This window comes from Rhinopithecus roxellana, chromosome 12 (genome assembly GCF_007565055.1).
Source record: "Rhinopithecus roxellana isolate Shanxi Qingling chromosome 12, ASM756505v1, whole genome shotgun sequence".
NCBI classification, from domain to species: domain Eukaryota; kingdom Metazoa; phylum Chordata; class Mammalia; order Primates; family Cercopithecidae; genus Rhinopithecus; species Rhinopithecus roxellana.
This window is the reverse complement of record NC_044560.1, coordinates 29,443,333-29,552,620: the sequence shown is the minus strand read 5'-3', so window position 1 is coordinate 29,552,620 and position 109,288 is coordinate 29,443,333. Positions and strand designations below refer to the sequence as shown.

The window sequence follows — 109,288 nt, the reverse complement described above, 5'->3', positions numbered from 1 at the left end:
TTTCCATGGCAACACGGAGGCTGCCCCGCGCAGGGTGGGGGCTGTCACTGGGAGAGACTCGCCTGCCACTGCTCTTGCTGCATCTTCTCTGCTGGTTCACAGTTTTAAACTTTATTGAAGTGCAAACGCGGACAGGGAAGTGCACCTGTCCTGCGAGCACAGCTCAACATATTTTCGGGAAACTTTCACAAAATAACCTGCGCCCAGACCGAGCGGCAGAGCGTCGCCACCCAGCCCCCAGTCCCCGCCACCTCCCTCGTGTCAGCCGGTTCCCCCAAGGGCACCGTCGCCGTGACTTCCAACACACTGATTTGTCTGCCCGGTCCTGTACTTTATGTAAATGGAATCAGGAGATAGCAAACCCTTTGGGCTATAGAAGCAGCCTCGGAGAGGTGACCAAGAGTCTGCGGGGGCTCAGTGCTCCTGAGCCTGCCTCTGGACCCCCATCCCACCCTGCGCACTGGTGCCAGGAGGCATTGGGCTGACAAGACCTAGGTATAGAAGATGCAGCTTCCAGCGGGGCCAGGCCCCTCTCCCAAAGGCTAAGGGTGGGTTTCCCTGACCCCTTCACTGGAGGACCTCTCAGCTGGAGCCTCCCTGCATGGGCTCCTTACATGGGTTGGGCCCTGGGACCCACAGGTGACCAGAAACTGGTCCCTGCCCCAAGGACTCCTGGCACAGTGAAGTAGCATGGATCCCAGGTCTCCTGAGCTCTCTGGATATGATCATTCAGCAAACACACTAAAGATCCTGTGAGGGTCCCCATGAGCCAAGCTCTAAGCTGGGTGCTGGGAACCCATTGGTGACCCTGACAAGCCTTGGGGAGCTCACAGGGGGCCTGGTGGGCAGGGCAGCCCTTTGGGGAGCAGCACATCTGCATGGCCCTGGGGAGGGGGCTCTCGAAGAGGGGCTGCCACAGGCATCCCGGGGCCTCCAGGCTGAGAGGGAAGCAGCTGCCCAGGGCCCTGGGCCTCCTCAGTGCATAGCCCACAGGAACTCTCAGGACCCTCAGGCCCGGCCCAACCTCACCTCCACACCGTGCTCATTTTCCTCTCCGAGTCTCTGCTCTCAGCCATCCAAGGGGCCAGTGATGCCCATCCTGCCTCTAGGCTGGAGGTGGAGGCAACCGAGGCAGGAGATGGCCCTGTGAGGACTGTGACCAGGTCCCTGCCTGCTGGGAGGAAGCTGACTTGAGGGTGGAATGGGGTTCGGGGCTCTTGTCTGCCATGACTCCAGCAGGTCCTCCTCTGCCATCTGCGTTTCCACGGGGACCTGGAGCCCTCAGCCAGCTTTGGGGGAGTTTCCCATGCACCCAGCCTGGGGCTTCTCCAGCTGAGCAGGACAATATCTGCTGTCCACCCGGAAAGTTTCCAGGCCCCTGCGTTCTCAAAACTCTGGGCCTGGGGTCAGATTCTCACACCCTTTGCCCCAGGGCCTCTGGATTGTAGCCCCATATTCTGAAGGCTCCGGGCCATGTCTTCTACCACTGGGTCTGCCTCACCAGCTTCCTAGATCCCCCCATGACTGCTCAGGTCACAGCCACCATTGGGCCTGACTATCCTGTGGCCTCTATGCCACTTGGGTTCTGGAATTCCTTGTGCTTTGCCTGGTACTTCCTGGCACTGGGGTCTACCTGCCTGAACTCTCCGGTCTCTGACCCCAGGTCTCAGCAGGCTCCAGGTGCTCACCCTGCCTTCTAGACCCTACACTCCTGACCCCCTGGTCCTGGCTCCCCTGGGAGGTGATTCCCTCTGTGCTCTGCTCTAAAGCTGCAACTTCCTGCATTGCATAGGCGAGCTCCTCTCTCCTAGAGACTGCAGACACGAAGAAAAATCTATCAGGACCCCGGTAGCTCTCAGGGCCCAGAGAGGGGCCTGTGGGGCTTGGGGGTGGGGTCAGGACAAGTAGTCTCCACCACAGGCCTGTCATGAGCTCTCCTGCAGGTCACCTATCCCCATCTACAGCCTTTGAGGAAAGGGTGGGCCTGGCAAGGGGGACATATTGTATCAGGTGATACCATACCCTGGACATAGTTTAATTTAATTTAAAATTTATTTTTTGAGACAGGGTCTTGCTCTGTTACCTAGGCTGGAGTGTAGTGTTGTGATCATGGCTCACTGCAGCCTCGACCTCCTGGGCACAAGTGATCCTCCCACATCAGCCAACCGAGTAGCTGGGACCACGGGTGCACACCACCGTACCTGGCTAACTTTTTAATTTTTTTATAGCAAAGGAGGTCTCACTATGTTTCCCAGGCTGGTCTCGAACTCCTGGCCTCAAGGGATCCTCCTGCCGTGGCCTCCTAAAGTGCTGAGATTAGAGTTGTTGAGCCATCTACACAGCCTGGCTCAGCCAGTCAGATTTGCTCTCCTGAGACTGAATTGAGGCAGGCCTGGGAAGGAAACATGGTTCCGACCCCCTTCCTGACAGGAGCTCACAGGCAGGACTCCTGGTGGGCCCTGGAGCCTTGAGTCCATTGAGAGTCAGTCCAAATGGGTACGATGCCCCAATATCGTTGGGGAGCAAGAACAAGGGGAGCAGCCACTCAGTGGAGATCACCCCAGAGCAGACAGGGCAGGAGAAGGCAGCTTTGTGAGAGTGGGCAGCTCCGGGGGGCAGCCTTCTCTGCCTGCCCTGGGCTTCCCTGGGGAGCCCTGCCTCTTTGTAGCAACCCCTCTTATGTGGAACAGCCTGAGCAGTGTCTGCTCCTCGACCTCAGCCTGACCCTAGGCAGACCTGGAACCCTGAACTTCCCCCTCCCCTCGGCAAACCTGGAACCCTGAACCTCCCCATCCATGCAGACCTGGAACCCTGAACCTCCTCCTCCATGCAGACCTGGAACCCTGAACCTCCCTGTCCAGGCAGACCTGGAACTCTGAACCTACCCTCCATGCAGACCTGGAACCCTGAACCTCCTCCTCCAGGCAGACCTGGAATCTTGAACTCCCCCCTCCGCTAAGCAGACCTGGAACCCTGAACTCCCGCCACTGTGTGCCAGACTCTGCCTCCCCAGGTCTGCAACAGCCCAGCTGCCCTCCTGGCTCCCCCACCCACCGTCCCAGGGAGAGCCAGAACCATTAGCCAGGCAGAGGAGCCCACTCGCCAGTTCTCCCCCAACCCTGTCTCAGTCACAGGAGGCCACTTTGGCTTTGTCCTGACCATGATCTCTACCAAAACCGGGCCTCGGGACGCGGGCAGAGCGGCCGGCAGACATGTTTTGTTTGGCTGAGCACAGGGTTTTGAAAGAATTTAAATTGGTTGCCAACTTTGAAAAGTCAGAGATTTCACATAAAAATCCATATTTTTGGCTTCTCTTGACAAACCAGAGGAGCCTGTCAGCTCTGGACCCATGTTCTGGATGGCTCCAGCTCCCAAGTTGTGTCTGCCTCAGATCAGCACAAATGCTTCCAGCCTCCACAGTCCCCACCATTCCCTGTCGCCTCACCCCAGACCCCTCACTCTGCTGCTTGCCGGACACAACTGATCTGATCCCAGCCCAGCCCTTCTTGGTTCTATTCCTTTGCCCTCCCCCAGCATCCTCCCATCGCTGTCTGCTGCCGTCCTGTCTACTCTTAAGGCCCAAGCTGAAGGCTGCTGCCTTCAGGAAGGCCTCCCTATTGTCAGATATCCAGTTCCAGGTGAATGTGTCCCTGCTGGACTCCCACTGTCTTGAGCCTTTGAACCAACAGTTCCCCATTAGACGGCTTCAGGAGCGACACACAGTAACCACAGCTCTCACTTGCCAAGCACCTGCTGGGAACTCTGCTGTCCATAGACGGTGTCATTTCACCGTCTAACTCTGCAGAGGAATGATCATTGTCCCCATTTCACAGATGAGGAAACTGAGGCTTGGAGGGTAGAGAGATTTGCCCAAGGTTACAAAAGTAATGAGAGTAACGAGGCTGTGAGTGTGTAAGCCTCCAAGCCTGCATTCCTAACCACCAGGCTACAGTACAGTGCTCTCCTGCAGCCTGACACAATCAGCTGTCTGGAAAACATGAATTGGTCCCTCATCATGACATGAGTGTCCCCTTTCCCCACGGGCCCCAGGATGACACAAGTGCACAGAAAACCACCTCGTTCTCATCTTCTCCAGGGAAGCCCCTCACCTTTGAACACTCCACTCCAATGAACACTTCTGTCTCAAGCAAACAGGACCTCCCTGCCCACCACCTCCCAACCACAGGCCTGGCCATGCAAAGGCTGCCCGGCTCAGGAAGCAGCTGTGGCCTTGAATGTCCCCTCCCACATGAGCCCCACCCTCCTGGGCGCTCGTCCATGCCTGGGCAGCTGCTGCAGGCCATGCTGGGGCTGGACTTCTTGTCCGCAGCACCTGGGGAAGGGCAAGATTTGTCCTCAACCTGGCCAAACGCCAGAGGGGCATGTCCTGGGTAAATGGCTGCTGGTCCCAGGACATCCGCCACTCCCTATGCAGGACACTGATTGGAGCGTCACAGGAGGTCTGGGAAGGAAATGTGTTTCTGATCCCCTTCCCAAAGCGACATGGGGCACCTTGGGGGCAGGACAGTGAAGTGGCGACTCAGCTGCAGGGAGGGGCAGGGACCATGGCCAGGACACTGCTTCTGCCTACAGCCCAGAACTACCGCTGGCGTAGTCCCCAGGGACCAGAGAGCTGCACATCGTCCTACCCACCCACACTGCTCGAGCTCAGTAAGAAGAAGTGGGAGGACACATTCAGGATTCCTTCCTGGGGCCCGATAAACTGTCCACACAGCTCTGCACACAGACCTGGGGCCAGCCGGCCACTTCCTCTCGCTGAGGCTGCTGTGGGTGCCTGCCCATCTGCCCACCGTGGGCTTCCTCCAGAGGTTCCTCAGAGGAACCGAGAGTGACCGAGGGCGGAACAGGAGCAGGGCTGCAGAAATGGCTATGAGATCCCGATTCCCGACAGTCACGCTCCAAGCACAGTCCCACCCCCATCACAGGCTGGGCTGGCATCGGCCCACTGTGCATGGGCCCCGGCCAGGGTCTGGCTGGCACAGAGGACAGAGCCCACACAGACAGCCGCGTGCCCAGGCTCACCCACCCAGCCGCCTCAGCTCACGCATGAGATCTGTTCACGTGCTGTGAGCCAGCCGCTGTGTGCAGCTCCCTGGGGCCTCTCTGCCGGCTCCGAGGAGAGCTGGGGCAGGCACACGTCGGTGAGCAGGTCTCAGTTCTGGTGCTCAGGCTGAGGGTGTGTGTGGTGTATCTGGGTGTCACTACTTGGGATCTCAAAGGCTTCACCACCCCTCACCAGGATAAAGGGGATTCCAAGAATGGCCCTGACTCAGACAGTGGGCATGGATATTCCAAGAGCCTGGGTTTAAAGAGCTCTTGAGGCCAGGCATGGTGGCTCATATCCATAATCCCAACACTTTGGGAAGTCAAGGCAGAAGGATCATTTGAGCCTAGATTTTCAAGACCAGCCTGGGCAACATAGAGAGACCCCATTTCTACAAAAAAAGTTTAAAAATCAGGAAGGCAGGGTGGTGTGCACCTGCAGTCCCAGCTGCAGATGTGACTCCTGCATCTGAGCTGTGAGGGCATCCCAGGGGGAGGGAACAGCAGGATGACTGAGATGTAGAAAACAATTAAGAGAGCCCAAGGAGGGCCTGCCTCTGCAGACGGGCGAGCAGCCCCACTTTGCCCCACCCCGCCCAGGGGAGCGCAGTCTGAGTGGGGGCAAGGGGTGGGACACAGCTCCCATTGGTTGGCCCTGCTGGCTTGGGGCTGGGGTGGCTAAACGACCTGGGGCAAGTCTCTGGCTCTGTTGGGTCCTGTAGCTCCGTACCTGTCTCAGGTAGGCAGGAAGCTGCCGAGTGAAGAAATAGAGCAGCCTGCTCCCCATCCCACCCTCCAACTCCAGGACAGTGCCCAGCTGAGGGTGGAGGGGAGTTTGCCCCCCAACACCAGCTGCCACGCTCCTCCCCACCCCACCCCCACATCCCGTGCTGCCTCCTGCATCCCCACTGCCTCCATTAGCTGGGCAGCTGGGCCGCCCCTCTCACGTCCTCAGGCCCTCCCTGCCTCCTGCACACACCCCGATGGTGCCTGGAGCTGCTGGGGCCTGTGGGACCCTGTACCTGTCTCTCCCAACAAGCAGCCACATTCCCCTTCCTCCACAGTGGGGAGCTGGTCACAGGTAGGGACACCTGGCCTTCATGCCCACCCAGCGTCATCCTCTCTTCTGGGAGCAGCACCTCTCTCTTTTTTTTTTTTTTCTTGAGACAGAGTCTCGCTCTGTCGCCAGGCTAGAGTGCTATGGTGCAATCTTGGCTCACTGCAACCTCCAACTCCCTGGTTCAAGGGATTCTCTTGCCTCCACCTCCCAAGCACCTCCCTTTTCAAAACCCATCTCTGTATGGTCTGCGGGCTCCCTCCTGCCTCCCAAGGTGAACCCCAGACTGAACCGTCACTCTCCCTGCCTCTGGCCTCAGGGAAGGACCATGCCAGGCTAGGGAGACTCATCCAGGACAGGCTCCTGCTCCCTGGGCTTGTGGCCTGGGGGAGGCCAGCACCTGGGCCCGAGGATGAGGCTAATGGAGAAGAGAACTCAGGCCCAGGCCCTGGCCCCAGACAGTTCCACAGTGCTGGGAGCTGGAGATCGGCACTGTGGTGGCTTCTGCGGACAGGACTCAAGTTTCTGTCACTGCACCGAAGCACCCTGACAGAGCCAGGTCCCCAGCCCACAGTGCCGAGCAGCTGAGCTGAGCTGACAGAATGGGCACCCGACAGCCAGCACAGGTGCGCCCTGCCTCTGCCACCGCTGTTTGAAGTCTCCCTGTGTGTCATCCCCTTTAGTGCTCTCAGCCCCCCCAACGACCCCCAAGGCATCATTATTCCCATTCACAGTTCCCCGGCCTCTCACCCCCAGGAGCAGCCCAACATCCTACCCCTCTAAACACAGGCCATGGGGCTCAGCGTCCCCGAGAGCTCGTCCTGCCTCTTCAGGGGTTTAATCTCCCTGTACCTCTGTTTCCTCATCTGTAAAATGGGGACAAAAGGAGAAATGACCCAGCTACTGGGGCCTGGAACATGAATGTTCCAGAACATCTCATTACACCACCCAGCCCTGAGAAAACGTCATGGCCTGATCTTGGGGGCGGGGGGAGAGCAGAGGCAGAGGCCAGGCCTGAAGCCCAGCCAGGCCAGCTCTGGAGGAAGGACAGCCTCCTCGGCTGCTTGCCTGCCCTCTGGCCCCCAGGGTCCTGATTTGCGGGCCCCTCTCCTGCACCAGCAGCAGCTCTCGGGAGTGGCTCTGGACCCCACACCACTGTGGAGCGAGTGACCATCAGCAGCATATGTGTGTGAATGGGCCGCAGGCCCTGGCTGGGCAGGCCCAGTGCCAGAGCCTGAGGAAAGTCCTCCCGGGAGGTGGGCTCGCACCTACCCCCGAGGTCCTCGATGATGTCCAGGGTGGAGCTCCACGAGAAACGCTCCACCGTCCCCAGCTCCAGCTCGGCCAGGTCGCTGGGCAGGGCCGCCAGCTCGTAGGTGCCCCGCTTCCTCCAGTAGAGAAACATGCTGAGGCCAGGGGAGGCCACCCCGCCTGGCCTGCGTCCTCGGAGGCTGGGTGGCCTGGACACGGGACGCAGAGTACAGGGGCGCAGGGGGCTGCAGGGACCACTGGGGCTGGCCTCGGCTGGCAGGCGTGCCCTCCCTGGGAAGGGGAGCATTCTGGGAGCGGCTGGGGGCCTCGGAGCTGACCAATGGCCAGGGCCCCGGCCCCACACAAAGCGCCTTTCTTCCCCTCCTACAGACATTTTACAAATTTCGTCTTCCCGGCCCCCTCGGAGCCCCCGCCGAGGAGACGGGCTGGCCTTCTGGGGACGACAGAGGCCCGGAAAAGAGTGCGATTGTTTCGTGGTCTCTTTGCTAAGATAAGTTTTCAGAGAAGAAAAATGTGCTGCCCGGGGAGCAATTCCAGCTCCCCACCCCTGACCTGTGACCCCTCTCCCAGCCCTAGCAGGACCCTGCAGGATTTCTCAGTGAGGAATAGAAGCACCTGTAGGGAGGCCGTGGGCTGCCCCTAGAGATGTTTCCTGGTCCTGACTGGACCCTCCCCAGGAAGCTCAAGGCATGTCCCCACCTCCACTGAGCCGACGCCCCCAGAGGCTCCCCAGAGGGGCAGGAGCTGTGGGCCAGGCCTCACCCTCAGCCTGCTGTGAGGTCCGGGCTCTGCTTTCTGGGCTCCCTTTCGGGGCTGGCCACACTTCACCAGGCTGCCTCCTCTTTCAGATCATGTCGCCTACACCAATGGCAGCCCAGGCATAGAGCCCTAGGCAGCTGAGCCTCTGGCATCCTTAGGGGAGCCTCGTTGCTCCCAAGCGGCGGGTGGAGTTGGAGGAAGTCAGAGGGCTGCAGACCTTTCACAGAAAGAACCATGAGAAGAAGGAAAAGCTAGCGGACAGGCGGGGAAATGAAAAGCCACTGTCAGGCCAGGCGCGGTGGCTCAAGCCTGTAATCCAGCACTTTGGGAGGCCGAGACGGGCGGATCACGAGGTCAGGAGATCGAGACCATCCTGGCTAATACGGTGAAACCCCGTCTCTACTAAAAATACAAAAAAAAAAAAAAAACTAGCCGGGCGAGGTGGCGGGCGCCTGTAGTCCCAGCTACTCCGGAGGCTGAGGCAGGAGAATGGTGTAAACCCGGGAGGTGGAGCTTGCAGTGAACAGAGATCTGGCCACTGCACTCCAGCTCGGGCGACAGAGCAAGACTCCGTCTCAAAAAAAAAAAAAGAAAAGCCACTGTCAGTTGATTCCAGAGTGTTGTCAAGATTGCAAAATGTTCAAGCTAGAAAATAACAACTCAAAGCCTATGGCGGCCCTCCTGTGGAGAGACCTCTGCCATGGCAGCCACGTGACCTGTGCCCCAGCAGGGTCACTGTGGCTTTCCCTGCGTGGGTGGGCACTTCCTCCATGGCACAGATGAGGAAGCTGAGGCTCAGCTCACAAGGAATAGAACTTGGATTTGACCCCAAGACTGTCTAGCTTCAAAGCCAATGTGGGGACCTGAACAAGCAGCTGGGGGAGAAGGTGGGTGACCAGAGGGCCATGGGGCAGCCCTTCGGAAATCCAGACTTAAACGCGGCCAAGGGCAGCTTGCACTGGGCTCCTGAGCCAGGCTCTGCTGAGCCGCCTCTGTCTTACCCCACCTGTGCCCCCCACAGCCTGCCAGGTCTGAAGGAGCAGAGCTGTGGGCAGAGCTGTGGGCAGAGCTGTGGGCAGAGCCAGGGCAGAGCTGGCTTCCCTACCAGACCAGATGCCTGGCAACAGAGACCCAAGGCCCAGGCAGAGGGAGCTGGCAGCAGAAGGCTCTGTTTCTGGAGGGCAGGGGGGTGGAGGGGTCACCCCAGGGCTGTGGCGGGGGTGCTGGGGTGGCCATCCAGGCAGCCTGCACACCCCCAGCTGAGGGCTAAGGTGCCAAGAGGCGGTTTGAATAATTCGAACCATATGCCTGCCTGGCCGGCCCCTCCCCCGCCAGCACGGGGCCAGGCAGGACAAACGCAGGCCCTTGGCCTTCATCGCTGGCACCCACACGACCTGGGCCTGAGGCCACGGGAGCTGGGGGTGTCCCTGGCTTGTGTTCATGTGGCAAGTGGCCAGCCTGGGGGTGTCAGACTGAGGCTTAGGGAATAGGACCAGCCATGGCCTGGCCAGCCATCTCTGTCTCAGATCCACCATAGCAGAGGCCACGGCCAGTGGGGTGGGTCCTGGAGCCTTTACCCAGCCCCGGCCCCTCTTTGTCTGGGCTTGGTGGGAGCCACACCTGGTTATTATTTCAGGACAGCCAACCCCAGAGCATCCCCGCCCAGGCGCGGCAGAGACTCCTTCCTACCCTCAACTGTAGGCTGAGCACAAGGGGATGCCTTCGCTGCAGTGGCCACCTGGGGAGGCCCCACTCCCAGGCATCCATTTGGGGCTCAGAGGCTGAACCCTCCTGAGGGGCTGCAGTCCTGGATGCCAAGAGGAGGAGGCCAGGCTCCACCCTCCATCCTGACCACAGGGAGCATCATCCTCTGCGTTCCCTCTGTCTCCAAATGTGCCTCCTGCCTCCCACCTCCCACCTTCGCTTGTGCTGGTCCCGCTGCCCAGCTGTCCTCCTCTGTCTCCCACACTCCTTCCATACAAGGCTAGAGGGTCCCCCACCCAGCCTCCCAATGCAGGAAGGCAGAGGCAGCCCCAGTGGGTCAGGAGAGACCCCCCAGGTCAGTGAAGCAGACCCCCACAGTCCTCGAGGGTGCAGCGCCAGCCTCTCTCTCTGAGGCAGCAGCTGTCCAAGGCAGGTGGACACACCTGGGCCTTTTCCTAGGGTCTGGGGGAAACCAGGAAACAAGACTGACTAGCGATGCTGCTGACAAACACGGGAGTCGCTCCTGGTGCCTTCAGGAACAGCTGTCTGTCTTGCATTCTGCTGTGTGCCCAGCCCCAGGCAGGCACTCCACTTACCATGGCCCAATGCCATACTGAGCAAGCACTATTCATACATCATCTCCAATCTGCATTTCATTCCCAACAGCAGGTGCTACTGTCCCCACCACAGCGATGGAGAAGCTGAGGCCACGGACAGGCAACTTGTCCAGGGCCACACAGAGCTAGGAAGAGGGAGAGCCAGGGCTGAGCCCCAGAGCGGTACTCATACTGCTGGCCACACTGCCCACCCCGCTCTAGGCCTGGCCCTCCTCACCCACCTCTAGCTCCTCTCGAAGTCACTGCTGGGTACAGATGGGGAGCTAGAGGCCCGAGAGAGGCAGGCAGGCCCTCAGCTGGAGGGCTGCTTTCCCACAGCCCCAGACCTACCTCGAGGGACTTGGTTCCCTGGAAGCCTCACGGCCTCTGGACAGGAAGATCCCAGGGGAGCAGAGACAACTGGTTTGTGCCCTCACACGGGCTGCCCCTGGGGCTGGGAGCTGTGGCCCTGGGCAAGGAGACCCCAAGGTTTGCCTCTTGTCCCACCTCTTGTTCCTTCTGTGCTCCAGTGAGCATCCCCTGGCCTGGGGCAGGAACCAGGACAGGCAGAGGGACAGGGGCTAAAGACAAGGGCCGGCTTCATCTGGTTCCTGGCAATGGCCTTGGACATGGGGAGGGGGCAAGTCCTCTGCAAACCACAGCTGTTTCCTTGAGAGCAGAAGTGCCATGTGAGGGAGGACCCAAGTAGGGGCCACCCCTGCAAGGTCTCGCTGAGTAAGGGGCCAAAAGAGGAAGAGAAACAGGTGGCAGGACCCAGCCATCGACCCCCATGCCAGGAAGCCACAGCCACCCAGGAAATGTAGGCCCTGGGGCACTTTTCCTGCCTAAGCTCACAGGGTAGGGGCTCCAAGGGCCCCTGAACATCCTTCCTCCCCTCAACCATCCTGGATGACCCCTTCCCACTGCAGGGTTTTCCCGAGGGCAGCCCCTGCAGGGGAGGGTTTGGTTCAGGGTTAGGCTTCTGCCTCCCAAGCTGGGCAGCCTCGTCCATGACACTTCCCCATATTCCACATCTGTAAAATGGGTTAAGGAGAGAACCCCCCAGGGTGTCATCTCCACAAGACCCTGCACGCACAGGGCTTCGCAGGGAGCCTGGCGCAGGGTGAGTGCTCACCCCAAAGGGATAAAGACTTGGTGGGGGTCCCTGCAACCAACAAGAGGCCCAGTTCCTCCCTGTTCCCAGGCAAGGCCCACTGTGGCTCCTTGTGGAACCCAAGGCTCCAGGAGCAGGTAACCACATTCCTCCCTTCCTCTCCCGGTGTCTGAGGAGGCCTGTCTGGGCCCCCAGGGCAGCCGGGGAGGGCCAGCTATGGCATGCGGGGCTGCCATGCCCAGTGCTAGCTACCCAGCTCTCGTGAGAAGCACCCAGGCAGCCATGCTGTGTGTACAGGCTGGGCTGCAGAGCCCCTTTATGTAATCTGGAGAGAATGGGCACTAGCCACTCCCTGTGCCCTCTGGCTCTCCTGTCTCTGTTCTTCTGGCCAGGCCCTCCCCAAACATTCCACCAGGCCAAGTAAAAAGAATAATCTGCCTCTGCCCAGCCAGGCACAGTGGCTCATGCCTGTAATCCCAGCACTTTGGGAGGCCGAGGCAGGTGGATCACGAGGTCAGGGGTTCAGGACCAGCCTAGCCAAGATGATGAAGCCCCGTCTCTACTAAAAATACAAAAATTAGCTGGGAGTGGTGGCAGGTGCCTGTAATCCCAGCTCCTTGGGAGGCTGAGGCAGAGAATTGCTCAGTGAGCTGAGATTGCACCACTGTACTCCAGCCTGGGCGACAGAGTGAGACTCTGTCTCCAAAAAAAAAAAAAGAAAGAAAAAAGAATCAGCCTCTGCCCTCCGGAGGCATGGGCTGAGGACCCTCCAGGGCCAATACCTGATGGTGACCGGGGGTGGGGGCCAGGTGGGGTGGAGGCCAACCTGCCAGCCAGCAAGCAGTGGGTCCAGTGTCAGCACCTGTGGGAGGGGTGAACGGGGCCTGCTGCAGGCAGCACAGACCCTTCCTCCAAATTAAACAATTCTGGGCTGGGCACAGTGGCTCATGCCTACAATCCCAGCACTTTGGGAAGCCAACGCAGGCGGGGATCACTTGAGGTCAGGAGTTTGAGACTAGCCTGGCCAACATGATGACACCCCATCTCTACTAAAATACAAAAATCAGCTAAGTGTGGTGGCAGGTGCCTGCAATCCCAGCTACTCAGGAGGCTGAGGCAGGAGAATCACTTGAACCCGGGAGGCGGAGGTTGTAGTGAGCCGAGATCGTGCCACTGCACTCTAGCCTTGGCGACCGAGTGCAACTGTGTCTTAAAAAAAAAAAAAAAAGTTAAACAATTCTGAAGGCCAGATGCATGGGTCCAGTGCCCCAGCCCATCTGCCGGTCTATTTGTTTGGAAGATGCTGGTAGAAACCTGGGCCACAACAACCTGGCCCCTGGCCAGCCCGTCCTCGAGCTTCAACCAGGCCTCAGCCTTAGCCCCCAATACCCTCCCCTCCCCACAGTCTCTGATGGGCCCTGTGCCAGCCCTGGGTGCTGCTGGGGTGGGGGATGGACCAAAGGGGACAGGCGCCACCACTGAGGACGGTCACTGACTCCTCCAGCCTCGGTTTCCTCCTCTGTGAAATGGAGACAATCCTAAACCCTTGACTAGGGTGATTAAATGAGGCTGCCTGTATGAAAAGACCCTGCTTGGAGCCTGGAAAGTCTGAGAGAAACGTCTGAAGGCAGCTGGCCGTCACCCAGCAGCTGCCAATGACCACTGCCCCCAGGACAGGAGGGATCTGAGAGGGGTCCCACACAGTCCTGCGCTGCCCAGACAGGTTTTTCTCCAACCCTCAGGGCCCCTAGGGGCTGGGCAGAGGCATGTGAGATGGGGGACTGAGGCAGCAGGGCCACAACAGGGCTCACAGAGCGAGGACCGGGCCAGCAGAGCCATGCAGTGGCTTCACCTCCAGCCCTGGAGTGAGCACTGCAGGCTGCCTGACGACAGCTCCCCCAAGCCAGGCTGCCCCCAGCACCGCAGAGAGTGACTGTGTGACTGCCACCATGGCCTGGATAGAGGAAGCGGGAGAGGGTTCTGCTGGCAGGAAGCCCAGGGCCGGACAGGGGAAAGGCCAGGGGAAGCCCGTGCTGCTCTCTTCCCTGTGCTCAGAAACAGACTCCTGCTGGGCCAGGGACCCTCTCAGCCCCCTTTCCCTGGCTGTCCTTACAGCAGAGACACGAGCATCTGCCGGTGCCCTATGTATTATACCAGGACTCTGGATGAATGGCCTTCAAGGTGACATCTCCTTTAATCTGCCCAGTGGCCCTGTGATTAGATCACCATGACCCTATTTTATAGAGGAAGCAGCGGAAGCTCGAGGTGCCTGGAAACCTGCCATGTCCCCCAGAAGGGACTGGGTGCTGCCGCAGGGTCTCTCCACCACCCTCTGTACCACTGGCTACTCCTTCACAGCCGAGATATTCGAGCTCCACATGCTCTGGGGTTATCCCAAGCTGGATGAGTGGCCCTTCCTGCTCAGCGCCGTTCAGTGCCCCAAGCCCTGAGGCCACGTGAGCTCAGGCGGGCTTCTCCCAGCCCCAGATGTGCCCCCTCACTTGGACCCTGGGAGGCTTCAGGCCTGGACAAACCTCCCTGGCCTTCAAGCCCACTGGGATGGGTCCCTCCCCGGGCCACCCTGAGTGTGTGGGGGGCAGGGAAGCCAGACAGTAGGGCCCTCAGGCCCACCCGGCTTGCCAGCAGGGTGGGAGGCCCAGTCACTGCCCAGCATCTGACCGGACCATCATCACCCACCCAACCACCAGCCGCAGCCTGGGGACAACTGCAGCCTGGGGCAGGCTGACCACAAACCAGCTCCCACGCCATTCTAAGCTCTGCCCCCAGGATGTCTTTCAGTGCCATCAGCCCTGCGCTGGCACAGCCTCAGGCCACCACCGCCCTGCCTCAGCCCCTCCCTGTCTCACTCTTACCCCCTCCAAGCCAGCCTCCAGAACCAGCCGGGCTTCCCAGGTTCAAATCCCAGCTCCAGCTGGCTGTACCATCTCGAACAAGTTGGGCCTCAGCTTCCTCATTTATACAGCGTAGGCCTCCCAGGGTGGCCATAGGGGTGAATGAATTAATCCAGGAGAGTGCCCGCCAAACTCGGGGACAATGGCCAACAATCACAGCAGAAGCACAGAATGTAAGTCGGCAAATGTCACTGCCTTGATTAAAAGCCTGCCCCCAGTGCGGCCACTTAGACCCCGGGGCCCCGCCCACCCACTGTTCCTGGTGGAATTGGTAGCTCCTCCCACCGATGCCTGGATCCTACTGCAGAGCTGCCCTCGCTCCATCTAGCCTGGGAGCCTTTAGAATCCAGACTCTATCGGGGATGCAGGGCCCAGGCCCAGCCTGGCCCAGAGCAGGTGCCAGGGAAATGCTTGTTGATTTGAACTAGAATCAATTTGCAATCAACCGTCTCTCACCAGGGCTGACTTCCAAATACCTCAAGGCTTGGTCCAGCTGGGCTCCGCCTCACCCTGTGTGTCAAGGTGGCAGAGCTCCCTGGCATCCAAGGAGGACCGTGCCCAGAAGGCAGCCCACATGCCTGGATGCCCGCCTGGGGTCAAAGCTAGTCCCCTTGGAGGAGCTGAGACTCAGGCTAAGACCCAGCAGCTGCCACCTGCCCGGGATTTTTCAGCCCGAGGTGAGGGGAAGAGGCGGAAATGAAGGCTGTTCCTCAGGGCTGTCTGTGGCCAAGCCAGCAAAGCTACATTCCAGCCTCGCTGCCGGCTGCTGGCCGCTGCAGACTTTTAAACCTGGCCAGACAAACTGAGAGACTGGGGCCCTCTCGAGGGCCAAGTCTGTCCAAGGAACAAAGGTTCCTGGACCAGGCTCCCAACCACAGAAAAGACAGGCTGGACTTCCAGGACAGCTAGGATTTCAAACCATCTACCCTATTGTTGAAACACTGGTCCTGTTGGTTGGAAACTGTCACTACTGTCTCTGTGGACACACCCAGCAGAGACCCAGGCTGCCTCGGATGGGCCTTGTCTGACTATTGGCCCACACAAGCCAAGGGCCCTTCCCCCTAAGCCCAGGACACAGGCCCAACCTCCAGAGGCAGTTTCTGTACAGGGCAGCTCTGATGTCTCAACCCATCTTGGCATTACAGAGGAGGCTGTTTCGTGAGAGCCTCCCATATGGGCCTGGAGGGGTTCTGCCTGGATCCTGTTCATTTACATCTCGAGAAGCATAAAGCAGGGACAGGTATGGAGGCCCAAGTCTACAGTCCCAGCACTTTGGGAAGCTGAGGCAGGAGGACTCCTTGACCCTGGAGTTCAAGACCAGCCTGGACAACATGGCCAAGACCTTGTCTCTACAAAAAAATTAAAAATTAGCCAGGCATGGTGGCACACCTGTGGTCCCAGGTACTCAGGAGGCTGGGGTGAGTCTCTGGAGCCTGGGAGGTTGAGACCAGGCTGGGCAACATAGTGAGACCCTGTCTCTACAAAAAGTTTAAAAATTAGCTGGGCATGGTGGTATGCACCTGTGGTCCCAGCTACTCAGGAGGCTACAGAGGAGATGACTCGAGCCCAGAAGGTCAAGGCTACAGTGAGTTGTGAGGTGCCACTGTACTCCAGCCTTAGCGATAGAGCAAGATTCTGTCTCAAAAAAAAGAAAGAAAGAAAGAAAGAAAGAAAGAAAGAAAGAAAGAAAGAAAGAAAGAAAGAAAGAAAGAAAGAGAAAAGAAAGAAAAGAAAGAAAAGAAAGAAAAGAAAGAAAAGAAAGAAAAGAAAGAAAAGAAAGAAAAGAAAAGAAAAGAAAAGAAAATGGCTGGGTGTGGTGGCTCATGCCTGTAATCCCAGCACTTTGGGAGGCTGAGGCAGGCAGATCACAAGGTCAGGAGTTAGAGATCAGCCTGGCCAACATGGTGAAACCTTGTCTCTACTAAAAATACAAAAATGAGCTGGGCATAGTGGCAGGTGCCTGTAATCCCAGCTACTCGGGAGGCTGAGGGAGGAGAATTGCTTGAACCCAGGAGGTGGAGGTTGCAGTGAGCCGAGATCACGCCACTGTACTCCAGCCTGGGTGACAGAGCAAGACTCCATCTTGGGAAAAAAGAAAGAAAGAAAGAAAGAAAGAAAGAAAGAAAACTGGCTGGGTGCAGTGGCTCAAGCTTGTAATCCCAGCACTTGGAAAGGCTGAGGCAGGAAGATCACTTTAGGTCCGGAGTTCAAGACCAGCGTGGCCAACATGGTGAAACCCCAACTCTACTAAAAATACAAAAATTAGCAAAGCATTAATCCCAGTTATTCAGGAGGCTGAGACAGGGGAACTGCTTGAACCCGGGAGGTGGAGGTTGCAGTGAGCCGAGATGGCGCCACTGTACCCCAGCCTGGCAAGAGAGCAAGACTCCTTCTAAAAAAAAAAAAAAAAAAAAAAAAAAAAAAAAAAGAGCCGGGTGCGGTGGCTCAAGCCTGTAATCCCAGCACTTTGGGAGGCCGAGACGGGCGGATCACAAGGTCAGGAGATCGAGACCATCCTGGCTAACATGGTGAAACCCCGTCTCTACTAAAAAATACAAAAAACTAGCCAGGCGAGGTGGCGGGCGCCTGTAGTCCCAGCTACTCAGGAGGCTGAGGCGGGAGAATGGTGTGAACCCGGGAGGCGGAGCTTGCAGTGAGCTGAGATCCGGCCACTGCACTCCAGCCTGGGCGACAGAGCGAGACTTCGTCTCAAAAAAAAAAAAAAAAAGAAAGAAAGAAAATCATACCGAATTTTGGATATAACAACAGCTACAAATAGATGATGTGCTAAATGCTTTGCACATTTACAGCCTTCAGTAGGGACTCTGCTTCCTACAGTGACGGATTCAATAAATCAGACCCACCTTCCCATTTGTGACAACCAAAAAAGTTGGATGAAAAAATAATTTTTTCTTTTTTTGAGGCAGTCTCGCTCTATTGTCCACACTGGAGTGTGGTGGCGTGATCTGGGCTCACTGCAACCTCCACCTAGAAGGTTCAAGCGATTCTCCTGCCTCAGCCTCCTGAGTAGCTGGGATTATAGGCATGTGCCACCATAGCCGACTAATTTTTGTATTTTTAGTAGCGACAGGGTTTCACCATGTTGGCCAGGCTGGTCTTGAACTCCTTGAACTCAAGTGATATGCCCACCTCGGCCTCCCAAAATGCTGGGGTTACAGGCGTGAGCCACCCTGCCCAGCCTGAAAACATTTGTATTAAATCTTAAAAACAACAAACCAGGGCCCAGCGCAGTGGCTCACGCCTGTAATCCCAGCACTTTGGGAGGCAGAGGCGGGTGGATCACCCAAGGTCAGGAATTCGAGACCAGCCATGACCAATATGGTGAAACCCCGTCTCTACTAAAAATACAAAAATTAGCTGGGCATGGTGGTGGGCACTTGTAGTCCCAGCTACTGGGGAGGCTGAGACAGGAGAATCACTTGAACTCAGGAGGTGGGGATTGTAGTGAGCCAAGATTTTACCATTGCACTCCAGCCTGGATAACAAAGTGAGACACTGTCTCAAAAAAAAAAAAAAGTATGAGGTTGGACATGGTTGTGACACCTATAATGCCAGCGCTTGAGAAGGCTAAGGTGGAAGAATCATTTGAGGCCAGGAGTTGAAACCAGCCTGGACAACAGAGCAAGACCCTGTCTCAGCAAAAAAATTAAATTTTAAAAAAGGACTATATAAGAGGGTCCTTAGAAGTAGGAAATCTAACGAGAAAGATAAGCAAATTTAATGTAGTGTGCCCTCCGGACACCACCCTCGGAAGTTCTGGAGGCGTGACGTCAGAGTCCCCTACCGCTGCCCCTGCTCCTCTGCCAAGAGCCATGGCATTTCAGCAATGCAAGTGGACAAGAGGGAAATGCCTGGTGACTATGTAAGGGGACACCTGTCTACCACGCCCTTCCTATCTCAGGGACATTCCCACATAGGACAGTGACCACTTACTTTGCTGGGGGGAGAATAAGTGGCTGTCTGGATGACAATCTGGAAATGTCAGAATGCAATTGCTCACAGCCTTCCACACAGCAATTCCACTGTCCTAGGAATTCCCTCTACAGATGCTCTTTCACAAGTGCACAAAGACACAGACACAAGAGTGCCCACTACGGTACCATTTGCAGGAATGAAAAACTGGGCTGGGCTTCGTGGCACACACCCAGCTACTCAGAAGGCTGAGGCAGGAGGATTGCTCGAGCCCAGGACGTTCAGAGACCAGCCTAAGCAATATAGCAAGACCTTGTATCAAAAGAAAAAAAAAAGTGAAAAATTGGAAACAACCCAAAAGTTGACTGCTAGAGGCATAGTTTAAAAGTTCAGGCGTATCCATATGTATCGTGAAGCCATTAAAAAGGATGAGGAGGCCGGGCGCAGTGGCTCACGCCTGCAATCCCAGCAGTTTGGGAGGCCGAGGCGGGCGGATCACCTGAGGTCAGGAGTTCCAGATCAGCCTGGCCAACATGGTGAAACCCCATCTCTACTAAAAATACAAAAATTAGCCAGGCGTGGTGGTGGGGGTCTGTAATCCCAGTTACTGGGGAGGCTGAGGCAGGAGAATGGCTTGAACCCAGGAGGTGGAGGTTGCAGTGAGCCAAGACTGTACCACTGCACTCACGCCTGGGCAACAGAGTGAGACTCTGTCTCAAAAAAAGAAAAAAATAAAATAAAAGATGAGGAATGTTTTTACGTGTTGGCAAGTTTTTTGTACTGGCATATATATATCTATATTTTTTTTGAGATAGAGTCTCACTCTGTTGCCCAGGCTGGAGTGCAGTGGCACGATCTTGTTCACTGCCACCCCTGCCTCCCAGGTTCAAGCAATTCTTTTTTTTTTCTTTTTTTTTTTTTGAGACGGAGTCTCGCTCTGTCGCCCAGGCTGGAGTGCAGTGGCCGGATCTCAGCTCACTGCAAGCTCCGCCCCCCGGGTTTACACCATTCTCCGGCCTCAGCCTCCGGAGTGGCTGGTACTACAGGCGCCCGCCACCTCGCCCAGCTCGTTTTTTTGTGTGTGTGTTTTTTTTTTTTTTTTTTTTTTTTTTTTTTTTTGAGGCGGAGTCTCGCTCTGTCGCCCGGACTGGAGTGCAGTGGCCCGATCTCAGCTCACTGCAAGCTCCGCCTCCCGGGTTTGCGCCATTCTCCCGCCTCAGCCTCCGGAGTAGCTGGGACTACAGGCGCCCGCCACCTCGCCCGGCTAGTTTTTGTATTTTTTTTAGTAGAGACGGGGTTTCACTGTGTTAGCCAGGATGGTCTCGATCTCCTGACCTCGTGATCCGCCCGTCTCGGCCTCCCAAAGTGCTGGGATTACAGGCTTGAGCCACCGCGCCCGGCCGTGTGTGTGTTTTTTAGTAGAGACGGGGTTTCACCGTGTTAGCCAGGATGGTCTCGATCTCCTGACCTCGTGATCCGCCCGTCTCGGCCTCCCAAAGTGCTGGGATTACAGGCTTGAGCCACCGCGCCCGGCCCAAGCAATTCTTCTGTTTGAGACTCCCGAGTAATTGGGATTACAGGCGCCCTGCCACCACACCTGGCTAATTTTTGTATTTTTATTTATTTATTTTTAAATTTTTGTATTTTTAGTAGAGATAGGGTTTCACCATGTTGGCCAGGCTGGTTTCAAACTCCTAACCTCAAGTGATCCACCCGCCTCAGCTTCCCAGAGTGCTGGGATTACAGGTGTGAGCCACCTTTCCCAGCCACAAATGTATTACTTTTATAAGCAGAACAAAAGTGCACATGTGGGCAGGCAAGGTGACTCACACCTATAATCTCAGCACTCTGGGAAGCTAAGGCGGGTGGATCACTTGAGGTCAGGAGTTTGAAACCAGCCTGGCCAACATGGTGAAACTCCATCTCCACTAAAAATACCAAAAATAATTAGCTGGGTATGGTGGCAGGCACCTGTAATTCCAGCTACTAGAGAGGCTGAGGCAGGAGAATCGCTTGAACCTGGGAGGCGGAGGTTCCAATGAGCCGAGACCGTGCCATTGCACTCCATCCTGGGCAACAAGAACAAAAGTCCATCTCAAAAAAAGAAGGCTGGGCACGGTGGCTCACGCCTGTAATCCCAGTACTTTGGGAGGCTGAGGTGGATGGATCATGAGGTCAGGAGATTGAGACCATCCTGGCTAACATGGTGAAACCCTGTCTCTACTAAAAATACAAAAAATTAGCTGAGCATGATGGCACATGCCTGTAGTCCCAGCTACTCGGGAGCTGAGGCAGGAGAATCACTTGAACCCAGGAGGTGGAGGTTGTAGTGAGCAGAGATTGTGCCACTGCACTCCAGCCTGGGCGACAGAGCGAGACTCCGTCTCAAAAAAGGCAAAGTGCACATGTGTATTTATATTTAAAGGGCTTAAAGATACAATCAAGCATATGCTGAGAATAGGTGACCATTCTCTGCTGTTCATGGGGTAGGTATGATACAGGGGACACTCCAAAAGGTCTGTAACCCCCAGTGTCACCCAACCTGGACACAATCTCCCTTTAGTAAATAAGAATTACATGGCCATGTTACTATGTGAGTGCTGGGGGCTCACATATCACATGCTGTCACTGCCACTGTGGCTCACACAACTCTATATTCCCTGAATACTAGCAGGGGATGAGCTTGTGGGGGTGAGCAAAGGAAGAAAAAGTCAGCAGCTCAGATTCCTTGCTGGGGAGGGGATGGCCCTGGGCTGAGGGGCCTGCGTGGCCCTGGGAGGAATTCTCCATGACTTGCTGTCAGCTTCATAAATCTTTTGGGCCAGCCATCGGGGAGACAGAGATAAAGGTTGGAACAGGCTCAGATCTGAGCACAACCAGAGGGGTCTGTGGCCCAAATGCCCCAAGGCCAGGCCAGGCTATCCTGCTGGGGCTGGGATGTTTCCCAGACCAGGCTCCAAGTCCGGTGGGAGAATGTTACTGGATTTCATGAACGCTATTCCTGACCCCCGACTCCCAAAATGCGTCATGGCAGATATTAAAAGTAAACTTGAAAAAATGGATGTGCAGGAGGAATTTCCTGGCCCTTCCCGAAAGCTACAAAGACAAGGTTGGGAATGCTTCCAGATCATCCTCGCCAGGGGCATGCAACTTGGATGCACAAAATGGGACAGTTTGAAGGGTCTGGGGACATCTTTCTTACCCCACTTTCTATGTCACAGAGGAGGAAACAGGTAACCTTCCTCTAACACGAGAGTCACAGCAGCAAACCATCCTGCTACCAGAGCAACCCTTCGGCATGGAGTCTAGGTCTTTCTTCTTTCAGGAGTTGGATGGCTGAGCAGCAAAGCCCCCTCCTCTGCCCTCAAATCAGAGCTGATGGCTAAAACTGCAGGGCTGGGAGGGCTTAACTCACTGATTAATGGATGAATGAGACAAAATGGATCCAGCCTGCAAGTGGCTCTTAAACGGTCTGGACTAGTTCAGTGAGTGCGAGTCCTTGGAGCCCTCCAAGACCTGCAAAGTTCCTCCTTTCACTCTGTGTCCTCAAACCTCCTTTCTAGACAAAAGAGACAGAAAACATACTCACCGGTTCCCGAACAAAGGTTGAGCCCGCTTTGAGGTGGAGACCCATGTTTTGTCAGGACTGAATTCATGCTTGACCTCTGCAGTGGTGGCACCCTGCCTGGACCTCCAGCCACATGCCAATGCCGCAGGCCTCTCCAATCAGACACACAGGTCTCCGTCCTGCTTTGCCCAGTTGCCGTCTCAACGTGGAAGGCTTCTCCCCGACTCAGCCCCAGTCTTAATTTCTGCAGCTGGACCTGTCTGCACAGAAAACCAAGGCGCTCTCAGCCCCGCCAATTTGCTCCCCCTCTACCATGGGTCCCCTGGGCGCTGTATATTTGAAGGCACAGACTTCGCAGCCGCCACTCACACTGCATTTCTTTGTCGGTGGTTTGTTCCCTCTTGGATTTTCCATTCCCGAGTGCCCATTCATGCCCTGGAATGGGCTCCCACACTGCTGGCTGCCCCAGAGGTGCCGTCCCTCCTTTCCAGGAAAGCAATGCCACAGAGCCCCCGGCCTCTGCAATCCCAGCAGCCAGCAGCAGCCCCTCTGCTGGGCTCCTTGGCTACCAGGAAGGCCTGAGAGTTTGGTGGTTTTCCCCTGCCAGGAAGAGAGGGGCTGGTCACAGCGGGAGATCAAGTGAGCCTCAAAACATTAGAAAAACCCAAGCCAGTCTGCAGAGCCCCACAGCCGCCTCAGGGCCAGTAACCATAGCTACCCTTGGCTTCCCAGCCCAGCACATGTCTGCCCAGCTCAGCTCTGCTGATTCGCAAGACTTTGCTTGCTCAGCTCCTGGCACTGTAGACTGGACCTGCTGCCCCCTGACTCGGGGGGTTTCCACCCACAGTCCGCTCTTCCTGGCAAAGCCCTGGGAATACTTAACTTAGCAAGGTCTTTCTGAAGAGGCCCTGAACATCACGTGGTCTTCCCCCCTTACTGTGCAGATGGCCCCCGTATTTATTTTAGCCACTGTTTAGGCTGGGCTTGTCAGCCAAATCTCCGTCTCTCTGCTAGGCCCAACCCTATGAGGTGCGGGAAGACAAGGGCTGAGTCCTTGCTGCCAAGAGGCAGTTTTATCAGCGCAGCACTAGGTAGGGGTTTTGTTTCAGGTGTTTTTTTTTTTTTTTTTTTTTTCTTTTAAGTAGATGGTGTCTCACTATGTTGACCAGGCTGATCTCAAACTTTTGGCCTCAAATGATCCTCCTGCCTCAGCCTTCCAAGGTGCTGGCATTACAGGCATGACTCATTTTGCTTTTTTTTTTTTTTTTTTTTGAGACGGAGTCTTGCTCTGTCACCCAGGCTGGAGTACAGTGGCGCAATCTTGGCTCACTGCAAGCTCCACCTCCCAGGTTCACGCCATTCTCCTGCCTCAGCCTCCCGAGTAGCTGGGACTACAGGCGCCCGCCACCATGCCCAACTAATTTTTGTATTTTTAATAGAGACGGGGTTTCATTGTGTTAGCCAGGATGGTCTCGATCTCCTAACCTCGTGATCTGCCTGCCTCGGCCTCCCAAAGTGCTGGGATTACAGGCTTGAGCCACCGCGCCCGGCCGACTCATTTTATTTTTTAAAACTTGAACTCTTCTGGGAGCAAAGCCCTGTTTCCTTCTAATACGCTCCCAAAGACAGTCCAAAAAGAATGTAACACCCCCTCTTTTAACTTACATATGAACCAAGACAGGAAAATTAAACTCCCACTTGAGCTTCAAGTCAGTGACAAAATAAAAATTAAAAATATTGAAAAAATAAACTCCCACTGCACTCAATACTTAAATGGTTAAAAACGACAAAACAGGCCAGGCGCAGTGGCTCACACAGCACTTTGGGAGGCCGAGGCGGGTGGATCACCTGAGGTCAGTTTGTGACCAGCCTGGCCAATATGGTGAAACCCCCTCTCTACTAAAAATATAAAAATTAGTTGGGCCTGGTGGTGCCTGCCTGTAGTCCCAGCTACTTGGGAGGCTGAGGCAGGAGAATCGCTTGAACCTGGGAGGTGGAAGTTGCCGTGAGTCGAGACTGTGCCATCGCACTCCGACCTGGGCAAAAGAGACTCTGTCTCAAAAAGGAAAAAAAAAAAAGAAAAAAAAAAGAAAAAAAAAAGGCACAACAAAACAAACAAACAAACACATCACAAGCATTTGCTGGAGTCTCCAGACTTCATTAACCTCCTTTCAACATTTTTTTTTCTCCCAGTGTTTTTTCACTATGGTTTCTTTCTTTCTTTTTTTTTTTTTTTGAGACGGAGTCTCGCTCTTTCGCCAGGGCTGGAGTGCAGTGGCGCAATCTCAGCTCACTGCAAGCTCCGCCTCCCGGGTTCACGCCATTCTCCCGCCTCAGCCTCCCGAGTAGCTGGGACTATAGGCGCCCGCCACCTCGCCCGGCTAATTTTTTGTATTTTTAATAGAGACAGGTTTCACCGTGTTCGCCAGGATGGTCTCGATCTCCTGACCTCGTGATCTGCCCGTCTCAGCCTCCCAAAGTGCTGGGATTACAGGCGTGAGCCACCACGCCCGGCCCACTATGGTTTCTTCTAAGCATTGAAAAGTGATTGCCTGGAATAAAATGACCTATCTACAAAAAATTACACAACAATTAAATTCATGTTCTCAAAATATTTAATGATACAAAAGTTCATCTGTTAACTGAAAAGAGCTGAACAGAAACCATACATATTTTGTAAAATACACACACACACAGCCAAAGCCCAGCTGAGACAACTCACAGGGTCAGTGATTACCTATGTGATGGTGGACTGGAGGATCATTTTCTACATGTGTAAGCTTCTTATAAAATTTTAAAAGCAACAAATGGGGGTTTATGAAAAACTTTCAGAAATGGGTTATCTATGGTGGCCATGGAGCTTGCTTCCTCAAGGCCTCTACCACAGGAAGTTTGGCAGCAACAATTTTAAGGTGAACCTGCCAGAGGCAAGATGAGTAAGTAGCTACGAACTCAAGTTAGTTTCCGCGTCCCTCCAGCATGACCGTGAGGAACACGGTCCTGGTGCCAGCCTCCTGAGTTTACCATCTAATCAGAGGCTAGTCACACACCAGGAGTTACTGACCGTTTTCTACATGCCAGAGACTATGCAAAATCTCTTATAGACATGACTTCACTTACTCCTCACCAAGGAACACTGAGGGAAGGACAATTACCCCATCTTCAAGCACTAAACAGGCTCAGGCTAAGTATCTTCCTTCAAGTTACACCACCGACAAGTGGCAGAGCCAGGATTTGAACTCAGTGCTCTATAATCAAAGCCTGCTGTCTTATCCATGATCTTGCCATCTAAACCTAAAAACAAATGACCTAGGCCAGGCGGTGGCTCATGCCTATAATCCCAGCACTTTGGGAGGCCAAGGCGGACGGATCACGAGGTCAGGAGCTCAAGACCAGCCTGGCCAACATAGTAAAACCACATCTCTACTAAAAATACAAAAACACTGGCCGGGCGTGGTGGCTCATGCCTATAACCCCAGTACTTTGGGAGGCCGAGGCAGGTGGATCACGAGGTCAGGAGATCGACACCATCCTGGGTGACACGAGGAAAACCCCCCAGGAAAAAGCTCTAAATGGCAGGGTTGCTCATAGGTGCAAGTTCAGGTCCAGCCTCCCACAGGCAAAAATGGAGCTTTCTCAAGAGCTGGTCTGCCAGTCCTTCTTCCTTCCAAACAGCCCAGTCTCCAGCTCTGCCCTGTGGTTGTCACTGGCCTCAGACCAGAAGTCAATTTGGACAAATCTACTTAAGAGCCCCCAGAAGAGGTTTTCCAGATTTTCTTTTTTCTTTTTTTGAGACAGAGTCTCACTCTGCACCCAGGCTGGAGTTCAGTGGCACAATCTGGGTTCACGCCATTCTCCTGCCTCAGCCTCCCGAGTAGCTGGGACTACAGGCGCCCGCCACTATGCCCGGCTAATTTTTGTATTTTTAGTAGAGACAGGGTTTCACCGTGTTAGCCAGGATGGTCTCGATCTCCTGACCTCGTGATCCACCCGCCTCGGCCTCCCAAAGTGCAGGGATTACAGGCGTGAGCCACCGCGCCTGGCCTCTTTTTAATTTTTTTGAGACGGAGTCTTGCTCTGTCACCCAGGCTGGAGGGCAATAGCGTGATCCTGGCTCACTGCAAGCTCCACCTCCTAGGTTCACGCCATTCTCCTGCCTCAGCCTCCTGAGTAGCTGGGACTACAGGCGCCCACCACCATGCCCGGCTAATTTTTTGTATTTTTAGTAGAGATGGGGTTTCACCGTGTTAGCCAGGATGGTCTTGATCTCCTGACCTTGTGATCCGCCCACCTTGTCTCAACTGAAAATAGAAAAAATGAGCCGGGCGAGGTGGCAGGCGCCTGTAGTCCCAGCTACTCGGGAAGCTGAGGCAGGAGAATGGCGTGAGCCCGGTGGGGCGGAGCCTGCAGTGAGCCGAGATCATGCCACTGCACTCCAGCCTGGTCAACAAAGTGAGACTCCGTCTCAAAAAAAAAAAAATCAGCCAGTGTAGTGGCGGGCACCTGTAATCCCAAAAGTATCCCCAGCTACTTGGGATACTTTGAAAATTACATACAAAAATTACTAAGAGGCCCAGGCGCGGTGGCTCATGCCTATAATCCCAACACTTTGGGAGGCTGAGGCAAGTGGATCCCCTGAGGTTGGGAGTTCAAGACCAGCCTGACCAGCAAGGTGAAACACCGTCTCTACTAAAAATAAAACAATTAGCCCGGTGTGGTGGCAGGCGCCTGTAATCCCAGCCACGTAGGAGGCTGAGGCAGAGAATCCCTTGAAACCGGGAGGCACAGGTTGCAGTGACCTGAGATCAGGCCACTGCATTCCAGCCTTGGCAACAGAATGAGAGTCCATTGCAAAAAAAAAAAAAAAAAAACCAAAACCAAAAACTAAAGAGTTTTTGTAAAGAATAGCTTTAGGCCGGGCATGGTGGCCCACGCCTGTAATCCCAGCACCTTGGGAGGCCGAGGCGGGTGGATCACGAGGTCAGGAATTCGAGATAAGCCTGACCAACATGGTGAAACCCCGTCTCTACCAAAAATACAAAAATGTGCTGGGCGTGGTGGTGCATGCCTGTAATCCCAGCTACTTAGGAGGCTGAGGCAGGAGAATCGCTTGAACCTGGGAGGTGGAGGATACAGTGAGCCGAGATCACGCCACTGCACTGCAGCCTGGGTGACACAGCTAGACTCTGTCTCAAAAAAAAAAAAAAAATTGCTTCAGCAGTTTGGGAGGCCGAGGCAAGCAGATCACGAGGTCAGGAGATCGAGACCAGCCAATACAGTGAAACCCCATCTCTACTAAAAATATAAAAATTAACCAGGCATGGTGGTGCTCACCTATAATCCCAGCTACTTGGGAGACTGAGGCAGAAGAATTGCTTGAACCCGGGAGGGAATAGGCTGTAGTGAGCCAAGATCGTGCCACTGCACCCCAGCTTGGGAGATGGAGCAAGACTCAGTCTCAAAAAATAAAAGAGCAGCTCCAATGGAGAACTCCTTATTACCCAATCTGACCCATAATGGACTGTGGAAATGACAAAAAGTCCAATCTTGTCTTTCCCCTAAATGCCCTTAATGCCACTGCCAGTGGCCGGGCGCGGTGGCTCATGCCTGTAATCCAAACACTTTGGGAGGCCAAGATGGGTGGATCACCTGCGGTCAGGAGCTCAAGACCAACCTGGCCAGCAGGGTGAAACCCTTTCTCTACTAAAAACAAAATTAGCCGGGTGTGGTGGCGCACGCCTGTAATCCCAGCTACTCGTGAGGCTGAGGCAGGAGAATCGCTTGAACCCGGGAGGCGGAGGTTGCAGTGAGCCCAGATTGCGCCATTGTACTCCAGCCTGGGCAACAAGAGCGAAACTGTCTCAAAAAAAAAAAAAAAAAAAAGGAAAGGGAAAGAAAAGCCACTGCCATCAATAATGGAATGAATCGTCATCTCGGGGAATGGTGCTGCTGCAGGTCTGACCGGCACAAGCTAAAGTTCACCGCCGCTGGCCTAGGCTCCCGGTCTCTGAACCTCCTTCCCTAAACCCTGTACAGCTTCCTGGGTCAACGCTAGCCCCAGTGAGGCTACCTGACCAACAGCTGATAGCTCCCTCTAGAGGTAACGATTTTTCTTTAGCGATGGGAACTGAAGAAAAAGACTTGACCGTCATACAGGCTGTATTTAAAGCCTGAAGACAAACCTAGATTGGATGCAAATATAATTACAGGGCACCAGTTTCATTCTTCCAGAGCCTTGCTGCAAATGACCTCCAGTGAGTATAACTGTAAAGATACAAGGAAGTGGAGAAAGACAAAATGTTGATGGTAGTGCGTTGTCTTAAAATTCTTTACAAGGCCAGCACAGTAAAACATGATACGAATGAGCCAGATTTCAACATAAATAAGGGGCAACTAAGAAGCTAGACTCAATTGTCTCAAAGGTATCAAAACCAATCACCGTAGCAAAGTTTCCTGGGCTTATTTTAAGTCGTTTGCTGTTGGGTCTAAGAGGTGCTGAGGGGCCACCGTAAAATACTAAAGACAATGATAACCAACAGTTTAATTGTATATAAATGTTAAGTGTTAAAACCCACACACCCTAATAGTCTTACAATGTGATCATGCTGGGAAGGAAGATGGTGGTGGTCGTAATACCGGTTGGAACCTCAGCCCAGTAAGTATCCTGTTGTCTTAAATGCAGAAACGATGTGACCTGGTCCCATCACGTGTTTACACAATCCACTTCCAACCTAGAGGACAAAGGGTCAGAAGCAACAGGGAGGACCAGAATGGCAGTCTGGTCACCAGCCTCCGGCACCCCCAGGAAAAAGCTCTAAATGGCAGGGTTGCTCATAGGTGCAAGTTCAGATCCAGCCTCCCACAGGCAAAAATGGAGCTTTCCCAAGAGCTGGTCTGCCAGTCCTTCTTCCTTCCAAACAGCCCAGTCTCCAGCTCTGCCCTGTGGTTCTCTGGCCTCAGACCAGAAGTCAATTTGGACAAATCTACTTTTTAAGAGCCCCCAGAAGAGGTTTTCCAGATTTTCTTTTTTTTTTTTTTTTTTGAGAAGGAGTCTCGCTCTGTCGCCCAGGCTGGAGTGCAGTGGCCGGATCTCGGTTCACTACAAGCTCCGCCTCCTGGGTTCACGCCATTCTCCTGCCTCAGCCTCCCGAGTAGCTGGGACTACAGGCGCCCGCCACCTCGCCCGGCTAATTTTTTGTATTTTTAGTAGAGACGAGGTTTCACCGTGTTAGCCAGGATGGTCTCGATCTCCTGACCCTGTGATCCTCTTGCCCTGGCCTCCCAAAGTGCTGGGATTACAGGCGTGAGCCACCACTCCTGGCCCCGAGGTTTTCCAGATTTGAAAGCAATTTCCTCGGCATAAAACCTCAGGATTAAAAAAAAAGAAGGGCTGTTGGGTCCAAATTTATATCTATCGAACCCATTTAAGTTTTTATTTTCTTTTTTAAAAGATAAGGTCTTACTCTGTCGCTCAGGCTGGAGTAGTTGGTGTACTCCAGCCTGGAAATCAGAGGCTCAAGCAATCCTCCAGCCTCAGCCTCCCAAAGTGCTAGGATTACAGGTGTGCGTGAGCCACCACACCTGACCCTATCTATTAAACCTTGATTGAATGTTAACAGACCAAGTACAACTGCACCAAATGGATGGGCTATAACCATCCACACTGGTTCCAAGGAAGCAGACCGTCGCTGGCCCCCAGGTCTGCACGTGGCTCAGGCAACGCCGTGGTGAGCCCTTGTATCCACTATGCTTGAGATCCTGCAGGTCGGCCTTCTTCCTTCCTTCTCAGTCCATTGTAATGGCCCCAGTTTCCGTATTTTTATCCTGATCCTAATAACCAGGTCCTTGAAGAACTTTCTGAGGAATCTCTGTTTTAATGGCACACAAACTGTTCTCTGCTGTTTTACTCCCTCTGGAAAGCAGACGGCAAGTATGAGTACCACACAGAAGACCAGAGCAAATTCTAGCTCATGCAGTTTTAAAAGAGAAACTTAAGACTACTACATGGCATTCACGAGTTACACAGAAAACAGTGTTGCTACTAAGGGCACCATTCATGGCCATGAAACTCCATCATGTCTCTCGTGGTCAGGCTTGAGACAAAGCTTTCAGGTAGGAAAGTTTCTTCCCTTGTTAAAAACGCGAGCATCACTTCATTTTTCGACAGAACTTAGGTCTTCGGTATAGTTTCTCTTTATGTGCCTCCTCAGGTTCTCTTGCTCCAATTTTCTCTGATGCTCCAGGAATTTTAAAATTGTAATCCGTTGTGACGTAAGGTACGGTCCCTTCGATCCCACGCTGAAATGGAAACACAAAGAGAATTCATGGAAACACTCCAGGTCCAGGCCAGAGGGGTTTACAGCGCTCTCTCCCACCTGAAGGTAATGTCCTGACGGTGTGGGTGGGGACTTTTCACTTTTAAGGCATTTGATCCCTTCCTTCAGAGCCCTCTTTAATCAACTGGCTTGGTAACAAATGTGCCAGGGCCTCCCTTCTGTCCCATTCCATCAACACAGCCAACAGCATGAGGCTGAGTGGGGCTGCAGAGCACATCCCTTTCAAAAGAGGGACACGGGAGGGTGAGAATGGTGGGAACATCCTCTGTACCCAGAGCCCACTCGCAGCCCCTGTGGCTGGCTCTGGGGCACACAGAAGCTTTGGCCTGGTCCCGTGATGCCTCTGAAGACTGTCTTCAGGAGGGCAAACCTGAGAGGGCCCCTGCTTGCTCCAACACAACCTACTCCTATGTAAAGGCTCCACCACGGGTTGCAGTGAGCCCAGATCGCAACACTGACACCACGAGTGACAGTGATTCATGGTCTCAGGCCCTGGAGGCGGCCCTGACACCGTCTTGGCTCACTCAGGACCTACAACAAAGTATAGGTTTCCCAGATCACCCATTCCCATGACCCCTGACCCTACTTCAGCTCCTCACTTCCTGTGGACCTGAGTAGGCTCCTTCCAGGGCTGTGCCTGGGGTAAGGCTCACCTGGCACTTAAGGACACAATGCGGAATGGCAATAGCTCCCACGAGCAGACAGTTCACCGTCCTTAGCTCTTCCGGGGGCACAGGGGTGAGGATGTGGTACAGCCGTTTCTCCATGTCAATGCCTCTACAGATGCCTTCAAGACATGCGCACAACACAAAAATCACCCTTTTGGAAAACATCAAACCTCTCCACCTTTAGAAAGTGCAGAATGGTTTTGAACATAAGTCTTCATTTCAACTCTGTTTTGTTTTGAAAATACAAAGAGCTGGCCGGGTGTAGTAGCTCACGCCTGTAATCACAGCACTCTGGGAGGCCGAGGAGGGTGGATTGCCTGAGATCAGGAGTTCGAGACCAGCTTGGGCAAGACGGTGAAACCCCATCTCTACTAAAAATACAAAAAATTAGCCAGGCGTGGTGGAGGGCACCTGTAGTCCCAGATACTCGGGAGGTTGAGACAGGAGAATAGCTTGAACCCAGGAGGCGGAGCTTGCAGTGAGCCGAGATGGCACCACTGAACTCCAGCCTGGGTGACAGAGGGAGATTTTGTCTCAAAAAAAAAAAAAAAGAAAATACAAAGAGTCAAGAGACAGAGTCCTTGAAAATTGGGACAGTTTGTACCTTCCCTGTGTTCGGCCATGAGGAACCAAAATGGTCTACATGCAAAAGTCCTAGATTGGGCCCGCTGCGGTGGCTACGCCTGTAATCCCAGCACTGTGGAGGCTGAGGCAGGTGATCGAATGAGGTCAGGAGTTTGCGACCAGACTGGCCAACATGGTGAAACCCTGTCTCTACTAAAATTTCAAATATCAGCTGGGCATGGTGGCATGCACCTGTAATTCCCAGCTACTCGGGAGTCTGAGACAGAAGAATCACTTGAACCCGGGAGGCAGAGGTTGCAGTGAGTCCAAATAGACAGAGAGAGACTTTGTCTCAAAAAAAAAAAGTCCCAGCACTTTGGGAGGCCAAGGTGGGCGGATCACAAGGTCAGGAGTTCAAGACCAGGCTGACCAACATGGTGAACTCCCATCTCTACTAAAAATACAAAATTAGCTGGGCGGGGTGGCGCATGTCTGTAATCCAAGCTACTCAGGAGGCTGAGACAGAAGAATCATTTGAACCTGGGGGAGATGGAGGTTGCAGTGAGCAGAGATCATGCCATTGCACTCCAGCGTGGGCAACAGAGCAAGACTCCATCTCAAACAAACAAACAAACAAACAAAAGTCCTAGATTGTTGGTGAGTACAGGCCAGGGGGAAAACCCACCACTAAGGAACATACAGAAGACAACCTGATCTTTTCCCATCACTGTTCCTCCTTTATAGTCTGTACTAAATGACACAATTTCTGTGAAAATGCTTTTGAGAAATATAGTGTTGTCCAAATCTGAAATGTGCATTTAAGGACTTCACTAATTTGGGATTACTTAGCTCCAGCACCCTTCCAAAACTCCACGTTTATTGACCTCAAGAAACCAAGGCAGGTCAAGGAGGTGGGGACCCAATCCCGCTGGGCACTTCGAGCCCTGGTCCAGACCTTGGATCTGAGTGATGGGAAGTGCCAGGCTGTGGCACAACTGCACCTGGGTTCAGGTCATTCCTGGCTATGGGGATAAATTTTAAGAGAGGAAGTGGAGAGTTCAGTTAAACTTTTCAGCAGATGGCGGTGGCTGACTAACATGCTGAGAAGAGGTGGAGGAAGCTGACATATTTTGAAGATAGAGGCCAACAGACAATGGGCTGAAAGTAGCAAACAAAGGCTAGGGGATGCCAAGGAGGGGCCAGGGTCTGACCTGGATGTCAGAGTGAATCTTCCAATGGACCAAGCACAAGCCTGGGGCAAGGAGGAGAGGGTGCGGGCAGGAGGGTCCTGAGGGTCCCAGATCTGCATGCCAGTCAGACACTCAAGTGGAGATGTACACTGGCAAGGTGGGTTTGGAACGCAGATGAACAGCTGTGTTGGAGGACACTGCAGAAAGGGAACGCCTAAGATGGATTTAGAACCCAGCAGTGACTGAGACAGGGGAGAACTGTCAAGCAAGAAGAGGGCCAAGCCCAGGCCCTTGGGAAGTCTACATTTATAGGAGCTGGTAGATGAAGCAGAGAAATAGCTGCTTCCTTCCTGGCCTCCAGCCCCTAAGGCATGCTATATAGATGAGTGGGGGTTCTCTGACCTCTGTAGCTTAGACACAGCTACAAGGTCAAGACCAGTCATCTACAGTTAAAGCAGTAGATCCTCTTCAGTAGGTTTATGGATATGTTTTACTCTCAGACTCACCAAAGCCCAAGCAGTCACAGATTGGAGTCTGGGCAAGCAGGATGGGCCCATTTGTGTATCCTCTGACGTCATCCTGGATCTTGCAAAGACCAACCCAGCTGGCATTCACAGCATATAGTATATGGGTAGGGGCGACATCAGAGTGGGTAATCCGGAGCGCGACTGCATTGAAAGGGACCTGGAAAATGAATTTGCATCTCACTCTATTCATTGCTACTTTGAAAAACCACTTAATTTTTACAACTAGATTAACCAGCTATCTAAAGATAGGTCTGACAAAGTGCCTACCCAAAAGTATCTTTAAAGAATAAAAACAGGCAGGTGCAGTGGCTCACATCCATAATCCCAGCACTTTGGGAGGCCGACGTGGGCAGATCACGAGGTCAGGAGTTCAAGACCAGCCTGACCAACATGGTGAAACCCGGTCTCTACTAAAAATACAAAATTAGCTAGGCGTGGTGGCGGGCGCCTATAATCCCAGCTACTCAGGAGGTTGAGGCAGGAGAATCGCTTGAACCTGGGAGGTGGAGGTTGCAGTGAGCAGAGATTGCGCCACTGCACTCCAGCCTGGGCAACAGAGAAAGACTCTGTCTCAAAAACAAATTAATAAATAAAAAATAAATAAAATAAAATAAAATAAAAAAATTCTTTAGGCCGGGTGCAGTGGCTCACGCCAGTAATCCCAACCCTCTGGGAGGCCAAGGTGGGTTGATCACTTGAGGTCAGGAGTTTGAGACCAGCCTGGCCAACATGGCAAAACCCTGTCTCTACTAAAAATACAAAAATTAGCCAGGGATGGTGGTGCGTGCCTGTAGTTCCAGCTACTCAGGAGGCTGAGGCACAAGAATCACTTAAACCCGAGAGGCGGAGGTTGCAGTGAGCTGAGATTGTGCCACTGCACTCCAACTTGAATGACAGACCAAGACTCCATCTCAAAAAAAATAAATAAATAAAAACAAAAATAAATAAATAAATAAAATACAAAAATTTAGCCAGGTGTGGTGGTGCATGCCTTTAGTCTCAGCTACTTGGGAGGCTGAGGCACTAGAATTGAGAATCACTTGAACCCACGAAGCAGAAGTTGCAGTGAGTCAAGATTGTGCCACTACACTCCAGCCTGGGTGACAGAGACTGTCTCAAAAAAAAAAACAAAAAAACTTGAATTTAAAAAATAAATGTGGGCCAGGCGCAGTGGATCATGCCTATAATCCCAGCACCTGGGGAGGCTGAGGCAGGTGGATCATCTGAGGTCAGGAGATTGAGACCAGCCTGGCTAACTAACATGGTGAAACCCTGTTTCTACTAAAAATACAAAAGATTAGCTGGGCATGGTGGTGTGCGCCTGTAATCCCAGCTACTTGGGAGGCTGAGGCAGAAGAATCACTTGAATCCGGGAGGCAGAGGTTGCAGCGAGCCGAGCACGCGGCATTGCACTCTGGTGTGGGCAACAAGAGCGAAATTCCATCTCAAAAAAATAAATAAATAAATGTGAAGTAATACAAGACAGATTAAAGTATTGGCAGATAAATTTCACGTTCAGTTACAGAGCATCTCCAGTTGAATAAATGACCCATAAACTAAAACCCCATTAGCAAAGCGACTTAGACTCTCCAGGGGAGATGACTCAGAGGCCTGGAGCCCATGCCACCATCGGGTCCAAGAAACATATCCTTGCTGCCCAGATCTGCCACTTCAGCCAAGTGCAGTGGCTCACGCCTGTAATCCCAGCACTTCGGGAGGCCGACGTGGGCAGATCACGAGGTCAGGAGCTCAAGATCAGCCTGACCAACACGGTGAAACCCTGTCTCTACTAAAAATACAAAATTAGCCGGGTGTGGTGGCGGGCGCCTGTAATCCCAGCTACTCGTGAGGTTGAGGCAGGAGAATCACTTGAACCTGGGAGGTGGAGGTTGCAATGAGCAGAGATTGCGCCACTACACTCCAGCCTGGGCAAGTGCTTCCACCTGACAGCTCCCAATGCTCAAAGCTATAAATGAAGCATATCTTAGCCTTTGTCTTAGAGGGGTGGCCACAAAGTCACTGAGCCCCTAAATGCTTGGCAGAGTGCCTGGCATGGAGCAAGCACTCAAAACCGGACAGGCTGTGTGGCACAGCAGACCTGGGCTCAGAGTCGGGCGTCCTGCAGCTTCAGTCCTAGCCTCAACTTTGACTGCACCATTTTGGGCAAGCTGACTCCCAGTTCCTGGCCTTGGTTTTACCATCTGTAAAATGCGGATAGTAACAGGACCATGGTAAGTAGTGGAGTTACACAGGCTTAGAACAGAGTACTGCACAGAGTAAGCATTTCAGAAGTGCCACCTGCCGCTAGTTTTGTTTTTTCATTGTCCTGAATCCTAACACTATCATGCTTTCCTCCCAAAACAATTATTAAATACTCTGGTGGTGGAATCTACTTTTGACGACAGTAATGTGAAGTATTTTTTTTTTTGAGTTGGCATTTCGCTCTGTCGCCCAGGCTAGAGTGCAGTGTCATGATCTCGGATCACTGCAACCTCTGCCTCCCGGGTTCGAGCGATCCTCCTGCCTCAGCCTCCCGAGTAGCTGGGACTACAGGCACGCACCACCACGCCTAATTTTTTTTTTTTTTTTAAATATGGAGTCTTGCACTGTTGAGCACAATCTCAGCTCACTGCAAGCTCTGCCCCTTGGGTTCACACCATTCTCCTGCCTCAGCCTCCCGAGTAGCTGGGACTACAGGGACAAGCCACCACGCCCAGCTAATTTGTTGTACTTTTAGTGGAGACGGGCTTTCACCGTGTTGGCCAGGATGATCTCAATCTCCTGACCTCATGATTCGCCTGCCTCGGCCTCCCAAAGTGCTGGGATTACAGGTGTGAGCCACTGTGCCCCGCAATTTTGTGTATTTTTTTTTTTTTTTTGAGACGCAGTCTCGCTCTGTCGCCCAGGCTGGAGTACAGCGGCTGGATCTCAGCTCACTGCAAGCTCCGCCTCCCGAGTTTACGCCATTCTCCTGCCTCAGCCTCCTGAGTAGCTGGGACCACAGGCACCCACCACCTCGCCCGGCTAGTTTTTTGTATTTTTTAGTAGAGATGGGGTTTCACTGTGTTAGCCAGGATGGCCTTGATCTCCTGACCTCGTGATCCGCGCGCCTCGACCTCCCAAAGTGCTGGGATTACAGGCATGAGCCACCGCGCCCGGCTAATGTGAAGTACTTTAAGAGTGCTCTCTGGGTGCCAGGTTCCACTGTGAACGCTCCCTGAATCCACACGATCACTCTCTGAGGCCCAGTAGCACCCCTGTTCTACAGCTGAAAAGTGGAAGTGCTGGAGCAGCCCCTGCGATCAGGCGGGACATTCAAACCCAGCACAGAGGCCGGGCGCGGTGGCTCAAGCCTGTAATCCTGGCACTTTGGGAGGCCGAGACGGGCGGATCACGAGGTCAGGAGATCGAGACCATCCTGGCTAACACGGTGAAACCCCGTCTCTACTAAAAATACAAAAAAACTAGCCGGGCGAAGTGGCGGGCGCCTGTAGTCCCAGCTACTTGGGAGGCTGAGGCAGGAGAATGGCGTAAACTCGGGAGGCGGAGCTTGCAGTGAGCTGAGATCTGGCCACTGCACTCCAGTCCGGGCGACAGAGCGAGACTCCGCCTCAAAAAAAAAAAAAAAAAAAAAAAAAAAAAAACCCAGCACAGAGCCACGCTTAACCTTAGGACAGAAACGTGGCTAAGAGCGGTCACCAGAGCTGAACAGCCTGGGCTTGCATGCCAGCCCGGCCCCTACTGCTGAGTCCCTTAGCCTCTCTATACCTCAGTTTCCCCATCTATAAAATGGGAATAACAACACAACCTGTGACACTGGGATGTTCTGAGGATTAAATGAGCGAGGAGTTATGAAGTGGTTAGAAGAGTGCCCAGCACACAGAAAACCACACAAGTGTGTAACAAAATGAAGACAATTTCTCCCGTAAGTTCAGATTACCTGATAGGGTGTCAGGCTATGTAACGGAGAAAGTGGTTTGGGCATCGGGGGCTGCAGCTGGCTAAGGTAACTCAAGATGGTCAGATCGCGAAGAATTTTGTTATGTGACTCTCTGAAAGGCAAATTACAACAAGGTAAGTAGACATTTAACCCTGCACGGCCGCCTCTCACAGCTGTCATCACAGAGGTCACATTTTCACAGAGTACTGAGCTTTCCAACACTGCCCCTCCTTGACAGACCCCGACTGGAAAAACAGGAAGCGTAAAGACTCTCCTTTAAGTTAAAGTTGTTGGCAGCCAGAGTTAGGGGCCACTTCTGGGTATTTCCCCTGGAAACATAACAGTTCAGAAAACAACTGGTTCTTCTTTGTAAATGCACAGCTGTGACAGAGAACTGAAGATTTTAGAGGACTCAGGCCTTTAGAGGAATTGAGAATGGCAGGCCTTTTTTGACAGAAGGAAACGTAATTCTTCAGCCAAATGAGGGTTAGTTACCTATTTCTTGGAGTTATTCTGTATGTAAAGTCTGTATAAACACCTATCAGTTTATGTCCAGTGAACTCAACTGGACTCTCTTTTTCTTCATCAGCAAATTCCAAAGCATCTGCAAATGCTGCGAGTCTGAAACGTCGATTTCTCATCTTGGTCTTGCTTTTTGTGTACAAGCCATCCATGTCATCTACATACTGCGGGGTAAGGTCTGGCATGTATTTACTGTGGTCACAGCGGAACTGAACCACGTGGCTGGGAGACAGCAATCGGATCAGATCAATGAGAAGCAGGAGCCCCTGGTCTGTGGGGAAGAGACATTAGCACAGCTGATGCACTCGAGAACAGTGACACGCTCAAAAACAGTGACATGCTCCTACGACAAATGGGTGCATTTATTCTAAGACAAAGAAACCATCAATAAGTTGGACTTCGGCTGGGCGCTGTGACTCGTGTTTGTAATCCCAGCACGCCTTGGCAGGCCAAGGTGGGCGGATCACTTGAGGCCAGAAGTTCAAGACCAGCATGGCCAACGTGGCAAAACCCCATCTCTACTAAAACTACAAAAATTAACTGGGCAGAGTAGCACACGCCTGTGGTCCCAGCTACTCCAGAGGCTGAGGTGGGAGGATTGATTGAGCCCGGGAGGCAGAGGATGCAATGAGCCGAGATCACGCCATTGCACTCCAGCCTGGACGACAGAGTAAGACTCTGCCTCAGATTAAAAACAAAAAACAAAACACTGGGCTTTAACGTGGCTGTCTGAAAGCTAAGAGTACTCACGCTGCCTGTCCTTCCCTTGCAGATGTGTGTGTGCAGGCTTACCTGAAACCCATCCCATAGTGTTGATGATGAGAGGGGACTCTCTCTTGTAAGCGCTGAACACGTATTTTATTATGTCAATGTAATTCTCATAGTTGTTTTTACAAGAAGGTTTCCCATAATATACCATCTTCTGTGGTGTCCTCAGGTGAGTGAAAGGTGGTCCTAAGAAGATAAAGATGAGTAATCAGATGAGTAAGGTAAGATGAGTGTTCAATCCTGGCTATTTAAAAGGTGGTGAGGGTTTTTGTTTCAGCTGTTATCACCGACAAAGAACCTTAGGAAATCTGAGACCATCCTACCTACAGGAATACTCTAATTCCATTTTTTGGAAATCTAAGCTTTTTTTTTTTTTTTTTTTTTTTGAGACGGAGTCTTGCTCTGTCGCCCAGGCTGGAGTGCAGTGGCCGGATCTCAGCTCACTGCAAGCTCTGCCTCCCGGGTTCACGCTATTCTCCTGCCTCAGCCTCCAGCGTAGCTGGGACTACAGGCGCCCGCCACCTCGCCCGGCTAGTTTTTTTGTATTTTTTAGTAGAGACGGGGTTTCACCGTGTTAGCCAGGATGGTCTCGATCTCCTGACCTCGTGATCCACCCGTCTCGGCCTCCCAAAGTGCTGGGATTACAGGCTTGAGCCACCGCGCCCAGCCAGGAAATCTAAGCTTTCAACTTAACACAAAGACATGCTCACTTTCACATAAACGGCTAATGCCAATTATATTCATTCAGCACACACACAAATCTGCTAACTGCTGGGCTTGTTCCAGTGATTTGGGACATATCTGTAAACAAAACAGACAAACAAACGTTCCCCACCCTCGCAGGGCTTCTATCCCAATGAAAGGGCAATGCATAGCCATGTGTGTCTTATAGGAATACAGCAATGACTCTGTTCTAGGCCCTTCACATAGAGTCTCTAATTTTTTCCTTTCTTTTTTTTTTTTTTAGACAGAGTTTTACTCTTTTTGCCAAGGCTGGAGTGCAATGGCGAGACCTTGGCTCACTGCAACCTCCACCTACGGGATTCAAGCGATTCTCCTGCCTCAGCCTCCTGCGTAGCTGGAATTGCAGGCGTGTGCCACCACACCGAGCTAATTTTGTATTTTTAGTAGAGACGGGGTTTCTCCATGTTGGTCAGGCTGGTCTTGAACTCCCGACCTCAGGTGATCCACCTACCTCAGCCTCCCAAAGTGCTGGGATTATAGGCGTGAGCTTCCGTGCCGAGCCAAGAGCCTCTAATTTTCATAACCCTGTGGCAGGTGGTAGTATCCTCATTTTTACAGATGAGGAAATTGGGAAAGAGATTAACCTGAACAAGGTCAGCCAGTCAGTAAACAGCAAGCTGGCTAAACCCAGGGGCCTGGCTCCTGTGTTCACACTCCTAATCATGACGTATCTCCTCTGGCCAGGGACAGGGAGCTGAGCAGTTCAATGAGGGCAGGGCCAGCACAGTCAGCAGGCCAGTGACCAGGACTGTGTGCGACAGGGTCAGCAGGGAGATGGCCTGGGTCAGTGTGATTGCAGCAAGGCCACCTGTGACAGAGACTCAACCGTCAGAGTGGCCACTATGATGGGAGCTAGGAATTCAGCCAGCGAGGCTCCCTTCGAGGTTGGGGCCAGTAAGGGCAGGGATGTGGGGTGGCCAGTAGCAGAGGGAGTAGCCTGCATAGTTGAGAGAATACTGAGCAAATATGCAAATAAATTGTAAATAATCATAGCCAGGTTTCTTAATACCAGAGAATAACTTACAAATATGAAAGTGAGGAAGGCTAATGAGAGTGATCCCTGGGATGTTAAGCCGGAATCGGATGAGTCAGAAACTCATAGCTTTCTTTCGTTCTTTTTTTTCCTTTTATTTTTTTGAGATGGAGTCTCACTGTGTCACCCAGGCTGGAGTGCAGTGGCGCAATCTCAGCTCACTGCAACCTCCACCTCCCGAGTGGATTGCTATGTTGGCCAAGTTGGTCTCAAACTCCTGACCTCAAGTGATCTGCCTGCCTCAGCCTCCCACAGGCCGGGATTACAGGCATGAAGCACCGTGCTGGCCTCATGGTTTTAATGAAACAGAAAAGGTATCTATACAAGTATAGATCTATATACATATATACACATACACATATGTATGTGTGGGTTTAAATATGTAATAGATGCTAGCTTTGTGCACTGAGATCTAGAAACAATGACACACCAGAGGCAACAAGCAGACACAGTACTGAAACTCTGGTTTCAATCTCTCTCCAAGGAAAGGAGCCAGGGCTCTCTGGAAAAATAGCTCATTCCAAGGCTATGGAAGAGAAAGTGAAAGATGACCCCAGAACTTCCTGTTTTGCCAGAAAGTTAAGACAGTGCTCAAAAAAGGATGGAGCCATGGAGTAGCTAGGGTCAGCGCAGCTGGAGGGCCCAGGCCAAGGGTGCAGTCAGAACCTAGGACGTAAGAGGAGCTCAGTAGACAGACGGGTCCTAGGAGGTGGCCGGCAGGACAGAGCGGCTGCTTATACATAGGGATATTGTACATATAAATTAACGTATTCAGAATAATGAGCCAAGTTTTTTTGTTTTCTTTTTTTTAAGACAGACAGGGTCAGCTGGACATGGTGGCTTACACCTATAATTCTAGCACTTTGGGAGACCAAGGCAGGTGGATCACCTGAGGTCAGGAGTTTGAAACCAGCCTGGCGAACATGGTGAAACCCCGCCTCTACTAAAAATACAAAAAATTAGCCAGGCGTGGTGGCGCACGCCTGTAATCCCAGCTACTTGGGAGGCTGAGGTAGAACTGCTTGAACCCAGGAGGCACGGGTTGCAGTGAGCTGAGATCGTGCTCCTGCACTCCAGCCTGGGCAGCAAGAGCAAAAAAAAAAAAGTTGGAAGTATCACATTCTCTGACTTCAAAAGCAGTTATAATTAAAAGAGCATGGTCCAGCCCAGGCTACAAAGTGAGACACTGCCTCTAAAACTAATTGTTTAAAACTTAGCCAGGTGTGGGCCAGGTGCGGTAGCTCACGCCTTTAATCCCAGCACTTCAGGAGGCTAAGGCCGGCGGATCACAAGGTCAGGAGATCGAGACCATGCTGGCTAACACGGTGAAACCCCCCGTCTCTACTAAAAATTAGCTGGGCGAGGTGGCGGGCGCCTGTAGTCTCAGCTACTCGGGAGGCTGAGGCAGGAGAATGGCGTGAACCCGGGAGGCGGAGCTTGCAGTGAGCCGAGATCGTGCCACTGCACTCCAGCCTGGGCGACAGGGCAAGACTCTGTCTCAAAAAAAAAAAAAAAAAAAAAAACAAAAAATTAGCCAGGCGTGGTGGTGGGTGCCCGTAGTCCCAACTACTCAGGAGGCTGAGGCAGGAGAATGGTGTGAACCCAGGAGATGGAGCTTGCAGTGAGCCGAGATTGCGCCACAGCACTCCAGCCTGGGCGACAGAGCAAAGAGCAAGACTCCGTCTCAAAAACAAAAACAAAAACAAAAAACAAACCACACAAGCAATATTCAAGGACTGGAATAGACATTTCTCCAAAGAGATATACAAATGGCCAATAAGCACATGCTCAACATCATTAGTCATTTAAGGGAATGTAAATGAAAACCAAAATGAGACATTACTTCACACAAACTCGGACAGCTATAATCAAAATAAGCATTGGTGAGGATACGGAGAAATCAGAACTCTTGTGCATTGCTGCTGGGAATGTAAAATGCAACTACTGTGAAAAACGGTTGGCAGTTCTCAAAACGTTAAACACAGAACTACCATAAGACCCAGCAATTCCACTCCTTGGTATATACCTGAAAGAACTGAAAGCAGGATCTGGAGGAGATATTTGAATACCCATGTTCATAGCAGGATTATTCACGAGAGCCAAAATGTGGAAAGAACCCAAGTGTCCATCAACAGCTGAATGGATAAACTAAATGTGATATAAACATACAACTGAATAACATTCAGCCATGAAAAGGAATTAATTTTTTTTTTGAGATAGAATCTCCCTCTGTTGCCCAGGCTGGAGTGTAATGGTGCAATTTCAGCTCACTGCAGCCTCCACCTCCCATGTTCAAGTGATCCTCCTGCCTCAGACTCCCAAGTGTCTGGGACTATAGGCATGGACCACCAAGCCCAGCTAATTTTTATAATTTTTTATAATTATAAAAATTTTTATACATTTTTATAATGTTTTAAAGAGACTGGGTTTCACTATGCTACCCTGGTCTCAAACTCCCAGGCTCAAGCAATCTGCCCACCTTGGCCTCCCAAAGTGCTGGGATTACAGGTGTGAGCCGTGGTACCTGGCCAGCAATTACATTTTGATACATGCTACAGCATGGATGGATTCTGACAATACTATGCTGAGTGAAATAAACCAGACAAAGGGTAAGTATTGGATGACTCCACTTACATGAGAATAGCCAAATTCATAGGGACAAAAAGTAGAACAGAGGTGAAGTCTCTAGGGGATAGGAAAGAGGACAAGAGGGATTTTATTCTTTTTTTTTCTTTTTGAGACAGAGTCTCGCTCTGTCACCCAGGCTGGAGTGCAGTGGCGCGATCTCGGCTCACTGCAAGCTCCGCTTCCTGGGTTCATGCCATTCTCCTGCCTCAGCCTCCCGAGTAGATGGGACTATAGGCGCCCGTCACCACACCCGGCTAATTTTTTGTATTTTTAGTAGAGATGGGGTTTCACCGAGTTAACCAAGATGGTCTTGATCTCCTGACCTTGTGATCCACCAGCCTTGGCCTCCCAAAATGCTGGGATTACAGGCGTGAGCCACTGCGCCCGGCTGACAGTTATTCTTTAATGAGTACAGTTTTCATTTTGGGATGACAAGAAAACCACACCTGACTAATTTTTAGATTTTTTGTAGAAACAGGGTCTCACCCCATTGCCAACACAAAAAAGTTGTGGCCAGGCACAGTGGCTCATGCCTATAATCTCAGCACTTAGGAGTCGGAGGTGAGTGGACGACCTAAGGTCAGGAGTTCCAGACCAGACTGGCCAATAAGGTGAAACCCTGTCTTTACTAAAAATATAAAAATTAGCTGGGCATGCTGGCGTGCGCCTGTAGTCACAGTTACTCAGGAGGCTGAGGCAGGAAAACAGCTCCAACTCAGGAGGCGGAGGTTACAGTGAGCACAGATCACACCATGCACTCCAGTAGGCCTGGGTGACAGAGCAAGACTCCATCTCAAAGAAAAAAAAAAAAGAAAGCAATGTGGTACTTACTTCAGCAGCACATACCCTAAAAAACTGGAATGATACAGAGAAGACTGGCAATGGGCCCTGCACAAGGATAACATGCAAATTCATGAAATTTTCTATATTACTTTTTTAAAAAAGAGATGGAGAACTGTGGGTTAGGTTCTGAACCAGATAAAGGACACTAGGGGCCAGGCGTGGTGGTTCATGACTGTAATCCCAGCACTTTAGGAGGTCGACGCCTGCGGATCACAAGGTCAGGAGATCAAGACCATCCTGGCTAACACGGTGAAACCCCATCTCTACTAAAAAAATACAAAAAATTAGTCAGGCGTGGTGGCGGGTGCCTGTAGTCCCAACTACTCAGGAGACTGAGGCAGGACAATGGTGTGAACCCAGGAGGTAGAGCTTGTGGTGAGCCGAGATTGCACCACAGCACTCCAGCCTGGGCGACAGAGGGAGACTCCGTCTCAAAAAAAAAAAAAAAAAAAAAAAAAAAAAGGCCGGGCGCGGTGGCTCACGCCCGTAATTCCAGCACTTTGGGAGGCCGAGGCGGGTGGATCACGCAGTCAGGAGATCGAGACCATCCTGCCTAACACGGTGAAACCCCATCTCTACTAAAAATACAAAAAATTAGCTAGACATGGTGGCGGGCGCCTGTAGTCCCAGCCACCCGGGAGGCTGAGGCAGGAGAATGGCATGAACCTGGGAGGCGGAGCTTGCAGTGAGCCAAGATCGGGCCACTGCACTCCAGCCTGGGCAACAGAGTTAGGGAAACGTGTGTTTCTAATTTACATAAAACAAAGTAATTTTTGCCACCACACCCAATTAATTTCACAGAACAAAATGAGTAGCAGATCCATTTCCTAAAATGAGAAAACCCCATAGTTTGATTTTGGAGGTTAGAGGAACAAGTTATGGAAAGACCCTGAGTTTGGCAGATGCATGTTCACTTTTAATATTTTATACTCTTCTATTTTTAAGTTTTGGTAAGCATCATTACATACGAATTTCATAAAACCAAGACATTCGAGAAATACATAATACATACCCAGAACTGGTTCTGTAATGTTAAGTAAAGAAATGCAACCAGGAGGGGTAAATTCTGTCTGTCCCAGATCACATTCCAAATAGTCAACGCAGGGAAGACTGCAAATTTTTAAAAAGAAAAAAGAAAGAAAATCCTAACTAGCTTTACTCGGTAGAAAGGATAATCAGACAGTAAAGATTTCACGTGACACACAGGCCTAATCCACCCCCCACAGCACTTTGAAGTGAAGCCCCAAGATGACAGTCGCTGTTTAAAAACGAGTGCAGAGAAATGCGGTGCAGACGTGGCCACAGTGTCCGTTTATAACATGAGCACAGCTTGCTCTTTCAGAGAATTTTTTTTCCAGACGGAGTCTCGCTCTGTCGCCCAGGCTGGAGTGCAGTGGCGCCATCTCGGCTGGCTACAACTCCGTTTCCCAGGCTCGAGCAATTCTCCTGCCTCACCCTCCCCAGTAGCTGGGATTACAGGCATGTGGCACCACGCCCGGCTAATTTTTGTATTTTTAGTAGAGACAGGGTTTCGCCATGTTGGCTAGGCTGGTCTTGAATTCCTGACCTCAAGTGATCCACCCGCCTCGGCCTCCTAAAGTGCTGGGATTATAGGCATGAGCCACCACACCTGGCCATCTTTCACGTAAGTTTATTTTTTTCTTGAGACAGGGTGTCACTGAGTCACCCAGGCTGGAGTACAGGGATCAGAACTCACTGCAGCCTCGACCTCCTGGGCTCAAGCAATACTCTCTCCTTAGCCTCCCAAGTAGGTGGGACCACAGGCACATGCCACCACGCCCGACTAATTTCTAAATTTTTTGTAGAGACAGGGGTCTCATTATGTTGCCCAGGCTGGTCCCAAACTCCTGGGCTCAAGCAATCCTCCTACCTCAGCTTCCCAAAGTGCTGGGATTACAGGCAGAAGCCACAGTGCCCAGCCATTTTTTTTTTTTTTTTTTGAGATAGAGTCAGAAAAAAGGTCAGGAGAGGTCAGGAGATCAAGACCATCCTGGTTAACACGGGGAAACCCCATCTCTACTAAAAATACAAAAAATTTGGCCGGGCACGGTGGCTCAAGCCTGTAATCCCAGCACTTTGGGAGGCCGAGGCAGGCGGATCACGAGGTCAGGAGATCGAGACCATCCTGGCTAACACGGTGAAACCCCGTCTCTACTAAAAAATACAAAAAAAAAAACTAGCCAGGCGAGGTGGCGGGCGCCTGTAGTCCCAGCTACTCGGGAGGCTGAGGCAGGAGAATGGCATAAACCCGGGAGGCGGAGCTTGCAGTGAGCCGAGATCTGGCCACTGCACTCCAGCCCGGGCGACAGAGCAAGACTCTGTCTCAAAAAAAAAAAAAAAAAAAAAATACAAAAAATTAGCCAGGCGTGGTGGCGGGCACCTGTAGTCCCAGCTACTTGGGAGGCTGAGGCAGGAGAATGGTGTGAACCCGGGAGGCGGGGCTTGCAGTGAGCCAAGATTGCGCTACTGCACTCCAGCCTGGGCGACAGAGCGAGACTCCATCTCAAAAAAAAAAAAAGGCCAGGCGCAGTGGCTCAAGCCTGTAATCCCAGCACTTTGGGAGGCCAAGATGGGCGCATCACGAGGTCAGGAGATCCAGACCATCCTGGCTCACACTGTGAAACCCCGTCTCTACTAAAAAATACAAAAAACTAGCCGGGCGAGGTGGCGGGCACCTGTAGTCCCAGCTACTCGGGAGGCTGAGGTAGGAGAATGGCGTAAACCCGGGAGGCGGAGCTTGCAGTGAGCTGAGATCCGGCCACTGCACTCCAGCCCGAGCGACAGAGTGAGACACCGTCTCAAAAAAAAAAAAAAAAAAAAAAAAAAGAAAATTCCCAGGAGTTCAAGACCAGACTGGGCAACACAGCAAGACCTCATCCCTACAAAAAAAATTAAAATAAGAAAATTAGCCAGGCATGGTGGCCCATGGCTGTAGTCCCAGCTGCTTAGGAGGCTGAGGTGGGAGGATCGCTTGAGCCCAGGAGTTCAAGACTATGAGGTATGATTGTGTCACTGCACTCCAGCCTGAGGGAGACCCTGTCTGAAAAAAAAAACAAAACAAACCACACACATACACCAGAACTCATGAATACAGACTCTGAGACCAAGTGTCTCCTCTTGGAAGTTCACCTGCAGGCAAGGCAGTCAGCCCACGCTAGAGCATTGTCATACACTGCAAAGCAGAGGGCAGTGAGGACCAGATACCTCAGCTGGGCAGCTTTAGAACTGTATGTAATCTCTAGCCAGAAGCCAAGAAGCACTCCCTCCACATCAAAAATCCCACTTAATGCCAAAAACCTAGCAATGTGTCAAAGCCATAAGAAAAGCACTCTTACCTATTTAACAACTGGTTAATCAGGTATCTATTAAATGTTGACTTTCCAACATCCTGGGATCCACAAACCAGAATGACAGGGCAGCCATCTACTTCTTCTGAAGGGGAAACAAACATTGATCGCTAGAATTAGCCATCTTCATTGGACTCGAATTATGACGAATAATCATCTGAGGGTTTGGTGGACAGACACTCAGGGTGATCAACGTGTATTACTCACCACAGGAAACATTGACCAACTCTTCCAGAGCTGAAAGGGTACTCTCGGTTAACTGAAGGCCTTTCCTTTTTTTCTCTCTTCTGATGCCAACAGACCTCAAGGCTAAATATTCAGGTTTAATCTGGGGAGTTGGACTCTGAAATCAACAATTTAAACTTTCAGGTTAAAAAATGCATAGTTTTTTCTTCAGTACTAAATTAAACAAGCCTCACCCAGTTGTGAGCCAGAGAAGATAAACTGTTTCCTCCCTTTGTCTCCTGCCCCAAAATCCAGCCCATCGACAAGTGTTGCCAACTCCATTCCTGAGTTATCCACATCTGTTTTCAGTTACTGCTTTCTCCCGAGCTGCCATTGCCTCCACAGCAGACTCCAGAGAAAAAGATAATGCCTGGTAAGACATGACTGCAGAGGAAGCATTCAGTAGGGGGCCCTGGCTCTAGACCAGGTGAGTGATGTAGAATTAAGTCAAGGCAACCTCTGAAAACATAAAGCAAAAACACACAGAACATATGTAAACAGAGTTGAAAGGAGGGAGAACACAGGTCTGTCAAGTTCAGGACTGGAAAAGCAATCCAAGGAAAGGAAGAGCAGACCCTTGCTGAGGCAGGTAAGGCTCAGTTGGAACCAGCTCACCACAGAAGAGGATGAAGGAAGGGACCCCCTCCATGAGCATATGCTCTTGCAATTCATCAACACTGAGAATAAAGACATCACAGGCCGGGCGCGGTGGCTCACGCCTGTAATCCCACCACTTTGGGAGGCCGACACAGGCAGATCACCTGAGGTCAGGAGTTCGAGACCAGCCTCAACATGGAGAAACCCTGTCTCTACTAAAAATACAAAATTAGCCTGACATGGTGGCACATCTCTGTAATCCCAGCTACTCTGGAGGCTGAGGCAGGAGAATTGCTTGAACCCGGGAGGCGGAGGGTGCAGTGAGCTGAGATCACGCCATTGCACTCCAGCCTGGGCAACAAGAGCGAAACTCCGTCTCAAAAAAAAAAAAAAGACATCATAAAGAAATGTGAAGCAGTCTGGGTGCAGTGGTGCACGCCTGTAATCCCAGCTACTTGGGAGGCTGAAGCACAAGAATCGTCTGAACCCAGGAGGTGGAGGTTGCAGTGGGTCAAGATTGTGGCACTGCACTCCAGCCTGGGCAACAGAGCAAGACTGTGTCTGTGTCTCAAAAAAATAAAAAAATAAAAAAAAAAAGAGAGAAGCAGCCTAGTGTGGACTTCATATCGGTAATGCTGGATCCTAGAAAACAATAGAACAAGGCCTTCAACAATTTGAGAAAAAAGTCTTCTGAACCAACCATTCTACACTATGTGCAATTATCAATCACTGAGGGCAAAACAAGAACATCTAATAAAATTAGATAATCAAGTTTACTATCTTCCTTATGTGAAAAAACAACTCCAGAATCTACTGACACATCCAGAGGGTGGGATAGGGAGAAAAGTATCCAAGAAAGAGCATAAGAAATATGAAGAGTGGTGGTGAAGTCCCAGAAAAAAACAGATAAAGCTGAAAATAAATGTAAAAAGAATGTCGCTGCCCAATGGCATCTGGAACATTCACTTTCAGTAACAAAGGCTTGAGAACAGACAATTCCATCTCCTCCTCTGCAGTCCTGGTCCAGCTACTGGACTCTGCAGTGGACTAACAGGCAACCACAACAGTCCGTTCACTGTCCCACTCTCGTTTCCTCTCTCCTTTCACTTCAAATTCCCCACACCCACCTCGTATCTATCTGCTTCCCACATGGTGATGACCTTGGTTCCATTTCCCAGTGCAGCAGGAAATAATTAGAGGACAACTTCTACTTCCTCTGGCCCTCTCCTAGGGACGTCCTCCAGCCACTATGAATGACCTGGCTGTGCTCCTAAGGCCACATGATGCCAGAACCGGAACCATCCCTAGTAGCCAACTTACAGACATAGTTCCGGCAGCCTCTCCTCTCTCAGCTGCATGGTTACCTCCCCTCTCCTCTGGATCATTCCCATCTGCCATGTTCCAGCATGTTTTCATCCATCTTAACAAAATTACAAAACTCTCCTGATCATACTTACCCCTCCAACTACTGCTTCAATTCTTTCCTTCCCTTTACAGCTAACGTCTACCAAAGCAAAATACTTTACTACTAGACCCGTGAGTCCCTCTCTGCCCAGGCTCTTGACCCCATTCCAATCAGGCTACTTCCCGGCCTCTACAGCCAGCGCTTTCTCAGATCTCACCTGACCACCAGCAGCATTTATCACTGCTGTTCAGTTAAGTTTCATTTAAAGACTTCCTGACCTACAGGACATCACACACTGGGTTTTCCACCAAAACCAATGACTATCTGCTGCTCCCTCATCTTTGCCTGGACCTCTTCTTGGAGTGCCCTAGGGCTCAGAGCTGGAACCACCTTGTTTCTATCTATTCAACTCCATAGGCATTATTATTGCATCTGGTAGCCTGGGTATCCTCTCTGCTGAAGGCTCCCATATTTCCACCTCCAAACTCTTCCCTGAACTCCAGACTCATATATTCAACTGCCCACTTGACATGTCCAGCTGGGTATCTACCAGGCATCTCAAGGTTAACAAATCGAAACCCACTCCTCCTGCAGTGACTCCGTCCCAGTTAATGGCAACTACATGCACCTCAGTGGTGAAGCCGAAAACCCGCTGTGATTCCTTGATCCTTCCTCACCCCTCACATACCCAGTCTGTCTGCCAATCCTGCAGATTAGACTCCACCTACTGGCCCATGGGAGACAATTATAGTAATAGAACTTAAGGAAATGGAAAAAAAAAAAGAACTTAAGGAAATGAATAATATGGACAGCAAAAATTTAGAGATGAGGCTGGACACGGTGGCTCACACCTGTAATCTCAGCACTTTTGGAGGCAGGTGGATTGCTTGGGTCCAAGAGTTCGTGACCAGCCTGGGCAACACGGCAAAATCCTATCTCTACAAAAACTACAAAAATTAGCCGGGAGTCATGGCGTGTACCTGTAATCCCAGCTACTGAGAGGCTCCGGTGGGAGGATCACCTGAGCCCGGAAAGGTTGAGGCTGCAGTGAGCTGAGATCTTGCCACTGCACTCCAGCCTGGGCAACAGAGACTTTATCTCAAAAATACAAATAAAAGCTCTCTTCTAGGGACGTTGTCTACAGGAAGTGAGAATGGTCCAGCATTTGACACACCATCATAGACTTTCCTACAATACACCGTGCTAGGCTTCCTACAATACACCATGCTAGGCTTCCTACAATACACCGTGATAGGGTTCCTACAATACACCATGCTAGGCTTCCTACAATACACCGTGATAGGGTTCCTACAATACACTGTCATAGGCTTCCTACAATACAGCCTCGTTTTGTTAGAGCCTCCTGAACCCCGGTAATAAAATTGTTTGTCTCTGTAACAAGAAGGTTGCGAAAACACCAAAATCTGCATTGGCGTGGGCCCACGCAGGCTTCGAGGGGTCCATGCCACGAGACCTAAAGTTCTTTTTTTTTGAGACGGATTCTCACTCTGTCTCCCAGGCTGGAGTGCAGTGGTGCAATCTCCGCTCATTGCAACCTCCGCCTCCCAGGTTCCAGCGATTCTCTCGCCTCAGCCTCTGGAGTAGCTGAGATTACAGGCACGTGCCCCACGCCCAGCTAATTTTTTATATTTTTAGTAGAGATGGGGTTTCACCATGTTGGCCAGGCTGGTCTTCAACTCCTGACCTGAAGTGATCTGCCCACTTCGGCCTCCCAAAGTGCTGGGATTACAGGCAGGAGTCACCGCGCCCGGCCAAGATCTAAAGTTCTTATGAGATTGTCCAAAACAAAAAACATGTCAGCAGAGCCTACGGTGGTTCCATGTGTGCTAAATGTGTTCAAGACAGGATCAAGCATGCTTTCCTTCTTGAGGAGGAGAACATCATTGTAGAAGTGTTCAAGGCACAAGCACAGAGTCAGAAAGCTAAATAAAAAATGAAGCCTTTTTGAGTAATAAAAATTTAGACTCGTTAAAAATTAGAGGTAAGGAAAGAGGTAAAAGAAAATATAAGTACATTTAAACTACTCATTCATAGTTTAGAGAAAATTTTTATTATCTCAAATTAATAAACGGAGATATAAAGACAACCATTAAAAATCCCAAAAAAGGCCAGGCGTGGTGGCTCATACCTATAATCCCAGTACTTTAGGAGGCAAGGCAGAGGTGGGTGGATCACCTGAGGTCAGGAATTTGAGACCAGACTGGCCAACATGGTGAAACCCTGTCTGTACTAAAAAACACAAAAATTAGCCGGGCATGGTGGCATGCACCTGTGGTCCCAGCTACTCAGGAGGCTGAGGCAGGAAAATCACTTGAACTCAGGAGGCGGAGGTTGCAGTGAGCCGACATTGCACCACGGCACTCCGGCCTGGTGACAGAGTGAGACTCCATCTCAAAACAAAAAACAAAAAACAAGAAAACAAAAATTAGCTGGGCATGGTGGCAGGCGCCTGTAATCCCAGCTACTTGAGAGGCTGAGGTAGGAGAATCACTTGACCCTGGGAAGCCGGGGTTGCAGTGAGGTTGAGGTCACACCACTACACTCCAGCCTGAGTGACAGAGACTCAGTCTCAAAAAAAAAAAAAAAAAACAAAAAAGCAGGGCTGGAGCATGGTGTTAATAAAAACCCAAAAAGCACATAACCAACTACGATATAAAATGCTGGCTGAGGAATGAAACTGAGGAGAGGAGGACGAACATTTTTCACGATATACCTTTCTATACTATTTTCTGTATACACATATTACATTCTGTAGAACCGAGAGCACTATATGGACAAACTGCTCTTCCAAGACAACATCCTACATAGTCATTTGATATCACTGTTTTGGTGCAAGTAATTAGCAAATCTCTGAATAAAAACGGGTTCTACCTCTTGCACAAAAATGTAGGATGAACCTGGATAGCTGGTTATGAAGTTTACAGAGGCAGTTTCCAGATGTTCTAACAACACAATGGAACACTGAAGAGAAAAATTCTGCATCGACCAACGCCTGTCATCTGTAAAGAGAAAAAGAAACCACCTTAGAAGCACTAACTTCATTACATTCCACACCCTTTAGGACTGCCATCTCCTCGGCTAAACTATCAACTTTAGGAGTAGGAATGATGGTTGAGAGCCTTTTTCAGGGGGCCATACTGCATACTAAGAACACACCTGGGCCAGGCGCGGTGGCTCACACCTGTAATCCCAGCACTTTGGGAGGCCGAGACGGGTGGATCACGAGGTCAGGAGATCGAGACCATCCTGGCTAACACAGTGAAACCCCGTCTCTACTAAAAATACAAAAAAAAAATTAGCCAAGCGTGGTGGCGGGCGCCTGTAGTCCCAGCTACTTGGGAGGCTGAGGCAGGAGAATGGCGTGAACCCGGGAGGCGGAGCTTGCAGTGAGCTGAGATCCGGCCACTGCACTCTGCACTCCAGCCTGGGCGACAGAGCAAGACTCCACCTCAAAAAAAAAAAAAAAGAACACACCTGGGGGGAGAAGTCAATCCAGGATTGCCATATAATAATTTTGTGGCCTTGAACAATTTTTCTTGTCAGTAAAATGGTGATAACAATAGTACTTTCACTTTCAGGCCCCTTGTAAGGGTTTATATATATATAGCAAAGTCCTTGGAACACTGTCTGGACCATAGTAAGCAACTAAAAAAAATTTTTTTTTTGAAGCAGAGTCTCACTCTGTCGCCCACGCTGCAGGGCAGTGGCCCGATCTCGGCTTACTACAAGCTCCGCCTCCCAGGTTCACACCATTCTCCTGTCTCAGCCTCCCACCACCACGCCCCGCTAATTTTTTGCATTTTTATTTTTATTTCTATTTATTTATTTATTTTGAGACGGAGTCTTACTGTGTCACCCAGGCTGGAGTGCAGTGACACGATCTCCACTCACTGCAAGCTTCACCTCCCAGGTTCACGCCATTCTCCTGCCTCAGCCTCCCAAGTAGCTGGGACTACAGGCGCCCGCCACCACGCTTGGCTAATTTATTTTTGTATTTTTAGTAGAGACGGGGTTTCACCGTGTTAGCCAGGATGGTCTCGATCTCCTGACCTCGTGATCCGCCCACGTCGGCCTCCCAAAGTGTTGGGATTACAGGCGTGAGCCACTGCGCTCAGCCCTAAAAATTATTAATTAGCATTAGCACAGTAGACCCTCAGTAAATTACCCAGTTCTTTTCATTACCAAGGTTAAGATGAGATTTGAGCAAATTCCGGGCTTCCCTTTTGAGTTCTTTCTTGCTTTTCTCAGGCAACGAGTAATGAAGCGCATGGATACTCAAGCAAGAGTGGGTATACACAGAGAAGACGTCTCGGGCAGGCTGGCCTTGGCTGATGGTAAAACCAAATACCTGCACCTGGCCATAGAGGCAGGTCACACGGCAGATGCCACTGAAAGTAAAACCCTAGCATGGAAAGAAAACAGAAAGAACAAATATTATACATCCTGTCACTAATGACTGAAACATTCTAAAATCTTTTTTTTCTTTTTTCTTTTTCTTTTTTTTTTTTGAGACAGTTTCACTCTTGTTGCCCAGGCTGGAGTGCAACGGCGCCATCTCGGCTCACTGCAACCTCCGCCTCCCAGGTTCAAGCGGTTCTCCTGCCTCAGCCTCCCGAGTAGCTGGGATTACACGCATGTGCCACCATGATCGGCTAATTTTGTATTTTTAGTAGAGACGGGGGTTTCTCCATGTTGGTCAGGCTGGTCTCGAACTCCCGACCTCAGGTGATCCACCAGCCTCGGCCTCCCAAAGTGCTGGGATTACAGGCATGAGCCACCGCACCTGGCCAGATTCTAAAATCTTAACTTGCTATTCACACATTAAAAGGCAGGTAAGGCCAAGCGCAGTGGCTCACACTCGTGAAGATGAGGCAGGAGGATCACTTGAGCCCAGGAGCTCAAGATCAGCCTGCGCAACAGAGTGAGACCTCTGTTTACAAAACATTTAAAAATTAGCAGTGTGTAGTGACATGCATCTGTGGTCCTAGTTACTTGGGAGGCTGAGATGGGTAGACTGGTTGAGTCTCGGAGGTAGAGGCTGCAGTGAGCCATAATTACACCACTCCACTCCATCAATAATAAATATTGGGCCAGGCACGGTGGCTCACGCCAGTAACCCTGGAACTCTGGGAGAAGGAGGTGGGGGGATCACTTGAGGCCAGGAGTTTGAGACCAGCCTGGACAACATGGCAAATCCCCCAGCACCCCACTCCCACTGCCACCATCTCTACTAAAACTACAAAAATTAGCTGGGCATGTGCCTGTAATCCCAGCTACCCCAGAGGGTGAGGCATAAGAATCACTTGAACCCAGAGGCAAAGGCTGCAGTGAGCTAAGATCAAGCCGGTACACTGCAGCCTGGGTGACAGTAATACTGTCTCAAAAATAAATAAATAAATAAAAATTAAATAAAATAAAAAATTTTAAAAGACTGCAGTCATAAAAAGGAATGAGATCATGTCCTTTGCAGGGACATGGATGGAGCTAGAAGCCATTATCCTCAGCAAACTCATTCAGGCACAGAAAATCAAATATTGGCCGGACACAGAGGCTCACGTCTGTAATCCCAGCATTTGGGAGGCCGAGGCGAGCAGATCACAATGTCAGGAGATCGAGACCATCCTGGCTAACACGGTGAAACCCCATCGCTACTAAAAAAAAATACAAAAAAATTGGCCAGGTATGGTGGTGGGCGCCTGTAGTCCCAGCTACTCAGGAGGCTGAGGCAGAATGGTGTGAACCCAGGAGGCGGAGCTTGCAGTGAGCCGAGACTGTACCACTGCACTCCAGCCTGGGTGGCAGAGTGAGAGGAAGGAGAGAGGGAGGGAGGGGAAAAGAAACGAAGGAGGGGGAGGGAGGGAGGGGAAAAGGAAGGAAAGAAAGGAAAAGGAGGCCGGGCGCGGTGGCTCAAGCCTGTAATCCCAGCACTTTGGGAGGCCGAGACGGGCGGATCACGAGGTCAGGAGATCGAGACCATCCTGGCTAACACAGTGAAACCCCGTCTCTACTAAAAATACAAAAAAAACTAGCTGGGCGAGGTGGCGGGCGCCTGTAGTCCCAGCTACTCGGGAGGCTGAGGCGGGAGAATGGCGCAAACCCGGGAGGCGGAGCTTGCAGTGAGCTGAGATCGGGCCACTGCACTCCAGTCCGGGCGACAGAGCGAGACTCCGCCTCAAAAAAAAAAAAAAAAAAAAGAAAGGAAAAGGAAAAGAGAGAGCTGGGCACAGTGGCTCATGCCTGTAATCTCAGCACTTTGAGAAGCCTAGGTGGGCGGATCACCTGAGGTCAGGAGTTTGAGACCAGCCTGGTCTGCCTCGGCCTCCCGAAGTGCTGGTATTACAGGCATGAGACACTGCATCCGGCCCTTCCTTTCTTCCTTTCTTCCTAGCTGGGATTACAGGAGTGTGCCATCACACTCAGCTAATTTTTGTATTTTTAGTAGAGACGAAGTTTCACCATGTTGGTCAGGCTGGTCCCAAACTTCTGACCTCAGGTGATCTGCCAGCTTCAGCCTCCCAAAGTGCTGGGATTATAGGTGTGAGCCACCATGCCTGGCCCATACTTTGTATTTTTAACCTTAGATCATACCCCATGGCAGCTACAGAGAGAGCATGGTGACTGTGAACTCGGCTCTGTGCTCCTGGTTCAGACAGACTCTACCACTCTGTCCTTTTAAAGACCCACATCTTGCCAAGTCTCTTCCAGAACTTCCTGGGTTCTGTCTTCCCTCCAGCATTAGACAGGGAATCTTCCAGAAATGGCGTCCATGTTAAGAATCAGGCTGCCTGAGTTTGACTCCTAGCTCTCCCTCTACTGTGTAAGTTATCCAACCTGTCTCTTCATCTGTAAACATACTTAGAGATAGGGGCAACTACTCCATAAGAGAGCTGGATGTTTAAATGGGTTCAAAGCCCAAAACACTTAGAACCTTAAATCCTGGAATTTCTGAGCTCTCAGTAATTGCAATCTTTTTTTTTTTTTTTTTTTTTTTTTTAAACTATTAAGATCCCTTTCAGGGTTCCAGGTGCAGTGGTTCACACCTGTAATCCCAGCACTTTGGGAGGCTGAGGAGGGTGGATCACAAGGTCAGGAGATCGAGACTATCCTGGCTAACATGGTGAAACCCCCATCTCTACTAAAAATACAAAAATATAGCCGGGTGAGGTGGTGCGCGCCTGTAGTCCCAGCTACTCGGGAGACTGAACCAGGGGAATCGCTTCAACCCGGGATGTGGAGGTTGCAGTGAGCCCAGAGATCGCGCCACTGCACTCCAGTCTGGCCTCAGAGCAAGACTACGTCTCAAAAAAAAAAAAAAAAAAATCCCTTTCAGGGCCGGGCGCCGCGGTTCCCGCCTGTAAGCCCAGCCAGCACTTCGGAGGCCGAGGCAAGTGGGTCACTTGAGGTCAGCCTGGCCAACATGGGGAAACCTTGTCTCTACCAAATATACAAAAATTAGACCAGGGGCAGTGGCTCACGCCTGTAATCCCAGCACTTTAGGAGGTGCATCACCTGAGGTCAGGAGTTCGAGATGAGCCTGACCAACAGGGTGAAACCCCGTCTCTATTAAAAATACGAAATTTGGCCGGGCGCGGTGGCTCAAGCCTGTAATCCCAGCCAGCACTTTGGGAGGCCGAGACGGACGGATCACGAGGTCAGGAGATCCAGACCATCCTGGCGAACACGGTGAAACCCCGTCTCTACTAAAAAATACAAAAAACTAGCCGGGCGAGGTGGCAGGCGCCTGTAGTCCCAGCCACTCAGAAGGCTGAGGCAGGAGAATGGCGTAAACCCGGGAGGCGGAGCTTGCAGTGAGCTGAGATCCGGCCACTGCACTCCAGCCAGGGCGACAGAGCGAGACTCCGTCTCAAAAAAAAAAAAAAAAAAAAAATCCAGCTACTTGGGAGGCTGAGGCGGGACAATCACTTGAACTCTGGAGGCAGAGGTTGCAGTGAGCCGAGACTACGCCACTGCACTCCAGCCTGGGCGACAAGAGTGAAACTCTGTCTCAAAGAAAACACAAATAAAAATACAAAAATAAGCCGGGCGAGGTGGCGCACTCCTGTAGTCCTAGCTACTCAGGAGGCTGAGGCACGAGAAGCACTTGAGACCGGGGGCGGAGGCTGCAGTGAGCCGACATCGCGCCACTGCATCCCAACCTGGGGAACAGAGTGAGACTTTGTCTCAAAAAAAAAAAAAAAAAAAAGAAAACAAAATAAAGTCCCTTTAGCTCTTAAGGCCTAGGGACCCCTTAGCAGGGTACCTGTTACTCTGCTGCTTAGGGGAGCCTAGCTGCCAGCACCAAGAAGATGGACTTGAATCCGACTGACAGCCAAAGAAGAGGCCAGGGGGACCACGGTCCTCTCCTACCCTGCAGCTCTCCTGGGGCTGCCTCTCCAGCCCTCCCTGCCCTGGGGGACTCCTGCCGGCGTCCCCCCACCTACCTGCTCGACCGGCAGCAGTAGTAACGCGCGGCCCGGGCCCACTGGCCGCACCGGCGGGATGAGGAGAGGCCGGCGGCAACTCGAGGCGGATTCGAATTCGGATTCGGGTTCGGAGGCCGGGGTCGGGCTAGGGATCGGGCTGGGGGTCGCGGTCTTGGGTCTCCCGGCCGCCGCCGCGCGCGACACCTGACGGGCTCCCTCCCTCCAGTCCACGCCGGCCGCCTGGGCTTGCAGTAATCGCCGCCGTAGGCGCCGCCGACCGCACCAGCGCAGGGTCCCGAGCCGGCGGCGGGGCCGGCGGCTGAGGATGAGCTGGGGCCGGGCCTTGCGGGCCCGCAGCCAAGTGGAACGGCAGGAACCCCGCTTTAGCAGCAACCCCGAGTCCGCCATGCTGGATACTGGGCCCCTACCGCGCGATAATCTCGCGAAATCCCGTCGCTCCGCCCCTCTGCCCGCCCAGCTGCCGAAAGGAGCGGCCTCGGAGCCGCCAGCGTCCTCTGCCGACAACCTCCGGAAGCACACTAGGAGGCTCCTGCCGGCCTGGTCGAGGGGCTCCACCGAGGACTCTATTTACATTATGCAAATTCCCTACCCCAGCCGGCCGGAGAGGGAAAGTCAGAAACCTCGCGACCAGCCCTGGGCCACCTCTCCGGAAATCCACCGGGGTTTTTTTTTTCTCCTGCAGAAAAAGCTTTAGGATTGGCAGTTTAAACAAAACATGTCTATTTGCATACCTTAGGTTTGCATGCATTTGTCTCGAAGTGAGCAACCCTGGGTAACAAGGCGAAAGTATATGACGATTTGCTCAGAATCTTAATGTCAGAAAACTGGAGTCTGGGGTAGGGGGTTGTCGACTCAAAGCTGTGTCTCATTTAGTAAACTGAGGCACAGGTAAAAAGTTCTAAAACCTCGCAATACTGAGAGAAGTTGTGTTCCACCCTCCCACCTTGATCCAAAATGCCAGGGCTCCCTTTCTAAGCCAGGTGAAGTCACAGAGCGTGGACAGAACCCACAACCGTCCAGAGGAAGGGTCACTGGGTGCCACCTGGTTTGCATCTGTGCCTTCGTCCTGCCTAGTTCCTGAGTTGGACCGCAGGCCCGGAATGTCAAGGCAAACAGTCCTGCTTCAGCCACTGGGCTCCAAGTCCCACCCCTTTCGGGGGCATGAAGTTAGGAAGCATCCGGCAGCTGCCTTCTATTTAAGCAACTGGCCTCCTTAGAGGCCACTCCTTGGCCATGCTGGGCGCAGGCATCTGGCCAGCATGCTGCTCTGCACAGCTTGCCTGGTCGGCCTGCAGCTTCTCATTTCCTGCTGCTGGGCCTTTGCCTGCCATAGCACTAAGCCTTCTCCTGACTTTACCCTCCCCGGGGATTACCTCCTGGCAGGCCTGTTCCCTCTCCATTCTGGCTGTCTGCAGGTGAGGCACAGACCCGAGGTGACCCTGTGTGACAGGTGAGTGAGGGGTCAGCAGAGCCACACTTAGTGGGACCTCTGGCTATAGGACCCCTCTGGCTGCCATCCTCAACCAGGACCTTGCCTCTGCCTTTGCCCCTTGAACTGTCTCCAGGCCTTGTCCATCAATCCACTTGCCACCTAAGTGCTGGCTAGACCTTCCTAGACACTTCAGCCAGTTTTCAATTATTTCGCCCTTGCTGTTAGAATGTGTTGTAACTCCATTGAAATCGGTTCTTGGCTTTGTACTGTACCTAGATGGCCAGGCCTAAGCAAGGGCGTCCTTTTCCCTCCTCTATCTTCTCTCCACTCCTACCCATGTTCAAAGCTCCCTAGAGTCCCAGATGACAAGTGTGGTTCTCCATGGGGTGGCAAGGTAAGACACATCCCATTAGATGCTTTAGGAGCTTAGGTTGGTGCCATCGTAAAGTCAACAATCTTGGTAGAGGGGTTTTATTTATTTATATTTTATTTATTTTTTATTTTTTTTGAGATGGAGTCTCACTCTGTCATCCAGGCTGGAGTGCAGTGGCACAATCTTGACTCACTGGACCCTCCTCCTCCTGAGCTCAAGTGATTCTCATGCCTTAACATCGGGAGTAGCTGGAATTATAGGTGTGTGCCACCACACCTGGCTAAATTTTTGTATTTTTTTGTAGAGACAGGGGTTTCACCATGTTGGTCGGGCTGGTCTTAAACTCCCAACCTCAGGTGATCCGCCTACCTCGGTCTCCCAAAGCACTGGGATTATGAGTGTGAGCCACCATGCCCAGCCTGCTTTTCTTTTCTTTCCTTTTTTTTTTTTTTTTTTGTTTGAGACCGAATCTTGCTCTGTCGCCCAGGCTGGAGTGCAGTGGCACTATCTCGGCTCACGGCAAGCTCCGCCTCCCGGGTTCACACCATTCTCCTGCCTCAGCCTCCGGAGTAGCTGGGACTACAGGTGCCCGCCACCACGCCCAGCTAATTTTTTGTATTTTTAGTAGAGACAGAGTTTCACCGTGTTAGCCAGGATGGTCTCGATCTCCTGAGCTAGTGATCCACCTGCCTTTGCCTCCCAAAGTGCTGGGATTACAGGCGTGAGCCACTGCGCCTTGCCAGCCTGCTTTTCTTTTAAAGATAGTTGTAGCTGAGCACGGTTGGCCCAGGAAGAAGTTTCTGGAAATCCTAGTATATGACGGCCTACTCGAAGGGCTACAGCTGGAAACCTGGATAAAGAGAATGGGCTGGGAAGAGAGGTTGGGTAGAGCAGGAGGAGGGAAGACATGAAAACTGTCTTCAGATACCTGAAGAACTGTCTCAGGCAGGAGGCACGACCCCTCCTTTGAGTGACTCAGGGGACAGAAGTGGTAGAAGCCATGGAAGACCCTTCTAACAAGCAAGAGGCTGGAAAATGGAACAGGCTAGCACACCTTATGTATTTGTTTGTTGGTTTATTTATTTATAGAGATGAGGTCTTGCCCTTTCCCCCAGGCTGGAGTATAGTGGTGCAGTCATAGCTCACTGCAGCCTCACTTGAGCCTCATTGAAGCTCAAGTGATTTTCCTGCCCCAGCTCCCAAGTAGCTGGGACTACAGGCATGCACCACCACTCCTGGCTAATTTTTTAATGTTTTGTAGAGAAGGTAGTCTTACTGTGTTGCTCAGGCTGGTCTCAAACTCCTGGTCTCAAGTGATTCTCCTGCCTGGGCCTCCCAAAGCATTGGGATTATGGGTGAGCCACTGTGCCAGCCATTAAAGAAAAAATTTTTTTTGAGCTGGGATCTCACTGTGTTGCCCTGGCTGATCTCCACCTCCTGGGCTCAAGCAATCCTCCATCCTCAGCCTCCTGAGTAGCTGGGACTACGGGCATGGACCACTGCACCTGGCTTAGCCTGCTCTTTTTTTTTTTTTTTTTTTTTTTGAGACGGAGTCTTGCTCTGTCGCCCAGGCTGGAGTGCAGTGGCCGGATTACAGGCATCAGCCACCGAGCCCGGCCCCATTTTTTGTACCTTTAATAAAGACAGGGTTTCGGCCAGGCATGGTAGCTCACGCCTGTAATCCCAGCACTTTGGAAGGCTGAGGCGGGTGGATCACAAGGTCAAGAGATCAAGACCATTCTGGCTAACATGGTGAAACCCCGTCTCTACTGAAAACACAAAAAATTAGACGGGTGTGGTGGTGGGCGCCTGTAGTCCCAGCTACTCAGGAGGCTGAGGCAGGAGAATGGTGTGAACCCAGGAGGCAGAGCTTGCAGTGAGCCAAGATCGCACCACTGTACTCCAGCCTGGGCGACAGAGTAAGACTTCGTCTCAAAAAAAAAAAATAAATAAATAAAGACAGAGTTTCGCTACGTTGGCCAGGCTGGTCTCGAACTCCTGGCCTCAAGTGATCCGCCCACCTTGGCCTCCCAAAGTGCTGGGATTACAGTCGTGATCTGCTGTGCCCAGCCAGAAGGTATTTTTTAGATTTAGTAAACATTTAAATCAATAGAATTGAGCTGGGCACGGTGGCTCATGCCTGTAATCCAAGCAACTTTGGGGGGCTGAGGCAGGTGGATTGCCTGAGCTCAGGCATTCGAGACCAGCCTGGGCAACACAGTGAAACCCTGTCTCTACTAAAATACAAAAAAATTAGCTGCGAGTGGTGGCATGCGCCTGTAATCCCAGTTACTTGGGAGGCTGAGGAAGGATAATTGCTTGAACCTGGGAGGTGGAGGTTGCAGTGAGCAGAGATCACACCATTGCACTGGTCAACGTGTGAAACCCTGTCTCTACTAAAAATACGAAAATTAGCTGGACATGTGGATGCACACCTGCAGTCCCAGCTACTCTGGAGGCTGAGGCAGGAGAATTGCTTGAACTGGGGTCGGGGGCGTGGAGGTTGCAGTGAGCTGAGATAGTGCCATTACACTCCAGCCTGGGCAACAAGGCAACAAGAGTGAAACTCTGTCTCAAAAAGAAAAAAAAAGCTAGGTGCAGTGGTTCAGTGTAATCCCAGCACTTTGAGAGGCCAAGGTGGGCAGATCACCTGAGGTCAGGAGTTCGAGACCAGCCTGACCAACATGGAGAAACCCCCTCTCTACTAAATATACAAAATTAGCCGGGCATGGTGGCATATACCTGTAATCCCAGCTACTCGGGAGACTGAGGCTGGAGAATCACTTGAACCCGGGAGGCAGAGGTTGCAGTGAGGCGAGATCGTGCCATTGCACTACAGCCTGGGCAACAAGAGCAAAACTCCATCTTGTAAGGTTAGCCGAAAGAAAGAACGAGTGGACCCAAAGTCAGGCAAGCAAGTTTATTAACCTGCTGGGCTGCTCCACAGCAATCAGAGGAAGCAGCAGCCCGGGCTTACAGACTAGAGGGTATAAGTATATTTTAGGGAGGGAGCAGGGCTGCCTAGGGGCTGTTTCTGGGTAAAACCACTTCCTGGTTGATGGGCAGATGTTGGGGGAAAAAAACAACAGCTGGGGACCATCTGCCTTGGCGGAGGACCTGTAGGTGGTGAGAAAAAGAGGGGACAGAGAAAAACAAGGGGTGGGGAAAACATCCGCCTTGGCGGAGGGCCTTTGCTGGGTTGGGTCCCTAACATTCCAGCCTTTAATAGGTAATAGAGAAGGGGTGTCGTTGCCTTCTGACTGTTTCTAGCTGAAGAGGGGCGATGTTTATGGAGAAAGGCTGTGGGGTTGGTACAGTTGTTCTTGAAGCTGCTGGTATTCTTAAAGTAGCATCATGTCTTGTACTGACCCATCGAGAGTGAGCGAGGGCTGTTAGCACGTTGTCACCTCTCACCATGGGTGAAGGCTCTAATGTGGTCCCGTAAAAACTGGGTAAGGAGGCCGGGCGCGGTGGCTCAAGCCTGTAATCCCAGCACTTTGGGAGGCCGAGACGGGCGGATCACGAGGTCAGGAGATCGAGACCATCCTGGCTAACACGGTGAAACCCCGTTTCTACTAAAAAATACAAAAAACTAGCCGGGCGAGGTGGCGGGCGCCTGTAGTCCCAGCTACTCGGGAGGCTGAGGCAGGAGAATGGCATAAACCCGGGAGGCGGAGCTTGCAGTGAGCTGAGATCCGGCCACTGCACTCCAGCCTGGGCGACAGAGCGAGACTCCGTCTCAAAAAAAAAAAAAAAAAAAAAAAAAAAACTGGGTAAGGAGATGTAGGAGGCAAGGGCCAAATGCTAAAAGGAGAAAAAGGGTTATGGCAGGGCCCAGGAGGGGCATTAGCCAGGGTGCCTAGGGGTTACGAAACCACTGGGGCCAGGAGTCTGAAAGGGGCTGCCTGATTTCAGAAGCCCTTTCATTTAACCGTCAGGCTGCATCTCGTACTAGTCCTGACTGGTTAGTATAGAAACAGCACTTGTCGGCCGGGCGCGGTGGCTCAAGCCTGTAATCCCAGCACTTTGGGAGGCCGAGACGGGCGGATCACGAGGTCAGGAGATCGAGACCATCCTGGCTAACATGGTGAAACCCCGTCTCTACTAAAAAATACAAAAAACTAGCCGGGCGAGGTGGCGGGCGCCTGTAGTCCCAGCTACTTGGGAGGCTGAGGCAGGAGAATGGCGTAAACCCGGGAGGCGGAGCTTGCAGTGAGCTGAGATCCGGCCACTGCACTCCAGCCTGGGCGACAGAGCGAGACTCCGTCTCAAAAAAAAAAAAAAAAAAAAAAAAAAACTGGGTAAGGAGATGTAGGAGGCAAGGGCCAAATGCTAAAAGGAGAAAAAGGGTTATGGCAGGGCCCAGGAGGGGCATTAGCCAGGGTGCCTAGGGGTTACGAAACCACTGGGGCCAGGAGTCTGAAAGGGGCTGCCTGATTTCAGAAGCCCTTTCATTTAACCGTCAGGCTGCATCTCGTACTAGTCCTGACTGGTTAGTATAGAAACAGCACTTGTCGGCCGGGCGCGGTGGCTCAAGCCTGTAATCCCAGCACTTTGGGAGGCCGAGACGGGCGGATCACGAGGTCAGGAGATCGAGACCATCCTGGCTAACATGGTGAAACCCCGTCTCTACTAAAAAATACAAAAAACTAGCCGGGCGAGGTGGCGGGCGCCTGTAGTCCCAGCTACTTGGGAGGCTGAGGCAGGAGAATGGCGTAAACCCGGGAGGCGGAGCTTGCAGTGAGCTGAGATCCGGCCACTGCACTCCAGCCTGGGCGACAGAGCGAGACTCCGTCTCAAAAAAAAAAAAAAAAAAAAAAAAAAACTGGGTAAGGAGATGTAGGAGGCAAGGGCCAAATGCTAAAAGGAGAAAAAGGGTTATGGCAGGGCCCAGGAGGGGCATTAGCCAGGGTGCCTAGGGGTTACGAAACCACTGGGGCCAGGAGTCTGAAAGGGGCTGCCTGATTTCAGAAGCCCTTTCATTTAACCGTCAGGCTGCATCTCGTACTAGTCCTGACTGGTTAGTATAGAAACAGCACTTGTCGGCCGGGCGCGGTGGCTCAAGCCTGTAATCCCAGCACTTTGGGAGGCCGAGACGGGCGGATCACGAGGTCAGGAGATCGAGACCATCCTGGCTAACATGGTGAAACCCCGTCTCTACTAAAAAATACAAAAAACTAGCCGGGCGAGGTGGCGGGCGCCTGTAGTCCCAGCTACTTGGGAGGCTGAGGCAGGAGAATGGCGTAAACCCGGGAGGCGGAGCTTGCAGTGAGCTGAGATCCGGCCACTGCACTCCAGCCCGGGCGACAGAGCGAGACTCCATCTCAAAAAAAAAAAAAAAAAAAAAAAAAAAAAAAAAAAAAGAAACAGCACTTGTCTGCTAAGAAGATGCACAGTCCACCTTTTTCGGCAGTGAGGAGATCTAAACCTCAACGGTTTTGAAGTGACACTGCTGCTAAAGAGTCTATTCAGGGCTGGGCGCGGTGGCTCACGCCTGTAATCCCAGCACTTTGGGAGGCCGAGGTGGGCGGATCACAAGGTCAGGAGATCAAGACCATCCTGGCTAACACGGTGAAGCCTCGTCTCTACGAAAAATACAAAAAATTAGCTGGGCATGGTGGCAGGCGCCTGTGGTCCCAGCTATTTGGGAGGCTGAGGCAGGAGAATGGCCTGAATCTGGGAGGCGGAGCTTGCAGGGAGCCCAGCTCACGCCATTGCACTCCAGCCTGGGCAACAGAGCGAGACTTTGTTTCAAAAAAAAAAAAAAAATGTCTATTTGGGATTGGAGAATAAGGATAGATTCAGCTATGTCTTGTAGGCTGTCCCAGTGATCTTTTGAGACAGCGTGTAGTAGGGCAGAGAGGTGGACAAATATTGGGGTGATAAGGCCCAACACCAGGCCGTGGGGGCTACGAAGTCCAGCGGAGTCAAAGGAATAAGAAAAGACAAGAGAGAAAGTGGGACCAGGGGACCAACTCTAGTATGAAGGCTGCGAAGGACCTGAGCGCTGGGAGCCCACGCTATTTATTGGTGATCAAACAAAGAAACAGGTGGTGAGGATGTGGGGGTTGAAAGGAGGCACTGTATCAAGTGAATGAGCTACAGCTGTGAGGGTGTAACATTTTATTTGAAACATATGGCTACTTGAGATAATGGGAGTGCTAGAAGCAAGGAGCCAGCAAGTCTAGAAACATTCCAAAGGCCACGAGGGTTTTTTTCTTTTCTTTTCTTTTCTTTTGTTTGTTTTTTTGAGACAAAGTCTTGCTTCCTTGCCCAGGCTAGACTGTAATGGTGCAATCTTGGCTCACTGCAAGCTCGGTCTTCCAGGTTCACGCCATTCTGCCTCAGCTTCCCGAGTAGCTGGGACTACAGGTGCCTGCCACAACGCTCGGCTAATTTTTTGTGTTTTTGGTAGAGACGGGGTTTCTCCATGTTAGCCAGGATGGTCTCCATCTCCTGACCTCCTCGGCCTCCCAAAGTGCTGGGATTACAGGCGTGAGCCACGGCGACTGGCCAGGCCATGAGGGGTTTTAAACCCTGGACCCTGGACATGTTCCAAGACTCTTTTACATTATGTCAGACATGCAAGCCTGCCTCAGCTTCTCTCCCATCACTCAGCTTTTCTCCCAACAGACAAGCCTGCTATCCTTGTTCCTGTTGCAGGAGTAATTCCTAGTCCTATAAGCAGGGGTATTAGCTGTACAGCTCTGAGTTGACGGACTTGAGCTTTAATAGGGATTGGTAAACTCTGATTTCCAGGGGCAATGTCAATTTTGGGGTTTAAGAAGACTAGGGTGCAGGTGCCAGTCCAATTGGTAGGGAGGCAGACATAGGTTGAGGTTCCACACAAGAAAGATATACCTTGGCTGGGCAGAAAGAACTGGTTATGTATACTGAAAAAGCATGTGAGTTTATTGTTTTCATTCTCCCACATGCCTAGAGTGCTTGCTAAGGCGGCTCCACTGAGTGGCTGAAAAGGAGTTGCAGGGATAATTGGAGTGGCTCCTCGTGTTTTATTCTCCCATTGGAGAAAGAATTGTTTTGTGTCTACCAGGAGCCATTCAAAAGAGTAATTGAAAGAGGGTATAAGGAGGCATTTGGCCAGGAGGGGAGCTGTGCTGCAAGAGGTCCATGGGTGAATGGCCATACAGCCTGTATGTCTGCCATTACAAAATCTTGACTGTTTAGTAAAGAGCTGGTGGTGACTTTTGGGGGTCCTGAAAAGTAGACGAGTTGTTTAAATTTGGCCGTTTTGGTGACCTTAAAATTTTGGTGGTCGTTTGGGGCTTGAAGCTGTAAGGTATGGTTACATTGATGGGACAGTAGGTGACCTAAAGGTAGACCTGAGGGCAGATTACATTGGATACGCACAGGGGCTTGGAAAGTCAGACCGGCGTTGGTGGTCGCAGGGCCGTGAATGGGCTTGTCATTACTTGTATATTGGGTAAGGCTGGAGATATAGGAGCGTAAAAGTTGTACTATGCGCCCTGTCAGAGTGTTTTTTGTCATATCTATGACAGAAAATTTAGCCAATGACTGCATGTCTAAAAGTTGTAAAGGGCTTTTTCCTTCATAACGGGGGTGATAGGTTAACTTAGTAAGAACCCAGTCTTTTGAGGGAACAGAGGTGGCAACATAGGTGATAGTTGATAGGGAGATACAGAGCCAGCAGTCTTTTGCTAGGATGGGGTTGGACTGGTTTCGTAGGGAGGGAGTTAAGCTAAGGGTCTTGTAGAGGTAGTTGGGTAGTATTGGAAGGGGAGGTGTGGCTATGTGGAGCAGCCAATGGATTAGGAGAGTTACATAGGCAAAGAGTAAGTAGGAAAATAAATAAGTGCATTTCATCTGGGGAAAAGTCATATAGGGTGCCTTGAAAGAGGAGGTCATCTATCCACTCTAAAAGAGAGTCCAGAGTGGGAGTTTGGAGCTGAAACCAGGAGATGTCTTGGTGGAGAGGATGATGAGAGTGAAGTGGCAAGGTAGGCAGGAACAGGGCATTGGAGAGAAATCAGGAATGTACTTGCGATTGTCAGGAGGAGAAAGAGGAGTCTGGGTATTGTTTAAGTGTCTCCTTTATGGACAGGCATGAGGCAGAGTTTACTTGGGCCAAGGAGGGTACTGGAGAATTGGCAGAAGGCAATGGTGGGTCAGTTGTAGGCGGATCAGTTGTAGGAGCCCTTTTTAATCTAGAAAGTTGGTACCAAGAAGCATGTCCTGAGAGTTTGGCTGCAGTGGGGATTGTGAGGATGATTTGGAAAGGGGCTTCCCACTTACACCTGGGGCTGGTCGGGTTAAGAGTTTTTAAGAAGACATGCTTTCCTGGAAGGAGAGTCTGGTTGGTGGAGCCTTCATGGGGTTTTGGGAGGGCCTGGTCAGCTTGTTCATGAAGGAGATGGTGGATGAGAGAGAGTGTTGGGACGTATTCTCCTAGCTGAGAGTTAGAAGGGGGCCTGTTTTGTAAGAGGAAAGGGCGTCCATACATTAACTCAAATGGACTGAGGAAAGAGGGTGCTTTTGGGCTGGCTCTGATGCGGACTAGGGCTATGGGCAGGAGGGAGGTCCAGCGTTTTGGACTTCAAGAGTGAGTTTGGGCCGGGCGCGGTGGCTCAAGCCTGTAATCCCAGCACTTTGGGAGGCCGAGACGGGCGGATCACGAGGTCAGGAGATCGATACCATCCTGGCTAACACGGTGAAACCCCGTCTCTACTAAAAAATGCAAAAACTAGCCGGGCGAGGTGGCGGGCGCCTGTAGTCCCAGCTACTCGGGAGGCTGAGGCAGGAGAATGGCGTAAACCTGGGAGGCGGAGCTTGCAGTGAGCTGAGATCCGGCCACTGCACTCCAGTCCGGGCGACAGAGCGAGACTCCGCCTCAAAAAAAAAAAAAAAAAAAGAAAAAAAAGAGTGAGTTTGGGTAACTGAGTTTTAAGGATGCCATTTGCCCTTTCAACTTTTCCTGATGACTGGGGTTGATATGGGACATGGAGGCGCCACTGGACACTGAGGGACTGAGAAACCTGTTGGCTGATTTGGGAGATGAAGCTAGGAGTTGGACTCCTAATTATGTTACTGTTGGGGTGGAGAGTTGTACTTTGGAGGGGGAGACCGTATACGCTTTGTTAGCAAGAAAGTTTAGAAGGGTAATAGTGTGAGTCTGAGAGTCTTCTAGGGAGGGACTACAGAGGAGGAGGTCATCCACATATTGAAGAAGACGGCTGGGGGAAAGGTCTAAGGAGGTGAGGTCTTGGGCTAGGGCTTGCCCAAAGAAATGAGGACTATCCCTGAAGCCTTGGGGAAGGACAGTCCATGTGAGTTGCTGTGACTGGAGGGTGTTAGGGTCAGCCCAGGTGAAGGCAAAGAGGTTTTGGGAATCAGGATGTAGGGGAATGGTAAAGAAGGCATCTTTTAGGTCAATAGCAGTGTAGTGGGTGGTATTGGAGGGGATGAGAGAGAGAAGTGTATACAGGTTAGGGACTATGGGGTGAATATGGCGGACTGCCTGATTAATGGCTCGGAGGTCTTGAATGAGTTGGTATGAGCCGTCTGAGTTTTTAACAGGGAGGATGGGGGTGTTACATGGAGAATGTGTTCGCTGAAGAAGACCATGTGAGCAGAGCTTGTTTACAATGAGCTATAGACTCTTTTGGTGGGTTAGGGAAATGGGGTATTGGGGGATGTTGGAGAATTTGGAGGGGTCTTTTAGCTGGATTTTGATGGGGTTATAGTGAGCAGTTAGGGAAGGGGTAGTAGTATCCTACAGTATTGAGTTCATAAGAGAGGAAGGAAGTGGGTGCTGGGGAGAGGGGTCAGGGACTGGACTGGAGGAGAGGAGTAGGAGGGACTTGGGGTGAGGGAGACAAGAAAAGGTGATACAAGCCTTGAATTTGGCAAAGTCTCAGCCTAGAATGGGGATGAGGCAATGAGGCACGATAAGGAAAGACTATGAGAAAATGGCATTGAATAGGGAATGAGTAAGAGGTCTGGTGGCGCGTGGATGCTAGATGAGTCTGTCAACCCCCACAACTGAGATTGAGAAGGGAGAATTGGTACTGAGAATTCAGGCAAGGCCGAGTAGGTGGCCCTGGTATTGATTAAAAAGGAGATTGGTGGCCGGGCGCTGTGGCTCAAGCCTGTAATCCCAGCCAGCACTTTGGGAGGCCGAGACGGGCAGATCACGACCATCCTGGAGATTGAGACCATCCTGGCTAACATGGTGAAACCCCATCTCTACTAAAAAATACAAAAAACTAGCTGGGCGAGGTGGTGGGCGCCTGTAGTCCCAGCTACTTGGGAGGCTGAGGCAGGAGAATGGCATAAACCCGGGAGGCAGAGCTTGCAGTGAGCTGAGATCCAGTCACTGCACTCCAGCCTGGGAGACAGACAGAGCAAGACTCCGTCTCAAAAAATAAATAAATAAATAAAGGAGATTGGCCTACCTGCTACTAGCAGAGTTACACTGGGCTCTGATGCATTGATGGCAGTTGGGGCTGGGGGCCCTGCGACTTGTCCGTTCTCAGAAGCTAGGTCAAGGAGTTGCGGGAGTGTAAGCGATTCTTCACTTTTTGTCTCGCTGAAGGGGAGGTGGTTCTGAGGTGCAGGCTTTTCTGTCCATCTGTTGAGACGATGGTCAGACTTCCAATGGCCTGTCTGCTGGCAGACTGGGCAAGGGTTCTTCAGCACTCGTGGGTTAGGACATGCCTGCGCCCAGTGGCCATCTTTGCCACACTTAAAGCAGCGCCTGGGAGGATTACTGCTATTGGGTCTTTTGTGCTCTTGGGTACTATGGCTATGTTGACAGATAGCCACAGCTAGAAGCTGGTATTTAGCGTGATCTCTCCCTTTAGGCTCTATCTAATTTACTTTGCTCATCCCTGTTATTGAAGACTTTGAAAGCCAGGTTAAGGAGGTCTTGTTGTGGGGTTTGAAGGCCATATTCAACCTTTTTAAGTTTGCACCAGGTGTCGGGGCAGATTGGGAGATAAAACAGGTATTAAGAACAACAGTTCCTTCTCGGGAGGAAGGGTCGATGCAGGTGTATTTTTGGAGAGCCTCTATAAGGCAGGAAAGGAATTGGGCAGGATTTTCATCTGCCTTTTGGGAACTGTCTTAAGGTTTTCTTTTTTTTTCTTTTTGAGATGGAGTCTCGCTCTGTCGCCCAGGCTGGAGTGCAGTGGCCGGATCTCAGCTCACTGCAAGCTCCGCCTCCCGGGTTTACACCATTCTCCTGCCTCAGCCTCCTGAGTAGCTGGGACTACAAGCGCCCGCCACCTCGCCCGGCTAGTTTTTTGTATTTTTTAGTAGAGACGGGGTTTCACTGGGTTAGCCAGGATGGTCTTGATCTCCTGACCTTGTGATCCACCCGTCTCGGCCTCCCAAAGTGCTGGGATTACAGGCTTGAGCCACCGCACCCGGCTGGTTTTCAAAATTTAGAACCTTATGGGCAGCTTTGTTAAGGCCTGCAATGAGGCAGGTAATCATATGGTTACGGGATGCCCGGCCAGGGTGTGTGGGTTGGTACTCCCAGGAAGGCTCTCCCTGGGGAACAGCAGTAACTCCTACAGGCTTAGTAGGATCTTGCCGATGAAGATCGGTGGCGTGTGCCTGGGCTGCGAGACACAGTCTTTTCTTCTCTTCTGGAAGGAGGGTGGAAGAGAGGATGATGTAGAGATCATGCCAAGTGAGTTCATAAGATGGGGTAAGATATTTAAATTATTTGTTATAAGTATTGGAATTGGAGCAGAGGGACCCAAGACATTTTCCAATTTGGGAGAGGTCAGAGAGGGAGAAAGGGACGTGGACACGGACAATCACCTCAGCTCCTGCCACCTCCCGGAGGGGACGTGAGGGGGCTGGTTAAGGGGCATGTTGGGCCTGAGAATGGGTAAGGGGTAGAGACGGTGAGGATTCGGAGTCAGAGGCAGAGTGGTTGGAGAGAGGGGGAAAAGGGGGCAGAATAGGAACGGTGACATAAGGTGGGGGATTGGGGTGGTTTAATGGAGGACCATGATGGTGGCGAGGGGGAAATTGGCGGGGTTAAAAGAAAAGGAGTCGGCCAGGCGCGGTGGCTCAAGCCTGTAATCCCAGCACTTTGGGAGGCCGAGACGGGCAGATCACAAGGTCAGGAGATCGAGACCATCCTGGCTAACACGGTGAAACCCCGTCTCTACTAAAAAATACAAAAAAACTAGCTGGGCGAGGTGGCGGGCGCCTGTAGTCCCAGCTACTTGGGAGGCTGAGGCAGGAGAATGGCGTAAACCCGGGAGGCGGAGCTTGCAGTGAGCTGAGATCCGGCCACTGCACTCCAGCCTGGGCGACAGAGTGAGACTCCGACTCAAAAAAAAAAAAAAAAAGAAGAGGAGTCATCGACTGGGGCTGTAGGAGAGTGGCAGAGGGTAAGTTGGGTTTGGAGCAGGCGAGGAGGATTTGGAAAATAGAACAGGACTGGCAGAGAGAAAGGTGGCTACAGAGAGTGAAGAAAGCCTGAACATAAGGAATCTCGGACCATTTCCCATTGCAGTGGCAAAAGTTGTCTAAGTCTTCAAGTACATTGAAATTGAAAGTGCCGTTTTCGGGACATTGGGAGCTATTGTCTAATCTGTATTGAGGCCAGGCAGTATTAGAGTAGAAAAGCAGCTTCTTAGGATGGACCTTTGAACGGAGCCTGAGGACACTGAGGTTGCACAGAAGACACCCAAGAGGGGTGGTCTTAGGAAGCATAGAATGAGAAACTCCTCTGGTGAATGGAGGGGGGTGGGTAGAGGAAGAAGAGACTGCCGGTCAACAAGGATGGCAGGAGAGGGTGTCCCCTGTCCTGCAAGCCCTGTCCAGAATAGAGGAGGTAGCCACTCAGTCAGACGTCCCTGAAATGGAGGAGCCAGAGGCCTGGAGGCCAGAGGAAGCCCTTGGCCCAGCGCTGGGTCTTTCGGGAATTCAGAGACGGTCAAGGATTCTGGGTAAATGGCAAGAGTCTCTTTTACTCACCTCTGCAGAAGCTCTAATGATGAATGAGGTTGCCAACAATGGGAGAGTCCGAGAAATCCTCCAGGTCTTCGGCAGTTTCGGGAAGGGGAGGGTGGCCAGGAGAGAGGTGGGATGAGGGGGAAAGGCTCTATCTAGCACACAGCCCAGGAGGAGGGAGGGAGGGAAGGAGGGGGAGAGAGAGAAAGAGAGAGAGACAGAGAGACAGAGAGAGAGAGAGAGACAGAAAGTCCTCTGGGGATGCCTGGCCAGAGCCTACCCATTCCTGGGTTGCGGCACCAAAACATAAGGTTAGCCGAGACCCAAAGTCAGGCAAGCAAGTTTATTAACCTGCTGGGCTGCTCCACAGCAATCAGAGGAGGCAGCAGCCCAGGCTTACAGACTAGGGGGTATAAGTATATTTTAGGGAGGGAGTGGGAGCTGTTTCTGGGTAAAGCCACATCCTGGTTGATGGGCAGATGTTAGGAGAAAAAAAACAACAGCTGGGGAACATCCACCTTGGCAGAGGGCCTGCAGGTGGTGAGAAAAGCAGGAGATGGAGAAAAACAAACAGGTGGGGGGGAACATCTGCCTTGGCGGAGGGCCTTTGCTGGGTTGGGTCCCTAACACATCTCAAAAAAAACAAACAAAAAAAAGCCTGAAGTTTCTGTATAAGGAGGGACTCGAGGGAATTCTGCCTCCATAGCGTCTTAGGACTGAAGAGCATAGTAACATCAATTCTTTACAGAATGTCCAGCCTGCTGGTCTGTCCTGCAAAATTTGAACTTGCCAGCCCTCACAATGTGAACCAATTCCTTAAACTAAATTTCTCACTCACTCTCTCTCTCTAGAAAACACTGACTAATGTAGCAGGTTTCTCTGCTCCAGGACCTCAGGAACTTTTTTTTTTTTTTTTTGAGACGGAGTCTCGCTCTGTCGCCCAGGCCGGAGTGCAGTGGCCGGATCTCAGCTCACTGCAAGCTCCACCTCCCGGGTTTACGCCATTCTCCTGCCTCAGCCTCCCGAGTGGCTGGGACTACAGGCGCCTGCCACCTCGCCCGGCTAGTTTTTGTATTTTTTAGTAGAGACGGGGTTTCACCATGTTCGCCAGGATGGTCTCGATCTCCTGACCTCGTGATCCGCCTGTCTCGGCCTCCCAAAGTGCTGGGATTACAGGCTTGAGCCACCGCGCCCGGCCCCTCAGGAACTTTTTGATGCCGATACGCTTCTCCATCAGGGCCAGCTTGTTCCTCCTGCTGAGCTTCAGAGCCCTTGTTGAAGTTGTGGTTTGGGGAACTGGACCGATGACCTCAAAGGTTCCCTTCTACCCCCAAGCCTCAGAGTCTAGGAGGCCAGAGGGTTTCAGCAGGGCCTTGTCCTTCTTAGCTCTCTCTGCTTGGCTTTCTCCACAGGCCTGGTAGCTTCAATGAGCATGGTTACCACCTCTTCCAGGCTATGCGGCTTGGGGTTGAGGAGATAAACAACTCCACGGCCCTGCTGCCCAACGTCACCCTGGGGTACCAGCTGTATGATGTGTGCTCTGACTCTGCCAATGTGTACGCCACGCTGAGAGTGCTCTCCCTACCAGGGCCACGCCACATAGAGCTCCAAGGAGACCTTCTCCACTATTCCCCTAAGGTGTTGGCAGTCATTGGGCCTGACACCACCAACCGTGCTGCCACCACAGCCGCCCTGCTGAGCCCTTTCCTGATGCCCCTGGTAAGCTGGAGCCTCAGACCTTTGCCCGTCTCCCTTCAGGCAAGTCTGGGCTGGGGCATGTGGGCAAGAGCTGCTGTCCCCTCAAGGTTGCCTGCCCCCTGGATCTCTTGGGTGGTCACTGTTCTTTAGTCACAAGTCAGGGGTCCCTGCCCAGCGTGGTTCTGGCCTCAGCCTTCCTCTCTTTCCAGGGCTGCTTCCAGATCCCTGCCTCCACTCTCATGGGAAAACCCATTCTCCTTGGGAACTACTGCCATTCAGCTGCACTCCTGCTGCCCTCCACTCCCCTCCTCCCTCCAGAGGTTCCATTGCCTTTGTTAGGAATGGACACCCTGGACGGGCACTGTGGCTTATGCCTGTAATCCCTTGGGGAGGCTGGGCAGATCTCTTGAGGCCAGGAGTTCGAGACCAGCCTGGCCAATATGGTGAAACCCCATCTCTACTAAAAATACAAAAGTTGGCCGGGCGCGGTGGCTCAAGCCTGTAATCCCAGCACTTTGGGAGGCCGAGACGGGCGGATCACGAGGTCAGGAGATCGAGACCATCCTGGTTAACACGGTGAAACTCCGTCTCTACTAAAAAATACAAAAAACTAGCCGGGCGAAGTGGTGGGCGCCTGTAGTCCCAGCTACTCGGGAGGCTGAGGCGGGAGAATGGCGTAAACCCAGGAGGCGGAGCTTGCAGTGAGCTGAGATCCGGCCACTGTACTCCAGCCCGGGCGACAGAGCAAGACTCCGTCTCAAAAAAAAAAAAAAAAAAAAAAAAATACAAAAGTTAACCGAGAGTGGTGGTGTGTGCCTGTAATCCTAGCTACTCGGGAGGCTGAGGCAGGAGAATTGCTAGAACCTGGGAGGTGGAGGTTGCAGTGAGCCAAGATTGTGCCACTGCACTCAAGCCTAGGTGACAGAGTGATGCCTTGTCCCCCCACTACCCCCCCAAAAAAGGACACCCTTTGCTTCCCACCCCATAGACTGTTCCACATCATCCCAGTCTCTCCTGCCTGCCTTTCCTTCTTCCCTCCTGGCTCAGAGGTGCTGACATCCCTCACCTTGCTGAGGTCAGTCCTGTCCCTGTGCTTATTCTTGCCCTGTACCTTGGACCACAGCCCCTCCTTGTCTTATGGATTCTTCCCCATGGGTTCCTGCCTGGCCTGTGGTTGCCGTCATCCCTCTCCCTCCTCCAGGCTCTCTACACTGAGCACTGACTCCCTGCCCCTTCCCATGGAAGCTTCCTGCTGGCTTCTCCCTCCCCTCACTGCCTCTCCGCCCCTGAGGGCTGCCCCCACCACTCTTGCTTTTGCTGTGACCTGGGACACCTTCTAAGTCTCCAAATCCTACTTTGCAGTCCTTTATCTTAGGTGACTTTTTTTTTTTTTTTTTTTTTTGAGACGGAGTCTCACTCTGTCGCCCAGGCTACAGTGCAGTGGCGCGATCTCGGCTCACTGCAAGCTCCGCCTCCTGGATTCATGCCATTTTCCTGCCTCGGCCTCCTGAGTAGCTGGTGCCCACCACCACACCTGGCTAATTTTTTGTATTTTTAGTAGAGACAGGGTTTCACCAAGTTAGCCAGGATAGTCTTGATCTCCTGACCTCGTGCCGGCCTCAGCCTCCCAAAGTGCTGGGATTACAGGCGTGAGCTACCGCGCCCGGCCTATCTTAGGTGAATTCTTTGTGATTTTTTTTTTTTTTTTTTTTTTTTGAGACAGTCTCACTCTGATGCCCAGGCTGGAGTGCAGTGGCGCAATGTTGACTCACTGTCTCCCAGGCTCAAGCGATCCTCCCACTTCATACTCCCAAGTAGCTGGGTCCACAGGCATGTGCCACCATGCCTGGCTAATTTTTGCATTTTTTGTAGAGATGGAGGTCTCACCATGTTGCCTAGACTGGCCTGGAACTCCTGGGCCCAAGCAATCCACCTGCCTTGGCCTCCCAAAGTGATGAGATTACAGGCACGAGCCACCGTGCCCTTTGTGACATTTTAGACCAGTCCTCCTATGAGAGTCTTTCCTTGGAATTTATGCCCCGCCAGCCCCCTACCCGCGCCTGGCTTTCACTTGCAGCCCTTCTCTCCTCTTGCCCCACTTCCTCTGGAAAGGTAGGTGATTCCCCGGAGCAAGCTTCACCCTCCTCTCCTCCCCTTTTCCAGTTCCCAGGCAGGCTGTGGGCTCGTGGCTTAACTTCCCATTCTCAGTCCCCTCCCCTCTGATCTGAGCCCCTGACGCTGGCCCAACCTCACCATATCAGGGACCCAGCAGAGCACAGATTGACCTTACCTCCCTACACTACAAAAGCCTCTTTTCTTCCTGTATTGGCCCCACCCCTCTGGTGGAGGGTAGTGATGGAGCAGCCATCTCCCCAGAGTCCTGCCCACTGCCGCTTCTCGTTGCCCTGCTCCCCGTCTTTCGTCCTCTCTGGCCTCCTTTTCCACTGCCACAGCCACAGCTGGAATTCAGACTAGCATTATCTCTCAACTAGATTCTTCCATCAGTGCCCTAAGGCTTCCCCCTGATTCTAGTCTTGAATCTTTTCTAACTCATTCCTCACTGAAGTCAGAGATATGCTCATAAAATGCAAGTCCTGGCTGCTGTGGCTCACGCCTGTAATCCCAGCACTTTGGAAGGCTGAGGTGGGCAGCTCATGAGGTCAGGAGTTGGAAACCAGCCTGGCCAACGTGGTGAAACTAAAAATGCAAAAATTAGCTGGGGGTAGTGGCAGGCACCTGTAATCCCAGCTACTCAGGAGGCTGAGGCAGGAGAATTTCTTGAACCCAGGAGGCAGGTGTTGCAGTGAGCCGAGATCGTGCCACCACACTCCAGCCTGGGCGATAGAGCAAGACTCTGTCTCAGAAAAAAAAGAAAAAATGCAAGTCCGAACATAGCAGTTCTCTGCGGATGTGCTTAGGGCCTCCCTGTAGCTTACAGCAGTGGCCCCCAACCTTTTTGGCATCAGGGACTGGGTTTGTGGAAGACAATTTTTCTATGGACAGGTGTGTGAGGAGTTGGTTTCAGGACGACTCAAGTGCATTACATTTATTGTGCACTTATTTATATTATTACATTGTTTTATTTATATATATATTTATAAATAAATATATATAAAATATATTTTATTATAAATAAAAAAATACATATATATATATATTTTTTGAGACGGAGTCTCGCTCTGTCGCCCAGGCTGGAGTGCAGTGGTGTGATCTCAGCTCACTGCAACCTCCACCTCCCGGGTTCAAGCAATTCTCCTGCCTCAGCCTCCGAAGTAGCTGGGAGTACAGGCACTCACCACCACGCCCGGCTAATTTGTGTAGTTTTTAGCAGAGACGGGGTTTTGCCATATTGGCCAGGCTGGTCTCAAACTCCTGACCTCGTGATCCGCCCACCTCGGCCTCCCAACGTGCTGGGATTACAGGCGTGAGCCACTGCACCTGGCCATCATGTATTAATATAATAAAATAATTCTACAACTCCCCATCATGTAGAATCAGTGGGAGCCCTGAGCTTGTTTTCCTGCAACTAGATGGTCCCATCTGGGGGTGACGGGAGACAGAGACAGGTCATCAGACATTAGATTCTCATAAGTAGCGCGCAACCCAGATCCCTCACATGCGCAGTTCACAGTAGGGTTCATGCTCCTACAAGAATCTGATGCTGGTGCTGATCTGACAGGAAGGGAGCAGCTGTAAATACAGATGAAGCTTTGCTTACTCACCAGCTGCTCACCTCCTCCTGTGAGGCACGGTTCCTAACAGGCCACTGACCTAACTTCTGCCCTGACCTACACATGCTTCTCTTCTTCCTTGCAAACTGCCTCCAGCGGAAGTCCCTGAAGGTCCCCAAACACACGGGACTATTTCACTCCTATGCAAGTTTTGTCTCCTTTGCTTGGAATGCATCCCCTCCCCTCTTGTTCCCAGGCAGATTCCCACTCCTCCCCCACAACCCATCCTGGTGGAGCCTTCGCAGGTGATTTGTCAGTGTCACAGGGTGAGTGGTGCTCTCCTGGTCTCCCCTGCTCCCTGCATCCCCACACCCAGCACAGGCCCAGGCATTGGGGGGCCTTCAGTGGAGACTTATGCCACTGAACTGGCTGAATGGCACCTCCCACAGATCAGCTATGGGGCCAGCAGCGAGACGCTCAGCGTGAAGCGGCAGTATCCCTCTTTCCTGCGCACCATCCCCAACGACAAGTACCAGGTGGAGACCATGGTGCTGCTGCTGCAGAGGTTCGGGTGGACCTGGATCTCTCTGGTTGGCAGCAGTGGCGACTATGGGCAGCTAGGGGTGCAGGCACTGGAGAAGCAGGCCACTGATCAGGGGATCTGCATTGCTTTCAAGGACATCGTGCCCTTCTCGGCCCAGGTAGGCGATGAGAGGATGCAGCGCCTGATGCGCCACCTGGCCCAGGCCACGGCCACCGTTGTGGTCGTTTTTTCCAACCGGCCATTGGCCAGGGTGTTTTTCGAGTCCGTGGTGCTGGCCAACCTGACTGGCAAGGTGTGGGTCGCCTCAGAGGCCTGGGCCCTCTCCAGGCACATCACTGGGGTGCCCGGGATCCAGCGCATTGGGATGGTGCTGGGCGTAGCCATCCAGAAGAGGACTGTGCCTGGCCTGAAGGCATTTGAAGAAGCCTATGCCCGGGCAGACAAGGGAGCCCCTAGGCCTTGCCACAAGAGCTCCTGCTGCAGCAGCAATCAGGTCTGCAGAGAATGTGAAGCTTTCACGGCACACACGATGCCCAAGCTCAAAGGCTTCTCCATGAGTTCTGCCTACAACGCGTACCAGGCTGTGTATGCAGTGGCCCATGGCCTCCACCAGCTCCTGGGCTGTGCCTCTGGAGTTTGTTCCAGGGGCCGAGTCTACCCCTGGCAGGTAAGAGAGCCCACCCCAGCACCTTCTGTCAGGGAGAACAGCCAATCCTGAGACGAGCAGAGTGGGCACTCTCTGGTCACCCTAAATGCCAAGGGTGATAAATGCGACTAACTTATGGACTGTTTTTTTTTTTTTTTTTTTTTTTTTTTTTTTTTTTTTTTTTTTTTTTGAGACGGAGTTTCGTGGAGTGCAGTGGCCGGATCTCAGCTCACTGCAAGCTCCGCCTCCCGGGTTTACGCCATTCTCCTGCCTCAGCCTCCTGAGTAGCTGGGACTACAGGCGCCTGCCACCTCCCCCGGCTGGTTTTTTGTATTTTTTAGTAGAGACGGGGTTTCACTGTGTTAGCCAGGGTGGTCTCGATCTCCTGACCTCGTGATCCGCCCGTCTCGGCCTCCCAAAGTGCTGGGATTACAGGCTTGAGCCACCGCGCCCAGCCCAGGACTGTTTTTTTTGAGACAGAATCTGGCTCTGTTGCCCAGGCTGCAGTGCAGTGATGTGATCTCAGCTCACTGCAACTTCCACCTTCTGGGTTCAAGTGATTATCCTGCCCCAGCCTCCTGAGTAGCTGAGATTACAAGCACCCACCATCACGCCTAGCTAATTTTTCTTTTTTTTTTTTTGAGACGGAGTCTCGCTCTGTTACCCAGGCTGGAATGCAGTGGCATGCTCTCAGCTCACTGCAAGCTCTGCCTCCCAGGTTCACACCATTCTCCTGCCTCAGCCTCCCGAGTAGCTGGGACTACAGGTGCTTGCCACTATGCCCGGCTAATGTTTTTGTATTTTTAGTAGAGATGGGGTTTCACCATGATAGCTAGGATGGTCTCGATCTCTTGACCTCGTGATCCGCCTGTCTCGGCCTCCCAAAGTGCTGGGATTACAGGCGTGAACGACTGCGCCTGGCCTAATTTTTGTATTTTTAGTAGAGATGGGGTTTCACCACGTTGGCCAAGCTGGTCTCGAACTCCTGGCATCAAGTGATCCTCCTGCTTCAGCTTCCCAAAATGCTGGGATTACAGGCGTGAGCTCTCTTCTCTTAGACAGATCTTTCTCTCTGATCCTTACCTTCTCTCACCCACTGTGTCTTGGAAGTGTCAAGTGACAAGGTCCAGGGCTAAAACTGACTGTAAAGGAGCCTTTGTTAGAGGCCTCCTCTCAGGAGGTTGGTGGGGAGGGTTGAGGGGCTTCCTAAGAAGGAAGGGACTATACCTTCTCGATGGGCTGAAACCACCAGGATGGAAACCCAGGAAGGCCCCATGCCCTTGCTTCTGGGACCATGTGGGTCTGTGCTGTCTATGGTGGCTTTGTGATATGTGTTTCTTTCAGCTTTTGGAGCAGATCCACAAGGTGAATTTCCTTCTACACGAGGACACTGTGATGTTTAATGACAACGGAGACCCCCTCAGTAGCTATAACATAATTGCCTGGGACTGGAGTGGGCCGAAGTGGACCTTCACAGTCCTTGGTTCCTCCACGTGGTATCCAGTTCAGCTAGACATAAATGAGACCAAAATCCAGTGGCATGGAAAGGACAACCAGGTAATGGGGATGTGGCCATTCACCAGGTAACTACCTTATGGGCAGCCTAGAGCCTGGGGGTGATGCTGACACAGTGTACAGGGAGCAGGAGGGGGACCCCAGGGGTCCAGCTGCCACCACTCTACCCATCCTGGCCAGGGAAGCAGGGAAGACATTCATAGGCGAGTGTGCAGATGCCCTGGGGCGGAAGTTCACATTACCAGGGGCCCTGCCCTGGGAGTGAGCCCTGAGGGCAGATGCACAGAGATTCTGTTTTCTGTTCCACATGTTAGCTGGCCCCTCTGGCTTCTTACAGGTACCTAACTCTGTGTGTTCCAGTGACTGTCTTGAAGGGCATCAGCGAGTGGTTACAGGTTTCCATCACTGTTGCTTTGAGTGTGTGCCCTGTGGGGCTGGGACCTTCCTTAACAAGAGTGGTGAGTGGGCAATGGAGCAGGCGAGCTACCCAGCACTCCCGGGGGCTACACAGTGGAGGGAGGCCTCCCTTGGTCCCCATGTGCACATGCCCTGCCCCAGAACCAGGGCCCAGTCACTTGGCTGCCAGTTAGCTTCAGGTTGGAGGACTCCTGCTACCAGACAGAATTCTGATAAAGAGAATCAGCCGCTGGGTGCAGTAGCTCACGCCTGTAACCGCAGCACTTTGGGAGGCCAAGGCGGGCGGATCACGAGGTCAGGAGATCGAGACCATCCTGGCTAACATGGTGAAACCCCGTCTCTACTAAAAAAATACAAAAAACTAGCCAGGCGAGGTGGCGGGCGCCTGTAGTCCCAGCTACTCGGGAGGCTGAGGCAGGAGAATGGCATAAACCCGGGAGGCGGAGCTTGCAGTGAGCTGAGATCCGGCCACTGCACTCCAGCCTGGGCGACAGAGCAAGACTCCGTCTCAAAAAAAAAAAAAAAAAAAGAGGCTGGTCCCGGTGGCTCACGCCTGTAATCCTAGCACTTTGGGAGGCCAAGACGAGAGGATCACCTGAGGATCAGGAGTTCGAGACCCGCCTGAGCAACATGGTGAAACCCCATCTCTACTAAAAATACAAAAAAAATTAGCTGGGTGTTGTGGTATGTGCCTGTAATCCGAGCTATTCGGGGAGATGAGGCAGGAGAATCTCTCGAACCCGGGAGGCAGAGGTTGTGGTGAGCTGAAATTGCACCATTGCACTCCAGCCTGGGCAACAAAAGCAAAACTCCATCTGAAAAAAAAAAAAAGAAAAGAAAAAGAAAGAATCAGCCAACTGAAATCCTTAGACCGAGGTGTGTCCTCTATTAGACAGCTGTCATCACAACTCCTACAAATGCAATCGTATCCTGAATTCAACCTCTTTCTCTCTTTTTTTTTTTTTTTTTTTTTTTTTTGAGACGGAGTCTCGCTCTGTTGCCCAGGCTGGAGTGCAGTGGCTCAGTCTCGGCTCACTGCAAGCTCTGCCTCCCGGGTTTACGCCATTCTCCTGCCTCAGCCTCCCGAGTAGCTGGGACTACAGGCGCCCGCCACCTCGCCCGGCTAGTTTTTTGTATTTTTTAGTAGAGACGGGGTTTCACCGTGTTAGCCAGGATGGTCTCGATCTCCTGACCTCGTGATCCGCCCATCTCGGCCTCCCAAAGTGCTGGGATTACAGGCTTGAGCCACCGCGCCCGGCCTCAACCTCTTTCTCTAAATGAATGTAGCTATTGTCCCCTTTGTGCCCTCTTGTCCTGCTGTTCCTTCTGTTGCCCATGCCAAAGACACTAGCTCCTTGAACAGCCTGGCCTGAATACAGATACTAGCATGTCTGCAACAGAGAAAAAAACAGCATTCCCCATCCAGCAATGCAAGATCAAGAACAGAGAGCAAATTAAATAGCTAAGGACTCATGTCCTTCGTTGGTGTCCAGGGGCCACATTCTTTCCTTTCACCATCTCTGTAGGGACAGGAATACTTCCCTTCTGTCCTCAGAGGGTCAGGACTCAGAGAAACCACAGAGCAGCAGCTAAGGAAAATGGTTCATGGAAATGCTGGAGAGAGAGAGGGGTTAAAATGTCCTCCCTTGGGAGCAGGCTGCTCCCATTGGATCGTAGCCTCTCTGTTATGTGGGCAGAGCTACCAGGGTAAGGTCCTCCCTAGGGTTTGCAAAACCCTCATGGGATCATGAGCCATATAGAACTGACCTGTGTGTCTCCAGAGTCTGTAATTAATACAGGCATTTTGAGGAAATGCTTGGCCTCAGGCCCCACTCCCGGCTACCCCCATCCCACCATGCCTAGCACAGTCTAGCTGCCTGGGTACAATTCTCCCAGTATCTTGCAGGCCCCTATTTCCTATTCCTACTCTGCTCATCTGGCTCTCAGGAACCTTCTTGGCCTTCCCTTTCAGACCTCTACAGATGCCAGCCTTGTGGGAAAGAAGAATGGGCACCTGAGGGAAGCCAGACCTGCTTCCCGCGCACTGTGGTGTTTTTGGCTTGTCAAGAGCACACCTCTTGGGTGCTGCTGGCAGCTAACACGCTGCTGCTGCTGTTGCTGCTTGGGACTGCTGGCCTGTTTGCCTGGCACCTAGACACCCCTGTGGTGAGGTCAGCAGGGGGCCGCCTGTGCTTTCTTATGCTGGGCTCCCTGGCAGCAGGTAGCAGCAGCCTCTATGGCTTCTTTGGGGAGCCCACGAGGCCTGCATGCTTGCTGCGCCAGGCCCTCTTTGCCCTTGGTTTCACCATCTTCCTGTCCTGCCTGACAGTTCGCTCCTTCCAACTAATCATCATCTTCAAGTTTTCCACCAAGGCACCTACATTCTACCACGCCTGGGTCCAAAACCATGGTGCTGGCCTGTTTGTGATGATCATCTCAGCGTCTCAGCTGCTTATCTGTCTAACTTGGCTGGTGGTGTGGACTCCACTGCCCACTAGGGAATACCAGCGCTTCCCCCATCTGGTGATGCTTGAGTGCACAGAGGCCAACTCCCTGGGCTTCATACTGGCCTTTCTCTACAATGGCCTTCTCTCCATCAGTGCCTTTGCCTGCAGCTACCTGGGCAAGGACTTGCCAGAGAACTACAACGAGGCCAAATGTGTCACCTTCAGCCTGCTCTTCAACTTCATGTCCTGGATCGCCTTCTTCACCACGGCCAGCATCTACGACGGCAAGTATCTGCCCGCGGTCAACATGCTGGCTGGGCTGAGCAGCCTGAGCAGCGGCTTCGGCGGGTATTTTCTGCCCAAGTGCTACGTGATCCTCTGCCGCCCAGACCTCAACAGCACAGAGCACTTCCAGGCCTCCATTCAGGACTACACGAGGCACCGCGGCTCCACCTGACCAGTGGGATCAGCAGGCATAGCTGGTAGCCTTCTCTGTCCTGAGGGTCGAAGGTCGAGCAGGCCGGGGCTGTTTGGGAGGCCTTTGGGCACCTCAGTCTGGGGTTGGGACGTGTAAGCGCCCGGGAGGGCCCAGACCAGGCTCCGGGCTGCCAAAATAAAGAAATGAAATGCGTATCTGGTCTCCTGTCGGGGAAGAGGGTGAGGTGTCGCGGATTCAAGTCTGAACCCAGAACCTGGAAAACGCTGGATGCCCAGCTTGACGTTGCTAGGCAACCCCGGAGGCGGGCCCAGCGCCAAAAGAACAAGGCGTGGCCTCATCCCCTCATCCCATTGGCCGTTCTCTGCGGGGCCCCGCCCTCGGGTGCCGGAGCTAGAAGCTCTACGCTTCCGAGGCTCCCCTCCTGGCCGGCACGCTCTGACGTCACGTCCGGCGCGGAGACGGCGGCGACTCCGCACTGTCGGCTGGGCACGCATAGCCGGGCAGTTGGTTCGTGGGCTGTGGAGGCGACGGAGCCAGGGGCTGGTGGGGCCGGCTCAGGGAGGACCTGCCTGGGTGAGGAGGACGCGGGGTGAGGGAGGGAGGGGCTGCGGGCCGCCGTGGCTGCCTTCCGCTCGGCCACTCGGGACCTGTGGGCGCGGCGTGGGCTCCGTTCACCTGTCCGCGGCCGCCGTCCTTCCCAGTCCAGGATCCTCTCACTGTGCCGGACCAGTCAGTTCGCGCTCATCCCGTGCCTTTTTTCCCCAAACTTGGATTTTTCCCACCAGGCCCTTTTTCATGACCCTGACTCCCCGTCAGCATCCCCCCTGGCCAATCCAATATGGCCCCCAGTCCCCGGGAGGCTGTCAAGTGTGTTCCTGCCCTCCGCGTGCACCCCCACCTTGACCGAAGCCCTCGTGCTGATAAATGTGATTATTTGAGTGGAGGCCAACTTCCCCTTTCTCTCTCTTCGACTCCAGGGGCTTTCCCTTGCATACCCTCGCTTGGGCTGGCCAGGGTGTCACTTCTGCCTCCCCGCCCTCCAGACCATGGACGGCTCCTTCGTCCAGCACAGTGTGAGGGTTCTGCAGGAGCTCAACAAGCAGCGGGAGAAGGGCCAGTACTGCGACGCCACTCTGGACGTGGGGGGCTTGGTGTTTAAGGCGCACTGGAGTGTCCTTGCCTGCTGCAGCCACTTCTTCCAGAGCCTCTACGGGGATGGCTCAGGAGGTAGTGTCGTCCTCCCTGCTGGCTTCGCTGAGATCTTTGGCCTCTTGTTGGACTTTTTCTACACTGGTCACCTCGCTCTCACCTCAGGGAACCGGGATCAGGTGCTTCTGGCAGCCAGGGAGTTGCGAGTGCCAGAGGCCGTAGAGCTGTGCCAGAGCTTCAAGCCCAAAACTTCAGTGGGACAGGCAGCAGGTGGCCAGAGTGGGCTGGGGCTCCCTGCCTCCCAGAATGTGAACAGTCTCGTCAAGGAGCCGGCAGGCTTGCAAGAAGAGGAAGTTTCGAGGACTCTGGGTCTAGTCCCCAGAGATCAGGAGCCCAGAGGCAGTCATAGTCCTCAGAGGCCCCAGCTCCATTCCCCAGCTCAGAGAGAGAGCCCCTCCTCCCTCTGTGGGAAACTCAAGCAGGCCTTGAAGCCTTGTTCCCCCGAGGACAAGGAACCTGAGGACTGCAAAGTGCCCCCAAGGCCCTTCGAGGCTGAAAGTGGCCAGCTACAGGGCGGGAGTAATGAGGTACTGTGCCCAGGGTGCTGGGACTGGGGAGACAAATAGAGGGAACAGACACTTTTTTTTGGTATAATAGGGACCCTGGGCTGGGTGTGATGGCTCATTCACGTGAGTGGTTCAAGTGGAGGACGACAGGGATGGACGAAGTCCATTGTAATCCTAGCACTTTGGGAGGCCAAGGGGGGTGTGGATCACTTGAGCTTGGGAGTTCGAGACCAGCCTGGGCAACATGGCGAGGCCTCATCTGTACAAAGAAAATACAAAAATTAGCCGAGTGTGGTGGTACATACCTGTAATCCTAGCTACTTGGGAGGGTGAGGTGGGAGGATCACTTGAGCCCAGGAAGTGGAGGTTGCAGTGAGCTGAGATGGTACCACTACTCTCTAGCCTAGGCGACAGAGCAAGACCCTGTCTCAAAAAAAAAAAAAAAAAAAGACCTTAAGACAATCTCTGTTAATGTGGGTTTGGAACAGGCTTTCTCCAAACAAAGGAAGCTGGTGATCTCAGGCTGACCTTTGTGCAAGCCCCAGCTATTCATGGTTGCCACCTTCCTGAGAGGAGTGGGCAGCATCAGGGTTACAGGTGTTTCCCCAGGGTAGTGTTTCCATCCGAGCTTCCAGTTCCCCACAAACACAGTCACTTTCCTCTGAATCCAAGATTCAGATGCTCTGCCTTGGGCCCCTGAAGGAACAGTGTCTGATGAAGGGACTTGTCAGGGTCGGGGCTTGGGATGGAACTGGAGCTGGGTCCCTGCAACTCCTGCTGATTCATTTGGTGACCCCACCCCCTCCTGCTGCCTATTGTGCCCTAGTGGGAAGTGGTGGTTCAAGTGGAGGACGACGGGGATGGTGATTACATGTCTGAGTCTGAGGCTGTGCTGACCAGGAGGAAGTCAAATGTAATCCGAAAGCCCTGTGCAGCTGAGCCAGCCCTGAGCGCGGGCTCCGTAGCAGCTGAGCCTGCTGAAAACAGAAAAGGTACAGCGGTGCCGGTCGAATGCCCCACATGTCATAAAAAGTTCCTCAGCAAATATTATCTAAAAGTCCACAACAGGTAAACATTCTGTTTTTCTATTTTCCTGTCTGCCATTCCCGCGTCGGGGGAGGGGTCTTGCACGTCCCACTTCTGGGTGAGGTAGGGGCTGGGGGATCCTTCGCGGACCCACGTAGTGCCTGGCCTTGGCACACCTCTGACAATCAGGAAGTGAGAGTCTGCTTTGGGTTAGATTCTTCTTCCTCACTGTCCTGTGAGTACTGTGGTTGGAGATGGGTTTGTGGACATCTTGTCAACAGGTTCCACCCACTGTGGACCTTGACCTTCAGCTGGCCTCTGCTGACAGAATGAGAAACCTGTGGCCCGTGTGCTAGAGCTGAGGCCCAACCTTAGGTGTTTCTGAAGCCTGGCAGTGTGGGCTTGAAGCCTGGCAGTGTGGGCTTTGGGCCACCATGCTGAGCCTTGGGTCAGTGCTACCTGTGTTTCCAGGGAAGTGTTCACTCTGGGGTGTCAGTGGAGTATTAAAGTCCAGTTACCTAAACCTTCAGTGTCAAATAAAGTAACCAGGAACTCCAGGGGCTATTAAAATTTTTATTTTTACATTTAGTGGAGACAAGGTTTTGTCTGAGACCAGGCTGGTCTCAGACTCCAAGGTTCAAGGAATCCACCCACCCTGGCCTCCCAAAGTGCTAGAATTATAGGTTTGAGTCACCATGCCCAGCCCCCAGGGGCTATTCTATGTTTTTTTGGTTTGTTTTTGTTTTTGAGTTGGAGTCTTCCTCTGTCACCAGGTTAGAGTGCAGTGGCACGATCTCAGGTCACTGCAATGTCTGCCTTCTGGGTTCAAGCGATTCCTCTGCCTCAGCCTCCAAAGTAGCTGGGATTACAGGCATGCGCCACCAAACCTGGCTAATTTTTTGTATTTTAGTGGAGACAGGGTTTCACCATGTTGGCCAAGATGGTCTTGATCTCCTGACCTTGCGATCTGCCCACCTTGGCCTCCCAAAGTGTTGGGATTACAGGTGTGAGCCACCACGCTTGGCCTATGTTATTTTTTATTTTATTTTATTTTACTTTATTTTTTTTATTTTTTTATTTATTTTTATTTTTATTTTTTTTGAGACGGAGTCTCGCTCTGTCGCCCAGGCTGGAGTGCAGTGTCCGGATCTCAGCTCACTGCAAGCTCCGCCTCCCGGGTTTACGCCATTCTCCTGCCTCAGCCTCCCGAGTAGCTGGGACTACAGGCGCCCGCCACTTCGCCCGGCTAGTTTTTGTATTTTTAGTAGAGACGGGGTTTCACCGTGTTAGCCAGGATGGTCTCGATCTCCTGACCTCGTGATCCGCCCGTCTCGGCCTCCCAAAGTGCTGGGATTACAGGCTTGAGCCACCGCGCCCGGCCTATTTTACTTTATTTTTTTTGAGACGGAGTCTCACTCTGTTGCCCAGGCTGGAGTGCAGTGGCATGATATCGGCTCACTGCAACCTCCACCTCCCAGGTTCAAGCGATGCTTGAAAAGCCTCCTTGGAAAAGCCTCCTGAGTAGCTGGGTTTACAGGTGCCTGCCACCACGCCCAGCTAATTTTTGTATTTTTAGTAGAGATGGGGTTTCACCATCTTGACCAGGCTGGTATTAAACTCCTGACCTCTTGATCCACCTGCCTTGGCCTCCCAAAGTGCTGGGACTACAGGCGTAAGCCACCATGCCCGGCCTGTTTTTTTTTTTTTTTTTTGAGACAGAGTCTCACTGTGTCACCCAGGTTGGAGTGCAGTGGCACGATCTTGATTTACTGCAACCTCCACCTCCCAGGTTTAAGTGATTCTCCCGCCTCAGCCTCCTGAGTAGGTGGTATTGCAGGCGCACGCCACTACGCCTAGCTAATTTTTTTACTTTTTTTTTTTTTGGAGACAAGTCTTTCCTCTGTCACCCAGGCTGGAGTACAGTGGCTCCATCTCTGCTCACTACAACCTCTGCCTCCCAGGTTCAAGCAATTCTCCTGCCTCAGCTTCCTGAGAAGCTGGGATTACAGGCGTGTGCCACCACACCCGGCTAATTTTTTTGTATTTTTGGCAGAGACGGGGTTTCAGCATGTTGGTCAGGCTGGTCTTGAACTCCTGACCTCGTGATCCGCCTGCCTCAGCCTCCCAAAGTGCTGGGATTACAGGCGTGAGCCACTGCGCCCAGCCATTTTTTTACTTTTTAGTAGAGACGGGTTTCACCATATTGGCCAGGCTGATCTCAACCTCCTGACCTTGTGATCCACCTGCCTCGGCCTCCCAAAAGTGCTGGGATTACAGGTGTGAGCCACTGTGCCCAGCCCCCAGGGGCTATTTTAACTTAAAATTTTAAATTAAATAAAAATTCAGTTCCTCAGATATATTAGCCAAATCTGAAGTGGTGAGGAACCACGTGGCTCCTGGTGGCTGTATCAGGCAGTGCTGACATAGCACATTTCCATCATCATGGAGAGTCCCCTTGGGCAGCACTGCTCTGGAGTCTCTTCAAGCCCTGTGGGAATGGTGGCCCAGTGACATGCCTTCCAATCCTGCCACTCCCAGCCAAGACATCACTAGTCTATCATGGTGTTTTTTTTTGCCAAGCCAGGTAGGGCGGCACACTAGTAATCACCTGAAATGGGAGCAGGGGGAAATCTATTTGCTGTCCCTGTGCACCATGTTTGGGGCAGCTGCTGCCAGTGGAATGTTGGGATGACTCCAGTGTCGGGGGTGTCCTGGGGCAGCCTGTGTGCTACTGGATGCTCGCTCTCAAGTGCCTTGCCGGGGTAAGACTGGGGTGGTTTCCATCCCTTCCTTGGGCTTCAGCTTGCTGAACTGACCCTGAGAACTGGGAGGGGATGGCTTCATGAAGTCATTTTGATGGGGGATGAAGATAGTTGCTGTAGAGGAAGAGGATGAGAGAGATGCTTGGCCTCTGGCAGGTGGGAGGGGCTGTCGCAGGCTGCACAGGGACTCTGAGGTCGAGTTCATTTAGTTCATTCATTCAACAGTCTACCAGGTAGCCAGCAAGGCTGTGTGGGTGCTTGGGATGCATTTAAGGGAACTAAATAAAGGTCCTTATGCAGCCGACCTGCTTGCCGGGCAATGCAGGTAACAGATAAGTCCATCTGCCTGCAGTAGATGGTGAGGAAGTGCTGCGGAAAAAAAAAAAAGCAGAGGCGGGCCAAGGGGTTGGGGGGTTGGGGGTTGGGTTCGATTGCGATTTTAAGTAGCCAGGCTCTCGGCAGTCTTACTCAGAAGGTGAGATTTACGCAGAGACTCAAAGGAGGCAAAGAAGTTGACCAAGTGGGTGACTGGGGAGGATCTGGGTAGAGGGAAGAGCCAGGGCGCTGGGGTAGGAGGATCCTGGGGCCGTGACAGGCAGCAAGGAGGCACATGCCTGATCCAGGTGGCCAGATGACACCCTGGGAGAGAAGCAGGCAAGGGGAGGGCTGCCTCTGCCCTGAGGGGCCTCCCGGGCCCTTTGAATGGGGAGCACTGGGGATATGTGAGCCAAGAGGTGCTGAGGTCTCACTTTAAACTAAAGGGTCTTTCTGGCTCCTGAACTGAAACCTGTGGGGGAGGCAGTCACAGAGCCGGGAGACCAGATAGGCAGCTCCCCTGGCTACCCGGGAGAAACTGTTGCCGGCCTAGGTGGGGCAGTGGAGTCAGGTGAGGATCTGGCCTTGGGTTTGAAGCTCTTGGAAGCCTTGAGTTGCTTCTCTAGTAGTCAAGACCCAAGATCTGCCTCTGCAGACAGAATGCGGCCAACTGGGCCTCCCCATAGGCCTCTGTGCTGGTCAGATCATGGCAGCCTCTTAGGACCTTTGTGAGCCTCTTGCCACGGCACTCTCCCTTGCAGAGAGTCTCCATGCTGGGAGAGGCTTCTGGGCTTGTCCCTGCACCTTAACCAGCTGGTGTCACCTCAGAACACTTGTTCCCCTTAGAAGGGACCCAGGAGGGGCCCTGGGTGAGGGAGAGATGGGAAACCCTCTCAGCCACCCCACCCCTGTGGCTTCTCCTGGCAGGAAACATACTGGGGAGAAACCCTTTGAGTGTCCCAAGTGTGGGAAGTGTTACTTTCGGAAGGAGAACCTCCTGGAGCATGAAGCCCGGAATTGCATGAATCGCTCGGAACAGGTACTTGGGAGCTGGCCCAGGTACTTGTGGGCAGGGCACACTGGCCTCCCTGTCTTCCTGCCATCCGGGAAGGGCCCCAGGAGACTGTCTGAGAGGGGTACTGTAAACTCAGGAAAGCTGTGGGGTCCTTGGATGTCATCAGGTCCATGCCCTGGTACAGGTGGGGACACAGGTCCTGAGGGCGGAAGGGACAGGCATAGGAGGGACTCTGTGGGAGGCATTTGGGGTTGGCCTTTCTAGGCCCCTTGCCCACCTCCACCTTGGGCTTTGGAGAAGGGGAGCCTCTACAGGGAATGGCAGCAGGAAAAGGCCCCCTGGCCACCCCCAGCAACCCCACTGCTGGCTTCTGTGTCAGGGCCCGCTGAAACCCAGACCTACTCTTTCTAGAGGCCTGTCAGCAGCCACTGGGGCCAGGGACTGTGGGTGAGGCCACTCGGACCCTGCCCCCAGTCTGTCTGGGCTTGAGAAGGGCCTGGTGTGCGGTGGGCTTGCAGCACTCAGTGACGGTCAGGCCAGGCAGGTTACCTGTTGCCCTCTCCTACCCTAGCATCCCCCCCTGCCCAGACAGACTCTTCCCAGCAGCAAGCGGAAGCCCGGGCAGAGGCTGCTGTCACAGGCAGAGGCCCCCGCTGATGCCGGCCCTGCTTGCCCCTCACACTGCCAGGTCTTCACGTGCTCCGTGTGCCAGGAGACATTCCGCCGGAGGATGGAGCTGCGGGTGCACATGGTGTCTCACACGGGGGAGATGCCCTACAAGGTCAGGCTTGGCCTGTCTCCAGGGCCAGGGGTGGGTAGCCCCAGGATCCCTCCTGCTGAGCCTTTTACGTGGGGTGCTATCAGGCACCTCCCTCACAGTAGCTGTCAGGGAGCCTGCCTTCCCTGCCTGTCCAGTGCCCCCTTATCTGGACAGGATTGCTGGCTGCAGCCTCACCTCCAGGGTCCTTATTAGGCCCTTGTTTCTTTCCATGGAGGACAGGCTTGGCATCCTCTGGGCAGCTGAGCTCTGAGGGCCCTTCCTTGCGCCATCCTTCACACCAGATCAGGGTCCTCCCAGTATCATCTCACTGGGGCCTCCTATTCCCGCCCTACAGTCCAGGGGTGGGTGGCAGGGTTTCATGGGTGCAGGCTGCCCTGGAGATGACTGTGGGCCTCTTTTTCAGTGTTCCTCCTGCTCCCAGCAGTTCATGCAGAAGAAGGACTTGCAGAGCCACATGATCAAGCTGCATGGAGCCCCAAAGCCCCATGCAGTAAGTGACAGGCAGGGCTGGGCATGTTTTGATGCTGGCATGAGCAAGAGTGAGCTGTGCCCAGAGTGGGCAGCCAGCCGTGTGCTTTCTGTTGTTCAGGGGGAGGGGGCTTGTGGGTCTCTCAGGCAGCCCTTCCCTACTCTCACCCTGGCCCTGGTCCCTCCCTCTGCCTGCCTGGTCTGCCTGCAGTGCCCCACCTGTGCCAAGTGCTTCCTGTCTCGGACAGAGCTGCAGCTGCATGAAGCTTTCAAGCACCGTGGTGAGAAGCTGTTTGTGTGTGAGGAGTGTGGGCACCGGGCCTCCAGCCGGAATGGCCTGCAGATGCACATCAAGGCCAAGCACAGGTGTGTGTCGCCTGTTCACTCCTGGGGCCCAGTCCTGCTGCCAGCCCAGGCTTGCACCGGCAGGGAAGACAGTTTGCTGACTTTTACACAGATGAGTGTGCCCTCGGCCTCCACCCTGAATCTAGTGCCTACAGCCTTTCTGGGGTAGTGGGACCCGAAGGGCAAGCAGCTGTGCCAGGCAGAGGGGCTGGGGGCACTTGTTTCAGGCTCAGACAAGCCTCTGTGCCCCCGGGGCAGATTCTGAGCTTCCTTAGTTTCTTGTGATTCCCTGCTCATAGATTGTCCTGCTCTGGGGTGGAGGTGGTGCCCCTTTCCTAACACTGCCCAAGCCCTCTTTCCACCAGCCATGCTCCTAGCTGTAGCAGAGCAAAGGGGGTCACTTCCCTTGGTGATGGCCTCTGCCCTATGTTCCCACCCTAACAGGAATGAGAGGCCACACGTGTGTGAGTTCTGCAGCCACGCCTTCACCCAAAAGGCCAATCTCAACATGCACCTGCGCACACACACGGGCGAGAAGCCCTTCCAGTGCCACCTCTGTGGCAAGACCTTCCGAACCCAAGGTGAGGTACGCCCCGCCCCTCCCCTCCCCATCCCCATCCCGAGGCCAAGGCCCCAGGCTGAGCTCTTGCCTTGTACCTGCAGCCAGCCTGGACAAGCACAACCGCACTCACACCGGGGAAAGGCCCTTCAGTTGCGAGTTCTGTGAACAGCGCTTCACTGAGAAGGGGCCCCTCCTGAGGCATGTGGCCAGCCGCCATCAGGAGGGCCGGCCCCACTTCTGCCAGATCTGCGGCAAGACCTTCAAAGGTACCTGGGCGACCCTGGGAGAGCCTTTTCCTGCTCATCTGAGTTGGAGGGTCTCTGAGGAGGAAACGCTCCTTTCTTGCCAGTGAACCTCTCTTGTGCCCCACACGGTAGAGTTGAGAGTGGACCTGCTTCGAAGGCAGGGGTGTCCTGTGCAGTAGTGACCTTGGGTGGCACTGGAGAGCCTGGCAGGGCCTGTGCAGCACTTTTCAACCACTGGCCCCGCGTACTGCAGAAAGAACCCCCTGCCCATGGCTTGGTCCCCTCCCTTGCTGCCTGTCCCGACCTCCTGCTGGGCTTCCTTTAGGGTCCCGGGGCCCGGGGCTCCTGCACAATCCCCTCCGTGTTCTCCTCCCTCCTGCAGCCGTGGAGCAACTGCGTGTGCATGTCAGACGACATAAGGGGGTGAGGAAGTTCGAGTGCACCGAGTGCGGCTACAAGTTTACCCGGCAGGTAGGCCAGGCCCCGGGCCCCTTCCCCTCCCCCAGGATCCCCTGAAGTCCTGAGCTCTTCTTCCCCGCCAGGCCCACCTGCGGAGGCACATGGAAATCCACGACCGGGTGGAGAACTACAACCCGCGGCAGCGCAAGCTCCGCAACCTGATCATCGAGGACGAGAAGATGGTGGTGGTGGCACTGCAGCCGCCTGCGGAGCTGGAGGTGGGCTCAGCGGAGGTCATTGTGGAGTCCCTGGCCCAGGGCGGCCTGGCCTCCCAGCTCCCAGGCCAGAGACTGTGTGCAGAGGAGAGCTTCACCAGCCCAGGTGTCTTGGAGCCCTCCCTCATCATCACAGCTGCTGTCCCCGAGGACTGTGACACATAGCCCACTTTGGCCGCCAGAGCCCACTTGGCCCCACCCAATAAACCATGTGGCTTTGGACTCACGTATTTCAGCCTGACAGTCTCTTCTCCAGTGTCCTGGAGTCGGGGAAGTGCTGCCTTCCCACCCATGCCCTCAGGACAGAGTGGTGTCCTGCCTGGTCCTGTGTGGGCCTCAGCTCAGCTGGCAGCTTTCCCTCCTGTCAGGAAACCTCAGCTGAGTGAGGCTTGGATGGGGTTCCTTTGGGGACCAAACCTCTGGCCTTGGCTGCTCTCCACATCTATATTATGTTCCTTGTTATTGCAAGATTTTACAGTGGGGTCTAGATAGAGCACTAGTATTCCTCATTTAGAGCTGAGGTGGTGCCAGCTTCTGGGGATAGAATTAATTACTAAGCTTCTGGAGTTCAGTAGAGTGGTCAGGACCCATGGGGCTGGCCTTGTTGGGCAGAATCAAGGATTGGGCCCAGTTAGTGTAGCTAAGCACGCCTGGGGGCCTGAGGAGGCTGGGGCCCTTCCCTCAAGAGCAGCCTGGTCTGTGTGTCCAGGAGGCTTTGGTCCCCACGTTCTACAGCTGTGGGGTACGTGTGTCAAGGAGCAAATGCATGTGGGCCTAGAGCAGATTGCTTATGTTTAAATTTCTTCCTAAGTTGGCCCTGGGCAAGTTACTGAGTTTCATTTCTCTACTAAAAATAACAAAATTGCTGGGTGTGGTGGCGCATCGGGAGGCTGAGGCACGGGAATCCCTTGAACCTAGGAGGTGAAGGATACAGTGAGCCGAGATTGCACCACTGTATTCTACCTAGGCAACAGAATGAGACCCTGTCTTAAACAAAACAAAACAAAACTGTGGTCTCAACACTGCTCCCCTTCCCAGCCAAGACACTGGCCTCTCCCTCAGGTTCAGACGGACTCTGCAGATGTGAAAAACATCCTGAGCCAGACAGATTTTGTGGATTCATAGCCTGGTTTGGGACCGTATTTGAAGGGCTCCACCTCCCCAGGTCCAAAGGCCATCCCATTGCAGATGGGAGTCTCACCACCACCTGTATGTACTGCAACCTCAGGAAGGGCTGTGGCAGCTGGGCCCGGGTAGAGGACAAACAGGCAGAGACCAGCCTTGGAGCAGGCAGGTTTCCCGGGCATCATCCACGCCACAGCATTTACTTTTCAAGCCTCTCCTCTCTTTAAATGGAGACAAGGTCTTCCTGTATTGCCCAGGGTGGTCTTGAACCCCTGGGCTCAAGTGATCCTCCCTTCTCGGCCTCCCAAAGCACTGGGATCTCAGGTGTGAGCCACCACACCCTGCCTCTCGGGCATGTCTTTTCCAGTGCTTCATCTCTTGCTGCAATCTGAGATGAGAAAGGGCCTGGAAGGCTTTTGAAGACCCTCAGTGTGAGCCCTGGACTCCATGCTGCCTATTCCCCCGACATCTGGCCTCAGCCCAAAGGAGTCCCAGAAGACAGTAGCAGGAGGACAAAGGCAGTGACCCCAAATGGATAGGAAATACTTTTATTGCAAAAAGTACTGAAGGTACCCCAAAACCTTAAGCAGGATTCTGGACATGGAAGCCTACAGAATAGACAAAAATTAATATGTCAACTTGCCCGACCCTGTGGACACTGCAGGGAGGGCGTCCTTTATTACATACGCGTCTCTAAAGTCGTATAAATATAGAATACCTTATAGTAGATCAGCATTAAATACCAGTCACTGTGTTTACATAACTTAATTTGTGCTGTAGACAAAATTCTGTACACATAACACGTGGCCATGCCCAGGCTTCCCAGCATCTGTCCTGAAGTCAGTGTGAAGACATCCTTAAGTGGTGGGGACATGAGAGCCCAGAACCCACAGCAGAGGGGAGCTGGGGAAAGGAGAGGGCCTGACCTTGGATCCCCCAGCTGGTGTCCACAGGCTAGAGGGATCCATTGCTGCAGAGGCTGGTGCCTGCTCTTCCCCATACTTGGTCTTCTAAACCCAAAGACGGGGTCCTGATGGTGGAGACCTGGGCAGGTCCAGAGGACAGACACAGGAAAGGGCACAATCCCAAACCCAGCTCTCCTGCACTGGCTCGCACCACAGCCGGTCTGAGTGGCCACCACAGGCCTGGAGTATGGCAGCTGCCAATCACAGCAAAGCCGCAAAGAGTGAGTGAGAAAACAGGAACCCAGAGTTCTCTTCCACAGAGGCAAGGCCTCACAGCCCAGCCTGCCCGAGATGCCCTGTGCTGGCAGTCATCACATAGTCTGGACAGCATGTCCTTCCTTGGGTGCTGAGCTCAGTGCCTGGGACAGTCAGGGATTGAGGGCATAGCCAACCTTGTATGGCCAAACCCAGCCCTTATGCCCCTGCTGCCAAGGGAGACAAGCTGCCCCACTGAGCTCCAACAACCTCTGGATGGGCTCAGCAGCCCCCTAGGAAGTTAAGTGAGTGCTCCAGGGCAGGGAAGCTCCCTGAGGGAGTTTGCACAGACCAGGAGAGGCCAAGGGGTAGCCCCAAGGGAGCAGAGGAAGGACGAAGGCAGGAAAAGGCCCAGGGCACAGGGCAAGCAACCGTGCCAGAGGGCGCCTGGTCACAGGAAGCCCAGCTGCATGTTCCACGCTGCCCACAGGACTCCCAGCCAGGTCCCAGCAGGCCTGGACAGTGTTGGGACCCCATCCTCAGCCTTCCGACCAGCACCTGGTACACAGCAGGTGCTGGGAGATGACCATGACTCAAGGGAGAAGAGCCGCCACGAACTGTAACCACACCAGCCAGGGCGTTCTAGGACAAGACTTTCTAACCCGACAGCAATGACATCCACAGTGTACGGACTGGGCTCTTCAAGAGCACGAGGGAGAGGCCAGGCAGCCCTGTCAGGTGTCCCCTAGCCCTTCCTAGGGGACATATTAAGGCAACCAGCCATGCCATCTGGCCAGCACAAGGGTCTTAAGTGCAATCTGCTAAGTGACAGTGCTAAGACTGTCTTCCTGCTGAGAACTTCTCTACAAGTTAGTTCACTAGAAAAGGCAACACACATTTGCTTTAATTTTCTTTAACGAGGAAGATGCAGTCTAAACGCCCTCTTCTCTGAAAAGGGAGGCAAGGACAAAAACTCAAGCCAAGGCTACTTTGGGTACTTTGAGGGGAAACTGACCATTTCTAAGAAAACCAGGGGCCGCCAAGCTGCGGCATTCGCCCAGGAGCTCCTGCAGAAAGCTTTGGCAACAGGACTTTCTAGACTCGAAAAATGGAACAAAGCTGACCCTGTAGAGCTTCCTCTTCTTCCCACTTCTTCTTCTAAGGTCACACTGCAAGCATTTTCCACTTTGGAACCAACCACCAAGGCCACCTCCTACCCAGGACTTCCTTTGGAAGTGGTGGGACTCTTCATGCGCAGGTCCAGCAAGGGCTCGGGCAGCCGCAGCTGTCTGCTTGGCTGGGTGTCAATGGCCGCCTCCTGGGAAGGAGCTATGACCTTTCAGGAGCGCTGAAACCTCCCCTGGGCTTCTGTCCCAGGCCGGTGAAGGATAGGGTGAGAGGTGAGGACACAACAGCCAGTCGGGGCGGGAGCGGGGGGCTATGGCTGGGGAGGTCCAGCATCTGATATGGCCACATCCTCTTCACCCTCCCAGCCCACACCCCTGCTCATGTCCCACTGTCCTGGGTGCAGCCTCTGGAGACCCGCACTCCGCGGTGTTTTGATGTAAGCCCTTGGCAGGGGCCAGGAGCTAGGGAGGCAGGCTCCCCACACCTCTGGATGTGGAATTTGGGACCCCACTTCAGCCTCTGCCTGGTGCCTGGTCTGCTGCTCCAGGTTCAGGCCATCCTCAGCCTCATGGGAGGGCCCCTCCTCCCTTCACGCATCCCTCCCAAGTTGTCCTCCTCTCCCAACGTGGGAGCAAGTAGGTGCGGATGACAGCAGCAGGAGGGGTGTGCGCCTCGTGGGTGAGCTGTGATCCGCAGGGTGGGGGTGACCTCCAAGACCCAGAAACATGTGCCAGCAGGAAGGTAGCTCTTTCTCAACTGCGGAAAGGGCGTTCCCGATGGCCTCAGATTTAGGCTCTCAAGGCACAGAAACTTTCCAGGTAATGGATCCTGGGCTTGCTCGGCCACCCAAGAGCCTGTGCTCCTCCTGTGAGCCCAACCTGTCCTCGTGCACAAAGGAGTGGGGCAGTGCCCCGCAGAGGTGCCAGTTACCTGCACCAAGGCCCATGCAGGGCCAGACCGGGGCTAGTGCAGCTCGTCAGGGTCCCGCGGCGGCCGGGGTCGGCCCGGGTCCATGTCATTGCTGCCACTGTCCAACTCGAAGCCGCGCCCACCTGAGAAGCTCTGGGGCATGAACTGGCGGAAGATGCTGACGCTGCCATGCCAGAAGGTGGGTTCTGGGAGCCGCCCCACCACGCTCCATGCGCGAGTCTCTGGGTCATAGGCCTCTACCACGTCCGAGAGTTCAAATGTATTGTCATATCCCCCAGAGACGTACAGCTTTCCCCCAAGGACGGCCAGGCTGCCCCCAACGTGCACCTGTGGGTCAAAGGGATGAGTGAGTGGAGGTCAGAGGAGGGGGTAGGGCAAGTCCCCACCTGGGGAACCACTGGAGACAAGGCTTCCCTGTCAGCACCCCATGGGGTGGCCTTGGCTCTCCCAGAAAGCAGCAGAGGCCAACTCCTTTCCCACACCCTGCCTAGGAGAACAGGCCTCCCCGGGGGCAGCTGGGCCTTCCCTATGGTGATGAGGGTGCCCGCTGCAGCGCCAGGCCTCCCCGTGTGCAGGTGGTGCTGAGCAGTGCTTCCTAGGTTCTCTCTCAGAATCTCTGCAGTGGCCCTCTGGGCTGGCAGTGCTCTTCTCCCCATGTTACAGATGGGAAAACTGAGGCTTGCATGGCTGACTCTGGCAGAGCTGGGCTCTGAACCACAAGGCTGGATGATTCCTTCCATCTTTCCCAAATTCGCTATGACTATGTGCAGCTTACTGTGGGGAAAACAGAAAGCTGGGTATCTTAACTGCAAGGACATTAAGCTGCGGTGTAAGCTGTGAGGCTAGATATCACAGAGTGTGGGTTTGGAAATGTTAAAAGACAGAGGAAAGAAGGCTGTAGGCAGTATAATGTGTACCTTGGACTGAGATTGCTCACATGGCCAAATGGCAATTGAGGCCTCCCCGTCCCATCACACTGTCAGGTAGGGCACCCCTCTTCTCAACAAGCCCAGAGAGAAGGAGTGGACCCTGGCTGTCCTATTCAGAACACACAGTAGGTGCTTAATAGAAGTATTCCCACAGTGGGCTGGGCATGGTGGCTCACGCCTGTAATCCCAGCACTTTGGGAGGCTGAGCCGGGTGGGATCAAAAGGTCAGGAGATCCAGACCATCTGGCTAACACAGTGAAATCCCCTCTCTACTAAAAATACAAAAACAAAATTAGCTGGGCGTGGTGGTGGGCGCCTGTAGTCCCAGCTACTCGGGAGGTTGAGGTAGGAGAACGGTGGGAACCTGGGAGATGGAGCTTGCAGTGAGCCGAGATCGCGCCACTGCACCCCAGCCTGAGCGACAGAGCGAGACTCTGTCTCAAAAGAAAAAAAAAAAAAGAAAAAAGCAGTATTCCCAGTGAGTTCCTCAGGAACCAGCTGGGCATGGTGGTTCACGCCTGTAATCCCAGCACTTTGGGAGGCTGAGACAGGAGGGTCACTTGAGGCCAGGAGTTTGAGACCAGCCTGGGTAACACAGCAAGACCCTGCCTCTACAAAAATTTTAAGAATATTCTTTAGTATCTACATATGAGAAAAAAAATAAAATAACTGGGTGTGGTGGCACACGCCTGTAGTCTCAGCTATTCAAGGTGCAGTGGGAGGACTGCCTGAGTCCAGGAGGTAGAGGCTGCGGTGAGCCATGATTGCACCACTGCACTCCAGCCTGGGTGACAGAGCAAGACCCTGTCTCAAAAATAAAAAAGGTCATAATCCCAGCACTTTGGGAGGCTGAGGCGGGGGGATCACGAGGTCAGAAGATCAAGACCATCCTGATTAACACGGTGAAACCCCATCTCAACTAAAAATACAAAAAATTAGCTGGGCGCAGTCATGGGCGCCCATAGACCCACCTACTCGGGAGGCTGGGGCAGGAGAATGGCGTGAACCTGGGAGGCGGAGCTTGCAGTGAGCCAAAATTGAGCCACTGCACTCCAGCCTGGGTGACACAGACTCTGCCTCAAAAATAAATAAATAAAAATAAAAAAGGTAGGTCACAGACCTCATGCTGACACTGCTCTGGCCGCACTGGCTGCTGGTGTACCCAAGAACACACCAGGGTACCCTGGTGCAGGGCCTCTGTACCTGCTGTCCCTCTCTGGAACAGGTGACTCCAGATGACTGCATGCCTTGCTCCCTCACTTCCTTCTGCTCTCTGGCTTACAGTAGATACTCAGCAAACACTGCTCAAATGCGTGCTAAGCTGTGTCATCCTGGGATATTACTGAACGTCTATGTCTCAGGGAGTGAGCCTCAAGTGCAGAATGAGGATAAGAGCAGCCTTCTATTAACTGAAATGAGACCCACCCATCATGGCTGTGGATCCCAAACACTCATCATGACACTGGGGTTGCAAAATCAGGACCAGCCTGTGCTTCCAACGCTGGCCCGCCTGCATTTACCTGATTCATGGACGGGATCTTGTCCCATTCGTTCTTCGTCGGGTTGTACACGTCCACCTCGGCGGAGTCGTCCCTGTGGAGGGGGCAGCAGGAGGACGACTGCTCAGAGCCAGGAGGAAGTGCCCTCAGGTGTGCAGCTCTGGAGTGGAGTCCTCCCCTGAGTCACTGACTCCTCCAGTGACCTGGATCTTTCTGATGCCATCCAGCAGCACCCTTGCAAGGTAGGCTTCATCCCCAGCTCTCAGGAGCCAATTTCAGCCCCCTGTGCCCACTCGGCCAGGCCTCCAGGGCCAGAATCCTCACTCCCAAACCTGAAGATCAGACTTCTGAGTACTTGAAGCCCACTCAGTGCCTCCCCATCACCCAGTACCAAGGTGGCTGTCCCCCACCCCCCAAGGCTACAGCAGCTCCCTTCAGATCTTAAAAAAGGCTCCTTGCTCCACTGTACATCCTCACGTGCCCTGGACCACTCCTTGCCACTGTCCCCAATATCACCGTGAGCCCCGATCCTGTCCTGTTCACTACCATATTCAAGTGCCTCTCACTTTGGGGTCAAGACCCTTCAACTTCATCTGACACCCTTTATATCCCCAGAGTAAAAGGCTCAAAGGCACAGCCTTGAAAAGCCAAGATACAGGCCAGGCACTGTGGCTCACGCCTGCAATGCAGCCCTTTGGGAGGCTGAGGCGGGTGGAGTGCCTGAGGTCAGGAGTTCGAGACCAGCCTGGCCAACATGGTGAAACCCCATCTCTACTAAAAATACAAAAATGAGCCAGGTGTGGTGGCGTGTGCCTGTAATACCAGCTGCTCGGGAGGCTGAGGCAGGAAAATCGCTTGAACCCAGGTAGCTGAGGCAGGAGAATTGCTTGAACCTGGGAGGCGGAGATTGCAGTGAGTCAAGAGTGTGCCATTGCACTACAGCCTGGGTGACAGTGAGACTGCGTCGCAAAAACAAAAAAAAAAAGAAATGCAAAGATACTACAAGACAAATAATAGTAGTTGTGAACCTGCCACTGCCGCACAAAACCAGCCAGACAACGCATAGACACAAGGCTGGCTGTGAGCCAAGAAAACTTTATCCATGGACAGACATTTACATCTCGTCTAACTTGAAATGTTATTCTTGTCTTGATTTCTTGCCTCCAATCATTTCAAAATGTCAAAGCCACCCTCAGTTTGGGGGCCCTATAGTGGTGGTGGTGGTGGTGATGATTAAACACTGGAACCTGCTAGGCTGCCTTCTCTTTCCCCAGCAGAGACTTGCAAACCACAGCCCAGAGGTTGGACAGAGCTCGCCAGCATTCCCAGAGGGCGCTATTACACCCCAGCCAAGGAGCCATCTTGTACCAGAACCAAGGGGAGGGAGGCCCAGGTCATTTGTGGGTCACATGGACAATGGCTGAGGCTGTGGCCTCCCTGAAAATGGCACATCCTAGGCACAAGCTGCCCAAAGACAGGTGGTGTTCTGGGCAGAGGGTTATGTGGCTCTTGAAGAGTCAAAGTGCACAGACAAGGTGACACTGGGCCAAATACCCTGGGGGGACCAGATGAAGTTGAAGGGTCTTGATCCCAAAGTGAGAGGCAGGGTCCCTGCATGCCTAGCCTTCTCTTTCGGGCTCAAGCAGCCTCCACTCAGGCTGAGCCTGGGCGCCCCTCCTCTGTCCTCTGACACAGGTCACATTAGTAAGATGAACGGATGCAGCCTTTCCAGAGCACTGCTTCCTCCCACATGCGCAGGTGGCTTAGGAAACCCCTGTAAAGGCTAGCAGTGGGTGGGGTGGGGGGATGGTGGGAGGCAGACCCTCATGCTTCCCTGTGGGAAGGTTAACCCAGCAGGTAGACCTCCCTGGGGACAGATGGGGGAGGGGAGGAGGACTCTCAAAGGCACAGGGCCTGGAACCACTGCCTAGAGGCTGAAAGGAAGGCTCTGGCGCTCTGATAAGTTATATTTATAGCCATCTCCACCCCCTCTTTGAAGACACCTTCACAACTTGAGGGAGGGAGAGCTGGGCAAAGGGTCAGATGATGTTTCATAATGGGACCAGAGCTGGCTGAGATTTCAGGGCTTTCTCAGAGCAAGACCATTGGTTCTGGGCACATGGTGGTGCCCAGCTACTTGCATGAGAAGAAATGCCACCCCTGTTCTTCTTGGTGGTCACTCCAAAAGCCTGGTAAGGAGCCTCCTGTCTGGGGGGACGGTGGGGCATACGCCAAGGTCAGGGCGGCTCTGGCAGTATGAGGCAGGAGGCCGAGGAGCAGGGAGCTCATATCCCCCAAGCTCCTCATGCAAAGCCCCAGACCAAAAGGGCACAGTGGGGACTGTCATTCAGTTCCTCCCCTGCCCACCTGGACCCAGAGCTTCAGGCAGGCTCTAGGCTGGGAGGGAGCAGCAGGATGTGTGAACAAGCAGCAGAGGAAAGCAGGCAGGGTCTGCCCCGTGCCATCATTGATGCCCACCAACCAGTCAGAGGCAGCATTTGGCTGTGACCAGAGAGGTCATCAAGGCCAGGAGACACATGATGACCCACAGGCTGCCTGTCTCTGCTCCGTGCTGCCCAGGCTACAGCCTGCTCTTGCTAGAAAAGCCCAACTCCACCACCCGTGAAATCCCTTAAAAGAAAGCCTGGGGTTTTCCTTACACCCAAAGGAATGGAACAAGCAGTCTGGGCTCCGAAACACCCGGCCTGGCTGGATGTGGGGCTCACGCCTACAATCCCCGCACTCTGGGAGGCGGGAAATGCGGGAGGATCATTTGAGGCCAGGAATTTTGAGACCAGCCTGGGCAATACAGCGAGACGCTGTCTCTACAAAAACTTAGCCAGGTGTGGTGGCGCATGTCTGCGGTCCCAGCTACCTGGGAGGCTGAGGTGGGAGGACTGCTTGAGCCCAGGAGGTCGAGGCTGCAGTGGGCCACGACTGCACCACTGCACTCCAGCCTGGCGACAGAGCGAGACTCTGTCTTAAAAAAAAAAAAAAAAAAATTGTTTCATTTCCAAGAAAAAAACAAAGCCAGGAGCTGTGGCTCATGCCTATAATCCCTGCACTTTAGGAGGCTGAGGCAGGCGGATCATATGAGGTCAGAAGTTCTAGACCAGCCTGACCAACATGGAGAAACTCTGTCTCTACTAAAAATACAAAAATTAGCCGGGTGTGGTGGTGCATACCTATAATCCCAGCTACTTGGCAGGCTGAGGCAGGAGAATGGCTTGAACCCGGGAGGCAGAGGTTGCAGTGAGCCAAGATTGCGCCACTGTACTCCAGCTTGGGCAACAAAAGCGAAACTCTCGTCTCAAAAAAAAAAAAAAAAAAAAAAAAAAAAAAAAAAAGGCTGGGCGCGGTGGCTCATGCCTGTAATCCCAGTACTTTAGGAGGCTGAGGCGTACTGATTACGAGGTCAGGAGATCGAAACCATCCTGGCTAACATAGTGAAACCCCATCTCTACTAAAGATACAAAAAAATTAGCCGGGCGTGGTGGGGGGCGCCTGTAGTCCCAGCTACTCTGGAGGCTGAGGCAGGAGAATGCCAAGAACCCGGGAGGCGGAGCTTGTAGTGAGCCGAGATGGCGCCACTGCACTCCAGCCTGAGCGACAGAGCTAGACTCTGTCTGGAAAACAAAACAAAACAAATCAAAAACAAAAACAAAAAGAGCCAGACCCAGCCTCTGACCCCAGCTAGGCCTCAGTTTCTCATCTGTAGAAAGGGAGAACAGTCATGATGTGCTCAGCACAGGGCCTGGTAAGAGCCGCCAAACACACAGTAGGGCTCGGCACCTGGAACTCACCTGACAAAGTACATGAGTCCATTTAGAGTCACAGTCTTGGGGGCGAAGGACCAGGGCGGGAGCTGGCCGCAATCCACCAGCGACCACAAGTCGGTGTCCGGGTCGTAGCACTGCATCACCATGGTCTCCTTGCCGGCCAGGGAGCCGATGGCATAGAGCCGGCCACGGCAGGCGGTGGTGGAGCAGTTGTCCATGGGGTAGGTCATGGGCTGCAGGGCCTCCCAGGAGTCGGTGGTGTGATCATAGCGCTCAGTGCTGTCGGCGGCTACCACATACAGCAGTCCGTCCAGCACAGAGGAGCTGTGGTATTCGCGGGCCTTCAGCATGGGTGCCACCTCTGCCCACTCGTTCACGCTCGAGTTGTACCTCCACACGCAGTCATAGAGCCGGGAGCCATCGGACCCACCTGCCAGGACGCATGATGGACAGATGGTCAGCCCACTCGAGGTGAGTCACCCAACTGCACCCTCCCAAACTTCAGCGAGGGCCTCTCTCTTGGGAGGAATTAACATCACTGGGCTTCACCCTGACACACATCCTCTCCCCAAGGCCCAGGCCCCATGCTGTGGCTAAGGCAAAGCACACGCTGACCACTGCCCAGCAAGATGACTGCCACCAAGCCTCTACCAAACAAAGGTCTTGGGTGCCATGGTGAAGAATCCAGCAGCCTCCTCTCGACACCGCCCCACAGCCATGCATACACATCAGCAGACCAAAGCCCTGGGCCTTGGGACAGTTCTCCTGGGGAGCCACAGAGCTTGTCAGTAGGGTGCACAGGGACTTGCTCACTAACTCCTAGGCTTCCTGGGCACCCTCTAAGCAAGGTTCTGTCAGGACAAGATGAGCGGAAACCCACTTCCTGCTGTAAGCAAGAGACCTAACACTACACTGCGAGGCCACTTGATTCTGGTGCAGGTTACAAAGCTGTGTTTGGTTTAGAAAAATCCATTAAGCTGTGTAAGCATTTTATATACGTATATATATATATACACACACACACATATACACACACATGTACATACATACTCTTCTACCTGTATTATTATTATTAACTTTTGAGAGAGAGTCTTGCCTGTCACCCAGGCTGGAGTGCAGTGGCATGATCTCAGCTTACTGCAATCTCCACCTCCTGGGATCAAGCAATCCTCCCACCTCAGCCTCCCGAGTAGCTGGGACAACAGGGAAGCGCCGCCACACCCGGCTAATTTTTATGTTTTTTGTACAGATGGGGTTTCGCCATGTTGCCCAGGCTGGTCTTGAACTCCTGAGCTGAAGAGATCCACCCACCTTGATCTCCCAAAGTGCTGGAATTACAAAGAGCCACTGCGCCCGGCCCTGTATTTTTAACTTCAATAAAAAGCTAAAAATAAAAAGTAGTACTGGCTGTAATCATAAATTACACCAGGTCTATTAGAAACCCCAGGACATGAAGGGAACCCAAGCATCCTGGGGGTGTACCCCTTGGCCTCCCAGGCTGGCGCCACAGGACACAGCATACAGGACATTCTGTTTCACAGCCCTGAGCGCTAAAGCGAGAAGAGCAAGTTCTTGTTCTTAGGAAGTGAGCTCTGCCGGCCTACTCTCTTCCATGGAGCTGTGTGAAAGGCAGCTGAAAGGAATGACCCAGCCACCTGCCTAAACCCGAAGGATTAACTGCTCTGCTGGGACATTTATGGAAGGGTGTGCAGAAAGCTGGGGCCAGTCTCACCAGTTCTGGGAAGGAATTCTCTGCTCAAAGCCACTAGTCAGACTTTGGGGAGAGGGGAGGGACACAGTCCCCAATCAACTTGGGGACAACCTCGGATTGAAAAGAGGCACAGATTCCGGCAGAATCCAGTAGAGGCTGGACTCAGAGCTGCAGGCTAAGGAAGCTGTGGCAACAGAGCCCAGCAACTGTCCCCTGACACCTCAGAGCCCCACGGGAACTCGGAGCACGTCCCAGAGTGGGCTCTCTCGCGAACAAGCAGGGCTGGGCACGGCAGCTGTGACATCCCAGTCCCCACCTCCTTGCCTGATAACCGCCTCACATGCCTGCCTGGTGGGTTCTTTCCTTATATAGCAGTCACTGAGACCGCCCTTCCTCACCCCAGCAAAGGAGGTAGCCTCGGGTTTGAACTGGGATTTATCTTTAATAAAAACTGTAGAAGCCCAAACTCAGGCGGATTGGGACCCGCCTACCATGACTCGGCAGTGTTTTGGGGTTTGGGCCAAGTAACTGGAAGAAACCTCTTAACATGTGACCATGTTTACCGTCTCCGGGGAGTTCAGCCTAAACACCATGTGACCAGAGCACAGAGCCTAGGTGCAAGCCCAAGGGAACTTTGTCACCGGTGACAAAGAGTGAGTCAGGGGGCCCGGTGTGGCTCACCAGGGAGAGAGAAATTCCCCGGCTTGTGGGGAACAGATGCCTCACCGGGCGTCGGCCTCCTGCCTGTCCCTGGATTCCTTAAGCAGAAAAAGAAAGCACCCATTGTGCGGGGTGAATGCCCCAGTATCTTCCAGCCAAGTGGGGAGGCACCTCCGGGGCACGGAGTTGGCTCAGCCTGGCAGCCCCGGCCGCACGGGACACAGAGACCCACAAGCAGCTACTTGTCCCGGCTCACACAAGGGGCCCTTCTTCAAGGTTGAAAGTATAGCCCAGATAAATGTAGTCACCAGGGCCCCAGCATGGACTCAGGTGCTGCCCTAGGATTCCAGGCTCTGTGCGTTTCCCCCGCGAGTAGCTGGGCTCCCGTACTGGCGGGGCTTAACCCCAGAGAGCCTAGCCAGCCCCTGGCTCACTCACCCGTCACGTAGATGTCATTGCCCAGCGCCACGATGCTGTAGCCCCCGCCCAGGTGGTCTGGGAACTCGGCCAGGTAGCGCCACTGGCCCGTCTGCGGGTTGTAGCAGTCGACAGTGACCAGCTCGTCACAGTCCTGGTCGCAGCCACCCACGAGCACGAGGATCTCGGCGAGACCGGTGGAGGGGCGAGGACGCATTCGGGGGCAGGGCCCGCGGTCGTGGCGGTCGTAGCGCGCCGCCTGGAAGTCGCGCGCCTCGCGCAGCAGGCGCAGGCAGGGTGGGCAGCGCGCCACCAGCGGCTCGGCCTCGACGTGCGCCAGCAGGTAGAAGCGGCGCACGAAGGGCAGGCGCACGGCCTCCAGCAGCTGCGGCCAGTGGGCGGCGCGGCGCGGCGGGTCAGCGCGGACCCAGCGTAGCGCCAGCTGGTAGGCGGCCTCCTCCTTGGGCACACACAGCCCGTCGTCCCGCAGGTAGCGCAGCAGGCGCGCCAGTGGCAGCCGCTCCAGCTGCTCGGCGCCCAGCTCGCCCACGTGGCGCAGGATGAAGCGCTGCGCCGCGCTCGCCAGCCCCGAGCAGCTGAAGGCCTCGGCGAAGTCCTGCATGTCCAGGCAGTTGGCCAGGTCGAGCTGCTGCTGCAGGAAGGCGCCGCACGCCTCCTTCACGGCCGGGAACTGCAGCAGGTCGGCGGCGCGCAGCAGCGGCTCGGCGTTGTCGCCGCTTACCGCCACGCGGCCCGTGTAGCTGAAGTCCAGCAGCAGCTGCAGCATGTCGGGAGGCACTCCGTGCAGGCGCACCCGCTCGGCGCGGCTCTCGCGCAGCTGCCCCGCGAACATGGCGCGGAAGTAGGGGCTGGCGGCGGCCAGCACCGCGCGGTGCGCCGGGAAGTCGCGCCCGCCCGCTGCCTCCAGGGTCACGTCCAGGAACTTGCGCTCGGCGCGGAGCTGGCTCAGGCCGCGCAGCAGGCTCAGGGCGTGAGCGGGGTCCGAGAAGGGCAGCACGGCTAGGGGAGCCGGCCGCTCCATAGCACCTTCGCTAGGTTGCCAGTGACGCCGCGGCCGGGGCCTGCGGAGAAACGCGACGCGCCCGGCACCGCTGCTATAAATAGGGCGGAGCGCCGCTGCCCTCGAGGGGCGGGATGGGCGGGGAGACGTCGGCACCGCCCCCTTAACTCCTCAGTGCCCGGCGCTGCCGCCCCCCGCGAGCGCGGGCTCTCCTGCCACCCGCGCAGCGCCCGCCCCCGGCTCCACAGGATGAGTCACCGCCGTCCGCTCCCTCCCTCCGCCCTTCCGCGTCTTCCAGCTGACACCCGGGCGGGGGACAGTGAGTGACAAGTGCCAGCTCCGAGGGCGGCCTCGCCGTGCGCCGGGACCGGGGGCCTCCCGGGGTTGCCCATGACCCACCCGGCCGGGCTGCTGAACCCAACCCGGGAGAGGCGAGCTCGGCCCAGAAACCAAAGCCACCCCTCCTTTCACGCCAGACGTCCCAAGGGCGCCGGCCCAGGTCCTGGGGCGGCTGGGTACAATGGCTTTTTGTTTTGCTTTTTGAGTTTCACTAGTTTCAGGGGTTGCTAGTTAACCCCATCACGGGACACACTCAAAGGATAGGCTTTTTACCATTCTGGACCAAAGCAAGAACGCGTATAAAGTTTTTCGATGACTTTTTTTCTTGGCGCATTTATAAGTGACTCGGGGCCGGATTCCAGTAGTCGGCCCCATTCCTGTGTTCCTGCAGGAGCTTCTGACTCTACCACACAGGCGTTAACTTTAGTCGGCTTCAGGCGCAGTTGTAGTTTCAGAGCCTGCGGCGCAGCTGCTGGCTCCCGGGCTGCCCGCCCGAGGGGCTCCCGGGCCTCCCTGCAGCAGCTGCTCGGACTCCATGAGAGGGGAACTGGGTATAAAGAGCGAGGGCTCAAAGTCAGATGGGAGACCGCCTTGAAACTAGGAGATGATGCCACTCAGCACAGTCCTCCCTTCACTTGTATTGTGGTGGAGAATGGTGAAAGAAGGAATCGCCCTTGTTTTAGCTCCCATAGAGACAGCACCTCTTTGAATGTCACTTGTAGGGAAAAAAGAGCCCTTCCATGG

At 53.1% G+C, this 109,288-nt stretch overlaps 4 protein-coding genes and 1 non-coding gene across 11 annotated transcripts; 3 read left to right on the top strand and 2 right to left on the bottom strand.

Annotated features, from left to right (window-relative positions):
- Positions 1-29,940: 29,940 nt before the first annotated feature.
- Positions 29,941-58,279, bottom strand: NOL9 (nucleolar protein 9). Of its 3 annotated transcripts, XM_030913297.1 has the most exons (12): positions 57,800-58,279; positions 53,541-53,760; positions 52,230-52,357; positions 47,318-47,453; positions 47,099-47,195; positions 44,755-44,852; positions 38,519-38,680; positions 37,700-37,997; positions 37,205-37,316; positions 33,244-33,421; positions 30,969-31,102; positions 29,941-30,277 (listed from the first exon to the last, which is right to left on the bottom strand). In XM_030913297.1, the coding sequence occupies exons 1-12, from the start codon at positions 58,187-58,189 to the stop codon at positions 30,128-30,130; spliced, it is 2,103 nt and encodes a 700-aa protein (XP_030769157.1). In that variant the 5' UTR covers positions 58,190-58,279; the 3' UTR covers positions 29,941-30,127. The 3 variants fall into 3 exon arrangements, with proteins under 3 accessions (XP_030769157.1, XP_030769159.1, XP_030769158.1); XM_030913298.1 differs by lacking the exon at positions 29,941-30,277 and having other exon boundaries at positions 31,049-31,161; positions 57,800-58,217; XM_030913299.1 differs by lacking the exons at positions 44,755-44,852; positions 47,318-47,453; positions 52,230-52,357; positions 53,541-53,760; positions 57,800-58,279.
- LOC115892506 lies at positions 43,723-43,832 on the top strand. Its single transcript, XR_004052384.1, has one exon. It is a non-coding gene; the product is annotated as a U6 spliceosomal RNA (small nuclear RNA).
- Positions 58,280-58,965: 686 nt separating the features above from the next.
- On the top strand, positions 58,966-84,130 carry TAS1R1 (taste 1 receptor member 1). Of its 4 annotated transcripts, none has more exons than XM_010357395.2 (6): positions 58,966-59,252; positions 73,974-74,280; positions 78,380-79,141; positions 80,465-80,677; positions 80,973-81,093; positions 83,025-84,130. In XM_010357395.2, exons 1-6 carry the CDS (start codon positions 59,062-59,064, stop codon positions 83,954-83,956), a joined length of 2,526 nt encoding a protein of 841 aa, XP_010355697.1. In that variant the 5' UTR covers positions 58,966-59,061; the 3' UTR covers positions 83,957-84,130. The 4 variants fall into 4 exon arrangements, with proteins under 4 accessions (XP_010355697.1, XP_030797550.1, XP_030797552.1 ...); XM_030941690.1 differs by lacking the exon at positions 58,966-59,252 and adding an exon at positions 62,681-62,733; XM_030941692.1 differs by lacking the exon at positions 58,966-59,252 and adding an exon at positions 62,689-62,726.
- Positions 84,131-84,374: 244 nt separating this feature from the next.
- ZBTB48 (zinc finger and BTB domain containing 48) lies at positions 84,375-94,076 on the top strand. 2 transcript variants are annotated; one of them, XM_010357394.2, is made up of 11 exons: positions 84,375-84,511; positions 84,916-85,674; positions 86,480-86,721; positions 90,684-90,795; positions 91,460-91,552; positions 91,956-92,042; positions 92,232-92,386; positions 92,810-92,946; positions 93,029-93,193; positions 93,555-93,643; positions 93,715-94,076. In XM_010357394.2, exons 2-11 carry the CDS (start codon positions 84,985-84,987, stop codon positions 94,009-94,011), a joined length of 2,067 nt encoding a protein of 688 aa, XP_010355696.1. In that variant the 5' UTR covers positions 84,375-84,511; positions 84,916-84,984; the 3' UTR covers positions 94,012-94,076. The 2 variants fall into 2 exon arrangements, 1 of the variants encoding a protein (XP_010355696.1); XR_004060324.1 differs by having other exon boundaries at positions 84,390-84,511; positions 91,343-91,552; positions 93,033-93,193.
- Positions 94,077-95,503: 1,427 nt separating this feature from the next.
- KLHL21 (kelch like family member 21) lies at positions 95,504-108,520 on the bottom strand. The gene is made up of 4 exons (XM_010357393.2): positions 107,206-108,520; positions 104,421-104,826; positions 100,639-100,711; positions 95,504-98,516 (listed from the first exon to the last, which is right to left on the bottom strand). The coding sequence occupies exons 1-4, from the start codon at positions 108,224-108,226 to the stop codon at positions 98,223-98,225; spliced, it is 1,794 nt and encodes a 597-aa protein (XP_010355695.1). The 5' UTR covers positions 108,227-108,520; the 3' UTR covers positions 95,504-98,222.
- Between the last annotated feature and the right edge of the window lie 768 nt (positions 108,521-109,288).

Excerpts from the sequence above, each read along its gene's own strand:
- KLHL21 (XM_010357393.2), bottom strand. The coding sequence starts at position 108,226 with ATGGAGCGGCCGGCTCCCCTAGCCGTGCTGCCCTTCTCGGACCCCGCT. Across the intron at positions 100,712-104,420 it reads GGACTCATGTACTTTGTCAG|GGACGACTCCGCCGAGGTGG; the intron begins GTGAGTTCCAGG and ends CCCCCTCCACAG. Across the intron at positions 98,517-100,638 it reads AGATCCCGTCCATGAATCAG|GTGCACGTTGGGGGCAGCCT; the intron begins GTAAATGCAGGC and ends TTTGACCCACAG.
- ZBTB48 (XM_010357394.2), top strand. The coding sequence starts at position 84,985 with ATGGACGGCTCCTTCGTCCAGCACAGTGTGAGGGTTCTGCAGGAGCTC. Across the intron at positions 86,722-90,683 it reads TATCTAAAAGTCCACAACAG|GAAACATACTGGGGAGAAAC; the intron begins GTAAACATTCTG and ends TTCTCCTGGCAG. Across the intron at positions 92,043-92,231 it reads GAGCCCCAAAGCCCCATGCA|TGCCCCACCTGTGCCAAGTG; the intron begins GTAAGTGACAGG and ends GTCTGCCTGCAG.
- NOL9 (XM_030913297.1), bottom strand. The coding sequence starts at position 58,189 with ATGGCGGACTCGGGGTTGCTGCTAAAGCGGGGTTCCTGCCGTTCCACT. Across the intron at positions 37,317-37,699 it reads AGAATAACTCCAAGAAATAG|AGAGTCACATAACAAAATTC; the intron begins GTAACTAACCCT and ends TTTGCCTTTCAG. Across the intron at positions 31,103-33,243 it reads CTGTGACTGCTTGGGCTTTG|GCATCTGTAGAGGCATTGAC; the intron begins GTGAGTCTGAGA and ends CATGTCTTGAAG.
- TAS1R1 (XM_010357395.2), top strand. The coding sequence starts at position 59,062 with ATGCTGCTCTGCACAGCTTGCCTGGTCGGCCTGCAGCTTCTCATTTCC. Across the intron at positions 59,253-73,973 it reads GAGGTGACCCTGTGTGACAG|GCCTGGTAGCTTCAATGAGC; the intron begins GTGAGTGAGGGG and ends CTTTCTCCACAG. Across the intron at positions 79,142-80,464 it reads GCCGAGTCTACCCCTGGCAG|CTTTTGGAGCAGATCCACAA; the intron begins GTAAGAGAGCCC and ends TGTTTCTTTCAG.